The sequence below is a fragment of the Numenius arquata genome, chromosome 1 (assembly GCF_964106895.1).
Source record: "Numenius arquata chromosome 1, bNumArq3.hap1.1, whole genome shotgun sequence".
NCBI classification, from domain to species: Eukaryota; Metazoa; Chordata; class Aves; order Charadriiformes; family Scolopacidae; genus Numenius; species Numenius arquata.
The window spans coordinates 38,808,011-38,951,257 of record NC_133576.1 but is presented as its reverse complement, the minus strand read 5'-3'; the positions used below and the strand labels follow the sequence as shown (position 1 = coordinate 38,951,257).

General features: G+C 45.1%; 1 protein-coding gene across 1 annotated transcript; it reads left to right on the top strand.

Moving 5' to 3' along the window:
- The first annotated feature begins 37,321 nt into the window (after nucleotides 1-37,321).
- Nucleotides 37,322-123,356, top strand: TIAM1 (TIAM Rac1 associated GEF 1). Its single transcript, XM_074145631.1, has 26 exons — nucleotides 37,322-37,408; nucleotides 42,829-43,808; nucleotides 58,953-59,400; nucleotides 61,760-61,932; nucleotides 66,034-66,258; nucleotides 67,720-67,905; nucleotides 70,347-70,493; nucleotides 72,559-72,633; nucleotides 73,656-73,826; nucleotides 79,709-79,813; nucleotides 82,193-82,274; nucleotides 87,441-87,527; nucleotides 90,890-91,114; nucleotides 101,184-101,287; nucleotides 109,447-109,626; nucleotides 110,064-110,132; nucleotides 110,420-110,545; nucleotides 112,152-112,260; nucleotides 114,415-114,594; nucleotides 114,722-114,840; nucleotides 116,578-116,686; nucleotides 118,222-118,280; nucleotides 119,259-119,361; nucleotides 119,742-119,829; nucleotides 120,706-120,878; nucleotides 122,872-123,356. Exons 2-26 carry the CDS (start codon nucleotides 42,840-42,842, stop codon nucleotides 123,354-123,356), a joined length of 4,797 nt encoding a protein of 1,598 aa, XP_074001732.1. The 5' UTR covers nucleotides 37,322-37,408; nucleotides 42,829-42,839.
- The last annotated feature ends 19,891 nt before the right edge of the window (nucleotides 123,357-143,247 follow it).

The window sequence follows — 143,247 nt, the reverse complement described above, 5'->3', positions numbered from 1 at the left end:
GCTCAGCATGGGAGGGAGGGAGCAAGGGCACTTGTAGTAGCCCACTTGCTCTGGTAAAAGCTGAGAGCTGGATGCACAGGGAAGCGCTGCCCGGACAGAGGAATTACTGGAAGGGTGCTTTCTGTTTTGCCAGTGGAGTTAACAGACGCTTATAGTCCTTGCTTGCAACTGTGCGCTCAGTTTGCGAAGTCTGGAAGGGGGTGGTTGCTTAGAGTTGTTTCCTTTGGATCTGCTGGGGGTGGAGGGGCTCTTCCCCCCCTGGTTCCTGCCTCCAACACGAGGAGCCCACGGGAACTCACCCACATGTGCTTCTGGTCAGCCTTTCTCCACCCAACAGGCAGGTGAGTGCTGGAGGGAGCGGGCACCACTGTCCCTGCCAGTAGGGCTCCTCTGGCTCTAGGGGAAGGATGGCAGAGCCATGGGCTGCAGTCTCCGTGGGCAGGGTGGGAGGGATGGATGGTGGTAGTGGGGGTCCATTTGTGGCCAGTGCAGCCTCTGCTGCCTGGCCTCCCCCAGCTCTGTGTCTGTGAAGAGCTCTGTAAGCTGTGAGAAGGTGTCTCTTCAGGGAAGAGCCAGGGGAGACTGAGCCATTGAAGAGCGTGTCATCTCTCCCACTCCTTCTGAGAGCAAGGGAAGAGACTGAATCTTGGCCTCATGATGGTCTAAGCTGGAATTTATCCCCAGAGTGAAAGGAGTCGTGCCCATGCCAAGTAACCTGTGGTCAGCTGCTCAGTCAGCCCTGAATTCATCCCCTGAGTTCATGGCTGCGAGTGAGTTTCATCCTGTGGCAAGGAATTAGAAAATGCAGTCTGGGCCAGTGCATGGAGATGTGTGGGGCTGGGATGACAACTGAGCCCCTGCTTGGTTGCCTGCGCAGAGCTCTAGGAGAGAGGAGCAGCATGGTTCATGGTCTGGTGGTACGTGAGATGTAACCACCGGGCTCCCAGGTCCCTCTTCCTCTTTGATGTCCCATCCCTGTGCTCGGGCAGCTGCAAGCTTGGCTGGGGCAGGGTGCCCATCTGCCCAAACTCTGCATTTTTCTTATTCTAGCAGGGCTGGTTTTCACCCCAAGCTGTCCCCTGTACCAGCAAGCCACCAGCCTTCCATGAACACCATTATGTGCGCTGGGAGGGGAACACATGGCTGTAGGATGAGGTCTCCCCTTAAGGCAGCAGCATTGACTTTGGTAAGTTTAAGCCAACTGTGCCACCGTGCTTTTTTTGGTACTATTGGGCTTTATACTGGGACTGGTATCTTCTGTCCACTCACCATTTGGCATAAAAATATAGACAGCAGGTCAGGTCCTCTGGCTAGCTTACCACAAGCGTGTTTTGAGTCAGGATTTCACCCTATGTGAGCAGGCTGCACCTGGATCAGGTGTTGGTGACAGGGGACCAGGGCATCAGTTGTAATCCTGCCTCTGCTCAAGGGCTGTGGCCATGAGCAAACTGCTCACTCTCCACTTGGCCATGCAGAAGATGGGGATAATACTTGCCTCACAGGGGTATTGTGAAAGTTAATTTGCTAATTATTTATAAAGCACATTGGAGTGCTGCTTCAGTTCTACACAGTGTTATGATAACATCTAATTAGTAATTCCTTATGATGCTTCATTTTCTTTCTGCTATAAATATTGGCCTAATACAGGGACAACTCTGCCTGTACTAGTCATTTCGGTGAATAAGCAAGCTGGATTTGGTTTGCAAATGGTCTCTCTTTCCCCCCATCTCCTCCTCTGCCATCTTACCCATAAAAACAATGTCCCCTTTGGCAACCTGCTGCCTGGCTAGTGTCTGTCGGCGGGTCACCGCTTGGGGAGAAGTCATTCCTTGAATGGAAATGTCAGCCCTCTGGCAACCTACTTGCTTTTCCTGGGCTTTCCCATCCTTCTCCAGCCTCCTGGCTCTGGGGCCTTTGTTGCTGGGCCGGGGCAGGCGGGGGATGGTGGGAGGGAAAGGAAGAGCTGCTGCAGGAAGATCTGTGTCCTCCCATTCAGTGGGATCTGGACCAAGGGCTGGGGTAACAGGATGCAGTGTTTTCTGTCTTCTGTAAGCTTTATTTTTTTTTCTTTCTTTCTTCCTTTACATGTGTTTGCATCCTATATTGTGCTGCTGTATTTCATGTTGTACATCACACGTTGCTGGTTTTGCCTGACTTTGAGTGGCTTTGGGCTCTCATGAAGGTGTGAATATCCTGTATGTTTAATGCTTCAATGCAGTGAATCCAAAAGCTTGTGATACCTATTTTTAGTGTTGAAAAATTTTGACAACTAATGTAAACCTACGATATCCATCATTTGACAGCATCCTCACCGGCGTACAGCTTGTCACTCTCATTTTGAGCTGATTTTTCCAGTGAAATTAAAACTATTGGCAGGGATGCGGTGGAAGTGTGTCAGAACGCAGCATGAAAATGACAGCAGCTACCGCCTAGTTTCTTTCAAAGAAATGAGAGGAGGTGTTTGTATTAGAGGTCTGGAGTAAAATGTTCCTCCTTGAGCCTTCTCACTGAAAAAGGAAGCAGTCCCTGTTTTGTTAAACTCTACCTTATCATTGTGCCAGGTGGCAGTTGCGGTAAGGACCGAACAGGCTTGTGGGCACTGCTGCAAGGCTTGTGCAACATGGAGTGTCACAGCAGTACCCACTTCCCGAGTCGGGGGGAGCTGGGTTGGGTCCACTGCAAACAGCCAGATGACTCTATAAAACCATCCTGGTGCTGGGGAGGTGCAGAAGCTTGTAGCGACTTTGTTGTGTGTGCGTGCTTGTGTGCCTGTCCAGAAGAGCTTCACCATTGAGGGTGTTTTCTTGAGGTTAGATGACTAGAAGCAGGCCTCCTCTATAGATATGAGAAGTTACAGAAGTATATATAGATATATAGAAGTTGTAGATGCCCCATCCCTGGAAGTGTTCAAGACCAGCTTGGGCTTTGAGCAACCTGGTCTAGTGGAAGGTGTCCCTGCCCATGGTAGGGGGTTGGAACTAGATGATCTTTAAGGTCCCTTCCAACCTAAACCATTCTATGATTCTATGTTAATCCTATATACACAGATGTGTGTATTTTGCCTGCATGCACCGGATGGTCCCAGTAAGGAGAAGGAGCCGTAGCTTTGCCTGGGAAGTTATGTGTGCTGAGTGTCTGCAAGTAACGTGCCCCAAGTACGCGCCTCAGAGTCAGTGCGAGAACTGCCCAGCCACAAGCAGCGCGGTGAAATGCAAGCCTTAAATTTTAACTTGTACTTGCTCCAGAGGTGGTTCGTGCCTCTTGTCGTTCGTCTTGGTTTCGCAGGCAAGGGTGCTGGCTCATCGCCAGCATCCACTCCCTGTAGCTCATTAGGAACCTCTTTCAACTACCCTTGCAGTGTAACAACGGGGATCAGTTTTCCCATGAGTTGATATATCTGCTGACCTCTCCAAAGAGGAAAAAAAAACCCTGTAGTTCATTAGCTTACTTTTGTAGAGGCTGAAAGAGAACTATTTGGCCCTGAACAATACCTGCCTTTCATAGCTCCCTTCCTAATCCCAAATAGAAACATGAGGCTGAGAAAATCTTTCTGATAACAGGGAGTATGGATACATTCAATCTAGTATAATTTTTCATGGTGTTAACATTCTTTAATTGTCAAGAGCTCGTTTGCAGGTTTTTATTGGACAAGGTGAAGGCAGGTTAAACACCAATTTGAGGGGGTAAAAGTGATTCTGATGGCGGTATGATGGTTTTCCACCAGTGCCCTCTTGTGAGTTTCTACATCACAGAGATCCAGTTTAAAAGCCGAGGAAAAAAACATGCAGCCAAAGTAGAATTTCCTCCCTCAGTTCATCGTTGAATATAAGATGGCTGGAGCCAAACTGTGTCCCACCTACACAGAGACAACCCTTTGCTTTAGCAGTATTCTCGGTCACCATCCCTCCTGCTAGATGCATGAGGCTGCACAGGCACAAGTGTGGGTGTTGCTCCCACGGGAGGGGGGGGTCACCAGGCTGAAAGGCAGTGCATGGCTTGGCCACATCACCCATAGTGTTGTGCAAGAGTCAGCTCGAACTTTGAAGCCCATGTTGCGTTTATAGGGCTGTAGTTTAGAGCGTTACGTGAAAAAGGAACGTGGTGTCGCGGTAATGTGTGCCGGGGTGCCTGCCTGCACTGCCAGATTTGTCTGTGGTTATGGGACATTTGGAGTAGCGCCAAAACTGGTGTTGGGCATCAGCACCTTGGCGTTCCCCTGGGGTCGTTCCTGGCAGATGATAATTGCCTGCTAGGCCCTAGGTTTGTGTCCTGAAACATGCTTGACCAAAGCAGGCGATAATCACGGTGGCTGGGACCATTAGGAACTCCACTATGGCTATAAGGACTTGAAGAAAGACCTGAGCGGCTCCAGTTGTCTGGAGGATGGAGACAGGACGCTACTCCAAGGCCATCTGTTTGTGCAGGTGGAAAATTAGACAGATACGATCGTGAATTTTTGAAGCACGTTGGCTTTGTAAAGTAAGCTATAGTTAAAGAGATACAGTCGGTGTAGCCCTGTGCAAGCGCGGCTGATGCTCTTCATATTTTACGTTGCTGCTGTGCTCAGGGTGAGTCACTCTACCAAAGTGACTCCTAACCATTTTTCTGCCCAAAGTGATAATCCATTGTTAAAATTATATTAACTCATGTGTGCTAATTAGCAGGTGTGCCAGGGTGTGAGAAGCCCAGAATGTTAATTAGGGTTGATAAGTATACCTTTACTCAGGATGCAGACTTGGCTTGTGTCTGATGGGAGTCCCTCTCCCCTCCTTTCACCACGGACCGTTGCGGGGGTGTGTGGGGGAGGCTTTTCTTCTCTGGGCTCTGTGGTTGGGGTCTCCACGTCTCAGCTGGATATTTGGGAGAGCCTGTGCACTCCCTGTAGGGTTGCTGGGATTTGTCCTGCTGATGCTGGAATTAAAACGGGATTTTCCCATGGTATCATCTGTACTCAGCTGAGAAGCGGAGGGTAGATGCGTGCCCGCTTCCAGCTGCAGGGGTTAGCCGACGGCCACTGCTTCAAGCTCCTGGAGGCGACTTCCCCTCCAGTCGGCCAGCTCGGTGGCTGGGCTGGTTGTCTCCAGCCCATTTTGGGCAGAACAGGCTAGGTTGTCTGGAAACAGGTTTTGGTGGGCCTTCGCTAATCGCTTAGCGCAGGAGAGCGTTAAGATTTATGTAAGTTGGCCCGGGCGCCTTCAGAGGAAGCCCACATCAAAAGGCGTGTATCCAAATGCGTCAGCTGGGCCCGGGTGACGGGGCCGGGGCCTGGAAATGCCTGTTCTCCCGCAGCGGGCAGGCGTGAGCTGACAAGCCACGGCGCTGCCCGGGAGGCCTCTCGGCGAGGCTGTTGTCAGCCGGCCGCTCCGCACCTTCCCCCAGCGGCCAGGGCCACCTGCTCTCCGCGGCCCAGACCCTGGTGGTTTGCTTGCCCCCAGCTAGGCTTCCCTGAAGGCCCGTCATCCCCTTTCTGAGCAAAGCTTTGGAGGAGGGTGGGTTGGCTGGTACGCGGCTGGGGAGAAGGCTTCCCTTGCCTCTCCCTCCAGCCCTTCCTGGGGATTGCAGCAACAGTCAGATGAACCAAATCAAGTGCTGTATCTACAACCCCCCCCAGATCTTAGCTACATGATGGCACCTGTAATTCTTCTGTGCATTTCTCTCCATACATCAGTCTTGCTTTTCATTACTTGCAGTTTGTTATTGTGGTGCTATAGGTCACAATGGGAAGGGGAAATCACTGCTGTTCTGTCATCCATCTCCACTGACTCAAAATCTGCCGGTGGTCTGACTGATTCAGGACTTGCTGGCTTTTGACTTGGTTGTCTGAAACTTTCTGAAAGCAGCACTTACAGGGAGAGGGAGGGGCGCATGGAATTCAAGTTTTTCTGGGAGTCCCAACCATGCTATAGGTAACAGCAAACCAGCAGGTAAAGATGCCCCAAAACTGCAGTGACAGAATGCAAATCGACATAACGCTGGCAGCAAAAAGGTGTGCCTCCTTTCGTCCTCTTAAGCTGGAAAATGCTTCAGATAATCACTTGCGATCTGTCGTAGTAAGCATATATGTTCCTCCTTTAGGACTGGAGCGTAATTGCTCTGTATCTATGGGAGCTTGTGTGCACGCACGCCTGTGTATACGTACACATCGGTTTCCACGTAATGGCGAAGCCGTTTTGATGGGAGCAATTAAGGGTGGGTGTTGTCAGACCTCTGAACGCAGCTTTGCCTGTCAGGCTGTTCGAATGGGTTGAAGATGGTGAATGCCGGCCGTGCCCGAGTGAACCTGAAGGCAGGTAGCAGCAGCCCCCATCGCCTTCTGAGTCACTCGTGGCTCGCCAGACCTGCTTGCCTGCTCAGGATTTGCTAGTTACCGGTGCCAAAAACTTCTGGAGGAGGCAGTCCGTTCCCCTGGGCTTTCTCCCGTTTGTTCCTCCTGCCTGGCCCACAAATAGGAGATGTTAGCTGTGCTCAATCAGTGTTTAAATTAACTGTAAGGCTAAGGATCGGTCGTTTTGGTGCTTTCTAGTCCAAACGGTGTGTCTGGTCCCATCCCTCCTTCACCCCTTTTCTGCTGCCGAGGTGGAGGACTCTGGTGCTTATCAGGAGTGCCTGCGGTCACGGGGGGGACCTGATGCTTTCTAAGCGTGGGCAGATATATCAGAAACATCTGACACTGCTAGTACTCAGATGTAAAGTTAAAGCAAACCTGCTGTCTGAAGCGGGCTAAAGCTGACTGCTGTACCAGGAAACTCGGCTTGCGTGCCTGTTTCTGATAATGGGGTGTGTAAGAATGATTGCGCCGCATCAAATCACTTCTCCAACTATCTCATCTCTGGCTGGCCCAAAATAGTCATCTCCTCCCGTCCTCCAGCATTTGTGGAGCTCCACAGCCTCACTACAGCTATTTAATCACTGCAGTCACACAACTGAGGGACAACCCTGTGGGAGAACTGGGCTCTTGCACATACCTTCTGCCATTTTATTTCTTTTTTCTTTTCCTAATGATTTTGTCCTTTTCCCAATTTGTGGTCATTGCCAGGCTGCAGATGACAGAACTGCAAGGATATGGTCATTGCTTAATACTCTATATTTTTGAACTACCACACTGAGTTGTAAATGTTAATTTGCTAATTAATTTGATTTCTGTTTGTAAAAAATATTTACTGTGTTGTCTATTTCATTCTGAGAATAGTTTGATACTTGTTTGTCTTCTTCCATAATGCGTGCAGAGTCAAGGTAGGGGAAGTTGGCGGATGAACACAGCTGGTTTAGGTTTCGTATTGGTATTTCTTATTTATAGCAACCATTAAACAACCCTGGTTTTGAGGACGATGCTGCTCAAATCCTAATCCGGAGACAGTTATGTGGAAGTAGTGAATTAAGTAAAACCAGATCCATGAGTAATATTTAAATCCCTGTAGTTCCTGATCCTGCAAACACTTTTGCACCTGTGGACAGCTTAGTGGGAGGCAATTCCCTGTGCGTTTTGAACACGCATCCTCTAACAGAAGCACTGTCCAGGTATGTACCCAGGGAGAAATCCTCTGGGATGAAAGGGAGTTGAGGGCAGTGGCAAAAGGTGCAGAGTATGTCAGAATTTTTTTTTGTTTTATGTTTCACTGGTGAATTTTTCCCTGAAAATACAATGAAATGCCAAGGACAATGCAGTGGAGCAGCATGAGGAAGGAGACCAGGTGGCTGTTTCGTGCGTAACTGATGTGCAAGTCACCTCTGTGGGGTGACGGGGTATTTCAATTCTTAGCTTCTCTCACAACTCGCCAGGCTGGTGAGTTAAAGTCACCCCGAAGGGGTGTCCTTAGGAATTCAGATTTCAGGAGCCAGCGGGGCTGAGTGGCAGCTCGTCTGAAGCCTGTGACGGGAGGAATTAATCAGAGAGGGAGGGAGGGAAGGAAGGAGGGGAGGGAGCGATGGCAAAACCCCAAACCTTCAAACACACCCAATTGACCCATCTCATTTTAGCATGAGACTTAACGAGTTACACCCACTCTGAAGCAGAAGGGGAATGAAACGCTGGCGCTTCCTCCTTTCTGTTACAGGCAGCCGGGGCTTGGGAAATACAACAGGCAAAGATGTTTGTGCTGTTGATGATGAGCGGTAAGCTACTTCACAAACGATACTAACTTTGGCTTGCGTTGTGTGTGCCGGGCTGGGGGAGTGAGAGCAGCTGAAGCTCAGCTAAAGCTGGGAAAATGTGTTTGTGGGGTGGAGTGTCATCATGTTGTCTTAGGCGCCGTTTGTCCAGGACCCTCTGTAAGGGTTTTCTCTCCTAAATTCTGTCTTTCCCCAGCATGGATGGAGATGTTGCTTTCTCTAAGTTGCGTTTAATCAGGTCATCAACTGTTGTTTGCTTTTCCAGAGTTTGTGCTGCTCGCAGGTAGCAGAAGCACACTGGGTTCATTGCAGACGCTGAGAGCTCAAACTGATTGAATGGGAGCTGGGGACTTAATAGCTAAATTCCCTAAGAGAGAAAACGTAGTATCATGTTACTTATTAAAGATGCTTCCCTTCTCCAGCTGTCTGGCTTTATTTTCGGTAATTACAGGTTGCCATGCTCTTTAATTGTTGAAAATGAGCCCCGTGAAAGGTTTCAACTTGAACTGAGCTCTGTTAGAAGTGTTTCTGCGAGGTGGGGAAAGCTGAAACATTGTGAAGGGCAACGCTGCCGTGCGTTTCGGTAAGGGTGGGAGCCTGGGTTTGGTGGGGTTTCACGCTCGCCGAGGATCTGATAACGCTGCAGAAGCGGGGGCTGCGGGAAGCTTTTCCGTATCAAGTTGCTCATTTTTCTCCTAGTTACTTCTGCGATCGCTTACCAAGTTATTTTATATACCGGTTACTATCTTTAAATCTAAATTGCCTAATTCTTGGGTTGGTGACAGGAAATGTGAGTACAGAGCCCTGGCCCTGCAATTACTGTGACTAAGCTTTAGGGCTAATAACCAAGCGGGCACCGTAGTCTCCCGGCCCTGCTCTTCCCCCAGCAAGCTGGCTGCCGTCGAGGGGCCTGATGGCCATCCTCTCCCAGCTCGCCATCCTGACCCACTGTCTTCAGGCCTGCTGTAGGAGTGTCAGATACGGACTCTGCTTCCTGAGGCCCGTGGTCTTGCTTTCCGACCGGCGGGGCTCAGGCCTGATTCAGAGCTGCGCTACAACCCATCAGCCATGAGTAATCCTCCTGTGCAGAGGCAAAGTATAACGTGCACCTTTTTGGGGGAATTAAGTCACAACAGCTGGAGCTGTTGGAAATGTTAGTGCTTTAATCGTTTTGTTTAATATACCAGAAACCCATTGTCAAGAAGGCTCTTAATTCCTTTGACATATTTTCATATTGCAGGAGTGATTTAAATTTGCACATGTGATTAGCACAGTGGAACGAAGGAAGCAGGTTTTGTGGGTTTCGGTGGGTTGCTTGTTTTTCCCCAATCTTTCTGGAGTTAAAAATTATCTGTGCATTGCAAAAAATACGTGGAAAATTGCTGCGTTAATCATGGCAGACGGAGCTAAGGAATCAAGTGCCGAAGTGTGGTGTGCCTGCTTACACTTCCTAGGGGAACTTGCTCTTTAAAAGGGTGCACTTCTGTTTTTAAGTGGGTTCCAACTTGTTTTGAGGCAGAAACACTTTATTTTTCCAGAATGCCTGTCGGAAAAAAACCTGCCAAACAGCAAACTTGCATCATTTAAGTGTTTCCTTAAGCTTTATGCTTTTGCTCTGGGAAATCAGTGGTAGGGCTCCTGCTGGTGTCCAGGGCATAGGAAAAGCATTGATTTTTGCACCATTGCAGCAGTGGGAGCAAGCCTATTAGACATTGGTCTTTGGAGCAGACTCATTTATCTTTAAATGAAGTTACACATTATGGTTTGAGTCGCAGGTAATGGCTACCTGAAAATGAACTCCGAGGCAAATACAGACACTGCGGGATCAGTGAACTGGACTGGCCGAGCACGGGTCCAGTGAATGCCTGGGCATCCTCCTGCCAGAAGCTGGGGCAGGAGGGATAGAGGGGTAGAAATGGGAGGTCCATGCTTGGGGCAACAGATTGGCTTGGGTGTAAAGCATGGCCTCACCATGTGTGTCGAGGCTCCTTGTCCTCCTTGGCTTCGACAGCAAGCCCTTTATTGCTCCCCCAGCACTTTGGCTCTGATTAGTTAGCCAGTGCTGGTCTTTTGCCATGCTGTGAGGATTAATAGTGCAAAAAAATAAAGGGTCTTTGGTGGGGGGAAAAAAGAGGTCACCAGAATTAAAATACCAGCTCCTAAACAATATATTAAAAAAGAAAAACGCAATGCAAAAGCAATGGTGGCGTCAAATCTTTAAAAGAATTTGGCAAGAAACAGGATGACTCTCTACTACTATGTCTTTCTCAGTATTATTTTGTTAAACTTGTGACTCTGTGGTGTGTTCCAGTGAGTTTTATGGCCCACTAATCCATTGCTGGATGAGAGGAATACATTATTTATAGATTAGAGTGTTTTAACATCCTAGCATGGGGTTGTTTAAGGAGGTCAGAATACAGCGCAGTGGAAATGGGATTAGCCCAGCTGTGCTGCAAACAGTGCAGAAGCAGGAGGATAAAAAGGGAAGTTATCATGTAAATATTTATATTCTTATTGTGCCTTGCAAGGCATAGGTCACCTAAGATTTAGGGGTTTCCAGAACCAGAATGTAGTTTTTATCTTTATTGGTTGCGACATCTCAAATTTTAATTGAATTGTAAACAAACAGGAACATCCTTTTTCCCTGGCTCAGCAGGCTTGCTTTCTGCTGCTTGTTTGCTTACTCAGTGGGATGGTGTCGAAGGACTTGAGGAAGAAGGAGCATTTGTGATAACTAACAAGCCCCTCTTCCTTCCAGGGGGAAACTCTTGTGTTGTTCCTGTGGGTGAAGCCTCCCTCCGTGCTCAGCTCCGTGCGCGGGTCCTGGAAATTACAGCCCCGTCACCCAGCGCTGCAGCTGGTGCGAGAGGCTCATGGGCAAACGGGTAGTTAGTGGATTCACTGCAGAGTGCTTTTAATGTAATTGCTTTTTGAGACTTCCAATTACGCTTTCAATAAGAGTTGGAATGTGATGTTCTCAGGTAGCTTAAAAAGCCCTCGTAAAGCACAGCAAATAAATGATCCCAGCAGTGGCCCGCCCAGTAATGGGGTGCCCAATAAGCAGTGTATGCATCTGAGGGCCTGCATGCGGAGGGGTCCTGTGCAGGACCTGCGGTCCCATGAAGGCTCTCTGCGCCGAACCCTTGCCTTGGCTGAAACGCAGCCTGGCTGGAGCTTCTGACACACACAGCAGTTCCTGCTCTCCCTCACTGCCATCGGTGGTCTTCCCAGCAGTGAGGTCTGGGGGGGGGGGGGTAGGTTGGAGGTTAGCTCATAGGAGACAAGCAGTGGTTAACTCTTGCATCTTCTAGTGTTGTTTAGAGCTGGTCTAGATTATGGGGTAATTAAGAGCTCAGACTCACAGAGGTGTTATTGGAGTTTAACAAATTGCCAGGCATTAGCCGGGCTGCAGGAATTGTGTGCATGTTGTTAGGAGCATAGCAGATGTGCTGTGGTGCAACTTCACCAAGAGTGGTATAAGATAAATTGCATTACTGTGCTTTGCCATAGGTGTACCTGAGCGACTGCTAATGAGCAGCACCTCTGCAAGCTGACTTGGGCCTGACCACAAATCACCTTGCATACATACACGCTGCCGTAATCGCGTGAGTGTTTGCAAGGTGACATTTCAGGAGCGGTTTGGGTCTGTCAGAAGATCAAGCATATGGAATACTTGTGGATGGAGGAATGTGTGAAAGTCATGGTAGGTCTGCTCTTCTGCAGAGGCAGAGGGGTAGAAATGGTGCTGGTGGTGGCCATGGTGGTGGGAACAGTTATGCTTGTTTCTGAAGAGGCAGAAACATTTTTTTCTCTTGAAAGTTGCTCTGCGTTTCTATTTCCCCTTCCAAACAATTTGGTGGGCTCGGTTTCATATGATTAGTGGAAGAAAATGCCTCACTTGTTGAGGGGATTTTATATTGGATAATAAGCATGGAAACAGCACTTGAATAGCATTGTCTTTACGAAACAATATTATTTTTTTTTCCCCTCTGTATCAATACTTGCCGTGCTAGTGTCGTTTCCCAGATCCATTTTAGCTTATGGGGATGGCCACAGGGGGCTGCACAGCTGCTGGCGGGGCAAGCAGGGGCTGGGGGACCAGGGAAGCTGCTCAGCAGAGGTGGGTGGTTCTGCAGCGCTGGCTTCTTACTCCATGGAGCCAGAGCTTCCTCTGCGCGTAGGGAAATGTCTCTTTCCCATATGGTTTGAGCTATGGTGGTGGTTGTCTTGGGTGCTGGGGGTGACCTCTCTGAAGATAAGGCTCTCTGAAGCAGGCATTGTAGGACACCAGCAAGTCAGAGCTGCAGATGGATGAGTCAGGGAAGTTGCCAGACCTTGTCTGTAGCACTTTTGTTGGAAGCTGGGAGGTGGTGCTTGGAAGCCTATAAAATAGCGGAGGTAGGAAGGGAAAAAGGAAAGCGTGTAGATTTTGCATTAATCCCTGCCTCCGCCATTTTTAGAGGATGCAGGGAGCCGCTTGTGCCAGTCTCTTCTTCCATACACTATGTTGCCGCATGGCTGCTGAAAATACCCTAGCAGTGGCTGGGCTTTTGGTGAGAGGGGGCTTCACAGCTCCTATCAGAAACTGCTGTAGCGAACTCTGAAAACCTGATGTCGTGACTTTCCCAGGTGAGCAAACAGCCCTCTGTGGTCCCAGTCTCTCTAATCCTCAAGTCGGAGGGAAAACAAATAAGCCTTCTGCTGTCTGCCTCCCGGATGAAAATTGCCTTGTTATTCATTTGCATTAACCTGGGTGGGGAAGGTATATTCAGAGTGTGCTCCAGGCCCTTAGACATTGAAATGGAGACAAAGACTCCCCGTTGGGCAAGGCCAGGGCTGGGTGCAGCCGCCTCCCTGTGCCTGAGCAGTAAAGGGGCCAAAACCCTGGTCGGAACAGGAGGGATTTTGATAAAGGTCTGGGATGTACAGGAGAAGGAGTATTTAATGTTACTATGAAACAAAAACTGGCTTGACCAGCACTGCTTGATAGGCACATTCTCGTACGTTAACCAGTGCACCTAGCCAGAACGAGCTAAACGATTTTAACAGTCTGGGTGGTATTACACTAAATATTGCCAAACCCCCCAAATCCAGTGTGTCGAAGGACGTTAATCATGTGGTATAAACTTCCCAACCTGAAATCAGTGAACACAAGTTACCAAACTGAGTTTAAAAAAATGCAGCCGTGTGACTGCTGCTCGCCAGCTCTGTGCCTGCAGCAAGTGTCTGAGAAGATGATTTTTGGGTTATCCCAGCCATGGGAAAGCTGCGTCTCGACGCCGAAGTCTCATCTCCAAAGAGATCAGACACGTCCTTGCCCGTGCCTGGGTTTTGCATGAACGCTGGCAAAACCTGGAAGGAATTAGAGAATGGTTAGAGTTGGAAGGGACCTTAAAGATCACTTAGTTCCAACCCCCCTGCCATGGGCAGGGACACCTCCCACTAGAGCAGGTTGCTCAAAGCCCCATCCAGCCTGGCCTTGAAGATCCAAAACAGAGGTTGTCCGCCACTGCTCCTCAGCTGCAGAGAGGCTGCTCATCTCCTGTTTCCTGTTGCCAGTTGCTTCCCACCTCACCTGGTGAGGGGAACCCACGTGAGAGGCCCTGCTGCAGCCGGAGGGATGCCATGGCCCACAGGTCGCTGGAGGAAACCCTCCGACCAAGTGCTGCGGGACTGGAAGCATTAACTACTCCCAGCTTTCCTGGGTGGTGGGAGGGATTATTAAGTGATCGCTGCAGGTTTATGCAGTGAATTAAAGTGGTTACTGAAAACCTTTGCCAAACATCTGATGACTTTCACTGTAACTGATGTGTAATTCATGTGCCAAAGGTTGTTTTGGTTGAAAATGACTAATGTGCTTTTTTAAATTGCAACAAAGGAGCCTTTTTTTTTTCCCCCCAACACAACTACAATGAAAATGCTGTTTTTTACTTCCCCCTACCTCGCTTAAGCTGGAGGAAAGTTGCATTTTTGTTCACTTTTATGGCATCCTAGAGTGGAGTTGGCAAGGTGCTGGTGTATGAGATGCAAACATAGGCAGCAGGGACCAGAAATGCACATAGTTTTGGTGTAAGACTCAAGGCAGAATACTGAAGTCAATTCAGTTAGACGTTGCAGGATAAAACTTATGACAAAAAAGCCAGTAAAAGTGAAGTGGGAGTAATTTCTTTGCTGCTTTATTTTTTTTTAAGCAAATTAATCTTAATGCTTTAGTAACATCTGGATGATTTCTTGGTAATCTTCTTCTGGGAAGCACTTTTTTTGTGTGTGTGTGTACTTTGTTGTGGAATGATAAATCACTGTAATTTACCAGCCTGCTTTTTTAAAATTTGGAAAGTCATACTATTTGATATGTCCCTTCAAGCTGTCATTCCTGGAGGCATATGAATGAATGCATGACATTTCAGCTTCTGTTTACTGTTTAAAACAGGTCTTTATGCTTGACATGGTTACCTGAACATATCTTCAAGTTTGGAATTTATGTTGGGTTGGTTTTTGTTTTTTGTTTTTTTCCAAAGGGAAATTAGAAGGAACCAGAGGTTTTTGAGGAAGAAGTAGATGCCGTCAGTTGTTTTGGGCCACCTGGACTTGGTAAACCCATATAAATATCCAGAGCTCCGTGAAGACTTTGGACCCATTGGCAGTGTCCCTGGGAGCCTCTTGTCTTTCCTTACTGGAGTGGGTGGCAGTATGGGCTGTCCCCTGTGTCCGGGGGAGAGCCGGTGCCTCTCTGCTGAAACGTGGCCTCCAGCCTTTTTGCAGCAGGGGGTTGAGGCCAGGGGAGGGCAAAGTTGCACATCCGCCTGGGTACTCAAACAGCTGGAGTCTGTATTTTGAAATAACATTAAGTAATGCGGGGAATAAGCAGAACACGGCTGTCTGGGAGCATGAGAAAACTGCGGTACCTACCACAGTCAGCTTTTGATTTATGTTTCTGGGCAAGCAAAAAAAAAAAAAAAAGAAATTGAGGCTTTTTTTGGGAGCGTGGCTTTGAGAGTAAAAACATCCGCAGGGCTGGGGGTGCTGGAGCTGTGTCTTTGGGAGAAGGGGCCAGGATTATTTGGAAATAGAGGCTTCACGGGGAAGGTCTACCTGCAGCCTCATTCAGGTATGGGATCTCCTTTTCTAGGGAAAGGTGTTTTGTAAGGGAGCAGGGAGAAGCTGGCAGGGAACAGATTGTGGGGAAGGGCAAGGATTTGGGATGGGATGGGTCTGGAGGAGAGAGAGGCAGAAATAGGGGTTGATCTCTCTGAATCGGATGTATTGGCCAATGCTGCAGGAGCTGGAGTCTCATCGGGGGTGTGTTGGTTAGTCCTCCTGGGAAACAGGAGGCTGAGCCTCTTTACGCCTGCTGAAAACCTGGTCTCGCTTGTCAAATGGTGTGGGCTGGTTCCCCTAAAATATTAGGTGCGATGTGAAATGGGAGCTGGGACTTCCTCGTTGCACAAGGCGCATGGTATAACTTCTCCTACCAGCCCCAAGTAAGTGGTATTGAAATATTTGACAAGCCTGAGTCTGCAACGATAGGGAAAACAGCTAGAGCTTTGTGTGAGCTCCTGGACCAAGGATCACATATCCTTGTCTGACTGTAAAGCAGCTGGGGGCTCCAGTTTCAGTCCACACTGAAGCTTTCAGATGCAAGGGCAGTATAAATACAGCAGGGTCCATGATCAGCTCTCAGAAGGTGATTGGGGTGGATGGTGTCTCAGAAGAAAAACGTTCCCTGAGTACATGCCCCTCGTGTATATAAAACACAGATATATAACAACTTGCAAACGTATAGGAAGTATGTCAGTGGAGTATGCTATTCTTGCATAATTCAGCAACGCAGAACATCAGAGAAATGTGTCTTGTGAAAGTAAACAGTGAAGCGCTCTAACAAATGTTTGTTTGGTCCCGAGTACAAATGTGCAAGGTGGGAAAAAAAGGTTGAAGTCTTTGAAGGTTAATTGAAGGAGCCCAGTAAAACCACAGCTCCCAGACAGTGAGTGGTCAGGCAGGCAAAATTGCAAATAAATCTATTAAGAGAAAAAATAACATCCACTCTACTAAAATGTGCAGAGCTATAGAGATGGCACGGTAATAAAAGGCTGAGGACATTGTAGTACGTGGTTGATGTTGAGCGGCAAAGAGCTGTGAAGCTGCTATCCAGGAATAGGATCTTATTCCTTAGAGACCACCTTTCCTTCTGGGGGTGCCAGTGGAGGCTGTTGTTAGCTCAAGGGTTGAGGGGTCGCTTTTCAGCTGTAGTGTTTTTTGGGGAGGTAGAGCCGTGTGCTCGTGAGACAAGCACCCAACACTGACTTAAATGTGCTGAGTGAGGCTACACAAGTAAACCTTCAAGTTCCTGGTCTGCATTCAGGGCTTTGCAGGATTCCTTTCACCCACCAAACGCTTTACTTTTAAGTTGGTTTCAGTGTTTATTTTCTGAAGAGATGAAAGGGGGCCGTCTCTAGCAGGGAGTGGAGTATGGTGGTTGGAGTAAGAGATCTGATTGTTCTGCCACCAGTGACTCACCCACAGCTCAGGAATGGTTGCTTAGTGCCTCTATAAGGGAAGATGGCTCCTCACACACAGATTTTGTGGATTAAGGAACACTTGCAAAGTTTTTCTGATACTTATTGAATATATTTTGCACATTTCCAGTGCATTTTACCCAAAGTTGTTTTAGCCTAGAGCTGTCTTCCACAAGAGGAACGAGAAGTGTGAGGATTTGCCTTTGGGGTCAGTTTTGGGTTCAGCTGACCTCATTTCTAGGATGTAGACCTGCCTGCCAGCCCCTGTAAATATGTGGACCTTTGCACTGGGATGGGGTCTTAGTCTGAGCTCCGGGGTTTCCCATGGCTAGATCCTGCTTGCCACCCAAGCCTGCTCTCACTTTGCCGTGCTTATCACAAGCCTGCGGCTTGACCATCCTATTTTTGAAATGGTTCCCCAGCCCATGTTGCCTGAGATGGCTGGATACCCCTCATCTGACTGGGATTTTCTGCCACACAGCGGGTTTAGGAAAAGCACAGCTGGCCATCCTTAGCTTGCCTGTAATTTAGACAAGATTACAGACAAACTGCAGATAACCAGTTTTTTAAGAGCAATCTTGAACCTGCTCATCAGAGTGTATATCTCACCTTAAACTTACTGAGACTAGCCAGCTGCTGCGAGCTATTTCTGTACAGGAATTCCTTTAAAGTTTAATGCACTTTGTGCTCATTGAACCCCAAAATGAGTCACTTAAGGGAGTAGCATCAGATTTTTCGAAACCTCTGCCCACCTGTTGCTTCCACTGACTTTTCCGTGACATGCTTTGGTCCTAGATTATTCAGAGAGGGAAGTAAAACAAATCCAACAGGCAAGTTTTGGCAGCATGTAATACTGATGAGAAGGAATTAAGGATTAAAACATTTTCAGCAAGTATTTAAAGTTATTCTTTTATCAAATTCTCTTTAAAAAATGTGGTTTTGAATATGGGAAGATAAAAGCTTTTAGAAGGTTTTATTCCTCTTGGAGCGACTGATTCACTCTCTAAATGGCAATAAAATTTCTTGCTTTGCTGCAATCTGTAAAAAGGTGTTAGTCATATCTTAATGTTACTCAGAATTTGGTAGAGAAGGGGGAGACAGCAACTTCATGCCTTCCTGATGGCTCTTGCTTTCTGTTACCGTTTTTGCACCAGAAGATACCAAAACTTGCTGCTGTGAGATCTTTGGCAAAATTCTCTGGAGGTCTCAGAAATAAAGACATTTGTGCAGAGGCATGTCCAGCCTCCCCACCTGCCCGCTTTCTCAGCTCCCTACTAGAAGGGCTTTCAAAAGCTGTGGGGGGTTGGCTGGGTTGAGCTGGCAGGTGCTCAAGGCCCACCCCACCGCTGTCTCCATCCTACGATGCTGTGGGCACTCCTGGAGCTCTTGAGAGGCAGGTTTGAGATGTTGGCAAATGAAAATAACTTTTTATTGCTAAAGCGGGACTGAATTTCACATTTAGAGTCTCAACTAGTAAAACTGATAGAGCAATAAGAGGATTATCTTCTCCTGACTTCTCTTTTTAAAACCTTATAGATGAATGCTGGAGGCCAGGGATTCGTATTCCGCCGTGCCTGACCTACAATTCATTGCCGTATTATTTCAAAGTAATTGAGTGGGTCCTACGGGTCTGTATATCAGACTAATTCTGGTCGTCTCTTAAGGAGCTGCATATGATTCCTTTTGCTTCGTTTTAGAGAAGGCTTTTATGTGAAGCGAAGTGACATTGTGTTTTTTGGTACTTTGATGAAATTATGAGGTGTTGAGCACAGTCCCTTCTGCCTAACTAGGTATTTGTCACCACCACATCACCTGCTTGAGCACCTCGCCTATATAAATGGATTTATTTTCACTTTATTTCAGTGATATAGGAAAGTAATTTCTCCATCTGTAAAAGGAGATTTGAGACGCAGGGAGATTTAAGATACTTGCCTGTGAATCCATGGAATTAAGTTCAAGAGTGGAGCCCTAAAGCAAAGTACCTTTGCTATAAGGTACGGCCTTCACTTAAGCTTCACAACTGAATAAACTAATAAACCTGTCAGAAAGCCTCGATGTTGCACGCCAAAATTCTTGGCTTGCAACTGAACAGAATCCTCTAGAATTTAAAAATTTAGAAAAAAAGAGGGGCCTCAGCCCTAAAGGCACGTGCCCTTCTTTGAAAAGCATCCCCCATGCATCTGATCTGACTGTTCTCCTAAAATCTTGTTGAATACATGAAAATAAGCAACAGTGCTAAGTGTAAAGAAAACAACAGGAACAGGAACATGCCCGATATAAGTACTGCAGGTAATTTCATCAGGCTAATAACAGAAAATAGGTCTACCCGGTGGGACAGCATTGTATGCTGTTGTTGAATTTATTCAGCAGTACAGAATGTGATCTGAAATGCTACCTGTTAGCATTAGCTGTTTCGCGGGCAGTCATGAATCTGAAGACTTGGGCTTTCTGATTGTTTCTGGCTGAATGTGATTATCTCAATAGCTACACTTGAAAGCTGTTATTTTATTTTCATTATGACATTGTAATAGTGCTCAAAGGATTAAACATAAATGTATGTGAAGAGCTTGATCCCTTAGAGTATGAGGCAAAATTGTGTGCCTGGGCTGGGTTATCATGTTTTCATATTGAAATTGAGGGTTTTTTTTTTTTTACTAAATGACCATTTACGTTTCCAGCTTGTTGCAGACCGGTGAAGATAGCCATTTTCTTGGGGCTGTTATCAGGGATGTGTATGCACATTGGACTGTGCCATTGGAGTTGGGCAGCCAACTCCTGAAGGCATGAGGATGCTCAGAGGGCTGCATCCCTCTGGAAATGCCTGGAGGTCCATAGGCCCCCCAGGTGAGAATTTCCCTGCTTACGGTGAAGTTGCCATCACCTCCTTCAGCGCCATGGGTACCAAGAAAACCAGTGGCGTTGATTTTCCTGTGAAAAGGGGATTCAGCTGCAGCAGCAGAGGGCACCTGTAAGTTGATGTCACTGCATCGTTGTCTCCACAAAATGACAGTAGAACTGACTTTTTTTGTTGTTTTGTCACCAAAAAGGTTGTATGGGGACCAGAGTTTAGGTTTCTTCATGCCTCTAAAACTCCCACTAGCTGAGAAGAGTTTGGGGTATGCAATGGAGTAGCTACAGGGCCATAAGACCTGGCCAGGGCAGCAGCTGTGCATGGAGCGCTCGGTCCTGAAAGCACCGAAGAAAAAGTAGCTAAGGGTGTTGTCTTCTGTAATAGCAAATTAAACTGGGCACTGAGTCACTGACTGCCCGCAGCCGTCTGTACCAATCCCCTATTGGAAGTTACCCTCCCTGCAGCAGTGATGGCGAAATATGGCGTTAAGCTGTACGGCTCAGCCTGTATATCCAAGTTAAAATGAGAGCAGTGCGCTTGGGTACACCCATGGGGATGGTTTTAGCCACCCCACCCTAACCAGCCCTTCTGTTGATATTTATGATCCCTTGCTATTAGGTGCATAGATTAAGACAATGCGATGAAATCACAAAATGTAAGAGTGAGGAGAAAAGAGAAAATACTCCATTATCTACATTTTTTACTAGTAAAACTTTATATTCATAGTATTTTGAAGTTCACTTGAATTTGAATAATGTGATGAAGTTCTTTTAGATGTTCTTGATGGAGCTAACTCTACAGTGTTTTTCTTTGCAGCAGAGTAATCCATAAAGCTGTACTAGGTTTTTCTTCCAAGTCCTGTAGGTTATTCTTTTAATTAAAAATGCAGTAAAGTGTTTTTTTTTAGTAAGAAAGCGTTGAAAATATTCTAAATAAAACTCTCTGTTAGTTCAACGCAAGATCATTTTAATTTAAAATCAACAAATATTTCAGGTGGGTTTCCATAACGGTTATTAATTATTTCTGCCATTTTCCCTGATTAAAAATGGAATTATTACTCCTCTAATTCTAAATCTAATTCTGTTTACCAACTTGGCATGTAGAAATGCTTCCTGGCTTCTTTCATGAAAGCACTGTAATCTCCATCGAAAAGCTGGATGACTGTTGCGTCAACGTTTCTTCGTCTAAACGGATTTGAAAATACTGGTAGAATTTTGAGGTTTTACTTAAGGCTGGTCTAAATAGCAACGTATTAATGTATTTAAGCATCAAGTTAGTTTGTGTGACATCAATCACAACTTTGTGATCAATCTAGTCCAGGATATCACGTTTGGTATCATGTCAGCTAAATTAAAATTTATGGTTAGCTGTCATGATACCAAATGTGATTTATCCTGATTTATTCTTCTCTATATGCAAATTCAAACCCATTCCAGTGCACACAGCCTGTACTTTTGTGCAGTGGCTTTCAACATCTTTTGGTTAGTACCTCCTTAAAGTCGTTCCAGCAGAGGTGTGAATCCCTTGGAAGTTGTCAGTGGGCAGCGTCCTGCCTAGCAGCTGTGGACGTGCTCTCCCGGTCCCCTCCTGCGGATTCCCATGGGTTGCTGCAGTGACCACAGCTCAAAACCCACCGGAGAAGCTGCTGAGGTGGTTGAGCGTATGGACTTGGGATATCACCCCTGTGCCATGGGCTAGGTTGGCTTTAGTGTTGCAAATTGTCACTTGCATACCTCCAGCTAGTGCAAGAATGCTCTTTGTGAATGATATCCTTTTAGTAGAAATTTACCAACGTGTTACGCTTGGCACAGCAAATAAATCAATAAGACTAACTACATTTTGATTTTTTTTATTTTATGTTAGTACTAAGAACTATATTCACTGTTGTTTGCTTAATGCTGGCCTTAAACACACGTTAAGTTAGAAAATAGTTAGTGGGAAGTTTCTCTGTTCACACCGTGTGGCACTCTTCTGAATATTTCTCTCAAACTCCATTAATGAACTAATAGGGAAAAATCACACACAGCTGACAAAAAATTCTTTTCTGTTTCATTTTGATGGATAGCATCTTAGAGCGATGCACACTGCAGGAGAACGTCTAAGCAGCGTTCTTATGGGATCAACAATTCATAATTCAATTTAGTCTGAAGTCAGTGGTTGACAGGTTAAACTGAGAGCTGTCCTCATGTCTCCATTAATCTTCATCTGAAAGTTCCCTGGAAAAAATGCTAGCCCGGGGATGGCTTCATTGCCGATAGGCTCGCTAGCAATCTTGCTTCGCATTGATCCGCGCTTCAAGCTGCTCACTTGAATTATAGGCTAATTCTGTCTGGAATTCTGCATAATTTTTAAATTTTGTTTCTTTTAATAAAGTTACTTGTCAGGGTGATATCTGAAATAATGACCTTGGTGTAGCACTGTGGGACAATACTTAACTTCACGTTAAGTCATGTGAGTGTTCGTATAAAAAAATCTCTTGGGTGTAGTGGGAGCCAACTTACATTACAGCAGTGCTGAGCTTTGCTCACATCTCCTATTATAGCATTTAAATACCTTCCTTGCAAGTGGACGTTAGATTTCTGTGGGGAAAAAGAACATGGATTCTGGAAAACTTGCATAAACAAATTACACTTGGCAAGCGGGATGCTGCTGTGTTTTCCCTGCTTGTTAAAACTTCCAGTAAAGAAGTCTCTTGATGATACAGAAATGTCCCAGAATATAGGCTGGGTCAGAAGAAACTGGGAGCCAAAGCAGGGCTGTACCTTGTCCCTTTGAAGCACCATCCTGCCTATGTTTGCATTTTCTACATTTTTCATGAAATGTCAGGGTAAGTTTTCTGAAAACAAAGGAGTGAATGAATGAAGTCTTTTTCTCTATTGTTCCCACAACTGGTTACGGGCCTTTTTTTCCCTTAAGCCTGTTAGGTTGGGCTTTAAAAAACAAAACCCAAACCCCAAACAGTACAGTAAAACCAAAAGTGTCGGAGCAGATGTTGCCCACTTGTTAAGACAAGCATAGGACTCGTTTCCTTTTCAAAATATGGTTGGAAGTCAGGTTTTAAGGAGGAAGATTAAAATGGAACTATTGAGCATAAACTTACAAAGTTGTCCTGTGCCTTAAAATCACGTATTTACATGTGGTGTTGTGTGAAGACCAGGTTATTAACCTTGCTGAGCTCCTGTGAGTGCATATAAATCCCTACACAAAACCTTCCCAGAGTTTTCCCAGCCTCTTTTGCTCGTTAGGAAGATTAATTGCAATCCCTTTCCTTTCCCCTCCCGTTCCCATATTCCAGATCTCGTTAGCTGCCTTTCCTCATGGTCTGGGTTTTTCTCACTGATTTGTGCCTCAGATTAAGCACCAACTTTTTTTTTATGAACGGCCCCGAGAAATGCACTTGTATTACTCGGCAGAGAGTTGGCATCGCTTTCTGCCTGCCCGCAACTAAATTACTCTTGTGAAGATTTTTACCTGCCATCTTACGCACCTTCATGTTGCAGTATTGGTTAGGGCCATCCAGGTAGGGGGTTTTTTGTAGCATTTTTGTAGATGCTAAAAAAATGGTGGCAGCGTATTGGGTGCGTGCTTCCTCTGGGCACCGCAAAAGTTGTTTGACCGGGAGCCCGAACCAGCAGCCTGGGGTGCACTTGGATGCGCGTTTGGCCAAAGCTTCCCGCTTCTCCTGTGTAAACAAACATTATTATTTTTTTTTTTTAATTTCACCTCTGTGTTCAGTTTTCACCAGGGCGTTTTTCCTCATCGGTTCAGGAGCCATCAGCAAAGGCCTCCACCTAATTTGCTGGTGAGGCCGAGGGAAGTTGTTTCCCTTGGAAAGTTTGAGCTGCCCGTTGTGTAAAATGTTTCGCAAGTCACGTTGCGTTGGGAAAAGTACATGGCAGGGCAGACTCTGCAAGCCGGAGCGGAAAGGTACCCTGAAAAAGTGATTATACATTCATTTTCATGGTTTGTTTTGTTGGGTTTTTTTTTTTGGTTGTTTTTTTTTTTTTTTTTTAAGAGGCAGAGAATATGTTCAGGCATGTTAAAACCTGTATGAGAAATGATAATCGAGTGCCTCCCTCCTTTCCCACAGCTGGGCGTAGATAAGACACGCCAAACCTCATGTCTGGCTCCTTTTGTTCGCAGCCCTCTCCCGCGGGGGCTGCTGCATGCCCTCTGATTTAAGATGGAGGGGTGAGGTGGCCGGGGGGGCAGTTTGCCTCCTTTCCTCTGCCTGAGGCACACGAGCAGGGTTGGTACCCATGAAGAGGGCTGATGTCCGTGACCAGCGCTGGTACCCATGAGCAGGTGCCCGTCCCTGTCCCCCATCCTGAGGGTCTGCACCCTCCTCTCACTGCAATACTTGCTGTTGACCTCTAAATTAATTGCCGGGCTGGCGTTTCACAGGACCCTTTCCCTGCCTCATCACCCTATCCCAGGGAATGAGGTCTCTGCCAAAACCCACCTTTTTCCCTCTGCTCCTCCATCCAGTGAAATCAGCCAGACTTTTCAAGGTAAAGCAGAGCTCACGGTGAATGGGGGTGTAGGAACTGGCCGCCAAACCACATTTCCAGCCGTCGCTGCTGTAGTTTATTTGTTTCATTTCAAAACCGTTGCAGACACGGCTGGTTTAAATTACTTCTCCCTTGTGACCTGCTGTTCTGATAAGTGGTCAGATGAAATGATATCCCGCGTATTAATTGGTGCAGTGGGATTTCGGGTGATGCTTGGAGGAGCGTCACTCTTGTTTTTAACATTAAGTTACTCTTCAAATGTTTTTATTATCTTTAAAAGAGATTTACTGCCTGTGTATATAATTATTAATCTAATAATTAAACCTGAAATGAACCCTGGAAGTTGGTGAATCTGTCTGAAACACTGTGAACAAAGGAAGCCCGTCTGGTTTCTCTATCTTTGATAAATATAAGCCGCCGGAACAAATGAACCAACAGAAATCCCACAAAAAATGTCACAGTTAATGGACTTAATGTTTGCTACACTGTATAAGATTACAGAAATATTGGTAGCTAATTGCAACCTTACAGATGTCAGCAGGAGGACAATACAGGGGATGCTACAGCCTGTGAGATGGGCTGAAAGGAGAGATGCTTTTTCTCCAGCCTGTGCTGTCTTTGTTTGACTCTCGAAAGTTTAAAGCAGTGAGCACTTCTTGCAGAGGAGCAAGAGCATTTGGTTGCTTTCTGGGTACCCTGCCTGAATGTAGCTGCTGTGGGAATTTCAGGTATTTAAAAAAAATAATAAATATATAAGATGTTAAGAAGGGTGTTGTCAAAATGCTTACTCTGAGTTTCCTTTGAAGCACGCTTTTTTATTTTGCAAATGGGAAAGTGAGATGTGCTGCCCTGGGAGTGCTACCTGGGGCGATGCTGGCAGCTGAGGAGAGCGGCAGCGCTGCCTGCCACTGCCTTTGCTTCCTCCTCCTCCTCCTCCTCACTGGGGCCATGGGGTCTCCTGGGCCGGAGCAGGGAGAAGGGGAGGAGAAAAAGCCTTGCCCGTGGCCAAACCCTGGTGGGACAGCCCCTGAGAGACGGATGAGTGGAGCTGGCTTTAGAGGCCGAGGCACAGCCTGGCTGGTGGGGGGACTGCGGGCCGAAGAAAAGGGTGCTTAAAATGACCGCTGAGGAATTGGTCTTTAGAGGGGCCAGAGAAATAACATCTTGTTTTTCTGGGATAGTGGTTTTTTTCCCCATTCTTTGCTCCCTTTTGGCTTTTCCTCTTTGGTGTGAAAGTACACACAGGAGGTAAAGAAGAATCTCCCGTTGCAATTCAGAAACGGGCTAAGCTTTTTGGTTTTGTGTGTGACTTTTCAAACCTCATTACTTCTTCAGGGGCCTGATCCGAAGCCCATTGAATTAATTTTCCATTGATTTCACGACGGCTTTCTTGGGCCGGGCCCAACGCGAGGTGTTTAAGCTTTCTGCAGGCGGGTCGCTCGTGTGGCGACTTGTTCGGAGTGAGACCGATATGCATAAGCTTGATGGCTTCCTCTTTGAAGAAAAGGATGGTGTCAGCACTGTGGAGGAAGGTGCTTTTTTCCTTCCCCTGACAGACCTGAGGTTTCTGCCCACCCTCGGCGCAGCCAGAAGCTGGCAGCCTGGCAGCCGGGAAGCGGTATCGGCCGCAGCATCGCAAAAAGGAGAGTGTGAGTGTGTGTGTGTGGGGCTGCCTGGAGCAGCCCGGGCTTTGGGGCAACAGGGACCAAGGCAGAAAGGAGAGACTTTCCCCTCTGAGCAAGCTGAGAGCAGCGGAGGAATGAAGAAAGGCACGGCGTCGCGCGGGGAAAGGGGCAGAAGCACCAACGCGGCCTCGTTGCAGCAAGTACAAAGCCTTCCCCAGCAACACAGCGCTTTTGCTGGAAGAGCTTATTCTAAGCTTGTTTTATTTTGAGGAGGGAAAAAAAAAAAAAAGGTGTTACTATAAGCCATGTCACAGTTTTGCTCCCGTAACTGTATTGCAGTGGCCTCTGCAGGCATAATCAGAGGTCACGCTCCGTCACATTTGTGACTGACATAGCTGTGCTGGCAAATATTTGTAGCGTGGGTCTGGCCGGAATCTTGAGAGCGTGCTTAGATTCCTGCACTGCACAGAGCTGTCTTTCCTCATTTAATGTACAGGGGATAACTTTTTGGCGAAGATTTTGTAGGATCTGAGCTGGTTGAAAACTGTAGATGATAAAGTGCAGAATACTGGCTTTTATTCCCCCTCTTCCTCTTTTCATTTAGGTATGTCAGTGCTGAAAAGTGGTGGGAAAAAAGAAGTAAACAAGATGAGGAAGGAATTGCATTTAAGATATTTAATTTCCGTCTTGGGTGACTTGAAGGGATGTGCAGCCCGTCAGTGCTGAGTGGCAAGGTGATCTTTTGAGATGGGAAGACTGACTCTGATGGCAAAATGTTCAGAAGTCACCAGAGCATCTGTAGGGCAGATTCTGTACTAGCGATCTGAAAACTTCAACAGTAAAGACTTCTGAACCAACACAAAGAATATTGTCTTTCAAAAAGAGGTGCAAAGGCTGGTGCAAGCACTGCAAAACCAAGGAGTCTGTTTAGCTCAGTTGTAAAAGTGTCCTTCGCTTCTCTCTTTTGGCCCCTCTTTAAAGGGATTTCCCTTCAAAATTCCCTTTTAAAATGGCAGTGGTCTCTTGTCTTTGTGGTATATCCACTTCTGCAAGTAAGTTACTCCTTCTGCCCTAGGTCTGTAGGATCAGTGTGGAGATGCGGTGAGGCTGTGGCTGCTGGTAGAGTAGAAGGCACGGGGGACTACCTCTCCTGGTGGCTTCAGCATAAGAGGGAGGAACCGTGGCTGTCAAGAGGACTGAAATTCAGGGTCCCTGGTATTATTTTTAACACCCGTTTGACTAAAGGTCACTTTATCCAGTAACACAGTGGGGGCTGTGTGCAATACAGGCAAAAACAGTACTGGGAAATTATTGGGAAAGTGTGGTCTTTCCTGCAGTTTGGAGATTGCTCCTTTTGTCAGACAGATGCCATTCACGTGAATTCAGGAACTGTTGTGAGCTCAGGTGGGCTGAATAATTAACTTTTAACACAGGCATAGGTGAATATGGTCAGTGTGCCTGCAAATATGCCATGTGTACATTTACTGCAATTTTTATTTTCATTTGGGCTGGGAATGATGCCACAGAAAATATCAGTAGCTTTCTCAGCTACTAAAATCATCTACCACTCTTTAAATTTAAAGAGGAAACTGGTTATTTTCTTCTAGGACTATTTTGGGCTACATACCAACATGAAGCATTGAAATGATGGAATGACACTTACTACTGCTGAAAATATCAAGTGCTGTGTAGATTTACTGTGTCTTCGTTTGATGGTGTGGCTGATATTTCACCAACCTGGCATTTTTGAAGAGGTACAGCTATTGTTTCATGAGATGTTTGCGTTTCTAATGCATACTTTAGAATTCCTTAAAAAATCTCACTTAAGCATGTTATAATATTTTAGCACTGTATAACGTTTCATTTATGTGACTATACCCCGCAGTAACTGTTACAGGTAAGAAAAATATTCTTCTTATAAATATTGAGGCAGAACATTTTATTAGTGACCTTCTTTTATAAAAAAGGCATTGAACCAGAGCTGACAGTAAGCAGTTTTCCACTAACGCTCTGGTCGTGCTTCAGCCAGGCAGCATCTGTAGCACTCTCTCTCTTAATAAATAGCTCTACTGGGTGACTTTCCAGTAATGTTTCACTTCGGGCTAGGCAATCAATTTTTCTTTTTTTTCTGGTGAATGGCTTATTCACTGAAATGTGGTTTGTGAGTTTGGGACAGGTAGGAAACTCTGGAGCCAGTTATAAGCTGTGGAGGGCCACAGTCAAGCGATACCATGTCGTTGGAGCTCCCAGGCAGGATTAGGCAGACGCGTGGTGGGATCCGAGGCTCTGAGCGATCGCTACAACCCCAGATTTGACTTAAACTCACTCAGCGTTTTAAACTGAAAACTCAATTTTCCAGCTATATTAATAAAATAGAGAAAGAGTGGCTTCGCTGCCCTCACCCCTGCACATATGCACACACTTTCATGCTCCTTTCCATCCTGTACCCAAGAGGATATCAATCCTTCAAATCCTTGGTGAGCCTAGCATCTTCATTTGCCACTTCTCCTCTGGGAGGCACCTTCACCAGGAGGCTTTCTTCAGTAACTGCATTATTGGATGCTCCTGGAACAGTTGTCCTCAGTTTGTCTTGTAATTAGTTGCTTATGCTTTTCATAATATTTAAATATTGAGACACTAAGAGAAAGTGAGAGCTTGGTGCTGGAAAATTCCCACCTAGGATTTGGAACACCTCTTCTTGCTCCTTCTCTGGTGATACTTTTTGAATCGTGTTCAAAAGAAGAGAAAAACTGAAGCTGGTTTTGGCAGTCCTCTCTGTAGAATGTCAGGAGCATAAAGGTACAAGACCTACAGCTGGTCATCTGGCAGTGCTGTCTTTGCTCTAATTACAGGTAGCTTATGTGTGCCAGCAGCAACATTTTACATTTATTGACCATAATTTGCAAAGCCAGCGGAGAACTTGAACCAACTCCTGTGCCTGCCAAACTATGGAGAATTAGTCCAGCTTCATCAACGTATTGTTTTTTTTCATGTTGCTCAGAAAGGTCTTGAGTTTGGCACCTTTTGAAAGGATGAGCCCTCTCCCTTGATGCAACTGCAGTCCAAAGATCCCACCAAGGTTGGTCAGTTCATGAAACCCAGGTTGGTAATCATCTCCTGAGCAAGGCAGCTGGATCCACTGGGGTTGCTAGTGCACAAAGCTGCCTCTGTGCTATACTCGTGTCCCATTTGACTACAGATGTGTTATTCTAGAGGCAAAGCTTAATCTGTCCAGAAGAAATTATTGTGCAAAACTTGCATAGTCTTTAATCCTTGTCCATTGAAGCGTGTCTGAGAGAGAGATCACTCTGGCCTGCAGCTGCCTAGGCGAGCACCGGTCACACTGGGATGACGGGGACCTGCCTGCTGTGCATCTCTCTTGTCCTGGGAGATCCCGTGCACACGCTGGGGGCTGCCTGCTTTTAGGCAGGTCCCCCTTCTCGAGCCGAGCACCAAGGACTGCTGTCTGTCTCAAGGCCATTTGCGAAGGGGAGAGGGAGTGGGAGGAAGGCACAGTCTATTTTAACCTTGCCTTGCTTGTTTTGTCAGGATGAAATTACTAGGAATACAACTATTTGAATTTATGATTTTTTTAACCTACCCTTTTCTGCCTGTGAACATAAATCATGTCCTTTTGCAGCGTCTCGTTTTGCCACATGAGACAGTTATGTTGTTTTCACCTCTCAGAGAGAAGCTCTATGCTTCATTGTGTCTGCCCTGCTTTTCTTGAAGGTAGTCTGGCCTGTATTAACCTTTGCCATGGATGACGAGGATTGCGTGTGTTATTCCACATGAGGTCAATGTCTTCTGTGGCAGCGTTCACTCCTGTTTCTGCTGGGCAAGTCTTGTTTGGTGCGTCTTTTGATTACATTTGCTTTTTTGTCCCTTTTATCATATCAGGGGCTTACAGTCCTCCAGGATCAATACAAAAGGTCTTTTCTGTATTGTGACTTTTTCTAGCTTTGTGTCATCAGCACAAGTCACTGGTACATTTTTTTCTTTGTGCGTCATCGCTGAAAGCATTAAAATACCTTGTCCCCTGAGCCAGATAATTCTCCTTTCAGCACAACCTCTTTGCAAAGTTTCTTATGCATATCATAATTCCTGTGCCAGTTTTCGTCATCTTCAGCTTAACTAGTAGTTTCCTGGAAAGATATCTTCTGCCCTTTCCTCCCCTGGGAAATGGGTCATCTTGTTGGAGAAAGAGATCAGAGTAGCATGCTATAATCCATAGTGCATTTTATTCACTTTCTCATTTCTTCCCCTGTTGTTCCCTGTTCCATCTCCCAGATGTGCTCTCTAGCCTTGCATGCCGTTGAGGCCAGACAGATGGGTATGTCCTTGCTAGGATCACTTGTTCTCCAGTCCCAGACAGGATCCTGATCTGCAGGTTTTAATATAAATATTCTTGTCTATATCCCTGTGGTTGCTTGCACCGCTTCTCTCATAGTTTTGGGATGCAGATTCAAAACTCCTGCTGACTGGCACATTTTAAACTCTTTGAATTTTTCTCCTCAAGATACCTCAGACACCTCAGATGTGGTGATTCACATGCCTTGCTGCCCCATGTCCTGACTGAAAATGAAGGCATAGCATCCATTTTATTTTGAGGCCACACTCAGAGCTGATGGGTTTCAGCTTTCCATCGTGAAGCTACCTTATCCTGACTTTTGATAGTTTTGGCTTTTCCTCTCAAAAACATTTGCTGATTGGTCCATTTCCCCACTCCATGGCAGGGCTCTCTGCTCCCTGCCTGTGTCTTCCTTGGGGTGGGGGTTCACCCCCTGAGCCCCGAGGGTGTCTTCCCCCAGGATTTACCATCCCTCACGGGGTTTGCACCCTCTTAATTAAAGAAACAACACCCAGTGTGTGGCCTTTGGTGTTGTGTGTTCCTCCCGCGGGGAAGAGCTTTCAGCAGGGGCTGTGTCAGGAGATGTGATGTACGAGTTGTGACTAAAACCGGTAAACCCAGATAAACTTAACTGAGGTGCGGATACATCTCTGCGGCGGCGTTTGAGTGATCAGGTTCTGTCAGGACGTGCAAGATAAAAATCTGAGTGCTTAATTTAACTTTGACAGTGGCAAGCTGGTACAGACCAGCCAAGTTTTGCATGAATGTTTTCTTTTTTTCCTGCGTGCTGGAGAAATGGCAAGGGTTTATACTATGGTAATGCCAGGCTGAGAAACCTGCTCTGTTGCGGTTGGTATCAACACAGGAGGTGAAAACAGCAGCCATTTGGTCATATGCTCGCTTGCCTCTCCTCCCAGGCTCAGAATAAAACAGTAGTTATAATTCTCAGTGTTGGGTTTTGTGAAGCAGGGCTGCCTCTTTGCCTGGGGCTCCTTTCTGTTTCTCCCGTCCTCTCCCAGCAGCCCCGACGGGAGGGCTCAATGCAGGCTGAGGCTGGTAGTCCTATTTTTTGGCCTGGGTGAACTCCTGCCTCAAGCATCTCTGCCTTGCCCTGTCCCACTAACCTCTCCACCTGGCCCTGTCCTGCCAGAGTAACCTAGCCATGGTGTCGTGGACATGACAAGCTCTCTTATTTTCGGGAAGTGTGGGAAGTTTCATGTGTGCATTCTGCCAGATAAATGTGGCATTCCTCCTTGGAGTCACCCAGTGCCCTCTTTAAATTGGGGTTATGGCCATCTTGGGTCTTTCTGCACTGGATGATCTATATTCACGCTTTGCAGAGAGGAGAGGAGCTATGGGGAGTCTCCCCGGCTTGCCCAAGGTGGCACAAGAGGCAAGCTGCCAGGCAGGAGTTGAGCCCTGCTCTGCAGTGCTGCAGCCACTAGCCTCTCCATCCTAGCCCAGTCCAGTGGCCCTGGCAAACAATTTCAGTGAAGACTGAGCCTTGCAAGGTACTGATTTAAAAGTAGAAGCTCACAGAGACACCGGCATCAAAACTTCCGCAAGGGATGCTATAAGCTTAAAAGGACATCCTCTGCTTCACTTTTCCTTGTTATGCTTCCCTTGTGGCCTCATAGCGGAAGTTTTTCTTACTTTTACAACTTTTTTACTAATTATGTAGCGTACCTTATAATGCTTTTATACCTCGGTGAGGTACGTCATTCTCTGTCAGAGAGAGGGTGGCCAAAATGTGAAAGCTACTCTGATCGTGCATTTGCCTGAGTTTAATTTGCCGCCTGTTTTTCCATAGACCTCTGGAATCCCTCCCCGGTACTTAAGTTGGGGTATCTAAAATTAGATACTTGTCTTCATATCTCAGGCACCATCTTAATGATCTGTGTGAGGTCTTTGGCATTGCTTGAAAATCAGATTACTTACCTCTGTGCTTAAATGAGGATATACACTAAATGCTTCCTGTCCAATTCCCCCTCTCTCAATTATCTGCCTTAATTTTTTTCCACAACATTTTAATCCTTCACATCCTGCCTGCAGTGGCTCCCTGGTCACTCAAGCCAAGGATTTAAATTTTTATTGCTGGAGACCGTGGCGCTGGACCGGTCTGCCGTGTCCCGCTCTGCTTCTCCCTCCTCCAGCTGCCCCTCCTGGGCTGCGCAGTGAGTGCTCTGATGGATCCATTTAGGATCTGTCTCCTGGTGTGAACGTTTTCTCGTTACTTCTAAATAAAGGGGGTTTTTAATGCATTTGACTTGTCCCATCCTCATTGTGTATCAGCAGTTCTCTGCTCATTTGGCACAAGCAGAAAGCCCTTTTCAAGCAAAGTGTAATAACAATAATGTATAACCTTAAGGTAAATAAACAAACCGCACCTTATTTTTATTTCAGCTGCATTTTGGGCATTCTTTTTTTAACTAACACCTAACTGCACACGCGGTCCTTGTAGCTACCTTTCTCATTCTTGTCCTCCACGGAGGCCAGGTGGGCTCCTTCTTCCCTGCAACTCCCTCATGGCTTAGCTGTAGCTGCAGCTCCCCAGAGAGCATTACAAAAACCCCTCCACTTCCCAGGACGCAGCGCGCAAGCTGCTGTTTGTCTGCCCCACAGGCTCCAGGGAGTTGCCCTTGTGGCTTCCCATACATTTGCTTATGTCTGATGATCTGAAATTAGAATCCTTTCCCTGCTTTGCCCTTTTCTGTAAACGTGTAAAACCTTGCAGATGTCCCCTAGGGAAGAAAGGGGGATTTTCCCACCATTAAAAATAAAAGAGAAGGGAAGGAGGAAGACTTAAAACACGTTCAGATACTTGTAAAAATGATTAAAAAACAAACCAACCCTCAACTGTGTCAATTATTCACATCCCCTCCTATAAATATAGAAACCCTGAAGAGGGGGCTTTCCCTTGGGCTACCTGCTCTTCTCTTCCATTAATTTATTACCAAGGCCCCGCGGTGCTTTGTCAGTGCCATGTTTCTGGTTTTGTTTTCTTTAGCTGCGATTTGGGGATGGTTGACTGTCGGCTACACAAAGGTTTTAGGTCTCCTGATGGACCTTCCTCCCTCCCTCTCCTTTTGACCTTTCTTCTCTGCTTTAGAAATTCTCATAGGTGTGGTGCTACAGCTGGAGGAACAAGGCTTCCCACATCTTTCCTTTATGAGTTCTCCACAAAGAGAATGTGGGTTTATTTTTCTTTCCCCTCCTCTTCATCTGGAGTGATCACCCAGCATTGTTCTCCTAACCGTGACAGACACGAAGGTTGCATGTTCGTGAGACGGTTGCAAAGAGGTTTTGCAATTCCAGCTCTGCTGGCCGGTTCTCGCGGACCTGTGGATGGTCCCCCCAGTCTTGTCTGGGTGGTTATTGTTGTCAGACTCCCGTTTCAGGAGCAACTGTTCTCTTTGACAGGTAGTATAAGCTGTGGTTGCTTAAAATTCATTTTTTCTCATAAATGGAAGGTTTCTATGACATTTTATATGTCATAGAAAGAACACACAAAAGTTTGTCATATTTTTTTTTCACTGGTTTAAAAGTCAAGTAGCTTCTGCAATCCACGAGAGTTGGTCTTGGAGCTCAGTGTTGTACGTAGTTTCAGTGACTCCATTGAGAATGGGGAAGCTTGGAGCATTTCTGAATTACATTTCTGAACCCATGTGTGCACACAGCTGCATCACGGAAAGCCCTCTTAGACAAAGATCTGGGCACAGAGCAGCCTCCCTCCTTCCTTTCTTCCACCCATCCATCCACCCACCCACCCACCCATCTCCTGTGGGTTCCAGTGTTTCATTTTGTGGAGGACAGCCCCAGACTAAGGGATGGGGAGAGCCAGAGTTGTCAGGGCACCAGAACCCTGGAGCATACTCGGGCATTTACCTTCTTCTCAGGGTAGGTGATTTGATAGATTGATTTTGGCAGCAATTCATATTAACTAGAGGTAATAAAGGCTAACAAAATGTGGCCTCCAGTTACAAATAAAGGGCCTGATTTTCCATTTCAGGAGACAGGATCGAACACCGGAGTTACAATGGCGTGGAACTGGGATCGTGGGTGGGGAATACAGCCCAGAGCCACTGATTAATATTAAATAGTTTCTGTATGAAACGACTACTGCTTTCTGTCGATGTATATACATCCTGCTGGTTTATGGTAGAATTACTGAGGGCTTCTCAAAGCTGGATGAAGATTTACTTAATGACCAACTGATGTCACATCTGCAGCTGCATTTGGAATCTGACAAAAACGATGCATCAAAAAATCAAAAATTAAAAATAGAATTCAAAGAGAGCTGATGTCCTTCTAGTCAACTTTTCATGTTCACTGGTCAAGGAGATATACTTGCATACTAATTTTTCCTTTCTGGAAAGGAAGCTTTGAAAAGGAAGCTTTTAGAAAACTACAGCTTCCATATTTTTCATCCATTAATGTTCATGTCAAGTGTCCGCAAGCAAAAAGAAAACAGGTGTGCTATTTTTTTTTCCTAAAAAAACTCCTTCCAGCATATGAAAGTCAAACCTCTCTTTGCTCTATCTGGAATCACAGGTAGCAGCTGTGATGAATAACAAGGTGCTCCTTTAATATATTCTGCTTCCCTACTATGCATTCATTTAATCCATTCATGGTGGTTTGCTGCGACCTTCCTCCGTTTGGATTGACTTAAGTTGCTGTGTGATGAGCCCTGTGGGAACTCCTTGGCCTGATTTTTCAACGTGCTGTTTTGTGGCTATGGAATAAATACAGCTGTGCTACTTCCAAACCTTCAAAGAACAAGTGGAGTTGCATTGACGTATGTAGACATTGGCATATATGCATGCATAGATGTTTCATAGATGTGCATATACATATGTGTGTGTGTGCGCTTGCGTGTTTGCAGGAGTCAGCTCTAAGACTGAATATTTTGTCTTGGGCATAGAAGTTTAAAAAATCTCTATTTGATGTTTCTTTTTAAATGAGATGAACTGTTCCATGTGTGAACATTTACAACTGTCCACCTACCCTGAGAACAGTTACTGGCGAGTTACCGGCGGTCTGAACGTGTGGTCAGCTTCCCCCTTGCTCAGGCTCCACTGACAGAGCAAATGTCCACAGGAACAAAGGTGTCCTGTGTGGCGAAGGGCGCTGTGCTAGGGAGCAAGCCATGGGGCTGTGCTTGTGGTTGCTTCGGCCTTTCCTCCTGATGGAGGAGCTCAGGCAACCCCTTTTGCCAAGACCCTGTTGGAGAGAAGTTCTTGTCCGAGGCTGCTTCAGCGCTGCAGACCCCCAGAATTGCTGCTGCGGCAGAGCCTGGGCTGTTGGGGTGAACTGGCAAGCATGGGAGTGCGTGTTAATGGCAGACAAAGAGAAGCATGAAAAACTGATGTTCTTCTTGAAAAGTATGACTTGGTTTCATTTGGGAAAGACTCTCCAAGTTGTAAAAGTTAATCGGAACAAACCTTTTCAGGAAAGAATCTGTGGGTAATGATAAATCCTTCTCTTCTCCATGGTACTCATCTGTTCATGGCAAAGGATATTGCCAGCCCTTCTGGAGTGTAGTGAGGATTTGGATAATACAGTTTCCAGTTGTAAACATCCATTTTGGATCTTCCCACCGTTTTAACAAATGAGTGCAAGAAGAAGAATGATTTTTGTCAGAGGAGCACAGGGGGCATGGGGAATGGGTGACGTTTTAGTTGGTTTCTCACAGAAGTGACCAGAGTTTGCTTCAGCCTGGAGCAGATTTTTCTGAGTTACAAACTCAGAAGAAGCTGCTTCAAGATGGAAAATCTGATAAGACGCTTGCCACATCTGTTTTTTAATTCTTTTGGGCAAGTTTTCTGGGGCAGCAGCAGGCAGATCTGAAATAAGATGGTCGCAATGCCTTTTTCTTCGGAGGTGAGGAACGCACATCACAGGGTTGCTCGTCGTGCGGTGGATGCAGGTGGAAAGCCTCTTGCCTGTAGGACGTTGTTTGTCAGCAAGATTCCTGTCTTGGAAATTATTGGCAACTGGCATGGTAATGTGTCCATTTCAATATAAATGAGCTTCATTTTATTAATTTCTGCCAGTTCCTGAGCAATTCATGAACTGCTTTTCAGATCTCAACCAACAGCTTGGGGGAAGAGGGGGAGGTGGGGAGAAGAGGGGGGAACATGAAGGAGGAGAAAGAAAATGAGAATGTTTTTAATTTGGAAAGGAGCCGGTGACTCTCATTTCCTTTGAGAATCCAGCCAAGAGTGAGGATCACAATTTCCCCACCAAGCAGCTCTAATAACATGAAGGGCATCAGTAATCTCTTCCAAGGTTTTTGTTCCTTGAGAATTTTGGGAAAGTTTATAACCCTCAAAACTCTGCGTGCAGTGTTGAGTTGACGTTTCACTGCCGGTGTTTGGTGGGGAGGAGGGGGAGTTGGGTGACTTGAGAGCTGGCTTGGGCAGCGAGCGCACCCAGCCCTCCAGTGAGTTTGTGGTTCTTGGTATCTCACAGGACTGGACCTTGAGCTGGCGTACTTGCAAGGGAGCTTGCCAGTGGTATCAGGCCAAGAAAGGGATTTGATGCCCACAGGAGTGCACGCATGTGTGTAACGTGAGGACTGTTCTTAAGACTTGTCTTAGGTCTAAATAGACGCAGATCGGTCTCTTGTATCCGTGCCTTAGTCAACGCAATTAACCCAACAATCTTTTCACTGTGCACAAAAATGCATGTAAATGCTCTGCCCTACATGTCTGATTTGCCCTTGAAAAATGTTAATGAAATCCCTGCTTGGATAACTGCCCTTTTTGAAAATTAGACAGTCTGAGCAGAGAAGTCTCCTCTGAGGTCTTCCAGTTTTGGGCCTGTTCCCTGCACAGTTGGGTCCCCCCTTTCTGCCAGAAGTTAAACCCTGGTTTACTGGAAGGTGCCGTTCTTGGTGGTCGTCTTCAGACTCAGGCATGGTTTTGGACCCGAGGTTTTCTAGCGCTGCCTGAGACTGACTGCCCTCAGCAGGGGCATGTTAATGTCTACTGGGATTTTTATTGTACAAAGTGGTGGGAAGAGGAACTCTCCGCATTCTGTAGTTTGGGCTGATGGTGCTTAACTGGGTTTTTCATTTATTCTGCCATCATCAGATTTCATAATTTAAATTTAAGCACAGCATTCACATGCTGTATTGCACAGTGTTTCTTAGGTAAGTGATGATAACAGGGCCTGGCAGAAGACATCCTCCTGTATTGTATGTAAAGGGTTCCTGCTAACCCTTTGTCTGATTTTTTTTTTTTTTTCTCCCTTCTTTCTCCCCAGGTTTTTGGCATATAGTCATAGTCTCTGACGTGAGAGTAATGGAGTCGCTGAGTGGCAGGTGCTGACAGCTTCTGCAGTCCCAGTAACTGTTCATTTTGGTATCATTTGCAATTCTATACCTCTAAATGCCACAGCTCCCTTGGGGAAGGTTGCGCTGGATACCAGTACTGCCTCGGAAGGTACATGTGTGTCCATATATTTTTCTTCAGGAGTTTGCTGTGTTGTATAATGGTTCTTGGGAGGGGAAAAAAATTGGATAAGCTGCATGCGGTTTATGGTTACAGCCGTTTAGCAATACAAAGGCATTTGAATGGCTATCAAGCAGCTACTGATGACATGCCTTCCTCCCTCTCTCCTCTTCTTTGAATTGCCTGCAGGGCCTTTTTGGAGTCCATCCCGTGCTTAAACATATGCGAGAGCAGCTTACAAAAAAAGAAATGGCTGGTTAAAAGGTTCTGATTTGAAAACAATTAAATATGCTGCTGGAGTTTCCGAGAAACTGAAAGGCTTACTGTGGAATTTCAGCCTCTCTCTTGCCCTTTTGAAAAAGCACATTTTAATTACAATAAAATGTGTATGTTCACAGTTGGTTATTAGTCTTGTACGTTTTTCTATGTGGTTCTTGTGAGTTCAGTAAAAATCTTTGTTGTTGGCTGGCAGATTTTAGCAAAAGTTTATTTCTGTAGATTCATTGCTCGCTGTGGATTAATCATTGTTCTGGTTCTCACAGCCTTAGAGCTCCGCTCCAGGAGAAAAATACAGATTTGTCACCAGGGCCTCCCACTAGAATCTAATTTTAAATTTGCAATCTGTTGTCTTGCGAGGTGCTTCGAATTCGGTTGGAAAGTTAATATATTTTAGATTTTCTTCTGGAATCTAAAGGCCCGAATTTTTGCAAGTTTGAGAGTTAGTAATTTAGGCTTAGTTGAAATGAGTATTTTGGTTTGGTAATTATTTTGAGAAATAGTTAATATCGGGAGTAAGGGAAGAGAAAGAGAAATGACTGTTTTCCAAGACAGTGATATTCTTTGAGGGGGCCGTCATCCGTGGTCATCTAGAATGTGATTGTTTTTATGTGTAACCATTTCACATAAAACTCATCCAGCAAAAACTCAGCAGTTCAGCTAGAGTTCAGTCTGTCTGTTTAGGGTAGCTGATGTAGGCAGCATTGTTTTTTCCAAAGCTTTCCTCAGAATTAGCGTTCTCCCTGCTGATATCAATCTTAAGTTTTGGTTTTAAAAAAACCCAACAATTCAAACCCCTGTACTGTCTCTTGACACGCAAGTTGGCTAAAAGGGGACTTTCCTGGCCCCTTGAAGACTTCCACAATTTTGACATTTTCCCTGCTCTGAACTGGGAAGGAGCAGACCTTCTGGGAGAGAGGGCCCTTTCCCAAAGCAGCCTATAGCTTGATGGGCAGGCCACCTCTTGAGGATGTGGAGGAACAAGTTGCCACCCCACGTTTGCCTGACTTGGGCTGCAGATACGAATCTCAGTCTTCTGCATCTTCGGCAGGCAACTGAGTCACCGAGCTGGTGCCTCATCCAGGAGACGTGCCTGTCTCCTCGCTTCGGTTTTCAGATCTCTCCCTCTTGGAGCGGGGGAGCCTTTCATCCAAAGTGGTCTATTGCCATGAAAAGTTTGGGTTTTGATGAATCAACATTTTCTGCTGAAAAATTTCCAACTAGTTCTGATTGCAGTGCATGGTCTGTGTGTGCGCTAATCTCTGCTGGCTTTAGAGAGTAATTCAGAACAGATTTTTGACACGTCGCAATCCTTGGCTGAGCGTGACAGACCTGTTCAAAGCATCAAGACGTGTCACACTTGATTTATGTTGTATCCTGGTGGTACCTTGATAGGTCTTTAATGGTCACCTTTGGATTCGGCGGGTGAGCTAACAAGGGGAGCCTTTGTCCTACCAGCATTTGCGTGCAACTCCCATTAACATTACTCATTTTCTTAATTTGATACAGATTTTTTTCATTGAGTGTGCTAAATTCAGTTAAGCTGTAGACAGGCAGCATCTGGCAGTCGTAGCTGGAGCAATTTAAGACGTTTCTGCCCCAGGGTGTCTGCCGCTGCCCCTGGGAAGGGGAGGTTGGGGCTCCCCTCCCCTGCCCAGCGCCTTGCTCTTGCTCACTGAGGACGCCAGCATCTGCTTCACTGCGAATTCACATGTTTCAGGGCTGCCTTTCCACATCTGTCTGAGCTGACCTAACAGCTCGCTGCTGCCAAAAAATGGGGGTTGTGCCACTCGCTGTTCCCTCTTCCCCGACTCCTGCGTTGCCCTCCAGCCGTGCTGCCGCATCCTCCCCCGGCTGTGTCTCCAGACGGGCACCTTTGTGCTGCCTCTGGCATGTGCCAGTTGAATTCACTATCCCAGCAAAAAACCCCTAATAAATAAAGTATTTCCCCTCCCGCCCCAAGTTTATTTTCTGCTGTTTTAGTGCACTCAGCTGCGTGAGCATCTGAACTGTTTGTGGGTAGCTGGTGGAAATGCTCAGCCAAAAATGCAGAGAGGAGGCGAAAATGGGGGTGAGAAGGTAGGAGGAGGGTCCCTTGCAGGGGGGGCCATTTGTCTCAGGCACCCCACGAGAGACCACCCGCAACTTGACCCGCTAGGGTTGGCTGTCCCTACTCGAGGTGTGCTCAGCCTGTTGTGCCCCCACATCTCCTGGCATCTGGTGGGGGGGGAGGGAAGGTGACGAACTGTGGGGATGGCGCCGTCCTGCATCACTGCAGCTGGGTCAGCTGCACCCTGCCTGCCTGCGGCCCCATTGCACCCACCGTGCAGAACAAGCAAGCCTGCAGTGTAATGCCGGGGAAAAGAGTGGCTATAGAATCATAGAATGGTTCGGGTTGGAAGGGAATTTAAAAGATCATCGAGTTCCAACCCCCTAGGGAAAGACCTCTTCAGTTGTCCGTCCTTCCTGGGTAGAGGAGCAAGGTATGGGATAATCTCTGGGGTAGATAGATAGCCATCTGCAGGATGTGCGAACCCCGTCCTCACCTAAAGCGCCAATCCACCGAATTAAAAAGGGACAGCTCTTTACTTTGAAGTCTGACACTTCTTGCCAGTCTCTAGCAGATAGTTCTCATTGTGTGAAATCGCTCAGTAAACATTCCTGCCGTCTGCGGGAGAAAAGACTTTCTTCCTTCCATGAGAGTGTTTCTAGCGGCGTTATTTCCACGGGACGCAGCCTCAGCTGCTGCTCTTTTCCTTGCCAAGTCGTTTGTGGTTCTGTTACCTTTTGGCTGGGTAAAATTTTGCCCAGTGTGGATGGAGACTAGGTTGAGGTGGTGGCACGGGGCTGCTTTCCATAGCCACGCTGCCCGGTGTTATCATCAGCAAGGGTGCATCGCCGGGTGGTGTGCAGGGGACACTCCTGCCCTTTGGCAGCTCCGTTTCTGAAGGTAAAGAGCCACTATTCAGGGTTTCAAGAGGACTTTTAAAACTGCTCTTTCTCCTTAGATAGGTACCGAGGTGATGGCTGGAGACTGGGGAGAAATGGTGCATGCTGTGATGGGCTTTGCAGCTGGTGGAAATCCTGTCGAACGAAAGTGTGGTTAGCAAGAATCTCAGAATCAAAGCAGCTAAAAGCACTAACCCGAGAGTTTTTCTTTTGCAAGATGGAAAGCGTTGAGGTCTGGTTTTAGACATGTGTGCAAGACAAAATGCAATTTTTGTGCTATAAAATGTCTTAGAACCAAACCTAGCTGACATTTGTTTTTCAGACCGGTCCATATCAGAGGGCTGTAGCTTTTAAGGAATAATAAACCCTGTCTAGGGATTTATAATGCTGTCACTTTTTTTTAGATTAAAATCTGCCCTCTGTTCAGCGCATTTGTTTTTCTAAACTATGCATGATAACCAAGTCTCATGACAGTCAATGAGAGTTCAGTCATTAATTTCAGTAGACATAGGGTATTTCCTAGTATAGTTTACTTGACATGCAATTATATTTATTTTAGATACAGAAATGTCCAGATATTTATGGAAGTGCCTGTTGCTCCAGCACTGAACAGATTTTTAGCCTCAGACAAGACCTACTTAGCTGGGTAGAAGAGTAGAGAAGAGCTGTCCTCTGACTGTGGTCAGATGTATCACTGCAGAAGTTCAGTTTTACCATATGAGCCCAGGGCAGCCTACAGCAGAACTGCTGTGCCTGCGTTTAGCACAATCGATTCCTCACTTTATATGTAATTTATGGAGGGCTAATTCAGTTCTGTGCAGCAGTGATAATGTGTATTTAGATAGCGAGGGAAAATACACGATCACATTCATTCTGCCAGCATCTGGCTCAATACCCATCAGCACATCCTGTTAAAGGAGAGGAAATTGCCCCAAGAAATTTAAAACTCCAGATTATTTTACTGTCAGGGCAACTTTTTTTTTTTTTTTCTTTTTTTTCTCCAACCAAGACTAATAGAAATACCTCAAAATGAGAAAGTTTTGTCTTGGAATTTCTGTTCAAGATTTATGGACTATTTATCTAGATATAATTGTCTTGTGTGTAATTCAGGATCCCCTATTTAATTTTAAATGCCCATGTACTTTAACATTTACTTTTCTTCTCCTTCTTCTTGATCTTTGGCCAGAAGGAGCCAATACTACTGATAAAATATTTCTGACATTTGTCGAGTGAGATTACAGAACTCAAAGTGTTTTCCGAGGTTGAATCCAGATCATCGCTCCCATCTGCTGGATGCGAAACCTGTTTCATGGCAGGATGTGCGCAACTGAATAATGCAGGAGGCTAGGTACGGAGATGGGGACAGAAACCCAGTCCCTGGGTTCCAGCTCAGTTTTCTCTTTGCTAGATCAAAGCGCTTAGATCTAGCTATCTGCTTCAGAGTGAGTAGGAAGGAAAGGTTATTTTTATATAGTCTGAGTCACTCATGCTAATTTATTTTTCATAATATGGCTTTCTTGTGTGGGGCTCTCTGTACCTGCTTCATGTTGCACTGTTTTTTTGTTCCAGAAATCAAACCTATCATTAGCTCGCCGCCGAACAGTTGAATTTGTACTTTGCTATTTGGTGCTTCAATTTGCAGTTCCTAGCAAAGAAGTGAAATCTCAGATAAAGGCGTATATCCATCTACATTTTGGCATCTTATTACATGCAGATAAACAGTAGCTGTTGATTTTTTTTGAGTTTGTAGCGTTGGCTGGAATTGCAAAGCTAGTGCTAAGAGTCAAGTGAATGCGTGCAGAGCTGAGAGTGCCAGTGCACTTTGGTGGTTAACTGGCTCCAGTTCACACCAAGCTTCAAGGTCTAGTCCTTCCCTCTTCTACATTCTTCATTTACACCAGCATAGCTGTCGTCTGGCTTTTTCTTACATACCGATTTAACTGAGTTGTATTTATAAGTTTGGTGGTATGGTTGCTGGCCGCCTTAACTAATTCTATGGGATTAGTTGCCACTGTTAAATCATGTCCTGCGAGACCCAGTGGAAGCTCTGGTACAGGTTTTGGGACAGGTTCATTAAAAAAAAAAAAAAAAAGAAAGCTCTTTTGGGTAAAATGGGGCGTCCATGTGTCTTCTTGCCAGTGTGTTTTGTTGCCACCTTTAATGGTTCCTGCTCTGTCCTCTTGCAGACTGTGACACCATGGGAAACGCGGAGAGCCAGAGTGTGGAGCACGCCTTCTACGGAGACAAGCACACCAGCCTGGGCCGCAAGCACACTTCCCGCTCACTTCGCCTCTCCAATAAAGCCTCCCGCCGGACACGGCACGCTTCTTCTGGAAAAATTATCCACCGTAACTCGGAAGTGAGCACCCGCTCCAGCAGCACCCCCAGCATCCCCCAGTCCCTGGCGGAGAACGGCCTGGAGCCCTTCGCCCAGGAGGCCAACCTAGAGGACTTTGGAAGCCCCATCTGGGTGGACCGTGTGGACATGGGCCTGCGGCCCGTTTCCTACCACACCGACTCCTCCGTCACCCCCAGCGTGGACAGCAGCACCGTCCTCACCGCCGCCTCCGTCCAGAGCATGCCCGACTCGGAGGAGAGCAGGCTCTACGGGGACGAGCCGCCCTTCCTGGCGGAGGGCGAGGGCAGGTCACATCGATATGCGGCCAACGGGACAAACTTCATGGAGACGGCCAGCTTCAAGAAGAAGCGCTCCAAATCGGCCGACATCTGGCGCGAGGACAGCCTGGAGTTTTCACTTTCTGACCTCAGCCAGGAGCATTTAACGAGCAACGAGGAAATCCTGGGCTTGGCCGAGGAGAAGGATGCCGAGGCCACCCAGGGGACAGAGGCTAGCGGCAGCCCCCAGCCGCTGGTCACCTGCCAGCGTGCCAACTCTATGAGTGACCTGTATTCCCCCAAAACCCCGAGTGCTACCGTCAACGGAGGCCCACGAAATGCCTTTGGAGGTTACTGCCGGAATTTAGTGTCCGACATCCCGGATATTGGGAGTCATAAGATGGCATCGGTTACCGCTGAGGATGCGCCTTCCTACAGTAATTACAATACGCTGCCCTGTAGGAAATCCCACTGCCTTTCCGAAGGGGCCACCAACCCACAAATTAGCCATAGTAACAGCATGCAGGGCAGAAGGGCAAAAACTACTCAGGTAAGGCAGTTTTATACTATGTAAAACATAAGTTTGTGGCATTTACTAAGCTGTGTCTGTAGATAAAGATATTCCAGGTTCTACCAGGGTCTGTTTTTCTTCAACACCCCATTTCTAAAGAGAGCTGAACTAACTGGTCTCCAGAGCTGGCTTGATCCCATCACTGCTCCCTTCCTTATCTGCAACTTTGGACCTTTTCCACTCTTCACTGCCTCTGGAAAAGATAAATCTGCATTTGCCAGCTAAAAATTTTCCTGTGTGTTTTGCAGTGCTGATGGTGCCTTTTTTCCCAGGGTAGCTGCCAAAACTGATCACTCCGCTCAGGGGAGCTCGCGTGTGTTGGTTGTGTCTCCCCTCTGTCCTGTTGCCCTCCCCTGCCTGCACACATGCAAGCACTCATCGGCTCTTGTGGCTGGAAGCAGAGAAGAAACCTGCGAGTGTTTTCCCCCTCACCATGGCAAACACTGGCTGGGCTGAAATTTCACTCTTCTAATTACCCGGCATTCACATCTGTGCAAAACATCACCCAGAAGCAGTGCTGTCCCCTTGCAGGAGGCTGCCAGTCCTGCAAGCTGCAGTGCTCCCCCGCTGCAAACTGAAAAACGATGGGGGATGTATGGAGGAGATGCTGCTTCTCCTAGGCAGGGAGGACGTCATACCCTTCGTCCTTTAACAGACAGCACAGAGCCAAGATGAACTTTTTCTATCTGGTGCCCCTCCCACCTTCCCAACACCGGTCCTGTGTCTTCTGCTTTGATGGCTGCTGTTGGGTCTTTATTATGTTTTGCCCAGATGTTCTTGGCCCTGTTCTGCCTGATCAGGTTACACAGCACCGCCTTGCGCCGCGCACAGCAATTCCGCTTACAGTCAGTGGCAGACTGCTCTTAGGGATGGGATAAAGGAGCTACAAATCCTGCCCACTTGTACAAGCCACGTGTGGCATACACTTTGCGGGCATGTTGCACTCAGTTTATTCAGCTGGCTTGCTGGACCTTCTCAAGAGCAGTGCTCCAGCTGCCTAATGGAAGATGCTGTCTGTAGGGTTTTTTACATGCGCTATTTTCTGAGCTTTTGGCTTGGAAACGTGGCCGGGGGACACAGACAGAACAGCCCGAACGGCGCAGGTCAGAGCTGTGCAGCAGATTGCATGCTTCAGCAACTCCCCTGATTTTATTGCATGGTTTCTCCTACATATGCCGTGCAGCGTACACACACCACGCCGCGTGACCCAGAAAAAGCAAAAAAGCAGCACGTCGCATCAAGGTCGGAGGTTGGCAGGCTCCCGTCCTGCTGCCGGGCTGAGAGGTTGGCAGGACACCAGACGGAGACACCAGTCTGAGTCAGGCAGGTTGCAGCGTGCTGCAGAGGAGGTGCGGGGCTGTGGAGGTGCGGGGGGCTGTCGGAGGGCGAGAGGAGCTTGTCCCCCCCCTGCTCCACCACCGTCAGCTGGCACTGACTTGTGAGAGCTGATGGGAAGGGGCTGCTGAGTGACTTGCTGGCTGTGCTTGATCTGTGGAGATACGCTGCTTCTAAATATAAAAATGACATGCTAAAACAGATGCTGCAGCGTCCCACAACAGCAGGGACTTCAAAGCAGGGACTTTTGTACTTCAAAATCAGCTCTTTATTTTTGGAGGTATTTTTATGGTGCGAGCGCAGCAACCCTTTGGTGCTCCATCAAGGCAGTGCAGGATAAAAAGGAGGAAAACAACAACAACAACCAAAAAAAAAAGGATGTTATTTGGCAGCCTTGAACGTAACAGCTTTCATGAAGATTGTTAGGTGCAACTGCTGCCTCTAGCCCTCTTTCAAGTGTATTTAAGAAAAAGAGAGCAGTGTCGCTGGTGAACAGCGAAGCATTTGTTTTTCTTCTTGGTGCCTATCTCAGCATTAGTAAGATTCCTCTGAGGCACTTAGTGAAAGTCACGAATTTGCGTAGCATTTTGCGAGGCCTCAGCTACACCCAGGGAAATCACTTTGTGGGGCTGGTTTCACTAGATCTATCTCCTGAGCTTGGAGATGGTGGCTATAAGGAATCTTGGCACTGATTGTTATCACATATAAATTCAACAAAATTAAAGCTTTTGAAAGGTCAAAATTCCTTCCAAGTCTTTAATCCTTAGCAGCATAGAGTAAGTATAAGATACTTGTCAGCAATGAAGTCATGTTAGCCCAAGCCTACCTTTAACAAGCTTAGGGAAATGACTGTCATTATGTGTTTGATAGAGCAAAAAAGAAGGCCAAATTTGCACACCAAGTTAAAGGACTAGTTCTTTGGTGAACCTGATTAGGTGGCTTTGCATGGGGTGAGAGGAGGGAAACTACCAGCCTGTCTCCATACCAGGTCCTCAGTCTGACAGTATCTCAGCACTTTGCTTGACACCTCTGGTGTGAAGTAGAGCGTGATGGTTACCCTACCTGAGATGGTGGAAGCTTGAGACATGGAGCTGATGCCCTTACTTCTTTGCTGTTAATGTGCTCCTTGGCACTGTGTTTGCCTGTGCCAGCCGGTATTTCATCACAGTTTGGGGAATTCTGTTTCCCTCTTCCCTTCCCAGTCTTTCAACACTTTCTCGATGGGCTTCACACTCTTTGATGACCACCTTGAGCATTGCCTCAGAGCCTGCCATATGTGTCCTCACGCTGTAAAACATTTGATGCTATAAAAAAAATTTAGCGGACTGAGGCATAACTTTCATGTTTTTTTCCAGCCTTTTGAACTGCTTCCCCCCATCTTAATCCCACAAAACAATAGCTATGTCTTAGGGCCACCGGGGCATCACACAAAGGTGACCTAGGGCCAAGTGTAATATAGTGTTGGACACAGTTTCCCCTCATGACCTCCAGGCCCGTGACCTATCACTGTTCCTTGTTATTTAACAGCGCAGAGGTAGCTCCCTTGTTCAGTCACCTAATTGAGCCTCATAGCCAGGAGGGAGGTTTCTGCCCAGATCATTGTTGCCCATCTTCACAAGAATTTGGATTTGTATTTGCCAGTGGGTTGGGTTTTTTTCAGTTTTTGGAAAGTCGTAGCTGGGATATTTGCCTGACATTTTAGTCTCACCTGCCCTGGTGCTAGAAATACTGAAAGGTCCTGATGGCCACTTCTAGGCAGCTTTTGACTAGTCTCGATCCCAAAGAGGTCCCTGAAAGCAAGAGGGCCTGAGGGCAGTGTCTGTCTGAGACCACGGCAATGGGTTTGTGCCGTTGTGTTTGATTCCTGAATGTAGATGCTGTTACATGCATGTTCAACTATATGTACATTATTGTATTTTCTCTACAGGCTAAATTTATTAGAAGTTGTCAGCAGCTGTAGTTTTTGTGCTGTGCTGACCACTGCTACTGGGAAAATGCATCCTTGAGTATATCACAGAAAGGAGATGCTGGAATCACAGCCATATGTGTTTTGCTATAATGCCCTATCCATGGGTTCTTTATAAGTACGTGTTTTATATTAAAGAAACGAAAAAAAAAGGAAAGAAAATCTCTCCCTTCCAAATTTAAACCTTAAATTGAACTGTGGGAGTCACTTTCCACTAATTGAGAAGGAGAGCTTTTTAATACCGGAGAGACAATTATATTCAATATGCACAGGCAATTAATATTCACAGGGTGGCTTTGGGGCACCCACGCAGCAGTTCTGTTTTTCGTAACATTTTAACATTAAGGGTTCAGATCTGCTGAAGCGAGACTTCCCGGAGAGCTCTGCTGGGATCCTGTTTGGCTTTCAGAGCTGATGTGGTGTAGGTGGAAAAAGCTTAATTAGCTGACATTTTCACCCATTTTTGCTTGAAGGGAGACAAGCTCTGGTTGGATACAGCTTGTTCTGACTGTGGGTTGTGAGATCCCCAGGACCCTACAACCTGCTTGTTGGGATCCAGATTTTGTGAAATGTGGCCCTGTTGTGTCCTGCTTGTAGCTAAACATCTGCCTGCTGGAGACCCTCCTCCTCCTCCTCCTCCTGGTGGATGTTCAGAGACAAATGTAACCACATGCTGCCCTGCTGTTATGAGCCCTAGTTGAAGTTTCAGGAGGGGAATTAGGGAATGGAAACCTTGAGATATGGTTTTGTGCCACTTTCAAGCCCACCTTGCCACCTCCTTTTTCCATGTTCCCCCTCTGTGGACAATTTTTGACTGCTCTTTTCTCTAGACCATCAAATTGGGGGAGGATACAGCCTCGTGTAAGGCATGAACCTCTTTTAAAAGACATTTCAAAGTCCGCTACAGTTGGGTGAAGACATCCTGCGTGTACAGAAGATGTTGTGGTCAAGCGGCGATATCTGGTTGCCAGGCCGTGGTTCCAGCAGCGTGTCTGTTCACGGATGTTTGCTGCACATCAGCATAAGCCTACCTGATGCGGGCTCCAGCCCCTCAGGTCCCACTCCTCCCCATCTGGTTTTCATGATGATCAAGGTGGTGGTGGTAGTGGCCATTGAAGCCAGAGACCTCCATGGGCTTGAATGCTGGTATTTGCTATGTGGGGGAAGACATTAGGAGTAGTCCCTCGGAGGTGTGAAGCCATGAGTGGTCTGTATTTTCTAGGGAGGCAATGGTGTTTTACAAGCAGTATTTAGAGCATGGTCTGATTCATGTGTGCATTAAAATCCAAGGAGACATGGTGGCCAAGCATTTCTGCATGGTCAGCCACTCACATATCAGAAGGATGGCTCATTCCTCTCTGAGCTTTATAGCCCAGTTTGTGATTTCCTCTGGAAAGATGAATTCCAGCGTTAGCGTCACAATGGTGCAGTCCAGGTTTTTTACATAATTTTTGAGAAGCAGCAGCAAGAAGATGTCCCTCAACTCTGCAGGGAAAGCAAAGGTTTCTTTTACAGTGTCTTCTCTCCAGTGTTTGTTGTGAAGCTGAGCTCGGGGACAGTGAACAAACTTCCTGCCAGCCTGACTTGGAAGCTGCGTGTCCTTCAGCGCCAGCCCCAGACTATGTCCTTGGCACGTTAAATCCCCTTCTGTCCGATTTTCAAGTTTATTACTATTTTTAGGCCTCTGTAGGTAGCCTGAAGGAATTTGGGATCTCAAGCCTTAAAAAAAAAAAAAATCCTATATGAAAAAATTTTATAGAATATGCAGGAGATGAAACCAGAGTTTTTTTGGGAATTAGATCAGGATGTACAGAGAAACAAGTCTAAAATTAGAGTATCTTTCCAGTCAATATTATTTTTTTACTATCTCAGGGAATTTTATAACAGGTTATAGTGTTTCATTACGTTATGTAGGATGGCTAAACTCCAGAGAGCTGATACTTGTTTTTAAGTTGTGTAAAACTTTTTCACAAATAGTTTTGTGGCATGGAGGACATGACATAACCTCAAAATGTAAAAGGACCACACTGGGTCAGTCACATGAAAGCACCATCCAGCCCAGTGCCTTGTTCCCCAAATAACAAGCGCTCAGGAAAAAAAAGAAATGAGGAGAGTATGGGGTGAACTTTCCTTTAGGGCATTCTTCCCGAAAATTAGTGATTTGAGTCTTCCTGAGTGAGGAATGCATCCAAGACTTTTGGGTTGACCTGTCCCCCATGAATTCTCTTTTCTGAAATAATTTTCTCCTTCTGGCTTCCACTGCATCCTGTTCACTCTCTACATAACACTTGTGACCTTACAGCCTGCTCTTATAACCTTCCTCGGTCATCGTTTTTCCAGGCAGAGTGTCTTCAGCAGCTGAAGCTCTACTCCTATTAAAGTAATTCTGTACATCTCAGTCTGTAGTCTGGAAAACACAGCTATTTTCAACCTAAATATGATTCTTAATCAGATTGACCCAGACCTTTAATCTTAGTCGCTTGACTCCAGATGGAATTGATGAAAGAAATCATGACAAAGTCATGTATCATTAAATTATAATTAATGACACATAATTTAGTAAGTGCCTGAAAGATGTTAACTGGTTTTCTGCTATAATGTGTATCTCACTGATTCAAGCCCCTTTTCATGAAGTCTCGTAGTGCCTTTCAGACGGAGGTTGTTCCCAAGGTCTCGACTATAGCCTGAGCCATGCTCCAAATCTCCAAAAGCTGGAGAACCTTGGGTTGGACAGTTTGGGTCGGGTGTTCACTTCAAGAGGCTGAATCCCACTGAAGAGCACTGCTCAGCTGGTCGCTTTGTTGAGACTCCAGCAAACAACCCTCTTAAAACCAAACATCTCTGTTTTCAGCTACTAGCCACAGGGCACCAAGTTAAAGAAAGAGGGGGGAGGGAAGGGGAAACCACTCAGGTGGCAGCCCAAGCTTGCACCAGTGTAAACTGCTTGTGAATCCACATCTTGGGTCCTGCTGGCTGCCAGTGAGGCAGCTCTCGGTGGGTCTGAATGACAAGACCTATTTAACAGCTAGACCAAATGAGCTGTTTATAGCCTGGCTAACTGGAAGTGGATTCAGCGTGAGCCTGGGGGAATGGAGGGCTTTAGACCTGAACTCAGAGGTCTTCCCTGCTCCATCACCAGACTGCCCTTCCCAGATGGATGAGATGCGGTCAGGTATTGCCTATTCAAGATATTTTAAAGCAAATAGCAGTCACTCCCTCCAGAGCACACAACTCTGCCCCAATATTGTCAAGGAAAGGAGCATGTGAAAATGAGTGTTTTGGTCTCTTTTGGCTAATATTTTGATACTCTTTCTAAGATCTTGATTTGTTTTTCTTCCTTCACTCTTGGTCTGAAGCCAATGGAAAGCAAATCAGCAGTCCTGATACCTGATCTAGCTCCATTCAGGCATGGTTTTTTTTTTAAACAGTGGGACTTTGTCATTTATACATCTGAAGTGCTTATACCATTGGCAATAGTTGTATTCTCTGTAAAGCTATGTAAACTGCATGTTTCTAGTTTCAAGTATTTTCCACTTAGAAATCACAGACAGGTTGCCCCAGCTGCTTGTTTGCTGGGCTGTGCTTACTTACATGGATGCAATTTGCCACAGTGATCCTTTCCAGTGAAGCGCTCCATCGAAACGTTTCTTTTCAAGGAGTTACAATGTGTGATCCTGTGACTAGTCATCATCCCAGATGGCAGACGATTTCCTTGCTCCCTTAAGTTAGGTGATTGCTCAGCTGAACATCTCCCAGGTGATAAGTTCTGATTTCAAGCTGCTGTTCTAGCAGCGTTCCTCCTTCCTCACTTCTTACCCCCTCTGTTACCTTTCTCAGGAAGAATTGCCTTTTCTCGGCATTGATTGAACAAAAAGTAACCTAACTCTGTATTTTACTTTGAGGATTTTGGTTAGGCATGTTGCCATTTGTTTAAATAAGTCGAGCACGGTTAGGCTGCTTGTGTTAGTTTATGGTTAGCTCAATCCCTCTAGAATCTTTCTACATCTGGGTGGTCCATTGGGATGAAAGCAAGGTAATTTTGGGGGGGTCCTCAGCATATCATTTGGAAACAGAGGGATTAAACATTGCAGTGCTCAAGAACTGAGACTTCCTCCCACTGCTGGAGATGGAAAGCGGGCGTCCACCGCAGATCTGTGCAGGTGTCGGAAGCTGTGTGCAGGGACCACACTGCAAGAGGCTTTACTGGATTATGGATTGATTCTCGTTCATGGTATTATATCCTTTAGCACCCCTTAAAAGTCAGTGCTAAAGCTAGGGAAGAGTCAGTGTGCTCAGGTCCCATGGTAGCGCTTTGTGCTGTTTCCTGCTAAGGGCCCTGTTGTCCTTTGTGCGTTCTCTCGCAGGCTTGAATTTCTCTCGTTATTAAAAAGCAAAATCAAAGCATCCTCCTGCTTCCCTTTACCCAATACTTTTGCTTTTAGGGATGCAAAACTAACTTTCTGAACATGAACAGGTCACAAACTGATGCCACAACTGTCTCAAGTCAGTGAAGAGCTCTGCACAGTACCTTGGAAAGAAGGGTAAAGCCGCCCAATGTATTTCCCCGCAGCTTTGTGGGGGACAGTTTCATTCTCAAGATTTTCTGTCTCACAGCTGACAAGTTCTCCAGGGCTGTACTTTTGTGACTGCTGCAGGAGTCCCTGTGGGTCCATAATTTGCCTTTAAGGCATCTAAGTCAGCTGAGAAAACCAGGCTCCTTGGGGAAGCATGTTGGTCTACAGAGATGATCTTTCTGGAAGGGCCCACATATTAGCTGGAAAATGTCTGGGCTGTCAGTGAACCAAAAATGTTCCCAACCCCTGTGTTAGAAGCGCCAAGCTAATGTGATAGCTTAACATGGAGTGAGGGAGCCAAGTGTAATCCTGAGGTAACAGCCGTATATATCAGAGTTTCCTGCAAAGGAAATGGGGTTGATGGATGATTGATACATTGGTGTTTGCTATCTGCCTGTCCCACAGGAGCAAAGTGGATGCCCATTTCCTTCCCATATTCAAGTATCTTCTGGGTGCGTGGCACCCAGTACCTTGTCTGTCTTTCCAAGGTGCCAAATTAAACTGTACAGCATTCACCAAGAGAAGTTCACAAAGGAATCCTGGAACCAAAATCCATTGAAATCCGTGCCTTAAGACTTTCCCAGGGATTATTGCCCAGAAACCTGTGACTGTGACTCATCCTTTCATAATTAGAGTAAAGCTTACTGCTAGGAGAAATATCTAGAGGTCTGGGCTAGTACCTTTTTTGTCAGGAGTAAATTTGATTTCAGGGAACCATGGCCAAAACATGCTTGCCTATTAAACCACTCCAAGCAGCTTTAATAACATATATAAGGGTTTGTTCTTTAAAAAAAAAATTGATTCTTTCAGACATCTGAAGAACTATTGCACCAGGGCGGGGAGTGCACAAAAGTAGGAACCAAAGCTGCTTGTACATATCAGTGTCCGATCTCTTTGAATTACCAAAGGTAACAAACCCAGCATCTCAGTCTGGTATCCACATACAAATTGCAGTTGGCTTGTAACTGTACCTCACTGGACTCAGGAGCACTCTGAGGAGGTGTAAACAAGACCCAACCAATACGACAGAAACCGCAGTTGGGCCGTGTTGGTTTGTGGCTCTCAGTTTAGTTCTCCAAAGCCTGCTGTCAGCCTGGTGCATCCTGACTAGTTCTCACGTAATACTGTCCTGTTGTACGCAGGCCTGTAGATATCTTCAAAACTTTCTTTAGTATTGAATCCTAGCATCTGGTTGAGAGGCTTTGTTCATTGCTGCCGTAGCAGATCTCCTTCATGGCATTATTATAATCCCTCTGACTTTACAGTGAGTTATGTCTATATGATTCAGTACTTTTGTAACAGTCTTCAAAACTGTATGGAGTTGCTTTTGTGTTTCTCCATTGCAGCTTTAAAACCATTTCTCCCACTCAGGTTTCAATTACAATTTATGATTTATCTTTGCTTCTTGGAATGTTTTGACTCTTTTCAAGACAGATAAATCTTCTAATGCGTTCATTACCATGTGTTCAAGTTACTCTGAAGGAAGGGATTTCATTTTGATTTGGAGCAAGTCGTACCTTAACAGACCACCTTGACCATCAAATGATGGTAGAGTCAGTACTGAAAAGAAAGAAAAACACTTATCAGGCCAATCTTTTTTTACATAAGAGCTTCAAAGAGACTCCAGGCACATAAAAGCATGCAAACCATCAGACTGCTTACCCATCTATTTTAAATGTATTCTGTGGTGCTTGCCTAACTAGCAACCAGACAGGTTATGTGCAATTTCAGGCTGTTGCTGAATGTGAACTCCTTATTGCTCTGTTGCTAAACAGGATGGGGAACAGAGGATTTGCATTCTCTTGGAGGGAGCCCCTTCCAAGAAAAAAGCCCACTCAGTCGTTTTTTACTAACAAGTACTTTTAATCTAATGGTTCATTTAGAAAGAAGTATTAACCACATAAGGAACTGCTTATATTAGGGAAGTAAGAGTTTTCCTACTAACTCAGTCCCATGTGCCTAAAGTGCCCATGAGTCACTGCTGTCAATCAAGCAGGAGAAAGTGATTCACCAGGCTGTTTTAATAGTCTCTGTAACAAGGCTGTTGGTGGGAAGTTTGGTAAGTGCATCGTTACTGCAAGCCATCTGAATGTGTCCAGTCATGGGCTGGACAGCTGGGCAAGGCTTATCCCATCCAGTGGTCTCTTGCGAGCAGGGGCCAGAACCAAATATGTTCAACAAGGGGACAAAGATACTTGGAACCTGCCCCAAAACATTTAGCCTGATTTTTGCTAGCTGAAGGTAGACATTTTTCCTAAAGCAAAAGGTTTTTTTCTGTGTATCTTCTAAATCTAGCAAGAATTTTTTAAGCAATGTGGCTGTAGTGAACATACAGAGGTACGACTATCATGTAAGTATGCAAAAGTTATAGCACCGAGTACATTAGCTTGATGTAGCTTGCTTTACAATTTTATTCCCCACTGGCTTGCTTTGCTTGAAACCCAGTGTTCATGCGAGGCAAAAACATATGTTTAAGTGGGTTGCTAATACTCTCACTAATATTTTACCCAATTGGTTCATCAGTTAAATTGTTCTCTGCATTTGATGGGGCTGTGATAATTCCACTTCATTACGCTCAAATGCTATTAGGGCTGTTGTAGCTGTCCTGGCACGTGGCCTGCTTGCTGGGCCTCACTGCGTTCTTGTTGGTAACAACAGCACCTTTCAGTCCATCTCTGGTTTCTCATTCTGTGGCGTACTTCTCTGGCATTGGGCATTCCACTTTTCCATCCTCTTTCCCTCCATTACTCTCTGCTGAAATTCTTTTGTAAACCCTGGGGATTTGCAACCCATTTGGTAGCAGGGGAAGCTATGCCAGGGGAAGAAATGATGCTGCTCCTCCGTCATCTTTAGCAGCAGCAGGGGTCCCAGATCCTGGTGGAAGTCATCAAGGCATGCGGTGCAGCACAGTCGCTAAAGCCTGTTTAGTTTCCGTCTTCAGCCAATGGTCTTTATGTGACTTTCTCCCTGCTTTCTACAGAGCAATCTTAAATCTAAAGGACAAACCCCAGTTTATTGAGTTTGTTGTCTCTGTGGACTAAGACCTATTGTGTTTCAAAATGCCAAGAACTACTATTCCCACGACTTCCCTCATCTCTCTGTCTTGGAGGAAATACGCTTTCTTTTCTTTGCTACATGCTTTCTATTTGGTGTGACCGATTTAATGATTTCCACCTCCCTCTTGCTTTGCCCTCTTGTCCTCCCAGGCCCCAAGCTAGGTAAACACCAGCGGGAACCTAAGCGGGGTAGCACAGATTTTAGTTCCAGTCTTGAACTTGGTTCCTGGGATAGTCTTTCTGGACAAAAATATTTCTCTGTGTGGAGACAGCTGTTTGCCAGCCTGCAAATACAAAATGCAAGATCTCTGGTGAGGTGCAAAGTATCAGGTGCAGTGTCCTGAATCTTACACAGAGCTAAATGAAAGTTTTGGGGTTTTTAACCAGTGAGATAAACCAGAGCCCCTTGTTGATAGCAATTACAAGTCCAGAGTAATGTGCTAGTGATTTGTTATAATGTGTGTACAATGTCCAAAACTGTGGGCTTCAGAAACATGCATTCTGCAGTCTTGAGCTGTCTCCCAGCTCCTGCGATGTGCCTGGCACGTGCTATCAGCATCCTGCTGGAGAGCTGCAGGGGCACTAGGCAAGAGTCAGAGTGGTGATGACTGAGCCATGTCTGTAGTTCACTCTTGGCCTGAAGAGGCTTTGCCTGGGAACTCCTTCTTCCAAGGAGTGAAATGCCTATTTTGTTAGCAAGCCTCTGTGGTGCATCCTGTCATAGACCTGGTATGGTAATAAGTCTTCCTCGAAGGAGAGAGATGTTGCTGTTGCCCGTGGGGCTCTTTGAGAACCTGAGGAGGAAACGTGAGTAATTTTAAAGAGTTCTCATCAAGGTTGCACAATGTTCGCTGTGCTTCTGGGCAGTAGCCTCTGGTGGCCATGTCAGTAGGTACTTTGAAGCTGGACACCAAAGCTAGAGGCCCCATGTATCCACATTGATCTCATCAGCAGAGAGCCATGGTGCTCATGGTGTGAGTTGGGATGCTTAATTTTCAGCATCCTCATTTGAAAATTTGCAGGGGTATTTCTGTGCCCCTAGTGATGTGTTCATCAAACCCTACTATGGTTTGTTGCTTGGCTTGGGAGTGTTACCCCTTCGGCCTCGGCACATTTCTGCAGAAGCACAATACTAAACCTCTGTACTTTATGCTGAATTCTTAATTGAATGCCCTTCAGTGTGTGGATTATAGCACTGTGAGACGGCCAGAGCAGATGCTGGCTGCTTCTTGAGAGCTTTTCATAGCCTCCAATGAGAATGAGCTGACATTGCAGCAGGAACTCAGAAGTCAGAGGCCTGTGCAATGAATTCTCTTAACCCTACTAACCCCGAGACCAATCTTCTCATACAGTGAACTTCCGAAAGTGCTAAGCTCACTCAATGCTATGTTTCATAATTCATGAGCGTGAACAATATTAGCAGGCTTTAGGTTTTGAACTGTTCTGACCTTTGTACATTGAGACCCTCCTCCTACTAAAGGGCTTACATCGGTTGGTAAGAAGTCTTTGATACGGGATATTTAAGAGAGGAAAAGGGAGAACAGGGAGCAGAGGAAGACCAGGGGCAGGGCTGCAGCATTATGCTGAAAAGGTCTTTTGACCCCTCCAGCCTATCACTTGCATTGTGGCAAAGATTATAAAGATGTTTGCAAAATGTGCTACAATTTTAACTCATGACCGTACATAACATTCACTCTGAGTTTTCCATCCTTTCATTTTTTTATAAGTAGTAAGCCGTTATGCCCATGTATAAGTTACTGAATGTAATACCCATTTATGGATGAGGAAACTGAGGCAATTAATACTGTGTCTCATCAAGGTTACACAAGAAGAAGGCTGTGTCACACTGGGCACAAGGAACGTTGAGTGCCTGCATTGCAGCACTGTGCTTGAACATCTATGGGTGCACTTCTGTTTTTGAAAAAATACTCTATCTGCTAAAAAACACCAAGAAAGTTTTGTACATACGCTGGCTGGCAAAATTACAAATCTTGTCTGCCTCAGGTTGGTGGTCTGTTTTAATAGCTCTTTATTTTTTCAAACTGACTAATTCTAGTTAAAGCATGAGAGGCTTCCTAAAAGTTACACCAGCTAAAATTTTGGAATTGACTCTATACATTTTGTATTGCATGGATAAAATGATTACGAGGCAGATTGTATATTTATTAAATCATTAAGCTAAAATAAAAATCTCAAAACCTCAAATAACTTCTGTAGCCAGCGTTACATAATGCTCACTGCAGAATGCAGATTTGTTTATGCTATACGGGTGACACACTTTCTCCCTTTGAAAAAATGATGGAGGAAGAAGGCCCCAGCAAACAAGTGCAAACCCCGGTCACCCCATGGGAATAACTGTCCAAGTGAACACGGGGGATCCGGTTCAGTTCTTTGGCGCTCCGGTTTTATGCCGATGTAGCTTGTGTTGGCAGAGGGGCAGTGCCTCCGGCGCGTGAGCGTCGAGCGGCTGTGCCAGTCCTTGGCTCCCTGACGCACGGGGTCTCAGATGGAGGGCTGTCATCAGAAGTTGCACCATCCAGCTTTTCGTAATGGAGTGCAAAAACTTGCTCGCGGCAGTGTTTTGTAAACATCGGTTTCTGAGCAGCACCGGTTCCTCTCTCCAGATACCCCTCCTTTGCAGTGCTGCAAAAAATGGGAAGACAATTGGCTTCCAAAAAACAAGTGTATTGGAACAGCAGGAAAAAAAACGTGTGGTTGAGAAAACTGCTCTGTACGGGCAGATGACTGCGCTTACAGGAAGCCCTGCTCAGCTCATTCGCATGCGGTGGGAGTAGAGGAATATTGGCCTGTCCAGAACAGTTTGTCTATCACTACATGTTGCATTAAATAACCAGACTGACTAGGATAACTGTGCTCATTGAGCGGGGAAGGAAGCGCTTATTCTTCCAGCTGGACTCCAAGTCTCCCTGGAGGGGTAGCGTTTATAAAGAACGAGCCCATCCGTTACAAATGAATGCCTTGAAAGTTAGTCAGATTCAGCAACACCCCTCCCCTCCCCGCTAAGGTTTCCTCATCCAGCTCTTGCTCCACAGGAGGAAGGTTTCAAACAGAGCTCAGTGGAGGGTTTCTCGGTTTCCACAGAGCTGCTCTTGGATGCGTAGAAGACTGGTTGGTGCTTGAACCAACACCTAGCAGCTTGTTTTCTCTCAAAATAAATACTGCATTCTGCCACCTCTTCTCAGAGTCTCATTTTTTTAAAAACTTGTAAATCAAGCGCCAGCTGCTCCTGCAGGAGAGGTAAAGGCTGAAATTCCTGTTGTTTTGGCCATATTTCTCACCTCTTTGCATCTTCTTCCCTGGCTGCTTCTTGTCTCGTCTTACAGGGCTTGGCCTTTATTTGTCCTCCTTCAAAAACTGCCACAGATCCCTTCGGGTGCTGAGATGGTAGAGGTTAGCCCCCTTTGGACACTAGCCTTCTTGCAGGGGGCAAACTGAGCCACTCAGCCTTCGAAACCTGGATTTGGCCATGTTTTTTCCTGTCTTGATCAACCCATTCATATTCTTGTCTCTTCTGATCCTTTAACTGCAAGTTCTTGGGACCAGGAAGGGTCTTCTGTTGTTGCGGTATTTTGGCAGGGTCTGTCACCATGGGATTCTAGCCCATCGTTAGTGTTTGTGATGTAGAAGTGACACAAAAGAGAAATAATCTTAAATACATTAACATTTTAGGAGGAAAAAAAAAGGTACCTTTTTAGTTATATAATTTGCAAATGGCAATCTTGAGATGTCTAAAATGTATCTTCAGCTGTAGGTGTGAATGTACAATATCAATGTTTTCTTTTCAAAATGCGTAGGTTGATTGCTGCTTTTCTTGACACTGCCAGTTTTTGCTACCATATGTTCTCCTTTTGCAAAACCTTTAGCACTGTTAACTTAGCTTAATGTAAACAGACGATGCTGCATCTTGTATTCCAAAACGCTAAGGCTGTAGAGGCACCACCTGAAATTGCGCGTGTGTGACTGGTCTTTCTTCCAACTGTGCTGGAAGTTCTGCCTACCCCACCAGTTGTTTGTCTTCAGAAGAAAAAGAGATGAGGCATTTCCAATGCCAGACAAAATGGGGGTGTGAAGAAATGTGGCGTCACCTGGGCATTTTAGGTTCTGTCGGTGTCTCCAGAAGGCCAGGCTCAGCCAGGCTCTTCATCTCATGCTCTGTTTCTCTTGCAACTAGGACGTCAACGCAGGCGAGGGGAGCGAGTTCACCGACAGTGGGATCGAGGGAGCAGCCACCGACACCGACCTCCTCTCTAGACGCTCCAATGCTACCAACTCGAGTTACTCCCCGACGGCCAGTCGGGCTTTCATTGGCAGCGACAGTGGGAGCAGCTCGACGGGCGATGGGCTTCGCCAGGGGGTGTATGAGAACTTCCGCCGGGAGCTGGAGATGAGCACCACCAACAGCGAGAACCTGGAGGAGGCCGGCTCTGCCCTCAGCGACGAGCAGAGCAGTGGCACCCTCAGCTCCCCAGGGCAGTCCGACATCCTCCTGACGGCTGCCCAGGGCACGGTACGGAAAGCTGGCGCTCTGGCAGTGAAAAACTTCCTGGTGCACAAAAAGAACAAGAAAGTGGAGTCGGCCACGCGCAGGAAATGGAAACACTACTGGGTTTCCCTGAAAGGTACAGAGCAAGGGTTTATCCAGATGGGCGTCTGCGATGTCCCGTGGGTTGTGTATTGCTGCCGATGAATTGCTGCCTAGACTCTTAACAAAAGCTGCTGTGAACTTCAGTATAATTAACATCAAGTATGAGGAAGTGGTCCTGATGTTTTTCAGAGGGGGGGTTTATTTGATGGTTGTTGATGTGCTTACAGCATGGCACGTGTGTAGTCCAAGACACGTGACTGCGCTGCACCGAAGCAGGGTTTGTACCCTGCTTTGAGTCCTGCTGGCACCACCTAAGGTGGCTTCTCCTAACACTGTGTTGCCTTTAAGAAGCATATCTATGGCTTGCTGACAAGCTGCCTGTGTGCAGTCGCTGGCACATGACAGTGGGATTTTGCTTGTGATGGACACCAGCATGCGTTCAAAGAGGGTCTCTGTCTCTGTCTGCATTCCTCTTGCAACTCTTGCGCTTAGTGCCGTGGGCCTCTCCTTCTCCTAGATGTGCTTGACGAGTATAAACACCCAGCGAGTTGCAGCACAGCCGTGGTGTGGACAGGAAGCCATGGTTTGGTCATCAAGGCTGGCTTGTGACTTGGGAGAAGTTGGCTCTGGCTGCGTCACCCACTGTGCGGTGGGCAGCCCTCGGGACCCGGCTGCCCCGTCCGGCCTCCTCAGCTGCCCCCACGGACCACAGACCCTTTTCTCTCTGAATTTTTGCAGTTCCTGCTAGGAGCACGCTCCAGCCCTGTTCGGGGTCTGAGTGCTTATAAATGCACATAAACGTTAACGGAGCAGCGAAACTCAGGAGCTGGCCTCATAAAGTGACCTCTAATTAATCTTCATGCAGTTGCATTAGCAGTAAAGCACTTGCAGGGGTATGGGACTGGCCTCGCTCTCCTCTGCTGTGACCGTCCTCCCCAGGGGAGGCAGAGCCATGTCTCCTCCTGTCCGTGGGATTCCCAAAATGCTCCGTATGGTTATAGCCCTGTCCTCCCCACACTGTGCATTTTTAGAGTGCTTTTTTAATTATTATTATTTTTAATTTACGGCACTGTTTTAAAACCAACGGCAAAGTTAGGTGCCAGCTCTTCCTTGGGGGTGGTTAGGGAGATTGGGGAAATGGAAGAGGAGACAGGGGGATGCTCAGGGGCAGGGGGGAGCCCTGATCCCCCGGGAGGGGGGTGAAGTGGCAGGAAGGTCTTGCTGTGAGGAGCGGGCAAACAAAGGGCCATCTGGGGAGGAAAAAGGGGAAGGATGAGCACGGAGGCAATGTTATTTTAAAGTGCTTTGACTCAAGTGGAGTGTTTGCTCCTTAGATTGCTCTGCCTTAATAATGTTAGTGTTTAAGCGAGGCTTTGAAGTTAACAGCTGCTATTGTTTGGCTGCAAATAGTTCTCTGGGAGGCTGGGTAACAGGGCAACCCTTTGCACGGAGATGGCTGGTTCCAGTGGCAGAGGAACAATGTGCCAGTTTTAAACAACCGTAGATAATGTGGGAAGGTGGGAGAGAGAGGGGGAGACCCTTTTCTTGCAGTCTCCCAAAATTGCAGACTTGCTATACCTTTTTTACCACTCCCCCAGGAGTATTGTAAAGATTATTTTGTAAAACCAAGCAGGTTGGTTGCTGTCCCCAGCTAAAACGTGCTTTTTTTTTTTTTTTTCCTGGCCGTATCGCTGTGAGCTGAAACGCTATAATGAAATAAGGATCGGTTTATGCTTTTTGTTTGCTTGTTGGGGTTTTTTGTATGTCAGTCTTTCAGCGAGCATGGCTCATTCCAGTCCATTTTTCTTGCAGTTCCTCATCTGCATCCAGTAATTAAATCGCTTGATCTTTGCCTTGCAGGGACTGTTGAAGCTAGCAGCTGCAGGAGGCTGGGGCAGGGCCATGGAGGTTTGCCTGGGGGCCTGTCTGCTCCGGCACTGCCCGGAGAGACCCACTCTCAGGCCTGCATCTTCCTTTTGGTCCCCTCGGCAGGATGGGGTGGCCATGGAGGACCCCCACTTTGGGATTTATAGTGATGTTTCTCATCCGGGGCTGTATTTTACTGCCCGTGACTTTCTTGGCTCATGTCTGCAGCTCTGTTTTAGCAATCCTCGGGCAAACAAAATGTCCCGCTGGGGCATGGTTGACGTAGTATGCAGCTCATGGTGTGCCCCCATCGCATGGAAGCCACCACCTTTTGAAGCTGAAAACTGGGCTGTTGCTGGTGCTCTCCACCGTGGGGCTGGAAACCTGAACAGGCCCTGGCAAATCCTCTCTCGTCCCTGTGACGGTTTTATGCATGATTTATAGTCCCAAGTATTAGCGTTGTGTAGATACAGGGCGGCCATCGTGTTTAAATGTATTGCCTGCTAATATACAATGTTCTCTTTTAGGATGCACGTTGTTTTTTTATGAGACTGATGGCAGATCTGGCATTGACCACAACAGCATCCCAAAGCACGCTGTCTGGGTGGAAAACAGCATAGTGCAAGCGGTGCCTGAACACCCCAAGAAGGACTTTGTCTTCTGTCTCAGCAACTCCCTTGGGGACGCTTTCCTCTTTCAGGTTGGTCCAGTTTGAGGGTTTTACAAAGTTGTTCTCTTTTTCTGTCTTTGATCAAGGAGGAGATCTTAGCTCTGGTTGAAATCAATGGAAAAATCCTGCTGACTCCAGTACGTTTGGGATTTTCCTCTGGCAGTGCTAGAGGAAGGACACGATATATTTGGTAAATGCCACTCAGGAGACCTACCACTACATGTGAATCACTGTCAGATCTGCTGCTTTTATTTACTGACTGGACCCTCTCTGTATAGATGGTTGGAACAAAGTAAGAATTAAGAAATATTCTTACATCTCTGTAAAAACTGGGAATTTTGCATGGTTTGACACTGTGCTTATAACACAAAGACCTGGCCAGTTACCATATAGGACATACAGTAGTGCATTAAATGTGCTGTAACACTATCTGCGTCTTGTAAGAGACAGGTATCAAAGATAGGACCTTGCAGAGAGGCTCAAGGGGTTTACAAGACCAAGAGGAGTTTGAAGTGCAAGGGGGTACTTGGACCTCCAGGTGCTCTCCCAATGGCGCTGCAGAATCCAGTTGCCCCTAGTTCATACAGACCTTAGTCAACATCTTGCTGTTGTCCAAGAGGAGACTGAAAGTGCATGTTTGATTTTTTTAACCAGCAAACAGAAATGTCTGAATTTCACGGGGTACGTTTAAAATAAATCCAGTACTTCTATCAAAGACCATACATCAGTTGATGTGTTTCACTGAAAAAGATTCCTGTATTTTTGTAACTTCCGCTTCCCTGAGTGATTTTTAGGTTGGCATTCCACTTTCCTAGTGCAAGTTGTCATTAATCAAGGTGAGACACTCATTTATTTGTAATGCCAGCCATTGCTGAGGTGGTGCCATTTCCTCCTCTTTTTTTTCTTCACCGGAGGAATCCTGTATTTATTTCCCTTTCCAGTGACAATGTATTCAGAGTTTCTTGCCTTCTTAAACCAGAAGCGACTCTGTGATAGAATGTGTCCCCACATCATCACTCCTCTGTATTCCAGAGGAAATCTTTAACATTACACTGTCTCCTAGGTCCTTGCAGCTGTCCTAAACAAGGGAGTAGATTCTAAAACTAGTTCAAAATAAAAAAAAAAAAGCCTTACTGATTCAAAGGACGTGGTGCTGGCTTACATTTTGAAGAGACTATCTGATTGCATACTGAAAAAAAATATTATTTTTTGCTGACTAGCTTCTCTGCCACCTGAGTCTGATTTTTCCTCAGCTCATAATGTAATACTCCACTGCCCCTTTCTGCTTCATGCGTTATCTGAGCAGGGTACATGTATTATGCCACCTGGAGAGCTTCGTCCAGGACGTAAGTATGGTGCTTATGGTCTCAGCATGTGCTTGAAAGGTTGTGGAGCTTCACCTCCTCTTGATCTACTGATAAGAGCTGTAGAATCTTTTCCATGCAGTTTTCTAAGGAAAAACCTTCATTCTCATGAAATTAATGCCAATGGATGCTAAATACTGAAAAGGTTACATTCAGTACATTTCTTTTTTGGTAACACAGGGCCTTATTCATTAAAAGCCCTGTGTCTTTATGCCATGGGTAGGTTTTCATGTAACTTCGTGGGAAAAAGCAAAAATGAGCCTTTTCAAATAACAACCAATCATTTATATTGCCTTGCAGAAATTTTTCCTTCATGCATCCCTTCTGCCATAGAACCCATGGATGGCTAGTGAGGCAGAAGAGAAAGAAGGGATGGGTGTGGGGTGAAGGGAAGGAGACCAGTCGCAGTGGTGGAAGTAATGTGCGAGCGACTGTGCTGTAGGGCTTGCTCTGCTGCGCTCAGAGCAGCCGACGCACGTGTATGGCTGGCTGCTCAGCAGTGTTATTTAACTGCTCATGTCATACACATCCATCCACACATAACACAGTGCTGTAGTAGTGGTTTTGATGAGAAGAAACCACAGACCTGCAGAAGACTATTTCTGTCCTGTGGAGACTATGTACTTAGGGAGAAAAACAGGGTTGCTTTGTAACGCGTACAGATATTGGACATCTTGTAACAAGCCTTCCCACTGCATTGCACCTAGAGACATCACATTCCTCCTACACGATGATTCCTTGCTCAGTCAGTTCTTATCGTGCCTACACAAATCCATTACTTGCAGATGTCACATGCATTTTCCAGGAGCTCAAAGCAACTTGTGACACCACATACTTCTGTATCAGATGTTTGCAGCTTGTTTATGTCATCCTTTCCGTTGAGAAGTGGAGTGATTCCCCTTGCCTACTCATCTACCAGAAGAGTCTTCAGCTCCTAAAACCCATTCCAGATTCTTTTTTTCCCTCCTTCTCCCCAGGAAACCGAGAAGAAAACCAAATGTAATGGTGTACAGATAATATTTTAAAATTTAATAAGATAAAAATATGACCTGTTGCTGTTACGATTTTGCTAGGAATTAACAAAACATACCATCTCATTATAAGTCCAGTGCTACTCTCTTCCCTGCTGGGGGCTAGGTTTCACCACCTGACTGTAGGCAAAGTGTCTCTCATTCTGCAAATAATTTCTCTATTTTCAGCAGAAATTCCTCAGCAAGGGGGGCTCAACATGTCTTCAGCAGTGGTGATACAGCATTGTAAGCCCCTATCTACGAATGAGAGCTTGTTAATATTATTATCTGGGCAGGGAAGCCTGACCAGTTTAAGCACTATACTTTGTACAGTGCCAACCGAAGACAAGAATATTGGGTGTAAGAGATCAGTCTTTCCAGTGTAGACCCTTTCTTCTGCTTAGGAATTCTAACTTGAGCTAAGGAAAGCAATGTCATTCTGGGACATGTGTGTTTCACCTGCTGCAGTACCACAGAAGTTTTGGGATCATCACTCTGAAGTCCAGCCTGTGCATATGAAATTTCCAGAGTTGGGCTTCTGTAGGAATCTCTCCTTGGCATCAGTAAACCATGTCCTTTGCTGTTAGTTGTGACCGCCAGTGAGGATGACCTTCATCATCTATGCTAGCAACTGGAGAAGTCATACTGTGCTGCCTATTAATAGATCAGGTATCATCGGAAAGTTTAATTAGAACAAGGTGGTTTGGCACCTTGCTACTTTTTCAGCCAGGAGCCAAATACCAGTGTGATTACTGCTAAAGGCTGACACTCAGAGAAAGTCCATGGAACGCTGAGTTGGCTGTAAATTTTGTTTTGCAACCTTCTGTAAAAAGGAATGAAGTTTAGTAAGACAGCTAAGAAGATATACTTTTTATTTTGGAAGTCTGGAAAAGGAATGCTTTGAAATATTCTTTCTGTGTCAAAAGCCTCTAATCAGAGTAGTGCTCTTCCAGAAAAATGTACTGGTGTCCCATGCCCTGGCCTAGTATCTCATGGAATCATGGAATGGTTTGGGTTGGAAGGGATCATCTAGATCATAAAGATCTTAAAGATCATCTAGCTCCAACCTCTCTGCCATAAGCAGGGATACTTGTTGCTCAAAGCCTCATCCAACCTGGCCTTGAACACTTCAAGGGAGGGGAAGTGTTCCCTTTCCTGAACTGTCACACACATGCTTGGGAAGGGACAGTACTAGGGCTGTAAAAATTACAATAATCCTGCCTTTAATGATCACAGGGTTTTCCTCAGAGTGTTTTGAGACCTTCAAAAGTGGAAAGCTTGTTTGTCAATGCATCATAGTAAAACTACTCATAGATATCATGGTCACGTTTTATGCCATTAATTTATTACTAACCGTTGCATGCCAAAAAAGCTTTCCATACTGTGAAAAGCAAAGAGGCCGGTACATTCCCTGCCTTAAAAAACTAGGAGTTTAGAAAACATCATTAAATCTTGAGCTACAAATTATCGCAGCATTGCATTGAACAAGGAAAGTAATTCCTGAGACCTTGCTGGGAAACACTGTACAGCTGCAAAGCACAGATATAGGTGTAATTCTAAGTGCTGAATGCCTAATGCTGAGTTAAAAATGGCCTGCTTAAGAATGATGGGGTTTTTATTACTTCTCTCGTAAGTGGATTTAAGGCTTTGAATCTTAAGATCAAAGGCAAAGGAAACTCCTTGGAATTGCACTGTTAGTCTCCAATCAATTTTAAAGAGGATCCTGACTTCTTTTCCCTCTCTTTCCCTCTCTTTAGACCTCTAGCCAGACCGAACTGGAGAACTGGATCACAGCAATCCATTCAGCTTGTGCAACCGCGGTGGCGAGGCAGCATCACAAAGAGGACACCGTCAAGCTCCTGAAAACAGAGATAAAAAAGCTGGAGCAGAAGATTGATATGGATGAAAAGATGAAGAAAATGGGTGAAATGCAGCTGTCTTCAGTAACGGACTCCAAGAAGAAGAAGACCATACTGGATCAAGTAATCTCACTTGCTTATGTGAAATAAGCCCTTAGCAAATATTTAAGGCCTTCTTCAGATTAGCGGTACCTCTGTCTGCTCCCACCGCGCCATGTGTGTGCGTGGGCAGAGCTCCCCAGGGCAGGTGAGATATGTGTTAGCAGGAGAGCTGTGCTGGCTACCCTAGTTGCACCGTTTCTCCAAACAACATGCACTAAGGTACAGCATGGGCTGTCTTCTCCTGACCTCCACACAAGGGATTTGGCTAGCTGCTTGGAGATTGAATGAGGGCTTTAGGGGAGCGAAGAGGCTACCAGGGCATGGCAGCAGGATGCCTTAGGGAAGATCTGGTCATTGACCAACAAATGCTGCTGTTGCACTTGTCTTAAGAGTGCAAGAGGCTGGTTCTTCTGCTGGCAGGTGGAGTGAAGAAGCCATCCCTGGTTTCTGCTCGTTGTGATGGTCTGCCTTGACCTCATGGCTGCAGCCCTGGCTGCCCTTAGGGACCGCTCCTTTTGACTTCAAGTGGACAACGTAGTTGCATTTAAGAAGCAGAGAGCCTAGCGCAGATGTCTCTCCCTCTGCTGCAGCGGCATCTTATTTTAGGAAACTAACATATGGCTCCTGCTTCATTAGTTTGTAGCTCTTACCACGGCTGCCAAACATGCCTGTAATACAAACCATAGGAAGCGGCCAGGCCCTATGCACTAAGCTAAAGAGATTTCGTACCCCCTGGAAACCTGTGAGAAGTGGGGAGAGAGGGGAGAGATGCTCGTGTCTGTTGAAAGGGCTCCACTCAAAGGCTGTCAATCACAGTGAGAGGGCAGAGCAGTCTCTCTCTTTATGTAACTGAGTTTTTCCAAACACTTTGAAACTGTTTCCTATCAGCAATTTGAATTATTTAAATAAGTCCTTACATAGGCTGATTATAGTGCACTTCCGCTGATAAGATTAATTATCCCCAGTGTACTACACTTTTTCAAGTATGGCGAGCTGTGTTGATGCTTACAGCAATTCTGCTGCTGTGGCTGCTGATTTGGGGCGCTCTGTATGTGGAATTTGGTGGGCTTTGGTCTTCTTGTTTCTCAGATGCTCTTGATGCATGAAAGAAGCCTCTTAAGGGACTGCTCAGAAGAGAATCCTGGAACACAAAGAAAATTAAAAATGGAATTTTAATCCTATTAATTAGCATTGTATCAAAGGAGCGGTTATCTCAGGAGAAGACTTCTGCTATGAACATTAAAAAAAGTTGTTTTCCATCTAATGAAAACTTTTTTATTATCTGTATCCTTTTCTGGGTTTGGGAGAGTAGGGGAGAGTGGGAAAGAAGGGGGATCAAAGTTTCTTGAATGAGATCAGCATTGGTGAAAGAGGTGCATTACTGGGAACAGTAGAATTTTCTCAAGGTACTTACCACTCTGTTCTTCCTCCTCTCCCCTTTTCCTCTCGTGCGTCTCACTCTTGAATCTTTGCTGTACACAGATCTTCGTTTGGGAACAAAATCTTGAACAGTTCCAGATGGACCTATTTCGGTACCGCTGTTACTTGGCTAGTCTCCAAGGAGGGGAGCTCCCAAACCCTAAAAGACTGCTTGCTTTTGCCAGCCGTCCAACAAAAGTTGCAATGGGCCGTCTTGGAATCTTTTCAGTCTCGTCATTTCATGCACTGGTAAGTTTGAACAGAGGCCAGGGGTCATCTTTGCCAACCTGCAAATCGGTTCACGTGTTCAATGCAGAGATCATGTTGACAAACAGCAGCCTGTGCCTGGAGGTGAGCCCTTACCTTAGCATGCAGAATATTCTGCTTCCTGAAAGGGGTGTGTGTCCTGGATATAGAGTAAAAAGCAGACGCTTGCAAGCCATGCCCTTATGGAAGTGGAAGAACCACGTTTCTCCTAAACACGTGATTTTGAATTTCCAGATCTGCACTATAAACATGCTTTCTACAAATAGATCTTCCTGTTACAAGAGCAGGCTCATCTCTAATGTCCGTGCACATGGACTTGATCCAAAAGTCCAGTGAAGTCAATGGGGGTCTTTCCGAGGCCCTCAGCACGTGTTGGCTTAGACCTTCTCGGGCATGGTTTGCTCTCTACCATATGGATGAATCTACTGGCCAATTAGTCTAATATCCGGTCTCCAGCGATCAACACCTGATGCTTCACAAGGGAGGGGAAATGTTCATCTCTTCTACTTATGGTGTAGCAAATAATGTTTAAAATGGTTGTTTAAATGTAAATAATGCAACAACCCAGCTCTTAAAAATACAGGGAAATGTATTGCAAAGTGGTGGGGTTTTGATGAATTTAAATCAAGTTCCTGTAGTTTCGGCTTGGACTCTTGGAGCTTCACAGAAATAGCTGAGCTCCACTGTTGTCTTGTAGATGTCAGCTGTACCCTTCAATTGAATCCAGAGCTGTAATTCAGTCAGGGGCGTTTTTATTCTTTTATATATGAAAAGATTAGCGTCATCATTCTGATAATTACTGGTGGATTTATATTTTTTTTTAAGTGGCGGGCTGTAATTTGCATTTATGCTTATTTTTTTGCATCTAGCAAAGCACTGAGCATTAGCCTGAAAAACAGTCTGCCTCTTCATGCTGGTGTCTCTTGAGAGCCAAGTGAAAAAAAATATGTTTTGAATATGTTGTGCTGGAAAAGACACGTGCTTTCTTCTCCTTCAAACAAACTCTTGTGTCCTCCTTTGCCCTCAATAGCGTGGAGACGGTGCAGTGAGTCTCAGACTCGAGCTGGGTGCTGCATGGTGGTAGTGTGGCATCCCTAGCTCTCCTGAAGTTGTTCCTCAGTACGTTAGTCAGAGGATGTGCTGAGTCTCCCAGGTGTCTCTGCACAAATGTCCCAGGTACAGCTAAGAAATGTCTCACAAGTCCAGGCTGTGGAAATGGAGACATTTAAGTTCTTCTTTTCCTTGATTTCTCCACATTTCCCAAGGAGAATCACCATTACTCATACAGCGGCACTTCCCCGGGTACACAAGCCAGCCTTCTGTTCGTCCTGTCTTTATATGGGTTTTTGTATCTGCTACACCCAAACAACCAGTTTCACAGCTCTGTAGCTTGGGGCGTAACTCAGAGATTTGGGTGTTCCCACTGGGGTTGCCAAACGACAGTCACATTTTGCTAGTTTCAGCTGTGGGAATCCAGTACAAAGGTGTTTCAGGAAGTGTATGGCCAAGTTGGCAGGGTGGGTCTGTCTGTCTGTCTGTCTGGCTTCACCTTGCACTCCCATTCATACCTGCAGTCTCTCCTACCACTCCCTTTTTTGCAGGAGAGGAGCTCGCTCTCTTGAGGCCACCTCCACATGGGAAATCTGCTTAAACTTTGGCCTAAACACTTCACCTCTGACTAATGTCGCACTAATTTCTACCAGAGCTTCCTCATTTGGGAAGCTCTCTCCAGATATTTGGTCTCACTAAAGGCAATTACCTTTTCCCTCCAAAGGGGTTGCCACAGGACATTTTTCAAGTACCCAAGCAGTTAACGCTGCTCTAATCAAAAGAGTCATTTCAGCTCACTTTTTTCTTCTTGTGTTTTGCTCACTCCTTCAAATGTTGCTATCTTTAAGGAAGTGCAGGTTTTAAATTCCTTGACCTATTTGCAGGCCTTTTATCTGGCCTTGTAACAGCTATGAGTCAGTTCCAGGATGCACAGAATGCTTCCACAGGAAAGAGGAAAAAGTATTGGGCTTTTCGGAAGCAGCAGATAAGTTTGGAAATCTCAGGTTTTGTGTGTCCCGCTTTGAAACCTTGTTAGGAAAAAAAAACCCCACCAAGCCCTTCATTGATGCTGAGGTTTTCCTCTGTGATTATTTGGCTGCTTCAAAATATCTCTGATTAAATGCCAAAAAATGGGGAGGGTGCTACTGTCCATTTTAATTTTTGATGTTTGACATTGGAAGAAGTGAGTTACATTGCAGTGAGAAGGAAGCAACCTGGCAGTATCACCATTGTCGCTGTTGTGAGTACGCTTTGTTGCCATAGTATTTGCCTTTTTTTTTTTTGAACCAGATTCCACTGTTTGTTAGATTATGTAAGCCATGGTGTGGTGGGATGCTGCGACTTTTGATTTTAAAACCATGTGGCATTGACAGGTGGCAGCTCGCACAGGGGAGTCTGGAGTGAGGAGAAGGACACAGGCCATGTCCAGATCTGCCAGTAAACGGAGAAGCAGGTTTTCTTCTCTTTGGGGGCTGGATACTACCTCGAAGAAAAAGCAAGGCAGGCCAAGCATTAATCAGGTAAGTGTGTGGAAGTTTGTGATATTATTTTCAAGGCTTATTTGTTGGCGTGCAGAATGCAGCTCATGCAAAGAGTCACTTGCACCAAGCACTTACACATCCAACCTCAACCTTGCCTGTTTAATCTTTCACGGCTTATAGTCATCTCATTCCACATCCTCTTCAAAAATTAGTGACTGTAATTATAGATAAGTATACAGCCGCTCCTATCAAACAAGGTTTGATATTAGTTGCATTTCTACTGTTGTTGCATTTCTGCTGCTTCTGCTTTTGCTGGAGGTACTTTCCCTAAACTGAGGAGTAACAAAGCAGCAGTGTAGAACAGATACAGATTTGGAAGGAATTAAAAAAGGCAGACTTGTTTGTTTCTTTAAAGTAAAATGAGTTTGTAGAAAATGAGTATGTAGAATACTTGAAATGTAGCTGAGTTTGAGGAAAGCTTTGTAAAGTAAGAAAAAGATTTGCATTTAGAAGGGACAGTCCCTGTTTTGCTTCAGTTTTTTAAAAAAGCAAAAGTTGAAATGTTTGCACCCAGTCACTGCCCAGATCTTTCTTTAGAAAACGTGTTTCAGTGTGGTAGAAAGGTGCTTCCTTGTTATTCTTTCCAAACATCCCTAATTATAGCTTTCAATTTTTGAAAGCCATACCTCATCTAATTGCAGGAAATGTAGGCTTTGCTTTTCTTTCTCTTCTTTCACTTTTTGAGGGGAGAAAGGCTTGGGACACGTGTTGTTTTGTGCCCTGTGATTTCTTCTTCCTTCTGTTAAAGCAGCAGTGGGTGTTTGTTTTGTTTAGCAGAGGATGAGTGCTGCAAAATTGTTTAGCTTGTTTTTAGTGAGACATTAAAAGTTCACCTAATATTTAATAGTAGCTGAGCAAAAGCTCAGGGTTTTGCTGGGAAACAGCAGATGTCTCCATGAGTGTGTTCCCAATTCATTGCGCTGGTGCTGCAGCGTCCCTGTTGCTTTGTACTTATTTTCCCCAAATAAAGGGCAATTGCTTGTCCTGAGCTAGGATCCTGCCCATGCTGTGTCTTCAAACTCACCTTTTTTTTCCTTTCAGTGGGGATAAATGCATTCTTCACACTTCCTCTCCCTGCCCCCACCCCTACCCCCCTCACTCACAGGCATGAAAAAGGATTTTGTTCCAGGGTAAAGAAAAGTCATACTGGAAAGAGTGAAAGAAAAAGTAAACTTTTCAGCAAGTAGCAAAATAACTAAATATAATGCCTGAACACATTTCCCCTGCTTGAGTTTAGTATCATGCAAAGTATTGCCAACTTGAAGCGTTATACTATAAATCCCTAAAGGGCGGTGACCTTCTCCCATCCTGCCCGGTCCCTGCTTCTTTTTAGTTACGGAATAGTTAACAGCCAAACCCAGCAACTTGATCATAAAGCTGTGCTGATGTGGAGCTATAAAAGTTAACTTTTCAGTTTTAATTATAAGCTTCTGCTGCAGTAACAACCCTGTTTGCCTATCTGATGCAGTCTTGTGCTGATTTGGGGTGGATCCTGTAAATATTCCCATTCTGTTGTTCCTCCTGCACGGAGTCCTGTTGATTTTGGCTCTGGCTCGTGCTGGGTTACCAGCTCTTATTTCATTAGAGAAGGGTTATGCTGACTTGCGGTACTTGAATGTTTGCTAAGTACTTTTTGAAAGCTGTTTTATTACAAAACCAGCCAGAAGCGGAGCCCTTCTTCTGATTTCTCAGCCTTAGCAGAGGGGGAGAAGCATTCATTTCCTCCACTTTACAGGTTGGGAAGCTGAGCACAAAAGGAAATAAAATTTGTCCAACTCCTCCAAGAAAGTCAGTGACAGACCAATAAGCAGAACTGGTCTCTAATATTTCAGCATGGTGCCCCATCATCAGCTTGTCATTTGCCCTCCCTTCCCTTTTAACAAGCTGATAGTTTTCCTTTTCTGTGTTCTGAGATTAATGTTTTTATTTTTCAGTTTGATTTCCATGCTAGATGTTAAATACACTGTTCTCCCCTTAGTGTGTGCTGCAGACGGCGCGGAGGCATGTTCATGTTTTAAAGCAGAGTCACTCTGTTATTCCTTAGGTGTTTGGTGAAGGAGTTGATTCAGTAAAGAAATCTCTCGAAGGAATCTTTGATGATACAGTCCCAGATGGCAAGGTAAAACACCAGCTCTCCAGCTGCTCCCTTCCCCCACATTTGCAGGCAGCCTAAATACAGCGTTGACTCTGGGACATGAGAGGGGACGTGGAGCCACCAGAAGAGGAGAGGACCCTCTGTGCATTGTAGGGCTTGGGTTTGAGCTGCTTGCCCACGGTCAAAAGGGCTCGCTGTGTGTGGCATCCTAAGAGCAGCTGGAGGTGTCAGACCCGGAGGGGTGTTAGCACTGCACACCACTGCCCACAGGAGGACCTGGACACCGCTGGTTCTGGAAGATGTGATGGCCGTACGGGGTTTTCATACTTTAGAGTTGGCACAATTATGAAGTGCAGGGCTTTCTGTGTTTTGTTCCCATGTGCTTCTGTGAGCTTCTGCGTTTGCAGCAACAGTTAAAACTGCTTTCTCTTTTCCCAGAGAAAGTCAGCTATAAAACAGCATTAAGACAGTGCTAAGAGGCACATTCTTCATGTAGTGCATATGGGTTTAGCTGCATGAGCCCACTTGCAGCAAATAGGCATTCTGCAGCTCCATCACTTCCTGGGGATTTATAGCTTGGAGTGCAACTCGGATGTATAAAAGACAGTAAATTCAAAATAAATGCTAAGGTTTGCTACATTGCCATTTCTAGGTATAGGAACTATGGCACCTACAACAGTTTTGTTGGCCTTGGGTTGGTTTACTCAGAAACACAGTGCATTTGAGTTTTAATTTTGAATCTCTTTTTATCACTATTATTTTTTGTTGCGTTCCTAGCATTCCCAATAGCCATAGGTTGAAATCCCAGGAAAAGTGCATTGCACCAGAGTAACTGTGTGGGTGGCATGGGAAAGCACACTTTATACTGCTCAGGTAAAACTGCAGAGTTTCCTGTCCAGACAAGCCTTCAATCTAGGCTTACGAATAAAAGATCTTCTCTATAAGAGGGCTTTCTGATACAGCATATAATGTTCCTCACACTTGTTATTGTTGAAGAGGGAGATTGCATTTGGCTGGTAGAGTCATAATGGATTTTGTCTATTTAGAGGGAAAAAGAAGTGGCACTGAGCAGCGTTCATCAGCACAATCCCGACTGTGATATTTGGGTTCACGAGTATTTTACGCCGTCTTGGTTCTGCCTGCCGAACAACCAGCCTGCTCTGACAGTCATCCGTCCCGGGGACACCACACGAGACGTGCTGGAAATGATTTGCAAGGTAAAGGCTGTGAGTGTGCCCTGGAGCGAGGTGAAGTGTCTGCAATCCTGAGTCCTTTCAGTTGAACCTCATAGTGAGTTTCTCATATGCCAGTGCTCAGACTGCACTGGGTTGGGCGATCAGTTGTATGTTAGAAGAGAAACGTGAATTATACTGAAATTTTCATGCAAGCACTACACAAGAAAAATTCCTACAGCTGGAGCTAGACTTTGCATGGGTGTAGGGAGGGGAAGGCAGACTAGTTTTTGCCTTTTTCACTCTCGTGCCTATGCATGAACTTCTGAAGTGCCTTCACACCCTGCCTCTGCTGCCACCTCTCATGTACCCACCCACACACTCCCCCTCCAGTGAAGACCAAGCTGAAGACCAGCCCTTCTTCCCTCCCCATCTGCTCCCCAACATCCTGGGCCCCAGCCCGCTTCCTTTCACTGTCCTGTCCTCGCCCGACCACCCTGCTTCCCCCACCTCTTCCAAGCCCTCCCACGGCCCCTTCCCTCCTCCGCCAGGCAGGCGGGGTGATCTCACCCTTTCCCAGGTGCCAGGTCGTCCTGTTTCCAGGTGCCATTCCTCCTTCCTTCCCCCTGCCGCTTCCTCCTCTCCGGCTGGCGCGGGGGAGGAAGGCACGGAGAAAACAGCAGCACCAGGAGTAGGAGAAGGTGCCTGTGTTTGCTGTCTACATTGCAGAGTCAGACTCGCCTTGTGTAGGTGGCAGGAGGGAAGAGAGAGGAAAGCTTTTATCTGCATTGGGGGGGGAGTGGGAGAAAAGCCACCTGGATTTCTTTTCAAGACAAAGTATAGGAGACATTTGGCCATTAAAAAGAGTTACATCTCAGCAGAGAAGTTGAAAGCTTTGACAAATTAAATACAAGCTTTCAGTTCTGGCAGCAACATAATGTGTGTTTTCTGCTAACCAGCTGACTGCAAGCTAGACCCAACTCGTGTCACGTGCCGTTCTGAAAAGTGAGTCCTCTTTTGTACAACACCACCACCAAAAGAAAGAAAACATTTATTTCTATTAAGAGCTTAAGTTTGGGGACTTTTAGAACATGTTGCATGTGCTCCCAAAGAGAGGGAAGGTGAGAAAAAGGCATTTGTTTGCAATAATTATACAGTGTGCTCATCTCTCTGCCAGGTGCACTATTAAAGAGTGCTGCAGCTTGTGAAAGCTCTTCATTGTGTTCAGGAAAAGATGACATTTTTGGAGAGAGACATAATAGGGAAGCTGGATGACACATTATTAGTAATGATTTATTTTTAGGATTTATATTTTTCTTTGGGTAAAGGTGATTAACTCAGTGGGCCAAATCCTTAGCTGGGGTAAATTGGTGTAGCTCCACCGGTTCCGGTAGGTATCTGCTGAGAATCTGGTCTCTTACTGCGTGTTTGATTGTTGTGGGTGGTGGTGTATAAGGAGAAGGGGAGGTGGGTGTTTGTTTTTTGAAGAGCTATTATCTGTTTCTTTCCTTTCTGTAAGAGTTTTCAGTCTGGAAAACACTGATGGATGCCTTCTTTTTCTGTAGCATTTAATAATCAATCTCTTTCTTCTGTCTCTTGCATTCAGCTCATTTTTTCCCCTTTAATATCTGATCCACATCATTTCACATCAGTTTGCCATCTGCCATCTGAGAACCAGTCAAGTTCTGGTATAGTAAACATTTCGAGATCTACATTTCATATAAACCTCTTCATGTTTGTAGACGTGGTTAAATCTATCTGTGCTATTAAACTGAGTCTGATTATTCTGTTGGAGAACATTAAGTGCACTCAAGGCATTGTAGAAAATGTGTTCTTATACTAACATTGCTGCTTGTTATTATATAGCGAGTTAGGTTTTGGAGACTGCTTTGTGACACTTTTATGATTCAAGATTGGTGGGAGGAGAGTTTAAAGCATATTTTAAAATGGTTTCTCGAAGATTTCTCCTAAGATTTAACTAATAACATCACTTGGAAGTCAGGAAAAGTCAGTGTATATGCATTAAATTGTTTCCTATGGATAATACTGATCAGTGTGAACGTGTGTGTATGTATTACTAACGTTTGCATAATGGTATGTTTTAAAATTGAGCAGAAACACACACACTGTATATGGACTTAGGCAGTATGGAGAGAATAACACCAAAAATCAAGCACAGAAGACTACCTGGCATTTAGTCTTTTGACTGAACTGGATAAAAAGCAAGAAGCAAAAAAGGTTCTGTTTTCTCACAAGTTGCATTTTTCAAATAGACCTGCGTGAGGGGCAAGAAGCAGATTTCCCCTAGATCTCTGGGTGTGTGCTCAAAGTCTCTGAGAAGTTACTTAAGCCTCATGCTCTGTGGGCTTGCTTTGGTTTTGTGCTGGTGTTTTCCTACTGAAAAAGCTTGGGCCACACAAGTGCGAGGCCCAAGTAATACGGTGGGATGGCTAGCATGTTTCCATGGTGCGGTCATTTCAGTGCTAATGAAGGTCTCCCCTACCAAGCTGAAAGAATATGCCTCTCCTTCTCTTTAACTAGAAGGGAGCCAAAATGGGTGAATAGTTTGGGTTGTGTGCCGACCCGCTATGCCACGTGGAGCCCGCTGAATCGGATCACACTCCAGGCTGTAAATTCTTCTTCAAGAGCACGTCAGTTAAGCTGTCGGGTTGTGCTTTAAATTGGGTTAGCTGCTTAATTTAGTCCAGACATAGCCAGAGTTATTAGGAGAGAAATAAATAAACCGAGAAGCTTATTTGGACTGCTAAAAGGTATTTTGGGTGGTCTCAAAAGGATATTAATACCATTAAAGCTGTGCTGTTTCTGCTCCCACCTTCCCGCATATGGATGCAGCTAGACCAGCAACAAAAAAAAAAAAAAAGAAAAAAAGAAAAAATGTTAATGGTATGGCTTTTAGGGCAGAGTGGCTATGTCCACTTTAAGAGAGCCTTCTCCTTTCACTTCAGTAGAAAATCACGCCCCTATTTGAAGCAGTTTCATGTAAAATTTCGAGGTAGACAAAGCCTTGCTGCATCTATACAAATGTTAATTAACTAAATGGTGTGCTGCTCCATTGCAGCTTTAATGGTGATGACACTCATTGCCTGACTTGGAGGGGATTACAATGTAGTGGATGAATGGCATCCACCCTGCTGATGGCGTTTCTTGGAAGAAATGAATGGCTCAAAATATACGTGAATTTTATACAGCGACCTCTTTAGATGATGCTGTGCTCTGGCATAGTTCGGGGCTTCAGTGCAGCATTGATCATCTTGTGTTTGGCTCCCTCCTACTCTCTAAAATGGCCAGCACAGACAATTTTCTCCTAAGCAAATCTCCCTGCAAAGACTGGTGTGAAAACAGATGTCTCAGTGGTCATCTCCATGCCTGATGGGGTGCCCCATATCAAAGCAGGCAGAAGCCCTGTCATTGACCGCTGGGATGGCAGATCAAGCCGTCACCTGTGGGGAAGGATGCTCTTTTAAGATGCTATCGGGGCACAGGCTGCTGAGCAGGTAGCGATCACACCTGAGTGCACCCTACCCCTGCCCAAGGTGGCTCTGAACTGGCGGCTGTGTTGCTGAGGGGTGTCGGGGTGTCCCCGACCCCACAGGGAGCTGGGGCAGCTGAGCATGGGCTACCTGCCCTACCAGTGCAGCTCAGGCAGCTCCTGGCCTGCGCCCAACAGCTGGAGGCTCTGGACTGGGTCAACTCATGTCCCTCTGCCACAGGTTGTGATTTCTGCTGGCCTGGGGCAGGCTGGAAAGCGTCCCTTTAAGTCTCCTCTGCAAGGGGAGAATGTATTCACGTACCTGGCTGCAAACAGAGGCTCTCTCCCAACCCTGGGCTTTAGTCGATGACAGGTAGCTTGTCAGCACAGGTCTGGGTAACTGGCGTTTGCACAGCATCCGTGCCTGATGCTTCATGAAATGCAGGACACATATGAGAGCTTCGGCACAGGAGACCACGGGAGGATAGACCATGGTGGCAAGAGGAGGCTGCCAGGTTGCTTGGCTCTCTTTTCTGCTAGTATGTTTTTTTCCACATGGACTTTTGGCTTTGCTGTAAATGGCTCAAGCGTTTTCCGGACTTTCATGGATTAGGTGAACCCAGCCCGCTCTAGGCAAACCTGCTTTGGCAGGGGGGTTGGACTAGTTGATATCCGAAGGTCCCTTCTAACCCTGACCATTCTGTGATTCTGTGATTCTCCCTCTGGCTGTGGGTTGTGAAGTCTGTGGTTTTATGTCTCCTTTGTATGTTTGTGTTTAATTAGTGCGCAAGGTGCTCTTTAGTTTGTGTCTAGGCATAGTAAACTAATCTGACCAGAAACTAATCTAGGACTACTATGCATCATTTCTGAACAATTAAAACCAATTCTGCTTCCCTGTAATTTCTGGGGTGTTTGTATGTGTGTGCATGTAAGAGAAAAAACTGGTGAAAACAATCAGTAAACAATGAGCGAAGCATGCAAAATGCTTTTCAAAAAAGAAAAAGGGGGGAGAGGGTGAGCATCTCCTACATTCAGCTCTTTTTATGTTGGCCTTTGATAGATATCACATTCCTTATTTAATTAACTAAGTATTTGTCCGGATTATGGAGGTTATCCCATTTCAGATACTCAATTTCATATACGAATAATTTGGTCTTTGAATTGGACATATTTGAACGTAGCGTTACGTAGACTGCAGCAATAGATCTGCCTTTTTTTTCTTCTTATTGATAGCTCTTTTTTATTCATGGGCTAATCTAGACTTTCAAAAACGTTCCCTGTTCTCTGAGTACTTGCTGAAGGGTTTGCTAGGTCAGTGTGTGATCTTTTCCACAGGTCACTCGGTGTACATTACTCATCATCTGTGCTGTGTGATCAGTCAGCTGAGTCCCGATGTATCATCATCTTGGCTTGTACTGGATAAGCGAGGCTTTAAAAAACATAATAAACAGGCAATAATGATGTTCTTGCATGAATTTTCAGATGAGCCATTGTTTTTAGTACAATCTAGGAAACTTTGGTAATTTGCTCATATAAAATGAAAAGGCCAATGTATAAAAGCATATAATAGTGGGATTTCAAAAGTGACAATGAGGAGAATTTACGCCCTGTATTTGTGAATCACTTTGGGGTTTTTCATTAGCTTTAGTCAATAGTTTATGAACTTTGAAAGTAACTTCTGAATGACATCCTTTGTGTTTATCATTATTCTAATGTGTTTTGATTACACACTGCATTAACCTCTGCTTAAATCAAGCTTATTAATCATGCTGAGAAAAGGTCATTAACATCTCCCAGACCAAATGCCATATCCTCAGCTAATTATAACTAATTCATTAAAATGGTGTGACCTGTTTCCACTGGGATGTAATCCAGTATGCAACTCTTGGCTTCTTTTAGCCTTATAAAGCCAGTGTATCCTGAGCTGTTTTAAATTTAGAGGACATACAGATATTTTTTTTTTTAAATATTAACCTTGCTTGAAATTTACCACATGAAGCTAACTCACTAATGATGAAGATGCTAAAAAACCCAAAACAAACAGAAAAATACTTTCCTGTTACACTTCTCTCTGTTAGCAGAACATTTATTTTCCTTCTTGCGATTTTTAATGCCCTTTGTATACAAGTGCTGTAATAGTGTTTGCTTATTTCTGCAATAGCATGGGATGGAGCAGAACTGCCAGATAAGCACAACCAAAGAGACTGCTTAGAGCACTAGCACTGCCTTTGACATCCCGGGCAGTGGTTAAATGAACACTTATTCTTGTGGAAGAGGAGGAGGTTCAGGTTTTTTGTTCAAGTTAGGAGATCATGGGCCTCCTGTGGAAGATGGTGCTGAGTCATTTTTATTCCTATGAGTGTCAGGCCGTTCTCTAAGTATAGATGATGTGAACCATTGCTTTTCCCTTCTAAAGCCTCTTCTCCATTTCTTGCAGACACACCAGCTGGATTACTCTGCTCACTACCTGCGACTTAAATTCCTGATTGAAAACCAGATTCAATTTTATGTACCAAAGCCAGAAGAGGATATCTATGAACTGGTAATGCTACCTAGTGAGCAAAATTAAATGGCACTTGGTAGGACACTATTAATTAGTGTTTATCTGACATATGTAATATGCAGAGTTATGCTTTTTAACTTGCAATTATAGTGCTTTGCAGACCATATCAAATTGGCCTACAGTAAAGTAATCTCTCCAAACATTTCATCTTGAGGAGAGAGTTGGTGTTTAGCTTATGGTGTTTGTACATGCATGTGTCTGTGTGGAAGAGAGGGAAGAGGAACAGCCACAGGTAACGTGTGAAAGTCACTGTGACATACATTTAAGCTTAACTTCGCTCAAGGTTGTCTTTTGCTGTTGTTCATATTGTCCTTGATAGTTTTAAAGACATAGTGTTGAGGCCTGAGTATTTCTTGTTCAGATCATTTTGCCTGATTTTTAAAGAGGAGGAAATGCACAAGTAGTTGGGTTTTTTTGGTTCGTTTGTTTGGTTTTTTTTTTCCTAAATGGGAAAGTAAACATTGATGTTAAAAAGCTCTGGAGTTATATGTGAGAATGTACTTTCCTAATTGCTTCAGTTGGTTGTGTTGATATTATTCATCTCAAAAGCATACTTCAAAGGAATTTTGAAATGAGAGATTAAAAAAAAAGACCAAACAGAATTAGTGTCATGCTTTAACTCTATGATTTTACACATGCACACTGCAAAGCTTTTTAAAGTCCTTTTCATTGGTGGCTGTTTTATTTATAAAAAGTAAAACTTCGCAGTAAAACTTTGCCAGTTATGGATGCTTTTGTTCATTTAGTAAAGAAGTTCTGTGATTTGCCATTAACACTGTCAAAAAAAAGAGTGAGAAAGTAGTAGTTGAATACTAAGACTGGGAAGTGAATTATAGTTCGGAAAAACTGAAACTCAGAGGAGACAGATTTTAGCTTTCATGGCCTGGGAGGACTTTGGTGACTTTTCACTTCTTTTTTAATTTCTCCTCCTCTTTTTAAAACCCTTGCTGAAACCCAGCTGATATTTTTGTAAATGTCATTTGACTCTTTTTCAGGCTCTGAATAATATGTTCCTATATTTGAAAACTGCATTTTTAAAAATATTGCTAGCATGGCATCCTTATTTAGTTTTATATTTTATTTTACTATATACAGTCATTTAAATGGGTATAAAACTGTTTTGTAATATCTGTTATTTGCAATTAAACAGATGTGTAAGTGCTGATATAAGCAGGAGATAAAATTGTGTTTTATGAAAGAAAACCTTTACTAATGAGTTACTCTTCTTTTTTTAAAGAAATGGTTTAAATACTTCAGTCCAAACACTGATGCCACGTAGTTACAAAATGTTAATTATTGTGAATTGCTTTTTTACACACTCTTACCAGCATGTAAACAATGATTACCTGTGGGCTCTCATTCACATGTGGGTATGATTTTTTTCCAAAGACAAAAGGATAGTTTGCTACTTAAGTGCTAGCCTGTTCTGTGGAAAAAACAGCTGCAAACCTTGGCTGAGCCAGCAGGTTCCACAGTGTCAAGGCTTAAAAGGAGTGTCAGGGCTGACTCCCAAAGATGTCAGCTAAAAACTTCTAAATATTTGATCCAGGTGACTTTGTCTGGAAAAGCAGGATTTCCCTGCCTCTGGTGGGGTCACAGGCCCTTTGTTCGCAGCTCCGGGCAGGACCCCAGTACAATAGCGAGCCACACAAGACAGGAGAACATAAGTGATTTAAAAGCACAAAATGTGTGAGCAGTGGTGAGGTGTGGCCTTGCTGAGGTGTTGCTTGGCTCCTGAAAGGCAGAGTGAATTGCACCTGCCTGTGTAGGCTTCTGGGTTATTACCTAGGTGTGAATTTGTGCTGGTCTCCCAGGAAGGATGTTAATGACCATTTCAAAGACTTGGGGGGCTTTTCTCAGTACAAATAAACAAATGTGTTAAAGGTGAAATTTCATGGTAAGAAAGAGCTGCATATCAAATCTGATAGTCTTCTAACAATTAAGAAATGCACCCTCTTTGTCCTTTTAGTACTATCGAATCTTTGAATTCCTGCAATGTCTTAATCAAAATAATATAAAAACATTAAATGGTGACTATTCAGAAAATACAAAAACAGGAAGAGAAACTCTGTTTCTTGCGCACTCAAAATGGTATTGACTGAGTGAAATAGATGTACCCTTGCTCTTATGTTGGCAGCAGTAAAACACTGCTTCCTCCTCTTTAACTGTGTTCTAACAGTAAAGCATAGTGACACTACTAATACATCTCACCCATGTGGAGAAAAACTGTTCAATAAATAATGACCACAGTCCATTTCTTCTGCCTGTAATTAAAAAAAAAAAAAAATGTGTTCATAAAGATTACAATTGATGTGTCCTCCCACAGTAACATATTTTTGTGTTTTTTTTTCTATTCAGCTGTACAAAGAAATAGAAATCTGTCAGAAAGTTACACAGCACATTCAAATAGAGAAGTCTGATGCATCCTCTGATATTTATGGTGAGTTTCTCTCCTTGATTTGTTTTTACTTTTCTACCAAGGTCAGTTCTAGTGTGTGTGGGTTCTTGCTGGCTATTCATTGATGTACCTGAAAGGCCTGTTGAACACACTAGGAAAAGCACATCTGATTCTTGTGCCATCCACAGAAAACTTGCTCCCCTGCCCTGAAGCAGTACGGTTTTATTTGTAGTGCACTGAACACTGTGTTTCCCAGTGCTTGAGCTGCAGGATGTGCAGCTCTTTGATAAGAGCTACAGTGGCAGAAAGGACAAATGTTTTCTTGTTCTTGTAGTTTCTCATAACACCACCTACAGAGGTTGTGCAGCTGAGCACCAGCGGAAAACAGCATCCTTTGCCAGTTGTCACATCTTACATGAATGCCAGCATCCTGGTGTTCACGGGGACCCTGCAGTGGGGCTTGGGAGTGGGCTGCCACTGTGGCTTGCCACTGCTAGCAGCTTCTCCCTTTCCTCACCCCTTCCACCAAGTGTGATGGCAGGGATGCAGCCAGGAGCATCGCTGTGAGTGGGAGGCATCTCGAGGTCTGCGGCCGGGCAGCTGTCCAAGAGAGGCTGTTTGGTCCCTCTCCCCGCCTGCCGTGGACACATAAGGGGGGGTCCCTGTCTTGCCCCGATGTTTCTGAGGCTGCAAAAGCCTGGCCCCAGTGCACGTCCAGCCCTCGAGGATGCCCCATGGGCAGAGCCAGAATCTGACACAGATCTGTGTATAAAACATAAAACAGAGGAAGTCCTCCCTATGTAATTTCAGCAAAACCCCTAATCTTTACCTAGGGGTGGTCGTATTTCTTAGCTTTCAAGTATTTCAAGTTACAGACCTCCAGCCTGGTGAGTTTGCTCTTTGGTCTGGCAATTACAGTTCTGTAGTGTATTTTAAAGTTATTTGTGCAACCTACCCTGCAGGAAACCAATCTGCATCTTTTTACTGTTTATCTAAATATTCTGTTTTAATGACTAGAATAATTCTGAATCCCAAAACTGCTTAATATACAGCTGCAGTCCATTTGAATATTGAGCTCTGCTACAAAGCAGTGGTACTGACTGCAGTTTGAATATTGAAGGCCTAAGAGAGAAATACTAACCAGCACAGCGATGGCCCTAGGTTCGATAATTATGCTGTGCCTGAAAGCACTGCAAGAGTTAGGGGTATTATGGTATTTCCTGTTTATTTCTTTTTCTTCTCTTGTTTAAAATGATAGATGGGAAAGACCGTAAAATGTGCTGTCGTGTCCTGTGAAATGAGATCAGCTCTCCGGGACATGAGATGTGTCTGTTGAGGGGCTCCAACCCTGCAGAGAGTGAATGCTAAATGCACCCCAAAAAAGCTGACTTTGCTCTCACTGAAAGAAAATGGCAAAACTTGCTTTGACTCTAAATGGCAGCAGAATTTCTGCATGAAACAGTATTATGTGTACAGTGTGTACACAGTGTGTACAGTGTACAGTGACAAACGTGTGGGGGGTGGGGAGCAGAGGTGAAGTGTGCTGCCTTGGTGCTGGGGAAGGCTAGGGTTCCTCCTGAGATCCTTTCCCATCCTGTATGTTAGGTACATTTGAGTTTTTAGTTCTTTTAGTCTCTTCACAAAGTTAGCATTGCCAATACATACTTTTACAATCCAGAGAGAAACCTACAGTGCATTCATGCGCTACGGCAACACAAAGATCAGAGCTTTAAAATTTTGGCGTAGTATCTTTTCAACAGGGTTGCTTCAGGGTTCTTGCTACTGGTTTTGTTTGGAAAAAAACCCTAAATCAATAACATGACTGCACAGTCTCCAAGCATCTAAGCACCTGCGTAAGCCTTTGTGTGAGCAGGGCTGCCTCTGAGATTGGTTCTCAGTCAGCTGGGCAGCACCGGAGGCTCAGCCCCGCACAGGCACTTCAACAAGTGCTGGGAAACAGGGTCAGGAGCCAGTACTGAAACTGAATGCCTAGAACCCTAAGAGGCTTTTTATCGTGATGATTACATGGTGTTTGGTTTTTTTTTTTTTTTTTATCTGTGCAGCTCTGTTCAAGCCTCATATTTCTTGCCCATTTTAAAAACATATGTCCAAATTCCCTGTGCCTTGATTCCTCCAGAAGAACTGGAAAAGTCTTCATTTTGAAAATGGACGAGATTATGAAAATCATTAGTGACATTACCTGTTGCTGTTGATGGTATTTCAGCTATAGCAATAATAATACCTGTAAATCACCTTGAATTTTCAAGATACTCCACAAGCAGCTATTAATTAATCCCAACGATGTAGACTTAGTGCTGTTATCTCCATTTAACAGATGTGGTATCAAAGATAGGGAGGTGAAACGCTTTCATTGAGGGTGCAATTAGGCCAGTTCGGCTCACTAGCCTGGCAGAAAGGTATGATGTAATAAAAGAAATGAATAGCTGTCTTCCGCCTTTGCAAGCTGTTTTGGGCCTGCAAAGAGATCCTGGTGCTAGGGAGGGGGCAGGGCTGCCCCTTCAGGCATTAGCAGGCCTTTGGAGCAGCCTTGCCATCTTGCCTGAGCACACCATGAATTCAAGCGACGTAAAGAGGTCGGAGCAGAGCATTTCAGGGAAAGCTCTCCTGGGAACATTTCCTAGTGTTTCTACTCCCACCAGCGTACCTGTGGCAAGAGGCGCTCCTGGAGTGTCTGGCCAGTGTGTCGGACCTTGCCACTGTTAGATCTGTCAACGTGATGCTGTTGCTGATGCCTGGGCGCATACGTTCTTGCCTCTTTCCCTGGTACCAGACTCGCAAAGGTTGCGTGGGCAGGAGTCAGGGCACACCAGCAGTAAGGACCCATTGCTTCCAGCTCCTGCATGTACCAGGAACATACTGACATTTTTGTTAGCAACTGTCTATCTCAGGGGGGCGAGGTAATTTTCTGGAGGCGGATTTGTTCAGGTATTGTGGTGGTTCGCTGAGGCCATGTGCGTTCACAGATGCAGACTTTTGTTCTCCTGTCATCAAAACTTTGCAGTGAAGAAAAGGCTCTGTCTGGGTCACCACCCATCTCTTCACACCTGTATTTCAGAGTCCATGCACAGCTTGATAATAATCTTTTTGGCAGTGATGCCAGCTTATGCAATCGCTGTCGCTTCCACCCACTCCTGCCCTTCCTCTCATGCAATGCTAGTACACGTGCTTGTGTGGAGCACCTGCAGAATTCAGCCAGGTGGAAACTGGATGTACATTCAAATATATACATGTGTATATACAAACTACACATACATGTTTATGCATATATGCAAGTACGTGTATACATGTATGTCTACACACACACGACTGAATTATTTCCCATCTGGATGAGTTCCCTGCTCTGCTTTACTGCATGGCAGTGAAAGCACTGACACCGGAACTGCAGTGGGACAGGAATGCTGCTTCAAATTGTTTACTGGATTCAGCCACATCACAGCTGTGGAAATAAAGCAGTTTATCCATACTTGGGATATGGTCACAAACCCTGTCTGCAGAGGGGTTACATATATTTGTGAGATGACCATTTCAACTGTTGCCAATTGCCCATCTCTCATATCTTAAAGGTGATGACAACACACGTAATTGTGCCTTACACCTGCTCCCCTCTGGATTTTTTTTTTTTTTTTTTAATGAAAGCTGAATTAAAAAGCAACTACACCTCACCTTAGCCCTGGCAGGATGGAGGAGGCAGAGGTCTTCACATGGAGGAGAATGGGAGTTTGGGACTGCTTAGGCATGCTAATGTCTTCACAGCTAGCCACAGGGAGAACTTGAGATGCAACTCAGCCTTGTTTTAACTCTATGGTAGTTGGCTGCAAAACAGCATTTCAGTTGAAAAAGGGTGATGGTATTAGTAACTGATAATTTGTGCCAACTTAAACTGCAGTCTTGGGCATGTTCCACTGTGCTTCTGATTAAGGGTTTTCCAGGTTGGGTTTGCAGTGATGACAGCCAATAGCTACTACTTTTTTACAGCTGCTCTTTTGTTTAGACAAGAGTTTTTCTCTTTGCCAAAGTTGGTGTGTTGAGTGAGCTTCACAAATTTCATCTTATTTAGGCTGAGAAGCTTGCATACAGATTCCAAGTAGCTCAGTAAGTCATGAAGGGCCATATGCTCCTCACTTCTAGGCTGCCACATTCTTCCCCCTCCTTTCTTTTTTTTAAATGATGGATGAAAAAATAACTTTTCATCCATAAGCACTAAGTTGAAGGGAGTCCTAAAGTCAGAACAGGCTCCCAGCACATCTGCTTCCTCTTGGCTGGTGGCTGATTCCATGTCAAACAAGCGTCTCCCCCCAGAGGCTTGCAAATGTTTTTCTAGATTGAAAAAGAGAGAGCAAATGGTTGCCTACACCCATTTAGGGAGTAATGAAGTTTCAGAAAGGCAAATGTTCTGCTTTAGATAACTCTCAACAGTAAATAAACAAACCGTATTTAACTAACCACATTGTATTTCCTTTACACATTGTTATCTTACACAGTGTCAAACACAAATGGCAAGAAAATCACCAAAACCAAACATAGTGGTACCATTTGCACTGTTTAGATTAAGGCTGTGTCAGTACTTCCACTATAAGGCTGTTCTTCAGGTCTGTAATGTAGCTATGAAACGTGTGCTGAGCTGGGGCTTGGCAAGTAACAGGTCATGCTAGAAGCAGCTGAAAAACGAAAGGGGAAAAGGGAAAGTGGTATTTTTACAAACTTGTCCAGTCTAGGAATTTCAAAAAGTAAAAGCTGGCATTCTGCTTTAGCAGGAGCTGTTATGCCTTGTCTGAATTCAGGATGGCATGTCAGCCATAGCTCTCCATTTCCTGGCTTTTGTCAGTTTGGGTCACGAGCCACAGCTCTGTGCAACTTTTGTCTGCAAACAGCAAAACTTCTTGAAGTGCCTTTTTGTGGCAAGAGAATTGGAAGTCTCTTCCAAAGTTTTGCAGCTGTGCTATCCTCAAATAAAGCTGCAGATCATTTATAAATAAACTCAGAAATTCAGTTCAGGTTTTTGTTAAAGTTACTTTCATTTTTTTAAATTTCCCTTTATGTTTGTACAGGTTTATGGGAAAGGAGAAGGGAGGAATTCCTGACTGCTCGCTGCAGGGACAGCACAATCTTACCTGCAGTGTGTGTAGTTGTTAGGACATGCTGAAACTGGTTGGCTTTTTCTAACTGTCTCACTGGGTATCTCTCTAGGTTTCTCTCTGTCCTCTGTGGAAGAAGAAGGGATTCGTCGGCTGTACGTGAATGGCGTCAAAGAGACAGGCCTAGCTTTCAAGAAAGGTAAAAAGGCTTTTTAAAGTGCTTTTGTTATTGTTTGTTTACTCCTGGTATAGACCATGAGCTTGCTGGGATGGGAGCTTTATGAACACACCAAAGCAGGGTCCCAGTCCAAAAGAGATTATGTTCTTTTGGGAAGAACCTGAGGTACTGAATACATTCAGGCTGTTCTGCTGTTGGGATCAGCTATGCTATATAGTAAACCTCTTTTAATTTTGAGTTGCTATATATGTAGCAGGGTCAGCATGTCCCTTGCAGCTAGAAAGAGGAGCAGACGCCCTCTCAAGTCAGTCCCTGCAAGATAAACAGGTACAATAGAAGCCTTTATAGTGCTCCCTGTGGCAGGGATTACTGCCTCTAGTTTTGCTTCCAGCCTTTGCAGGAAGCATGATAGCGCTTGGACCAGAAACCAGCAGAGAGAACTAGGCTGCTGGGCTCGTCCCAGGGCAGAGCAGGGTACAGTTTAACTGCAGTTTACCAAAGCTGAGGTCAACCCTGACACTGCCATGCCCTTACTGTTTTTCCCATTCATTGCCCTTTCCAATCACAGAGGCTGGGCAGCTGAAACAGATTTTAAAGTAGAATATGGGGAGCATGAAGAGTGAGAAGACTCTCATCTCTTCATAACCCATTTGAGAGCAGAGTTCTCAAAAACACCTTCAGAGTTTTCTTGGCGAGTGGTGATATGGCCTCACGGAGCTTATTCAACAGTTACCTGTTGCCAAAAGCAGTGGAGGCAGGTCTCCCCCCGACTGCTCCAGCCCTTTGCCTTGTGCTGACTCTGGCACTCTGCTGAGCCCATTCAGCTCACTGTCTTGATAGAAAACTGCCATGGCAGAAATGTGTGGCTGTTTTTCCGACCCGTTAGCAGATGGAGTTGGCTTGTGTTGCAGTGAAGCAAGTGGCAGAAGTGGCACAGTGGAGGGACAGGGCCACGCAGACAGAAGCAAGGGGCAAGGGAGAGGCAGCAGTTTTGGCTGCAGGGAGCGTGGAGTTTCACTCAGCTGTAGCCTCTAACCCTAACCCTAACTTGAGAAAACCACATAGGTGGTTCTGGAGGCTGCTGCGTATGTCTATTAAGCTTGGAAAGACAGTCTTTCACTTTCCTGTCCCTCCTCACTTCACCTCAGCCCCGTATGATTCCCTGGCTGACAGGATGGTTATTCTGCTAAAAGCCCTGAACTTTTGGGGGGCGGCTCTCTGCCAGCCTGCTACAGGGAAATAAAACCCTGTGGGTTTCCTGTGGGGAGCAAAGACAATAAGATGGTGAGGGTGGTAGGGTTTCAGCAGGGCTTCCTTATTTTGCTTTTAGTTAATGTTTGGACTACAATCTAAAAGAATGCATGAACACAGACTGCCTCCTGTGGGGCTGAAATGCTAAAACATGCTTTCAGTGATATGTTGCTCTTCATGATTGAGATAAAAAGCCACTTCTGTATGAACAGTATTTGGCAGGATATTGTGACAAGAGACCCAGAGTTTGCAGAAAGCAGGGAGGAAAACTCTCTCTTCCTCTCTCTTCCTCTCTCTTCCTCTCTCTTCCTCTCTCTTCCTCCCTCTTCCTCCCTCTTCCTCCCTCTTCCTCTATTTACATGCATGTTTGCATTTGACTGCACTTCCTATACTAAATCTAACCAGATGAGATATGGTATTTAATTTTCAATCTTTCCTCCAATTAGAAAACTTAAATTTTATTTTATCCTAATAAGTTTTATGATTTATCTTTTTATTTTTTCTGTTGGTCTGCGTTAGCTAGACCACTGTTGGAATTTGAGGTGCTTGATTATACCGAAATAGACATGATACTTTATCCCAAATGATTCAAAACAAGTATTACAAAGAGTAAATGAAGCCCTAGATATGATGTTTATGGTTGCAGGCATATTAATGTGCTGCTATTAGGACATGGCATCACTGAGTAGAATAAATGAAATAATGCGAAATGCTTGATTTGCCTTGTTTTGTCCTTGTTTCAAATATGATTTTATGGTCCATTTACTTTGTAGCTGTTATATCTAGTTCGTTTTATTCTCTCTGAAACTGCACGCCACACTACAGTTTCTGGGCACAATTACATGCATTTAGAAAGATCTCAATTTTCCTAAAGAAGACTAAAGCCCTTCAGCCTCCTCCCTTCCACATTTCTTTCTTGAATGCGGGTAGGTAATCTGTTTCCTGGAGGATGCAGCTGAGCTCTGCTTGCAGCTCAGGCTCATCGAGTCAGGCCTTTCATCCGGGCTTTAAGAATGGCAAGACTCGTTCTTTGCATGGTTGCCCAGCCAGAGCACTGCACAGCATGAGGGCAGGTCACCCCCACAGAGCAGCTCTTTTGACCCTATAAATTCCCGCTTTCATCCCTGTAAATGCCAGGGCGGTGACTGGGATGCCACGGCAGTCCCATTGGTGGGTTAGTGGCCATTGCAGACTATGCTTTCCCACTGGCTGTGCCCAGTGGGCTGGCTCCTGGGGGGATGCCTGAGGGGGGGACCATCAGCATCACCCTCAAGGGAGACAAAAGCTGCAGCGGCAGGAGCACCCCTGACAATTGGGGCTGTCAGCACCGGTGTGCCCTGGCGCTCTGCTGCCTGCCTGACCCTAAAGATTATTTGGGATTAAGCCCTAGTCCAGTTTGCTGTTGTCAGTCGGAGAGCAGTCCCTGCCGGCAGAGGGGAAGGTCAGGTTTCCTGCGGCACCTCAGAGGGCTGCACGTTGTCTGTCGGCATTGCTGTATCGCCCCCGAAGCAAGTGGGAGTCAGCTGTTTCTTCTGCAGATCCCCTTTTCCCTTGGGTGCTGGTGCTATAAATAACTCCTGAAATCAGATTGGAAAAAAAACATGACTAATTTACCAAGCCAGAGAAGAGGCTATCTGAAGTCCTACATCTCATGCCCTGGCTGAGTGGGAAACGTTTTCTCTCCTTCTAGGTGACCACTTCCAAAAAAACCTTTCATTTGTATGGAAAGTTAAAAGCCATATTCCCCTGTCCTGGGTGTAGCACCTCAGAAGACTGATTCTGTCCTTCAGTATACATTTATTTATGAGCAATATGTTGTGTAGGGTGGCTTGCTGTACGATGGCTGTTCCCTTGCAGAGCGACATGAAGAAAAGGGGGATATCTTGTTACTGGTATATTGTGAGGGACTTCTGGGCACTGTGCCCTTAGGGATGGTACTAGAGTACTAGCCTGACAACAGATCTCACAAAAGTCCCATCAAATTTCAATATCATTTGCAGTCATAAATGTTTATTTTATGTCTAGACATAACACTGTCTGGCGCTTCGTAAACACCTGGCTGAGCTCCTTGATGTCTGTGGGTAACAGAAACGTTACTGTGCAAGTCTTACCTGTTCCTTTCTGCGTTGCAGGCCTGAAAGCTGGTGATGAAATTGTGGAGATTAACAAGAAAGCTGCTGAGGACCTGGACTCAGCTTTGCTGAAAGATGCCCTTGTTCAGCCTTCGCTGTGTCTTACCGTGCGCACCTATCCTGAGATAGAGGAAGGGCAGAAACTAATGCAGCCACCACCGCGTCGCTTGGAAAACCCATCTGACTTGAGTGACGGTGCACTGGCATTTGCTGGGAGCAGCCAAGGTATTGGGTTCAATGTAGAAATTACCAGGAGGAGGAATCACCCTTTCAATGTGCTGGTATAATCCCATTGATCCCTGCATGTAACTTCCACGGTGGAAGTGAGAGGAATTGCTGTCCGCATGCGCTGGGCAGGTAATACGTGGGAGCTCTGGAAGCTGTAAGGTATAATCTGCAGTAGCAATGAAGGATGACTGTGTACACAGTTGGGCTGTGAAACATGTGTCATCACCAAATGCATGTCACATCATCTAGCTGTGCCTACAGCAAGTCGCAGAAGTAATTGCTCCCTTCTGGGCTGCTCGGTAGGTGCCTTTACCTCTGGATTTGCTCATGAGATGTACCTATGGCAGGAAAGGCAGAGGGGATAAGCATTCACCCTCTCTGGGATTAGCCAGGAGCACAGGAACCCTGTGTGTTTGATGAGACGCATAGCTAACTCACAAGGACGGTTCAAAACACCTAAAGGTAGGGATTGATATTAAAGCCAAACATATCTAACTGATCCCACAGCACACTGTGATGGGAAGGGACATTGCTGCCCACCACACTGCCCCATTCAGAGAACTGAACTGGCGGAAAATTAATCCCTAGCAAAAGTGAATTTTCTGCCACTAGTTTAGCTTCCTGAACCAGCTGAGAACAAGCACCCGTGCTGGGATTAAGGGAAACGGCTGCAGAAGAGCAGGACCGCCTACTTGGTGGTAAAACAGCGGTGTTGGGAATTGCACTGGGATAGCAGGAAAGCTCCTGTACCATGTCTCCTCTTACTTGCTTAGTCAAGTCTTACCTGCTGGCTTCTAAATGCCCCCCGTACTCAAAAACAGAAGAGGATACTGAACATATCTGCTTGCTTTAGGTTTTTTGGAATAATTTAAAATACAGGAAAAATGAATGGAATGACCAAAAAGCAGTTTCTAGATAATCAAAAGTATTCTGAGCTGAGGTAAATTTTGATTTCCAGTCAAAAGTAAATGGTGTCTGAATATGTCAAAATACTTTGTTTTCTCCTCAGAGTAAAAGTTTCAGAAATGTCAAAGTAATTGTTTTGATAACTATGAAACGGTTTCGTTTTGGGCATTTGGAATAAAAAGCCGGAGCAGGAGGCGGGCTGTTCGTGCACTTTGCCTGGGTTAAAGTCAGCCTTCTCCCAGGACACATCTGTCTGATTGCTGCAATCACTCGGTGTAAGGGGTTCTGGGATGAGTCTGGGTCCAAACTGGAGATAACCCAGGAGCGGTGTGAGCGCATTAGCATGATGCTGAGCTGGAACAAATGAGCCACAGTGAAAGCTTGAAAGCTTGCTTGGGCTCAGGACTAAGCTGACTCATCTGCTGCCTGCAAAGGGTCACGGAGGTACAGCCAGCCTCTCTAGATGCTGCTCTGGTTTGGCTTAAAATATTTACTGAAAGTGATCTAGCAAAAATGTGATTGTTCAGGTGATGGGAACACGTAGTGGGGAAAGAGAAAGCTGGTCCCCTAGTCTGGCCTTGAGGAGCGTGGTTTTCACAGCAAGGGGAATAGCGCAAACAAGAAAACTTAAAAACAGCTTATTTCAAATACCTCTGAGGGCACTGATAAAAGCAACCTCATGGAAGATGTGGGATAAACCCCCAAAGGCAGTTAAAATTAAACACTTTCAGAAGGACTTTTTTTCCCTTTCAATTTTCATTGAACTTTTCCAGATTAGTCTTTTGTGCTGGAAAATCAAACTCACATTGTACATTTTTATAGCTGGCCACAAGATGCCCCCATTTCCTGCTTGAACACCAGCTCTTTGCGGGGCCCCATCCTTTTGTCCTTGCCTGTGCTTTTTCACTGAAACCCCAAGTGCTGAGTCCTCGTACCCTGACTTTCCACTGAAGTGAGTGTCTGCCCTGGGTGCAAAGAATTGGGAACTGGGTATTTATGCAATATAGTGATTTCTAAGGCAGAGCAGTCACATTTCTTAATGCAGGGTCTCAATAGCAGTTTCTCTGCCAACAAGCAGTTTCTCTGCCACTGTCAGTTCTCTGCATCGTCATTTTGAGGGTCTTTGAGGGGTCCTTTTCCTTCCTGAGGGTGAGATAGTTCACGGTTTGCCAAACGTGTCTGAAGAGCCTAGCATTTGCCTTTTAACATTGTCCAGATTAACACTGTATGCACCATGTGAAATGAAAACATAGGACGTGGCTGATGGACATGTCACGGTAAAATCAGACCTCCCGCCTCTGCTGCTTCATAGACATGATTTCCTTTGTGCTGCTCCCAACTCGAGTCATCTCTGTCCTCTTTTGTAAGCTTCTCCCGAGCTGGGTTTTTGTGGTTATCGCAGTGGTGTGGAACGGCTGCTTGTTTTAACATGTCCTGCAGTGAGCATGTGAACTGTCTGGTGGGCCAAAGCGCCTGCTTCTTAAATAGCTCCCCAGGACCAGGGGTAAGCTTTAGGGCTTCCTTTTCCCTTCAGATTTCTCTCGGTACAGCTGCCCTTCACTTTTGGTGTCTTGTAGTCAGCTCCTTCCGTCTCTCTTTCAGGTGACAGGCGGCACAGAAGCCACAGCTGTCTTGACATTTGCTTGCCTTCAAAACGCAGCAACTTTGAGGTGGAAATCGCCTTCATTCCTCCTCCTGGAAGGGGGAGGAATACTTCTTTAACCAACAGAAACAACACAATAGCTCATCAGCAGGTGCAGGTGTCTCTGGCAGCTTCTGAAAGCACCTGTAGTTACCATATGAAATATGCCTCTGAAGAATGACGTTAAGACAGTGTTTAAAGCTGAGCAACGCTGATGCTCTAATTTGGGATGACTTAGCCTGAGGTGGGAGTGAAATCAAGGATCTGCACCGAAGTGTGCAATTGGGAGGCAGGTGTTTTGATCTTCCCCATCAATTTCTCTATAAAAAACAATTTCTCTAAAAAATTTTCTCTAAAAACCAGAATGTTTTACTGAAGCCTTTCCTCTTCTGGCCCTGTGCTTTTTCAGGGATTCATTGCCTAAAATGGGATCCACGTGAAATTTTAAAAAAGAGGCACATGCTTTTATTTGGGAGATTGTAACTGCATCTTACATATTTGGTCTCGGCTCCACAGCTTCTTGTAGAGAGCAGTCAAGTATGAAATACCCACTGACCCATTTATTTGTGTCCTTGTTGATTACTGGCAGTTTGGCTGGCTAGGCAAATCAGCTCAGTGATTTCTGTTATATGCTTTATTTATAGCATGCAGATTTTTTTCTATGGTCCTGAAGTAGTGTAGCTCCCACCTCCCCCCCTTTCAGCAGGGGGGTGAAACATTGCAGGGCCAGAATGCCAGCAGGTATAAATCACCTGTAGGCACATCCATTTTCCAGAAATTCAGGGTCTGGTTGACTGATCATGCTGATGTCCTATCATTATCTTCTTCCCTGGCAATTCTTCATCGGCTATGAAGGCAGCAAAGGGTAGACTTTTTGTGTGAGGCAAATCATATTGTGTTTCAACAGAAAGATGCTGTTAGATTTTTTTTAAGGAAGCGTTCTTAATGCCTTATTACTCAGTGGGAGGTCTTGCAGGAGCAAAGCAGGGCTGTGTTTCCGGGAGTCGACCTCCCTGAAGTGACTGCCAGTGCTCCTGTTAAATACGACGTCTTTTACAGCTGTTTCATTATCTGGAACTACCTTGTATATCCTGAGGTTGGGCCTAGAGCTGCAAATCAGCTCTGTGGCAGCGGTTACTTCATTCTGTTTACTTAACAGGTTATTCTTAAAATGACCTTGGATTTTATATCTCTAATTGATGTGAAAAATATCATCGTGGGTATGATATATACTTTCCCCTAGGAATTTGTGCTGCATCAGGCTTACAGAGCCACAAGTTTTGTTCCTTTCATCTATTACTGTTTTTCCTGGCTTTGTCTTCTCTCCTGCTCATGCAGTCTGCATAAATCAGGTTGCGAAGGACTAGCTCTCATTCTGTCTGGAGCCCTGCAGCATGTTTCCCTTATTGCCTAGAAGGATCGGTGAGAGCTGTCTCCCCTCCCCAGGAAGAATGTTTTGTCTCCCCAGCCTGCTCCACTCAATTCAGGGAACGAGAGCCTGAAAGCTGGAAACACAGCCTCGTGTCTCCCCAGCATCATAGAGATATTTGGGAGATATAAAGGAGGTTATTTTTATTAGAAGGGGATTTGGGAATGGGAGCAGTATCCATATTTGTTTGTGGTCTCCCCACAATTCCCTACCTTTTTTCACTCTGGGATAGAGTTTCTGAGGTTTAGGCTTTGCATGCTCATGTATTTGGGAGACCTGTAGCATGAGGGATAACTCTGCAGGGACAACTGAGAGCCCTATAAATCACCGTGCAGAATATATAAATGATGAAAAAGAAACTACACCCCTGTTTTGAATGGGTATATTAATCTTCTAGATATGAAATGGGTAGGTATTTTTAAGGAGTCTGTTATTTTGTCATTCAGAAAGCAGGAGAACCAGAGGCTGAAGTTAACACAAACTCTAAAGACTATGATATAAAACCGAAACAAACTTGCACTATAAGAACGGCCATTATTTTTCATTCCATCCTCGTCTTGTCACAGGTCCCCTTAGGCTAAGTAATTTGCATTTCAGAACAAGCTGAGACTAACAGTAACCTTAATTTCTTCAGGGTTATTTTCCTGAGGCAGATGACTAACGTCATACCTTTTGTAGCATATTAAAAAATATTGTTACCATTCAGTGCTTGATTTAATAATTCCAGGGGCATTTACTGCAGCAGCAATCCGAGGGTCTTGCACACACAATTAATGGGAGACATGCAGAACTGTTGTTCGCGAGATCTATTTTCTAAAAGCTTTAAAGCCAAAGCTCAAGGATGTCGCCTCAGTCAGAATTACGTTCGGAGGTCTCATTCCTGGCTTTTCTAAAGTCTGTCTGAACTGCTGTGGAAATAAGCAGTGGGGCTATTAGCACCTTAGTTTTTACGCTGTGGCGTTGTGTTTCTGACCCTTCCCGTTTCAGCTGCAGTAAGCATCCCTGCTCCTATCCTTTCTAATCTTAATATTCTTGCTGTGTTGTCGCTCCCCCTGCTGGCTCCGCCAGCCTGAGCTGGCACTTCTAGAAGAAAAGGCTGTTTTTTCTTATCCCAGTGTCCCTGGTTCACATGCTTCACTTTTATGTCGATGAAAATTCCTGTTCATTCCAAGCAGGCTACTCAAGCGTATTGCAAGTGTTTGATGAGGCTCCTGACCTGGGGAGGGTGAAAAGTCACCGTGGTACACCTGATACAGGGAAGGTTTCATTGAATCTGCATTTTTTCCTAGGAAGAGTGAATGAATTGAATGAAATTCAGCATAGATTTGTCTGTGTTTGTGCTATTTATTACCTGGTTGAAATGGAAAGAGAAGAAATAGGCTTCTGTCGAAAGAGAAAGAGATTTATGGGGCTTGTTCTGTAGCTCTCCAGGAAAGGCAATTTTCCCAGTTCGTTCCTATACTGTTCTTGGTAGCTTGGTTGACCAAACTGTGATAGTTGTAGCTCAGTTTTACAGGTCTTTGGAGAAGTTAATTAATTTGGTGGGATTTCCCAATAGGACAGAATACTCCACTGTAAAAATGGTGTTTCCTTCTTTCATGTTTCAGTGATTCAAAGCTAACCAGAATTCTTCTGAAAAAGAAAAAAATGTATACTTACCTTTTTTATTGTGGAATTACAGGTGAAATTTTGTCTCAAATAAAATTTAATCTGAGAGACAGTTCCCTAACACCTTGTATTAGAATTGCTCTGTTTAATGACAGTCTCTTCTGAAAGGTTCTCTGTTTTCGTAATGGGGATGTTCCCTAGCAGTATTTAGAAATGACACTTTCTGGTTAAGGAAATTGCTGTTGAACTGCCCAAGTAAGTGACACTCTCTTCTTTTAAGACTACAGTCAATCATGAGCTGCTGAAAGCACTTGGCCGCTAAAAGTAACCTTCGCAGCACTTGTCACAGGAGCACAGGCACCCGAGTGTCTTGGCTGGGATTCAGCCGGGGTAACCATATTCCCATGCCTGGTCCATATTTCTCCTGCGGTTTCAGCTCAGATGGGAGTCACTCCTTATTCCCCACTGAAAGCAATTAAGCAGTCGCTGTATTTGACTTCCAGTGTCGCTGAGTTCTGTGGGTGAAAGAAGTCTGGAGGAGCACAAGGCACCTTTTGCAGGCAGTGAATGGAGGCAGGTGGGCAGAGAAGGACACCGGGCTGAGCTCCTCGGCCCCTGACACTTGCCACCCAGCTGCAGCGGTCACAGATCTCTGCCTCAGTGGCATGGCAAGCTGTTGTGTGGGGCGCTGAGATGTGTAAAATAACTTGCTTAAGAGACTGAGGCACCTTAAAATTACAAACTGTAGCTTTCAGCCATCCGAGACTGTTGTTGCTTCTGGCTTCCAGTATGTAACATGTTGGCAGATGGCTGCCCTTCCCAGCACTTCACTGTTGCTGCCATTGAGGGGACTAAATTCAGTATTGCCAGTTCCACATACTCAGGAATAAGGCATCATGATGCTACAATTATGAACACGGAGAGTTTTCTGATTTGTATGCTGATTTTTGTGTTACTAGGGTGCGCGCTTCTGAATTTTGCACCACAGCTGAAAGAGCTTGGCTAGGAATATTTATTTCCACTGCATTAAAAAACCAAATAATATGGCACCGAGAAGCGGGCTTTAAGAGCAGTACCAAATATCATGGCAGTCTCGTTAAAATCTCAAGCGACAGCAACCCTGCAAATTGGAAGCAGCACCCGTGGAAAATTTTAGCCAAGTGTTGGCACGGTGCTTAAGCTTTACGTGATTCTCCAGGACTTTAAGCCCCAGCACCGTTACTCCAATGATATAAGACTTCCTTTTATTTTGTTAGTTCTAACCATAAGTAGGAGTTATTTAATGGGCATTAGTCATAATGTCACGGATATTACACTGCCGAAGCAACTTGGGAGCTCGTGTGACCTCCATCTGTAGTGGTGGCCACATGGATTTGACCCCCTTTTCCTGCTGCTTTTTGGACTTCCCTTTCTAATTCCTTAACGTCAAGTGAATCCCACGCGTTATCGTCCCTAGCAAATGGTAGGGGTTGGGCAGCGTTCAGGTGCTTCAGAAGGAAACGAGCACATTGTCCTCAGAGCTACTTGCACGGCTAAATAAAGATATACAGGACAAAAATAAAATGCTGTAATGAACCTGACAGAAATGGGACGGTAACTGGAAGGTATTAAAAGGCAGGAACGTGCGGCATTATTGAACTGATTGCCTGCGTTTAACAACCAGCAGATAAACCTGCTAAAGTCGACATTGGTTTTGGCAGCTTCAGACATTAGAAATACCCTGAGCACATGTACTATGTGACTGCTCATTAAGGCGTAAGTGAAAGATTGCTGTCTACTGGGTAAAAGTGTTTATACTGCAGGAAACAGATTAAGTGGTGTTTTAATATACAGGAAAAGAAAAAGTGGTAGCTTAAAAGCAAAAGCCAAAACCTCCCAACAAACATTATTTGCCTTGGCTTGGGGTGAGAAACAGCTGTAGGATGTATTTCACACAGCTTATAATGGGAAATTAATTGCAGTGAAAAAACACAGACTGCCCAAAACAAATTATGACACATAGCACATTTTTGTGCTGATTTTTTAATGGATAGGTTAAGGGTTTCAAGAATTTTTTCATAGATTCATAGAGAGACCAGAAAGCTGATAGTCGAAGTTGATAAAAACTGGGGAAGGCTCAGAAAGCCTAACTTCTTACAGAAAAAACACTTCAAATAGGTTTTGTGTTGCCAAACAACCCCTGCAGCAGGCACAGAAAAGATAGAGTGAAGCCTATCTTTTCAGAAGAGAGACATGTCTTCCAGAAGCTCAGCTGTAAACTACCTTTTATGTCCTTTTAATGTCATTTGGTGTCCAATTTAGCTGTATCCTAGTAGTCAGGATATGTTCTGAATTTATTTCTGGATTTCTGAATTCCAGTTTTTCCAAATTACTTCCAAACTCAACAAAACGGAAATCTTGCAAATTGCTTTTGGTAATTGTGGCTGAAAGCTTGCAAGAGCGGCAGCTCAAAGTTGGGTACTGAGGAACCCAGACCTGGACCACTGCCCTCAGTCTTGATGTAGAGAACCTTACCTAGGCTGTGCTTGCCAACCAACATTATGCGTTAACATAAAACGCCTCGGAAGAGGAGCAGTGCCTTTTCAATTGCAGCAAAGGGGCAGCAGAATTTAATTTTCTTATTCATTTAGAAAACATATTTCTTGGAGATTACAATTTCTGTATCATGAAACATATCTCAGTCCAGTATAAATATAAACAAATATACTAGATGTGTGTAATCACCTTTTTTCCCCCCAAATCTTTTGATTTTGAAAGCAGCCTACCATTCTATCTGAATTAAAACGACCATCCATGGTATCACAGCCTTTTTGGCCATACTGAAATATATCAGTATGACAGATGTGTGTTATCATTACTGTGGCCTTTTTACTCACAGCATTGCTATCTAGCCAAATGCTTCTTATGGACAAATATATGTGACTTACCTAAATTGAAATGTCTAATTGAAAAATAGCAAGTAACACAAGAGTCAGCATGGGACTGACATAGAAATGGTGCTGCATCTGATGTGCTAAATCACTGTTAATCTTTGTAAAATGTCCGTGTTTCAATTACGTAGTGAATAGGAGGATATAGCTGCTGGGCCACTGGGTGCTGACAACATGATAGTATGCTGTTGGGCTGCTTCTATTTGTAGGGCTAGCGAATGAAAAAAACCCATTGGTTTGAAAAATTTTCTATTCAATTTTCCACCAAAACATTTAAATGCTACATGCTAACAACACAACCAAAACCAATGCTAATACAGGCTGTTGAGTCTTGGGTTTTAAAAAGCAGAGATTTTCTGTGTTGCTGCATCCGTTGAACTTTGATTAATGTTTTTCTGCATTACCTGAAAAATAAACGTAATGGAATAAAGGGTATAATCCCATTCATCGTCCTGTTCGTGTGGCAAGATGTGGGAAGGGAGGCGTACTCGGAAACTACCCTTCCCCATCCAGCCCCAGGAGTGGCACTGCAGAAAAATCTCTTCCTTATGGGGTTGAAAGAAAGGGGAAAGGTAAAAGGAATTAGCATCTGGACTCAGCTGCTGTAAAGCATCTCTATATGACGGCTTGAAGCTCAATTGAGGCACGCAGGAGTTTGCTGGCAGAGTTCATTCCATCACTGGTCTTTGTAATTTACCATAGCTACAAGTTGAACGTATATGAAATCTGTTTTTCTGTGACGACTGGCTAAGGTGGAGTAATACTGCTCCTAACAGCTATTTAAGTCAAGGAATGAGATCCCCAAAAAAGTTATTTGTGCAGTCTCTCAGGCTGGGATGAGTTTTGCTCTTTCTTTTGTCACTTGCAGGTAATCCATCATTTATTTACAAGAAGTTGTAAAGGAGTTATTAGCTGCATCAACACCATAGCCTCCAGAAGAGTGCTCAGGCATAGGCGTGCATAGTTGTTGCCATGTACTGATGGAAATTAAATTTAATTTTCAGTTAATGTCATAGGCTCCTAAAAACTGCTAAAACCAGGTTTGTTTCCTTAAAGATCAACATCGAAACTCAGTAGTGGGTGTGTTAGGCCAAAACTGCAAGCAATTTAAAATCACCACGTTTGACTTAACTCGGAGGAAGAGCTGATCAAGGCTTGCTTCTTGGCACAGCCTGCCCACTCTCATAATGCAGTTTCCATTTGAAACCACTGAAGTGTAAAGGTAGGCAGTTGCTTGCCAGCCAAGAAATTAATAATAAACATAAGAATTTAAATGTGGCATTTTAGCCTTATCTCTGAATTGGCTTTCGTAGTTTCCAACTTATTAATGTGTCTGGCCATAACCTGTTTATTTTTATACCTGTAGTTAAACCTGGCCTCTGCTGTAAACCGAGGTAGTCCTTTGAGGTCATGGCAGAACACCTTGTTGGCATGAACTTGTGTGCAGGATGGGGCCTGGGCTACCATGGAACCTCCATGGCTTGTTGCACCCAGCTTTTTGAACTTTCAGAAATTATGGTTGGGTTTTCACACACCTCTCAATTTCAGCAGGGCACTCGCTTTGCGGCGACCCGGACAGCTCTGTTGAGACAGCTCCAGAGGAGGCAGAAGCGCAAGACCTGGAGTCATCTGATGAGGCTGATAAGACGAGCAAGGTGAGAAAGTCTCATTTTCACATGACAGGGAGCGCAAGTGTGGTATGCTCACAGCTGACGTGCTGACTTCACAGCTGCACACGATTAGAGCATCTTTCTTGGGGAAAATGTTAATCTTACTTTTAAGGTGTTTATGGATGATATTGAATGTAACAAATTAGAGCTTTGATTATGGCACATCGCTACCTCTTAAGCAAGACTAGTGGCCTGTTTCCAGGGTTGGTTCACATCCTCAGTATCTTGTGATAATATTCCCACATAGTTTTTAAACGTGCTGGTTTGTCACTTCCTTCACCAGCAGGTCAGCTAAAACAAAAGATCAGGTGGATGATTATGATTTCTTATTCTTTCTTGATTTCTAGGCATAGGAGGAGTGTAAGTTAAACAGTATTTCTTTAAATCAATAGCATAGCATACATGCTAGTTTTTAAATGCAGACTAATTACATCCAATCTACCTTAAATTGAAGCAAAACTCTCCAATTATAGCTAAGAGGTTGTGCAAATGAATTGCTAATTGCCATCTATTAAGGGATGGGTTTCACAGCGGTGGGTAGTTTGCACTTGCTCTGGTGCTGGGGAGCTTTGTGCAGCATAAGGTGTCATGATTAGTGGCTTTTGCAGCAGAATCAACTGAGGTTATTTTGAAGGCACTGATTTGATTTTAGGTATTTGTTGCATAGCTGATGGTAAGAGCTTACAGCTATTTTTCTACAGAATTCATGATCTCGTCAGTATCAGATATCACTCAGTATGTGCTTATGTATGTATAGGTGTGGGTTTTTTTCAGCTCTTGTTTTAACTAAAATGTGTTACAGTGAGCTCTGAACTCATCCCTGTGCTATTCTACTCGTCATTGTAGCAAAAGGAAGGAAAAGACCCTGGCCTCTTGTTTCCTGATCTCTTATGTCATGCTAGCCTGTAGTTTTGTCTTTGATAGCCAGTCAGTGGAAGTCAGATACGAGGAAACATTCCTATGCATTAAATATATGCAGAACTTGCATGCAGAGAAGGTGATTACTTTTACAGTTTGTTTCCAGGTTTTATTACGGGACTCTTTCTTGTAAGTACAAAAGAATTTCTTCTTGAGTAAGTGGAAGTGTTTGTTGATACTTTGGGATTTTTAACTGTAAATACGTGGGATTTTCATATGCTCTCAAAGGAGTCTCTTCTGTTAAACACTGAAGCTGTGGAAGAGCACCAAGTGTAACACGTAGCTGCTTGGGGAATAAATGTTCTTGCTGTGTTTTCCATAGCTTTCTATTTCTGAACCGTACGACAGGCTGTGGGGTTCCATTTTGCATCTTGCCTCCTGGATCTTTAGAGTTGTAATTGCCTGAAGCAAGGCATAAGGATTACATGATTAGCCTTGTGGCTCAGCAGATTTAGTTAAACTGAGAAATGTGCGTTAGCAGCTCTAATACTTAATATTCTTATATTGGAAGAGTAACTTGTAACTCTAACAAGCCTTGGTTTCCAACGAGAGGAAAATCTGTTTTTCTGCAAATGAAATTTTGTCAGTGGTACATGTTTTCTTTTAAAATCCAGAAATACATTCTGTTTGTGTGATATAGAGGGGAGTGAGGCATTTTGACTTCACATTCTGTTTGTTATGAGACACACTGCTTGAAATGGTATTCCATAAAAACAGAAGCACGCTTGTACATATAGTATAGATACAGTGTGTTCAATTTGACAAACTCACGAATACCACCGTCCCTGTTCAAGTAGAAGAGCTCTGTGCTGAGTGGGCTTTCTTTGTGGTTCCTCTCTAACAAAAGGTGCAGAAACCCCCCAAATGATTTTTTTAATGCCTATAGAGAATTCCAGTATATAGTAGTGGGGAGGATGTCATTGCTTGCTAATCACATGCTAATTTTTAAATACAGCAAAAATGAAAAAAAACCCCTAACCTAAACCAGCTCAATCAACGGGAGGGTTTTCTTAATCCCTTTGCTTTTCTGTGTGCTTGGAAAAGCCAATGTGAGTGGGGAGTAAGGAGTCTGCAACATTTGTTTTTCCATGGAAAATTGCCACCCAGCTGGCAGGGTGAGGTAAAAAAGGAACGGTGTTTTCCTGTCCGTGCACTGCCACACCTTTCCATGCTTCTAGGATTATGGTGCAGAAGATTAAGCTGATGTCCTCAGCGCTGTTACACGCAGGTTATTTTTGTGCGTGGGAAGTGAAACACTCTGCCCTCGTACCACCAGGAGGGGCATGTTCCCCCTTATCACCACTACTGCCACAGCTTCCAGGCTCCCTCGGATGGTGGAGTTCAGGGGAGGCTTCCTTTATTTTCGACCCTTCTTGGCAAAAACAGGGCAGGAGCAGTCTTACCCGTTCATCGCTGGGCAGCAGAGGGAATCCAGTTTAACGGCGCCGGAGCCTCCCAGCTAAATGCGGAGTTCCCCTTCTTTCAGCACAGATGTAGCATTAGCAGCCAAAGATCCAAAAATAGTGTTTGTGTTGCCTTTTGCCTTGTGATAGCATGATCCTGAGGCAGGGCTTAATCCTGCAACCACCACCACCACTCCGCGCCGTGGTGCTGGTGGTCTGCTGATGGCCATAGGGCACTGCAGAGGAGAAGAGCTCCGAGCTTCTCCAAGGAAACGTCCTGGCTCTCCAGCCAGCAAAGCAATCCTAGGGGAGAGTTAATAATTCATGGGAAAAGGAGAGGAATGCAGCGCCACAGCTCTCCTTCATCCGCTCTCGTAGCACAAGCTGGGTAGGCTTTTTATGAAGGTAAGCTGTGTGAAATCCTACCAAAATCTTGGCTTGGGTCTGTTGGGACTTACCTGTAATTTTATCACGTTGGTGAGAGGCGGATGCATAACACGGGAGGTACTCAAATGTGTCTTCCCTTCTCCTCTTCCTCCCTCCCAGCTGTCTCTTTCCCTTCCCCCAGCCCAGCATGTGTGCACGTGGGTGTGTGTTTCCTTAGTAGTGGTGCATTTGTTTCTTAATCTGCAAAAGCCTCCAAGCTGTTGATGGTGGTGAAGGATTTGAAGGGTTCACTAGTAGCTCTGAGGATTCCTTCCTTTCTTGAAAATCTTATGTATATCCTAAAGACCAGATAACATGGAGTTTACTTCTCCATCACTATTATCAAAAGAATCACAATTATAAGCAAAAATGGGATGTCTGTCGAGCTATTCTGGTAAAAAGCCACATTTCCAAGGTGGCTTGAGGCATCTGCAGTGTAGTGGTGTGGGATAGCTGTTGCTCTTTGGAATCGCCCCCTATCTAATTTCATGATGTCTTCCCAGCATCAACCAGCCCTCTTGGGTATAGTATCTCTTCGGGTGAAGTCTATGTAAACAGCATCAAGCAGGTATGCTTTTTGGGTGCAACTCTATTCCTTTAAGCCACGCAGCTGGCAGTGGCCTGAGTTGAGCTCCCAGTTGCTTCTGCTCTGGGGTGGACTCCTGTCTTTGCCTTCTCTCCCCATTTTGTGTGGGAGCCACGAGGAGGAGAGTGGGGGAAAGTCTGCTCTCTGCCACCTCTTCAGGCTTGTTTTCATCTAGCATATGAATTCAAGTTTCAAGCTGTTCATGAAATCTAGATGATGACCCTCTGTCAGTCTTCAGTTCCACAGAATATTGGGAACAATTTACACCAGAGTAATTTCTTAAATGGTTACTTGCCTCTGTGGTGACCTGACTGTTTTGGCCTTTTAAATATCGTAGGACAAATTGAAGTTTAAAGGAGGTACCTTGAAAAGTGATTACATGTATGAGTGCTTAGTATCACAGGTTACCAAAGGCTAAGACAGGTGTTGTGTTGCATCTCAAGATCAGTCTTTGTGCATGTGTTTTCCTGTAATGGTCCTTTGAATTTGATTGGGGATATGTTTTAAAAATCATCATCAATTAAATACTGCAGGACACTCATTTTTCCCTGTTTCTAATTAAAGACATCTGCCTCTTGAAATGAAAACTAATTACCTTGCAGCACTTGTGCTTAGGGGAATGTGCTGTAATGGGCTGTGTGTGTACATGCTTATACCATTTAGAGGTATTTTTTCAGAGAAAATAGGTCGTCTTTTCTCTGCAGCATTATTCAAGACCAGAATTAAGTCTCAGAACCTTCAACATGTTGCAATGAATGTGAAAGGATTAAAACAGGCATTTGAAGGGTAGGTTTTCCAGTAGCATAGCTGGCTTTTTTAAGTTCTTTTAATTCTGTGCCTCTGTCCCTTCAGATGTTTAATATTCTCCGGCAGTGCCGTTCGTAGCCAATCGGCTCATGCTCAGCTACAGGCAACAGACATTTATATTCCCGGGCTGCCTTCACCTCCGCTTTGCTGCATTTCAGCCTCTCTGCTGAAGTTTTCCTCTTAAGGAGCCTATGAAAAGCAGCGCTGGGTTCTCAGCTTTACCTGGTAGCCAGCCCTTAATTCCAGCTGATGTGGTGAGCGAACGAGGCCAGCGGCAAATGACACATGGGGGAAGGCTTTGCTTAGAGAAATATGGTCACTGCCCTTTCTTACTAAAATGTAGCTGTCTTCTGTGTCGTGTGCCAAGTAAGCAGCACGGAGTGTCTGTCTGGAGTGGGAAAGCCTTTCGGATCAGCTGAATATGCGGAGAGCTGGGATTTTCATCCTAGCTGAGTGACAGCTCTGGCAATACTGTCTTTCCAGCGATGTCGGCTCTTTGGAGAGTTAACCGTAAACTCAAGAATGAAAGCGCTGGGAGAGCCGGCGACTCTCTGTACCGTATGCTGTATTTGGTGAGCAGACCTACTGTGCAACGCGACTAGTCTAAGTAATTAGCAGTTAAACGAATTTTCATGCTGTTTTAATTTTCAGGTTATAAATTCCAGGCTGAGCTGTAACGTATATATCCTGTAGAGGCTCTTTGTTATTGTGCAATGTCATTAGCAGTCCTGGCAATGCATGAAAGGATGCAATTTGCCTGAGTTTTGTTTGGGAGATGAATACTGCTTAGAGTTTGTCATCTGTGGCAAAACAGAGGTGCTGCATGCCACTCGAGGGGGCAATCTGCCGGATGCCCGGATACCCATGTGTCTTTATATGGTGAGTGGAAGGGGAAATGGCACTCTGCTCGCACAACTATAGAGCAGGCAGCCAAAACTCCCCACTGTGGGCAGCATCAATGTGCTTGATGAGTTTAAGGACTCGCTCCTCCTGTATGGGAAGGATGTGAGCTTAGCTCCTCTGCCGAGCCCCCTGCAGAGGAGGGCTTAATGTACTTGCAAAGTAACCTTCACTTAACAGCCCAGTTGTGCCAGCCCTCCGTCTCATTTTAAGGTAGCCAGATGGGATTGCTCGCAGAATTGTGCCTGAAGTGTGGTGCCGTAATTCTCCCAGAGAAATCCTGGTTCTGCACTATCATTGTTGCAGCTGGCAAACAAGGCTGGTAACGGGAGATGTGTTTCTGTTCCAGACCTTGTCTATTCTGCCCGCTTTCTCTAGGAAAATGGGGACAGAGAGGCTTTTGTTAATACTGTTCAAGATCAAAATAGCTGTGTTCTGAACCTCCCTGGTTGCAATATGCATCTGCTTTCTGCCTAGAAATTTATTTTTTTAAAGTGATACAAGGTAGAAGGAATTACGTTCAGGAATGAAACAAGACAGTTTGTTCAATGAACAAGCAAGAAAACGGGTTTGTGAACATTATTGAGCTTGAGGCTTTTTGTCTGTCCAAAGAGTATCGGGTGAATAATACTTGGGAAATACGTAAAAGATGGGAGGCAGGGCAGTGGCAAGGCAGAGCTCGGTTGCTGCTGGCTGGAGCTGGGCATGGCTGAAGTCAGCGAGCAGTTTGTTAAGTGGAGATAAGGCTTTTAAAAAAGTCTTCTATGCTTCCTTTTTGGCATATGGGTGAAACCATTCTGGGGCAGGCTGTGTGCCTGGATGACAGTTATCCAATTTTCAACTACTTGTTAGTGTTTAGCTGGTGTTTCATGGTGTAAGTGGATTTTTCACTCTCTCTCTGGGTGACCCATCTTTCCCTGCAAATTATTGCAAGTTAATGCACCGGATGGTGAGCTGTCTGAGGGGTATCAAGCACAAACTGCTTAAAACACTTGGTTTATTTTGGGAGTTTGATCCATATTGTGTTTTATACACTATGACTATTTTTAATTGTCTAGGTGGTTCTTAGAACAAAATGTCTTTGGGTATGCCTTCCTCAAATATTCTTTCAAGATACAGACTTAACAAATCTAAATGTTTCTGAGGGAAACACTGCCTATTCTGGGTCTCTGCAGGCTCAGATTAGCATTTAGTAGTTGCCAGGTTTTGTCCCTTTCCAGCAGAGCAGGTATCTCAGGCGGGTTTTTTTGCCTGTGCTGGAGCCAGACTTTGAGATACTGTGCTTTGTGAATTCGGGACTGTTGAGATCAAGATTGCATTAGACTGCAACAGGTGCAAACTTAATGTAAAAGTTTTGAGTATGCTTTGGGTATACTTAAGAGTACAGCAAGTATAGGTGGAACCTTGCTAATAAACCTTGCTAATAAGTAAATCCAACTCTGTGATGTGCCATTACCAGAAGCTGAGTTGGTTGGAAATGGACTGGTTCAACTCACTGCTTCCCCCTGCCCTCAACTTAACAATGTTTTCATTTTCTTCCTCACTCGAGTTAAACATCAGATATTGAAGATTAATATTTTTTCCTGTAATGAACTGTGTCCAAGAGGCATTTTGTATAGACATCAGTTACAGTTAGTTCATTGCTTACATTTGTGTCCTGAAGACAGTTGTCCTTTGCATAACAAGCATCTTTACTAATATGCCTTGCAGTGGTGCACTCAGGTGAGCATTTACAGCCTTAAGATACCTTTAGGGAAAGTAACTGTATTACGGAAGGAAATCCCTTACTTATCCCTAGCATGGTTAATGTTTCTCTTGGGCTTAGTGGCTGGGTAGGAGCACTGAGAGAGGCAAATAGCTGTGTGTGAGCAGACTGCACAGCTTAAAAAATGCAGACATTTCTTTTGGCTTGGGTCATCACAAAGGTGTGGAGTAGTGCAGGCTCCGAATGATGTTGTTGCTAGCAGCTGGTGGGAGTGAAGTGGCCTCCCAGGAAGCAGTGCACTGTCTCCAAACTGCAAGATGGTGGTGTGCTTTTTTTCTCTCCTCCCCGCCCTTTTTTTCTTCTTTCTTTTTTTTTTTCTTTTTCCCTTCTCTCCCTGCATATTCTCTGTTGGAACAGGATAATTTTGGGTAAGTTGCTTTAGTATGGGCTGGAGGAATATAGAGGCAGTGCTGGGAAGCCTCTAAATCTGGATTAAGACACCGTGGCAGGATTAGACTCAGAAGGTTAAAGAGGTGTGATCAAGTTCAGCAGCTCTTTTCCCTCCCGTGCCCCCTCCAGGGGGGGATGGAGACAAGGCACGCTGCTGCTTTGGCAACCCTAGAAGCCTGGGGCTGTCGTCACTGACACCAGAGACTATACCCGCTCCAAGCTTTTCAGCGTAACAAAAGATGCAAGAAGATGGTCTAACATGAGGAGGTGAAGAGAGGGTAACTGTCTTTATATATAGACAGCTGATTAAACATTAAAGAAACCAGCTAGATGGAGCAGCTCTGAAAAACCTGACTTACGGGGAAGAAATTCACCCTGCAAGGCATGTTTCCAGACAGAACAGATAGGCAGTTACTTTCCCAAAGAGCTTGCGTTTGAAGCCTGAGAGGCTCTGGTTCCCCAGATGGCTCTGCTTCCCCGAAAAACGGTTTAAACAGGTTCCGTTTCCATGTTGTCTCCCTGGCTGTGTTGACACAGCTCTTCACAGGACTCTTGCAAGGGAACTGGCAGAGGGGCTGGGGTGCGCGTTTTGTTTATACAGTCACTTTTGGTTCCCGATTCTTGGGCTTTTTTGTTTGTTTATTTTTCAATCTTAAGTGCTGGCTGAGCCTATTTTAATTAAAGTTCATGCTTATCTGACACCAGGAATGTTACTGGACAGAACTTCAATTAACTTGAATTGTGCAACTCTTTCCCCTTCTCCTTATTCCCAGTCACTGAGAGATAGGACAGATAGATATATGAAATGGTGTGCGCATTTCTGCACTTTGGTACCTGTTAAAAAGCTCCCAAGCAACCGCTTAGCTGCAAAGGCCTCTCAACTCCCATAGTTCCTATAGCTCTTACTTCAAATATTACCGCTGGTCTTTCCTCTTCCTTCTTTTTAAAGAGTACAGAGCAGGTCGCTGCTTTCTGTCGCAGTCTGCATGAAATGAACCCTTCTGATTCAAGTGCTCATCCTCAGGAATTTACAGGACCCCAGCTGGCCACCATGAGACAACTCACAGATGCAGATAAACTGCGAAAGGTTATCTGTGAACTTCTCGAGACAGAACGCACCTACGTCAAAGTAAGAGGGTCTCAATGTGTTGTTTCAGTCTACTAATCAGTCTACTAATATTTCTTCTCTTTCTGGAAAATTTTGTTAGTTTCTTCTCTAATACTTCAAATTATGTTTCATGCAGGTATCTCTTTGTTAACTTATATTCAATTCTATGATCTGTCCCTAGAATAGTAATTTAAACTTCTGAAATAAGTAGGCTTTCCAAATTTTTATGCTGTCATTTTGAAATTACTTGGCTGGTGCGCAGAGGAGCACTGTGTAATGAGAGCCGGTGTTGATTTTGTAAGTAAAACTGTGTAAATGTTTCCTTTTACTATCTTAAATTCTGTCTTATGCGTGAAAGGGAAAAATTCATAGACTAGGTAAACCGATCTTTGCTACTTCAATTAATATTCAGAGGCAGTTCGAGGAACCAACATGGGAATCTTTTTCTGAATTTTTAGGACTTAAATTGTCTAATGGAGAGATACCTGAAGCCTCTACAAAAAGAGACGTTTCTCACACCAGATGAGGTATGTTATCTGTTGCTTATCTTTTTGCTAGATAGCTCTGCTCTCCTCGCTCCCCATCTTGACTTGCTTGTCTGAGCAAAGGCTATGGAGAAATTTTGAATTCAGTTTCTTTTAAAAGAATGGATTGAGTAGAGTATAAAGGTACTGCTCAATAATATATAGTCTTTAGGGTTTTTTCCTGACATCACACTAATTATACAATTGGACTGAGAATTACTGAAGTTCTAGAAAATGTGATTCAGTTGCAAAGTGGTATTTCCAGCATCTTGCTTTTTTTCTCTTATTAGCTGGATGTTCTCTTTGGGAATCTGACTGAAATGGTAGCGTTCCAGGTAGAGTTCTTGAAAACACTTGAAGATGGAGTAAGGCTGGTTCCAGACCTGGAAAAGCTTGAAAAAGTGGAGCAATTTAAGGTAATCTCATTGTTCATATTCTGAGTAGTCCTTTTACACTCTTTATCGTATTTGTCTGACTACCATCACTGTTCATGTAAAAATCTACGTCTACTTACTACATCTTATTAATTGTTAGCTAATACTGGAGCCCTTTGAAAAATATCCTGCTACAATTGTACTTTATGCTACATTTAGCCATATAGAGCGCTAGAAATCTGTAACGCCATGTGCTGTTAGATGCTATTCTTGCCCTTCTGCCAGATTTTTTGTCTTGGGCTGTCAGGAAAAGCTAGAAATGGAAAGTTACGTAAAGTCTTGGTAAACTGAATTCTGTATTTGGGCTTTAGATGCATAGTAGAACTATATGGCAAATACTCCCAACTGTCAGCAGATGTGCATCAAAAGTAGAAATAAAAACTAAAGATATATAAACTTAATTAAAAAAATAAATAAGAAAATGTGGAAACAGAAACTTTTATTTCTAATGCAGTCATGTACTGGATATATGGCAAGTAGCTAATACAGTATTTAGTCTTTGGGGAATTTTACTCTTGCTTTGAGCACTCATCTTGGTAGAGGACAGGACATCTTGATGAATAATAATAATTCCAGTGGGATTGCTCTTCAGCTAACATATAGCTCTGAAAGAACTACTGAAGGAAGTTGTCTTTTTGTGCATGTGTGGCTTTGCCATCAGGTGCTTGTTTAAAACAAGCAGTAATCATAAACGCTGCCCTTGCATCACGAGGACACAGCTTTTGTTTTGTAGGAATAGGAAATGCACCCTTAACAGAGAGCACAGAGATACTTTTTTTTTTTTTAGTGGAGGAAGCCTCTGTGACCACTGTGTGCTCTAAGCTTTAAGAGGAGCGCAGAAGAAGCCTCCTTATGGAGAGAGCTCTGTCGTCTGGGTGCTGCTGCTTCCATCTCTTTCCATTAAATGTGCATCAACTTCACTTTCAGTTCTGTCCTACGGGCATAGTCTGAAAGGAGTGTGCAAAATGGGACTTCATGGTTTCAGTTCTGCAATTTGCTTCCCTCTGCTGACTGCAGGCAAGCTGCGTATGTGTTGTCTCATCCCCCACCCCATGTTCTCTTTTTCCAAAGTGGGTAGCAGAGAAAACGCTTGTCCATGGCGTAGTCCTTAGGGAAAGATTGTGTTTGGCCCTTAACAAAAAGACATTTTCAAAAGAGTGAAGACCTTTGTGTGTTGTGCAGAGGGATAATAGTCTTGCTTGCAGTTCCTTAGTGTCTTGATCCATTACAAAGTCAGATACATCCAGTCCTTCCTGTGGCCTCTGGTCATTACTTAGATCAATAAGGTTATAAGCTCAGGCATTTAAATACAGTTCTGGAGCTGTGAACCTAGTTCTCTGTATAGTCAGTGGTGTCTCCAGATCATCCTAACTGAAACTTGGCTAATGATGTTAATCACATAGCGTGAACCCAGGCACCAAGGCTGGGCCTGTTTCTTGCTAGATGGTGTGAAAACACTCTAAAAATGCAGTGTCCTGTCATCCAAAAGCTAAATGAAAACTTGAGGTGACCTGGCAGAAGGGAAAATAACTAACTGGCTTTCATGTGCTTTTTTTTTCTAATACTTTTTTTTTTTTTTAAATCCTAGAAAGTGTTGTTTTCCTTGGGTGGATCCTTTCTTTACTACGCTGACCGATTCAAGCTGTACAGTGCCTTCTGTGCCAGCCACACAAAAGTCCCCAAAGTACTGGTGAAAGGTAAGAGCTGTGTGTTGGACAAACAGACCTGGGCATGCAGAGAGATGTCACAGCGACACGTTGATTTCGGCTGGCACAGGTTGTCCTTGTGGATGATGAGAGGTGGCCACTACACCCTAAACCGTGCAGGGCAAGTAGTGGTGGAGGAATGGGGGCACACGCATGCCTGGTTGCCCTCCAGGAACCTTAGCAGTAGGGAAGTAAGTCCACCTGGCCTAAGAGGCTTGCAGAAAGCTCCATGCCACGGGTGTTCTTGGACCACCATTGATGTACTGATACCTGAGTAGCTCATTACAAGAGGTCCTTAACCTCACATGTAGTTTTTCCCACACACGCTTAATTTATTCTCCCCTGACATGTTCAGTTTCTTTTCAGTAACATGGAGAGTGGAAAGTTTTCATAAGTGGGTGATGTGGCGTGTGCTAATGGAGCACTGTGTACTTTGGAACCAGGAGTAGTGACGCTTGTAATGACCTCTGGATCCTCCTAGAGTTTGTGCTGTGAATTCTTGCTAGTGGCAATCCCAATGAGGCTCCGGCCAATGTGGTTGAATGCTGACAGCCACTAGGAAAGGATCAGCCTGGGAGAATGTTTTATGGAAGCTGTCTAAATATTTTAACTTCACCGTGCTTGCTCTCTTCCCTCTCTTCTTCCTCTCACCTTAGTTCCAATTTGCTGGAGAAGTTTCCATGTACAAATTCCTAGCAGAGCTTGGCTTGCTGAGATGGAGATAAATGAACTGTGGTCTGGCTTATAAATGCCCATGGGCCTCCTTGGCTTGGAATGATGTCTTTTTTCCCCTGTGAAAGTGTTAATCTCTTAGAGTTAGCAGCGTTTCATGCAATTTGTTTTTGGCTAAGACCTTAAATAAACAAATGGTTCCAGTTGTAAGAGTAATGCCATTAAGGGAGGAGCTCTTATTTCTCAAAGAACATCTGGATGTCTGACAGTCAAAAGTTTAGGGGTTTTCTGTTTCTTGGGTTTTTTCTTTTTTTTGTTTGTTTTTTCTGCTGTGCATATTTGTGTTTTTTTTTTTTCATTTCTACTTGTAAACTCTTATTTACCATGCTGCAAAGAATACTTGGCAGCTCTGTGGAATACATGAATAAATGATTTTTTGCTAGTCCCATCCATGCTTTCTTTCGGCATCATTTTGTTAGACCATAATGTTGAGGCCATAGACTAGGTAGATATGGTTGTATTGGTTTTCTTTTTCATTGCTGACTGTGTTTATACATGAGAAGTGGTTGTGCTTGAATTATTGCACAAACAGAACCTAAAATTTTATTCCAGAGATACACTCCCAGGCTTTTTAAGAGATTTATTTCAAGTGTGATTTGGTGTCCTCAGCTGAGGTGCAGGTGGCTTTTGGATTTGAAACTGATTGAAGTCAGGTGACTGTATGCAAAAAACCCCACCCAACCTCGTCAGGGGAACATGGCTCTAACAAAAGCAATTGTGTGGAATTGTTTCTGCACTGAATAACTTGTATCTCTGAAAATGCCACGCTCTTCATACTTCCCTCCCCATATAAATTTATGTTCTAGTAGAGGGAGGAAAAAGAAAAATGGTATTTTTATAAATTCAGTAGCAATCGGGTAGAAAAGATGACACCAATCAGGTGTCCAGTCTGCCTGTGTTCCCAAAATATCATGTACTATCATAAGTTTACTGCTTCCTGCCTCCTTACTAGCTCTTGACTTTTGTTGTTACTCAGTACTGCATTTTAAGGTTTAATAAGATAACACTGGTGAGTGTGGTTATTGTTACAGGTGTCAGACTACACTCTTGAGTAGTGACTTCTTACAAATATCCGATCTGAGCCTTTTCTTAAAGGAAACGGATGACTAAAACAATTTATATTACTCTAGAATAGTTGCAAGGCCAGAAAACCTGATACTGATAGTGAAATTAAGAACTGCATGTATTGGTATGGTAGGTGGGTGCCTGATGTTAAATCATAAATAGCGTATCTGTGGCAAAGTGTCAGTAACTCAAAACCTGAAGTGCATAAAATCTAATAATGGACCTGATAAATCTGCACTTCCTTGCAAAATGTCTCTGGATAAATTAATTTAAAGCTCGAAAAGTCACTTTATCAGGGCAGCTGTTATGATTCTTGATTTATCCAATCACTTAATTTTAATCTTCCAGCCAAGACAGACACTGCTTTCAAGGCATTTCTGGATGCACAGAATCCCCGACGGCAGCACTCCTCCACGCTGGAGTCTTACCTCATCAAACCTATCCAGCGGATACTGAAATACCCTCTCCTGCTGAAGGAGCTCTTTGCTCTGACTGATGTAGACAGTGAAGAACATTATCACCTTGATGGTAAGGAGCTAACCTACGTTGCTTTTCCCTGTTTATCTTCGGATCTGGAACCCTCCTCCTCCCCCTTCCTCTCAGAGGTTTAAAAGTACCTTTTGTCTCTTCTCCTATCTCTCTTTCTCTCTTCTAGTGGCCATAAAAACAATGAACAAAGTCGCCAGCCACATTAACGAAATGCAGAAAATCCATGAAGAATATGGGGCAGTGTTTGACCAACTCATAGCAGAACAAACAGGGGAGAAAAAAGAGGTAACGGATGATCAAATTTAAGAGAAAAAGGCTGTTATTTTGGCACCTGTAGCATGAATGTTAAATTGTATCAAATATTTACCTTTTGTGCTGTGTTATTTAAGTGGATCCTGGTGCGAACAGATAAATCCCAGTCCAATTCAAAATCCTGCTTTTCCATGTATGGTTCAGTGAGTGAGACCAATGTAAAGAAGTAGTGGGTAAATTCACCTTCAACGTTGTGCTTGGGTCAAAATCACATCCCAGCCTGCAGCTTGCTATTTTGAAGTCCGTGTCTTGTCTCTCCTTATTCCACATAAATAATCATGCTCCACCAGTCTGAGCGGACTGGCATGCTGAGGCAAGTCTGTACTTAGCTCTTTAATCACTTTAAAGGGATCAAAATGTGGTGTGTGAGAAACTGCTGTTTTCTTTTGTAGAAAGTGCATTAGGGGGCTTGATATAGGAGAGAGCCTTGGGCGTTGGTCTAGATGTCTCGTATGGTGCATATGCAAACACGTGAAGATCCAATGTGGCTCAGTCCTGACTGACCATCTCAGAAAGCCGTGGAAGGTGTCTTGCAGTGTCAGGCTGAGACCTGGACTCTACATTTGCTGATACAATGTGGGTCTGCACTCCAGCAGTGCAGTGAAGGAAAGTGGTGGGCAGTAAGGGGGGAATGGAGTAAGGTCAAGTGGACTCAAGGAAGAGGTAGAGGCACACTAAAGGGACAATGGGAGTGTTGGTGTGGGTGAAGGCTGGAGAGGGACATGACTGTATGAAGTAAAGGTAATGAGGTTTTTGCCAACAGCTAGCATAAAGAACAAACATAAGAGGCATTGGGCTACAAGGCAAAGGACGTCTGGGTTAGAGTACTGTTGAGGAAGCTGGATTGCAGAAGTGAGGAGACAAGATCCAGATGGTGGATAGAGGGCAGAGACTATGGTTGGCACTGGCAAGCAGCGGTAGAGAGAGCATGTCAGGACATTTGTTGGGAGTGCAATCATGGTTTGGTGTTAATCTGGGAGAGGAGACAGTAAGCATGTATCTTCACGTTACTCTTGTTATCAGGGAGACCTCAGGTTGTTGTGCTGATGGTATCCGTGGCATCCTTTGGCAAAAGTCAGACATCACTGAGAAGAGGGTGGAGGAATGGGATAACATGGAGGAATGGCCCCTAGGCTGGGGATAGCCCTCAATTTGTCACTCTGGGAGACCATAAGTCAAAGTTCTGGTTGCTGCAATATTAGTTATTAACTCCTTTATTAGTCTGTTTCCAGCAATGTGGTTTCCACAGGTGAGCCTTTGGGTGAAATCAAGAGCCATAGCAACTGTGGGCAGGAAGTGCTTTGACCGCTTTGCATGATGCGGTCTCTAAACCTGACCCCAGACTGTGTATGTGATCGGGGCTATGCTTAAATGTTCAAACAAAATAGAAATAAACTGGTAGGGAGAAAGGTGGACAAAGGAACAAAAAATGAAAGGAAATTTGCCTTGACTTCCCCCCAGATTATGAGAGCTGGACTCTGAGTTTGACTTCTCCTAATTTATGCTCACCAATTAAGGATTTTCATGCATCTATTGCCAGCTGTCACAGTCTGTTTGCACACGCTTGCAGTCATCTGATTAAATATTCCAAAAGTTTGCTTGTGGGGCGTTTGTTTAAAGTTCAAGCAAGTTTTCTTGAACTGAAAATTCAAGTAAGCTTTCTTGAACTGATTATGTGTTATGTCTTTGTGCATGTGTTTGTGTTGGCAGGTTGCAGACCTTTCGATGGGGGACTTGCTCTTGCATAATACAGTGATATGGCTGAATCCTCCTGCTTCACTGGGGAAATGGAAGAAGGAACCTGAGCTGGCAGCATTTGGTTTGTATCCTAGTAATTTTATTTTGGATGCTTAGAAGACTGTCGACTGTGCCTTAGCAGATATTTGTTGAAGGTAGTTTATCATTACCTTCTCCAAGATTGGCTGGAACCTAAAGCCATATTTGTCTCTGCTGCAATCCAAATCTTGTGAAGAATTTGGTGATGACTGCTGTAATAGTGCAAGAGTTTCTGAAACCGGTATCTAAGGTTATGAATTGAGAGCTACATAGAAAGGTATTTGTCTCTGAAAAGATACAGTTTGGTAGTCTGATCGATGCCAAGTAACTCTGCTTCACATCCTATATGATTGGGTTAGGGGCTTGAAAGGCTTTGCCTTTTTTCTCCGTGCTTTTTGCCAGGACTTGTATATCTAAGCTTTAAAAACTGCTTATAATCTAAGCCAGGACTCCCAGTGAGTTGCTTTGGAGTGGTCTGTCTGCCTCCGAGTAGTCTATCTCGGGTGGCCAAACTAGAAGTTGAAACTGCTATTGGCATAAATCTCAAGGTCTTTCCACTGCATTGGAGTGTGGTCCCTTGGAAAGGTACATGATCGCTTATATTGGCTAAATCATTCTCTTTTCCTTTCAGAATTATATCAAGTAATGCAGAGTATGCTAGGTTTTCTCTTTATTTGTTCTTAAATTTCTTTACACACAAGTGATTTTTTCCTTGTTTCCAGAAAGCGATGCTAGTTAGGAAGCCAATGATTTTTATTTTTGTTTTTGTTTTATATGAAACAGATAACAAATGAAGACTCTTTAAGCTTTGCTCTGGAAGAGCATATAGAAATTGACTGCTTTCCTGTAAGTTGGGAAGGCACCTGGTCATACCCTGAAGCTGAGGGGCCTCATGAAAGTACAATTCTTAATTACTCCAAAAAGCTTTAAATTGATTTCAAAAAATGTCCAAAATTAAGTGTCCCTGCAATTCAATCGTAAAACAAAGGGTGCGTTTGAGGCCTGAAGAATGAGATCACAAGGAAAACTGGAGTCTTGAAAGACAAATTCCAGCTCCATGCGGATGGAAAAAAGGAATCGGGTTACACCTCTGCCTGCCAGTGGTGCTCACTTTTTAATTCCACGTAGACCACTGTCCCACCTGGGATGGGTTCAAGTTCTGGCCAAGCCCAGTCTCATCTGCTTGACCGGCTGCATGTAGCTGGATGCTGCTCCTTTGTCTGAGGTGAACTTAGCCAGGGGGATTAAAGTTTTCTAAATCTTTGTGTAGAACTCTTTCTGCTTGAATAGTTGTTCCAATAACTGTAACTTAAACTCTTAAGTTTCAAGTAACTTTGAAGTAACCTGGTTTTGTGTTGTAAAAGTGGCTGAGCTTGATTATTTTTTTTTTTGGGGGGGGTGGGGTGGGGTGGGGTGTTGGAAATATGCAAGAGGGCTGGTAAGTTTACTCCTGCCTTCCCTCCCTGACTAGGATGAGGGCTGTCTGAGGAGCTGAAACGTCTGTGTGCTTGGGCATAGAGGAGACCCATTCCCCACCTTATTGACTACATGACTTTTGTTTCTAACTCTCTCCTCTAGTGTTCAAAACTGCTGTGGTCCTTGTATACAAGGATGGTTCCAAACAGAAGAAGAAACTTGTAAGTTGCTTGGACTGTTGCGGTGATGCTGTGTGCATTTGTGGTGCTGCTATCAAGATTTCCTTTCCACAAAGCTGTGGTGCTAGGGTGTGCTTTTGCATACGTGATTCTTGTGCTCTGCCACACAACGGAGGTTTTGAGTAATGGCGAGTGGCTGGCGGTTCAGCCTGGGCACAGCACTCTGCGAGCCTTCATTTAGTTTATCCTTTGCTCTCTGCTGGGCTAGTCATTCCTGTGGCTTGCCGCAGCCACTCCGTGCTGTGGAGTGGACTTACATGAAACAAGGTGTCACCTCGAACGTCTCTCTTGTGTTTGGCTCTTCGATCCATGTATATGAATCAAATATGAGAGCCGGTGGCTGTCAACTTTCGTAGTGAAACACAATGCCCTCCCTTCAGTTCTGGCTGTTGCACGCCACTGAGCAAGTGCTGACTACTCTTAGCTAGATTAGGTGTGCCTACTGGATGTATCAGGGGATCCTACTGGAGTTTGGGATTAAAAGAAAAGCTAAACTTGACAGTAAACACATGCCTTGCAGCTGTAAGCTGTGTTCCCTATTGTATTACAGAAAACTCTTTGATTCCCACGTATGGCAGAAATTAAAGTGTGATTTGAAATGTTTGTATAGTTGTTTTCCAAAGTCAACTGGCCACAAAATAGCTTTGGAGTGAGTAAAGCGAAAGTTATGCATGTCTGTCAGTTTATGTGCACTTGGAGGAGAGAATGCAACGTTGGTCTTGGATGACTTTTGAAGGCATTGATGACTTGATTGGTCTAATGGTTGCTTTTGTCTAGAATTTAGCAAGACCTTCATAAATAGGCACATCAGTGATGCCGGTTACTAAAGTGTTGTAGTGAGAGAACAGGCGTTGCAATAAGTCTCTAGCTGGGCATTCTCAGTGCAAAGCAAAAGGAGACTTTCGTGTTTGACTATCCCAAGGTGTCTCATTTCCTAACGGAATTTTGAAATTCTTCCAGGGAGGATCACATAGAGCTTCAATTTATGAAGACTGGGATCCGTTCCGCTTTCGCCACATGATACCTTTAGAAGCACTGCAGGTTCGAGCGCTGGCAAGTGCAGGTAATGTTCCCACTGCATGAATTTGGCAGGGTTCTTAACATTATTATTAACCTTATTATATTAAATTTCAAAATTTTAAACAATTTGCATATGTTATTTTCACTTTCACTTAGGAAGTAGTTGTAAAATGTGGAATACCTGAAAAACTGGGGGGGAAGGTTTCATATTTTTATGAGACTGAGTGAGTGCATATAAAATACTACTAGAATTTGGCGATTTTTAAGTGTCTGTTGTTTCATTAGTCACTTGCCCACTGCTGCCTTTCAGTTGTAAGACCTGGGTGGTCTTAAACCATTTTTTCAGGATTATGGAATAAATACTGTAATTGGGGTTAAATATGAGAAGCTGTTTTGTCAAGTACTGCTTGCTTTTCACTTCAGATGCAGAGACCAATTCTGTGTGTGAGATTGTCCATGTTAAATCTGAGTCTGAAGGCAGGCCAGAAAGAACGTTTCACCTTTGCTGTAGGTAAGCGCATTTCCATATTTTCAATGGCAGCTACATCTCTGGATCCCAGTTTGCCTATGCCTTTCCTTTAAGGCACTCTGGGAACAGCCAGTAGGGGAAGTGGGGAGAGGGTGTTAAAACCTTACTTCTGGTAGGCAGAATTTTGTAAAATGTATTAAAATAAAGGCATATATTTATTTGATCAGCTTTGCGCCTTCATGGGAATATCCTTATTGCAATTTTCCTTTCACAAATTTACATCCAACTAAACTCCAGCAGTGGGTCTTTATGTCAAGTAGCTGCTCATGTGTCTTGTTCAGCTGGTACCTTTCATGCCACCAAGTTCCAACCTCTGCTCTTAGGGCATTGCCCTTTCCTTAAGTAAACCTTGTCCATCTTTGTTGTGATGGTTGCTCTGATGTGTTTTAGAGTTCAAATAAGAACTTGGTACACAAGTTCACCAGGGTCTAACGGAGCTGATACCAAGCCAGTTCCTATTACTAGGTAGTAGAGAGTTGCAGGACTTTTGCTTGGTGTGTGTTTACAGGAGACAAACTGAGATTTAATTAGCCACCATAGGTCAACTTGATGTTTATCGGACAAAGAGAAGTGCATGGTCGGTATTGGAGGAGAAGGAAGCCTCAAGAGGGGTGAATAGCGTAACGTTCTGTTAATGAACAGTGTATTTGTTTCCTTGGATGTCCATTGCAGTGATTATAGATTCAGCTTTGCTTTGAAAATACTGTATTAAATTGAGTCTTCTCTGGGGAAGGTGTTTGCCAGTCAGTTTGCACTGTCTTAAATTACGGAACTGGTCATTATTTATCTCATTTACAGTGAGCTTTTAGCCGTTCCCAAGAGATAACTCTGCCCTTTGTATTCTCGCCTGTTTTTCAGTTCACCAGAACACAGGAAGGACTTTCTGAAGGCAGTGCACTCGATTCTGCGGGATAAACACAGAAGACAGCTTCTTAAAACCGAAAGTTTGCCCTCATCCCAGCAATATGTTCCTTTTGGTGGAAAAAGATTGTGTGCTCTAAAGGGTGCAAGGCCAGCCATGAACAGGGCAGGTACTGTAGGGCTACAGACTTTCAAGATCCCAGTTACCCCAGCACCATTGTAGGACATGTGGTGGTGTCTGTTACTTGTATATTAGGATTAGTGTTCTCTCTTGTGTATGTAAAAACTGCTGTTTTTCCATGCTTCACTTCCTTGAGAGCCTTAAATTGCCTCTATTTACCTTGCTTTGCACTCAAGGCTCAGCTTCAGAGTGGTCCTTCTGGTGTGGAAGGAAGAAACGGGATTCCTGTCAATACTGATTGGCTGTGCACTTTAATCTGGAAATGGGTTTCAGCTGAACAAGGCAGAAGCCCGCTGCATATTTCTTAGAAGCATGTACAGAATTTTGAGCTAACCCTAGCACTTTTAAACTAAAATGCACATGAAATATCAGCTCCCCCGAGTGAGTGGCTTGGTTTGAAGAGGTAGCTTTGTGTGTCCTCTATTTTAGCCCTTTTAGCTTTATTGCTAGAGGGCACATGCTTCTACTTCTCACATTTTGAGAAGCATGCACTTGATACTACTATTTTTGTAATGGCCTGTCCTAAACCATGGATTTTCCTTTTCAGTTGACCTCAGGCAAAAGCAATGAGAAAATCCCAGGGAAAAACAGGTTTTCATTTTCAGAACACTAGATGATGGAGGGAAGAAACATTTGCTTCCAACTGAAAAGTACACGGCACCGCTGCGTGTTTTGTTCTGGTCTGTTGTTTTGTGGTTTGGTTTTTTTTCTTTTCTGCTCGTTAGATCCAGCAATGTAGACAACCAGGCTTTCTGTTCCTCTTCTGTAATGGGCAGGCCAGACCAATAACATTCGCAGCATGGCTTCTCACCCGGGGTGTTACTAGCCATCTGCCTCAGAGACACTTAAAATCGTAAGGAAAAGGAGTCAAAGGAGGGCCAAAATGCAACTGTTTTGCCACAGTGCTGCTTCAGCCAGCCTGTGGGGCTGTTCTGCTGTAGATGCCAAACCCTTTTTCAGTTTGGCTCATCGGTGCATTTGCATGATGAATTCTGCAGAGAATAAAATCTCCTCTTAGAGTCTAGACCTCTCACTACAGTTAAAATTTGCAACTGCTGAGCTGTTGTACTTAATGCATGTTTTGAGGCTCAGGAATATTAAAATGTAACCCCGCCCCAAGCTAGAGTTTAATAAACACATACTGAAAGCGTTAAGGTGCTGTTTAGTGGAGGGGGACAGACCATAACCTCGGAGTTCACCTGCTTGCCGTGGAGTTACGTGTGTGTGTGCACGTAAAGCGCTGGAATGCCCGCAGGTCCTTCAGCTGCAGGATTCATCCCCTGCATTGCCTCACAAGCCTCTTACGAAGATGTTCCAACAGAGAAGATGTGAATTTGCTAATTGGGCCAGTTGCAAAAGCTAGTAGACCAGCTGATGCTGAGTAAGGAACTTCTGAAACCTTTTCTGGTTTGGGGTTTTTCTTCCCTGCCCCCCCCCCCCCCCCCCCCCAGTAGAGAGGGAGCGGGGAAGGGAGTAGCGGATCCCGGACAGGGAACTTATTTCCCCATAAATAATGCAACAGTTGCAGCATCTTCAGCACCAAGCTAGCTGCTTGGAAACCTATAGCGTTGCTCTTACCCAAGACAAAGCAATTTCCCATACCCAGGGGTAAGGCTAGTTGGTTTCCGCGGTGTGCTGACAGCAGGGCACTGCGTGTGAGAAGCTGAGCTGAACAGATGCACTTTGTGCTGGCTGGCTGCCTGCCTACCGCTTAGGAGGAACAGTAATTGTGGGCCATTATCCCAACTGTGGATCTGAGTAGCAGAAACTCCTTTTTCAGCTGGAGAGAGACCTGTGCTGAGGAGCTGAGTGAAGTGTGGCTTGCCCGCAGGGAGGATGCCGAATGACTAGGTCATTCGTGGGAGTCTTCCTGCTTTGTGCCTAGCGGTGTTAAAATAAAGGGCCCCTGGAAGACTAACTTTTTAAAGAGAGTTGTACCGTGTGTAAAAAGCCTGTGGGGTTTTATCTTTGTGTGTGCGCAGTGTCAGCCCCAAGCAAGTCTCTTGGGAGGAGGAGGCGGCGGCTGGCCCGAAACAGGTTTACCATTGACTCAGATGCCGTCTACACGAGCAGCCCCGAAAAAGAGCCCCAGCAGCCCACGCACAGTGGGGACACTGACCGCTGGGTAGAGGAACAGTTTGACCTTGCTCAGTATGAGGAGCAGGAGGACATCAAGGAAACGGACATCCTCAGCGATGACGATGAGTACTGCGAGGCCATGAGAGGTGCCGTGGCCGACCAAGACCTTCGGGAGCGGCTGCAGGCAGCCTCCATCACGAGCAGCCAGCCGTGCCGGGAACACCGCCCGCGCCCGGCCATGGACACGCACGCCTCCAGGATGACCCAGCTGAAGAAGCAGGCGGCCTTGTCCGGCATCAACGGTGATGTGGAGGGCCATGGCGAGGAGGTCATCTGGGTTAGGCGTGAAGACTTTGTCCCCAGCAGGAAACTGAACACAGAGCTCTAAACCGGTCCCCTTCCCTGCCTGGATGCGTAGGTCTCCCCGTCCCACCCTCCATCCGTCCCTCCCTCCCGCCCCCGCACACTGCGGAGAGCTGATCCCGATAGATTGCACACTTGCACACACCATTTCGGCAGCTGAATTGGTCCGAAGCCATGCGGCCACACTTTAGGCAACTGTAAAACGCTCAAAACCTGGAACAGAATAAGCTTAAGGTCCTGTCTTATGTTACCAAGGGCTTTCACACTATTTTATTTATTCTAAAATAATCAGGGGCTGAAATTTAGTATGGGGAGAATATCATCACTGGAAAACAAATTACTCTGGATGTCTTAACCTACGTGCAGCGAACTAGCTTAAACAATAGCACAACGAACAGAGGGTTTTATAGCCGTAAAACATCAGTTGTAGGCTCATCTCCTTAATGAGGAAACTGCCTTTTTAACGTGTACAGTTGCAGTATTCTTATTCTTTTCCCTCTTTAAATGTAAGAGAATATACATGTATTTTAGGAATGTGTGAGGAAAGGTTTGGGATTTATGTTGTGTTAAGTCCTCTTGGTCTGTGGCTGGTCTAATTTAATGTCAATGTTGGAAGCTCTAGTTTTACATAATATTATAAAGATGCCAAACTCTCTTAAAAGAGATCCAAATTTAACACTTGAAGAAATATTTTTTTGTATTTTACCTGAGATGCAGGGGCACAAAGGGATAAGAATTTTACAGCATTAGCGTAGCTCCATGTCTAGGATACGAGGCTAGCTTTTTGCAGAGGGTTAGGAATGGTGGTTTTATATTAAAAATATGAACTGGAAACTCTTATTTAGGTATAACTTTCTTCAGGAAAAGGATTATTGTATATGTTTGAGACTGGAGTTTAGTTAGATAATAAAAAGAATAAAATAAAATGACAGTACTGAACTGTAGTGGACCAAACTGATCCATGGTGTAACCTCGCTGAAGCCAGCGTAGCAACATCACAGATCCGTTTGGTCCACTCTCTGGCAGAGTTTGGGCTTAGGGGACAGGGAACTCATGGCCAAAAAACTGACCTCATCCACTCTCCTACTGTGGGTGAAACTAGTGTATTTTAATTCCTTTATAAAAACTTTTCCACTGCAATAGAGTATGAACAAGTTCTACACAAGCAAACCTCTTTTAACATTTTAAATCTTTTATTTAAACATCTAAAACAGGGTAAAACATGACAAAAAATCGTGTTGTTTTTAAGTAGACTCCAAATACGAAACACAAAATAGCACTTTTTTTTAAGATTTATATAGCTTTTCCCATTTCAGTTTCACCTATAGGAAAAAAGGAAGATTATATGAAATTTTCGTTTTTGTTGTTGGTATCTATTGATGTTTGACACATTAGTAGGTACTTTGAAAACCTGAAATTTTATAATAGCTTTAGGATTATATTTTATAAAATCCACTCTGACTATATTTTAAAACATAACAAAAATTATCCCCCCAAAAAACCCATCACTGTCTTTGTGTCCCAGCTAGCATTCTTCCCTTGCCCCCACCCCCCTTTCTGGTTTCTGGTGCACTATACTTGATCTTATGAAAGCTTTCTCTATTAACTTTTTGCTATCTTCTGGTTTCTTTTCGTAAAAGCTTTAGAAAGGTTTCTATACCCTTTGTATTATCACACCATTGTTTTATATCATCTACCTGTCAGTTGTGTCCCAGCGTATTAGAGAAGCGGAGGTTGTAGCTGTCCTATGCTGTACCCAGCGGAATACAGTCAGCGCTGAAATACTGGAAGGCTGGTACTGGGAAGGTACCGTTGTTCTTGTACATAACGTCATGACATGTCTATGTCAAAGGTTCTTATATATTTCTTTTATAAGCTGAAAGAAGGTCTATTTTTATGTTTTTAGTTCTATGAATGGAACGTTGTAAATGCCTGTCAGAAATAAAATACTGGAAAAAAAAGTAATACAAGAGAGTGGTATGTGTACATGTGTGCTCCAAGACAGGTGCTTCTCTCAGTAGAGGCAAGCAAGGAAGCAAGTCCTACAGTAGCTGAAGCTGTTGGGACCACTCCCCTGGCTTTAATAACCTGTAGGGAGTCTCCTTAATAACAAGGTTTCCACCCTTAGCAGTGTGTGCTCTGTATCGTGTGCGGATATTCCTTTAGAACAGGTTCAGCCTGTCCTGGCTTTGCTTTTTGGTGGGGTCTGAGCTCTGGGACAAGTAACGGCTCCTTTGGCCAGCATGTGCTGAGCTTCAGCCTGTCCTGTGTGAAAGGCTGGGGCAGGCTTGTTGGCCTCCCTTCTCTCCTATTGAAACCTCATTTTTATTTATTTATTTCCCCAGGGCAAGTCCAAGCCTGGAGCCTTGCGTCTTAGAGGATAGAGAATGAGACAGGCAGGAGATGATCAGATGCTAGGTGCAAATATTTGGCCACAGTGTGCCTATTGGACGTGCACCTTGGCACACAATGAAGCTTTCTTTTAGTGGGACTGCTAACTTTGAAATGGCATGTTCAAGTCCGTAACCAGCAAAACTGTTCCTCACGTCAGTGAAGCTGCATCAACCTCTACTGAAACGTGGGTGCAAAGCATGCTAATGCTTGCTTGTGTGCTCAGCAGAGAACAAATGTGAACACGTATGAACTATTTTAAATGCCACAACCTTTCTTTAGATGAGCTCACGTGTTTGTCTCCTCCACAGTTTAGTTTTACTAGCTACTGCACTGTTTCGAGCAACTGACTCCGTTATCACATATCAAGCCTTACACAGAAGGCATGATAGGTGAAAAGGGTAATGTTATGGAGTAGTTCTCCTCACCTATCAGTCTGTAGTTTAGGAAAGAGCCCTCAGGTAAGGGCAGAAGTGAGAGTTGACATTTTCCATGGAAGAGCTATCCAGTCTCGCTGTGGCAGGTTGTTTGGCCAAACCCCCTCCCTTTGGGGTGCTGACTTTCAGTCCAAATGTGAGGAGCACACCGTGGGTTGGTGTTTTGTGCAGCCTGGGCATGACCTTCCTTGCGTCATGCGTGAGACCCTGACTCCCACCACTTTTCTTTAGGGGAAGTAGGACTAGCAACGTACAGGCAGTTGGGTTATGTGTGGATTCTGGCAGATTGTCCTTAAAAGGTGGGCTGGTGGACAGTAGGGAACTGATTTGTTAGGAAACAAGGAGTCATTGCCAGACTGTGTAAGGAGAGCCTTGCGCAGCTCCTTGGTCTTGCCTGCAGTAGAAGAACAGCAGCGGTCTTCTGTGGGGAGAGGACAGGCATCCTGTAGCACTAAGGTTTGGGAAGTGCTTTTCTTAACTCTAGTTTTACTCGCCAGTTGTTTTTTATTGTCTTCTCCAGCAGACCTGCTTTGCTTGCACCAGCTTCAGGATAACACAGGAAATACTTTGTTTTGGAGGCTATTGTCTCCGCAAATAACATGTCAAGAATGTGACCCCGTTCCCTGTGTGGGGCTATTTTAAATGTGGCCAGATAATGGTGGAGACAGCAACCAGTTGTTCCCACTCCTGGTGGCTTTGGCAACTTGCTTTCCTTTCCGTTTAATTTCATTCTCAACAGTTGCTGGGGTACTTCTGCTGAACACTAGACTTCTTTTTTAAGCCTTTCCGTTACAAGGAAAGGCACGTTGATTGAAGGCTGTCAGCGTGTCAGGTTTACTGAATGAATCCAATCCGACATTGCTGAATGAATCCCAAGTGTTTTGGAGGCTTGCTACGGCTCTGCCTTATTCTGCAGGGAAATGAAGGGAAAGAAAGCCTTCGAAAAATTGCTTCCTCTGTTTTCTCTTTTCCTTCAGCCACATCCTGTTAATAATACATAGGAGCTCTGCGTTGTACGTGGGCATGAGCTTGAGTAGGTTTTTACAGTAATGAAGTCATAGCAGCCTTAGGGCCTGGGTAAATTGTTCCCGTTTTAAGCCTGACAAATGAAGGCAGGTGGAGGAGTACACACGAGGTCATGCAGCAAGCCTGTGTGCCGGTGAAAGGCTCGCAGGAGGCTGTTTAGCCATTAGTCTGGACAATGTTTCCTTCTCGTTAATGTAAACAAGTAATTAGCTGAAGTAAGGATTCCTTTCTTGTGGCAGGGTAATAAAGTGATCAGAAAAGTCACACCGGCTGACTGGGCAGCAGGGATGTTGTCACGGCTTAACCCCAGCTAGCATTCAGGACCACGCAGCCGCTCGCTCGCTCTCCACGGTTTGGATGGGGGAGAGAATTGGAAAAATAAAAGTGAGAAAAAACTCGTGGGTTGAGACAAAGACAGTTTAATAGGTAGAGCAAAAGCTGTGCACACAGGCAAAGCAAAACAAGGAATTCATTCCCTGCTTCCCATGGGCAGGCAGGTGTTCAGCCATCCCCAGGAAAGCCGGTCTCCATCACACATAACGGTTACTTGGGAAGACAAATGCCATCACTCCAAACATCCCCCACCCCTTCCTCCTTCTTCCCCAGCTTTATATACTGAGCATGATGTCATATGGTATGGAATATCCCTTTGGTCCGTTGGGGGTAGATGTCCTGGCTGTGTCTTCTCCCAACCTTTTGTGCACTCTCAGCCTTCTCGCTGGTGGGGTGGTTACAGGAGCAGGAAAGGCCTTGACCGCTTAGCAACTTCCGAAAACATTAGTGCAGTATCAACACCGCTCTCATCCTGAGTCAAAAACAGCCCCACACCAGCTGCTAGCAAGAAAGTTAACTCCATCCCAGCTGAAACCATGACCAATTTGCTTGTCCATTACGTACAGCTGTGGTATTGAGTTTGCTTTCTCCTTTCAATTCTGTGTTTCAAGTAAATAAGAGGTGGAGAGATGATGATGAGTCAGGGAATAAATAATTGTAACCGATGAAGTATTTTCCACGTGACCTTCAAAATGAAGCCATGGTTTCTGTGGCTGTTCCCCTCCGTGCACTGATGTTACAGGTGATGCTGACTGTTCACAGCCTCAGGAATACACCTCGGTGCACCTGGAAGAACAGCTTGTGGAGGCTCCATCCCTGTGGGTTTCAGGAGCCATGTGGAGAAAGCCCTGAGCACCCTGGTCTGATCCCAGAGGTGTCCCTGTTTGGGGCAGAAGGGGCCTTCCCACCTGCATTATCCTCTGATGCTGTGACTTCTCCTCCACACCCCTCCATACCTGCTCACACAGGATAAGTTTCAGTTTTTTGTTTTTTTCTTTTTCCAGTCAGGAACAAACTGCAAAATGTATCTTGAATTTTCTGTCAAAAGATGAAAATATTGTGGTGAAACCAAATAGACAAACTCCCAGGAGATAAAGATTTGTGACAATCTTCCATAGGAAATGACAGGACCACGGATTTATTGTGGGGGTGGGACAACTGCAGAGGCCATTAGTCACCTTCTCCTGAGCCTCTCACCCCCAGCGAGGAGTGCTTGGTGAAGATGTAGATATATTTCCTGGTGTACTTCAGATCTACTAAACACAGTAAAGGGCAGAAGTGCCTGTTTGCCACTAATCCTTAGGTCCTTTCTGCAAAAACATCACTAGACTTTTATCCAAACTCTGTTTGGATATATGAAATCATGTTTTCTACTCCCCTATCTTCTCCCAGTTGAAGCAAAATATTTGAAATGAGAAAATCTCTCCTTAACCTCCTGTTTTGGCACATCAGAGTTAAAGGTACTAATCCTCCTCCTCCCAGAGTCCAGTAGATGTTTAAGATCAGCATCATCCTCAGAATGCAGCTATACTGGAGGATGGATCTCCTGGGAAAGGTTGACTGCAAGGGACAATGGAGAATAGGGCTTCCCTACAGATGCGCCCAGTGTCCTGCCTCAAACAAGCACCCACAGACATATGTCCAAGTAAGAATAGAGCAAACATTTGTGATACTTTGACCTCTACACTCCCAGCTCCTAAACACTGGCACATAGTGCTGTTTCATGGTGTAGTATCTGAAGGCGCCTCAGAAGGTCACAAGGTCAATTCCGCTGCTCACATGTAGTCAGTAGTAACACTTCAGGCATCTAAAAGGTCTAAGACGTCTATCTGCATGGGGATGCAGGAGGACACAGGTGCTTCGGGTGACCTATGCTTTTCTGGAGGGGCAGCTGGAGTATGGTGGGTAATCCTGGGGCAGCGCAGATGGCATTAAAGGCAATTGAATCCAATGCTTCATTGGTAGCTCTCCAATGACTTCTGCTCCAGGAGGCTGCGCAATGTGCCCTTGAATCCAGATAAGCTTTTTGCATGCAGATATCCTTTGCCAAGGACTTTTAGAGGTCTGGTACCCAGACAAGGATGTGTCACCTTCTTTTGCTCGTTCTAAATTTTAATCCCACTGATTTCATTTGACACCCACCAACGTTTTACATTGGAGGAAACTGCTAAGGGTCAATCTGCTAACTATCTCCACATCATCCAGAATTTTAGAAACCTCTGTCATATTCCTCATTAGTCAGCTTTTTTCCAGACTCAGCCTTTTCTGGTACTCAAAGAGCCATTACTCCAGCTCAATGATGCCGTGTGGTTTTCTCCCTCTCCCAACAAAGATAATAAAAAGTATGAAGTAGTGAAAGGAAGTAGAAAATTAACATTCTGAAAATGTTACCAGCAAGTCCGACATGGATTGTTAGAGTGGTTAAATTTTGCGTTGGTTAAAGATTGTCTCTCTAGGCGGTGGCAATAAAAGGCACAGAAAGGAAGCAGCATCAAAATGGGGTATGGTATACGCAGCAGTTCCTACAGCAGCGGCAAGTTAATGTTTGCTACTTAAGGTAGGATTATATTCGGGCTGTAATACTACCAGACTAATCCAAGACCTTCAGGAAGTCAGTGAAGTAGTGAAATCAAGAAAAAGAGTCAGGCCATCAAGCAGAAAGCGGCACACAACTCGGAGAGCACGCACACAGGCGGTGACAAGTGGCTCGTGTACGCTCGCTGTGCACCTCACGGCACCAGATCTGAAATCCTTCCCGCTGCTTTGGCTTAAAAACTGTGCTACCACGAGCCAACCATCTCTGCATGAAACAGAGGAAGACAGAGGGAAACTTCCTCCTGTAGTTCCTCCTGCAAGTCTGGGTACAGTTTGGAGAGGCGAAAACCAATGGCATTTTTGAGTGTAATAGACTGCGTGCCAGAGAGGTGTGCCAGATCCCTGTGTCACATCTGTGCAATTAGCTGATGACCCGTACGCGATCCCACATTGTTACAACAGCCAAGTAATCTCCTCCTGGGGAAAAATTGTTTGAAATGAAATAGGTAACCTGAGGAAATGGGAAATAATTAGAAATAGCATATTGAAAAAAAGAGGGAGCAAGAGGGCCTGAAATTAATTAATGTTGCAGGAACCGGATCAAAGCCAGAAACTGAGATTCATAAAGCTGCAGAGAGGCGTGAATAGAATATTAAGTATGTGTTACACTGTCTACGGATGGAGAGCAGGCTCCCAATCCACACCTGGGGTGTCTGGAGCGTGGCAAAGAAAAAGGCAAGCGCTCCTCCAGGGCCAAGGGCCAACACACACCTCTGTGTTTTTAAAAAATGCACTGGACGAAGCTTTGCACTCACTGTACCTACAAGAATTGCTCTAGGTACCATCTTGCACCAGAAGCCATCCTGCTGCTCAGGCCCCCAATGCTCCTCCATGTTAATTCACAGGGCAGCACACGGCCACAGGAACGTTTTGCTTGTAGCCACAGTGTTGGGGAGCTCCACAGCACGGACACAGGCTATCCTGGATCAGCTGTTGCCAGTGCCAGAGAGTAGTCTCCAGCGCTACATTTTAAATCTAATCGCACAGCCATAGTTCCAGCAGCTTTCCTTTCAATTCCTAGAGAAAACACCCATCCCTTTGTAGAGTCACTGGGTTGGTCCAGTGCGAGTCATTGCTCTTTGGGTTTCCTCCATGGAATCTCAGTGAGTCTTGAGGCTCTCCTTCTGCTGAACGCGGCCCACCCCTACGTGGTTTCCCCAGACATGCTGAAGGCTTTGCCCCACTCAGCCGAGGCAACAGGCAGTACAGCACACCTGCCTGCTCCTCCAGGGTGGCATTTCAGCTCAGATATCTCTGCCATGCCTAATGTGCTCCAAGTGTTTTCTGACAGACAGCTTGTGAGCAGCTGAACGGACAGTCGGTCACTGTGCAGGAGCCCATGGCCTGCTTGCTGGAGTGAGTGGTACAGTTTGGTCCTGATGACCACAATGTGAGCCTTGTCTGTTGCTGGTGGTCAGGGCTAATTGTCTGGGAGGCAGTTAGCTCCAACATCAGCTTCAGCATGGAGACAAGAGCCCCAGCTGACTTCATAGAATCATAGTATGGTTAGAGTTTGAAGGGACCTTAAAGACCATCAAGTTCCAAACCTCCTGCCCTGAAAGCCCCATCCAACCTGGCCTTGAACATCTCCAGGGATGGGGCATCCACAACTTCCCTGGGCAACCTGTTCCAGTGTCTCACCACCCTCACAGTAATGAATTTCTTTCTGGTATCTAATCTAAATCTCCCCTCTTTCAGTTTAAAACTGTTACCCCTCATCCTATCACTACACTCTCTCATAACAAGTAGGCCCCAATCTCTTCTGTAGGCCCCCTTTAATTACTGGAAGGTGTAGCTATAAAGTCTCTCCGGAGCCTTCTCTTCTCCAGACTGAACAACCCCAACTCTCTCAGCCTGTCTTCACAGGGGAGGTGCTCCAGCCCTCTGAGCATCTTCAGGGCCCTCCTCTGGATTAAATCCAACAGGGCCATGTCCTTCTTACGTTGAGGACCCCAGGGCTGAACGAAGTACTCGTGTGCCTCTGGCCCTCCAGGCAACGCAGCATCACTGCTGGCAAGCAGCTGGGCTCTTCAGGCTCCCCAGGAAAGAGCAGAGGCTGAAGAAGCATTTCTGCAGACGGTGCCAATGGCACCAGCCCACCCAGTGTGTAAAACTCCTGGGCACGCTCTGCTGCCAAAAATCCCTGGGGCTGCCCCAGGAATGGCTGCTCTGCCTTGAAGGAGCAATGTGGTGACCACGCAGAGGCACAGACCGGCGACGAGCCCGGTGGCTTTTCTGTTTTCTTTTAGCGGGGAGGTGGGAGAGGGCAGAGGAGGACACTGATCTGCAACGCGGGCCTCTTCCTCCTCCTCCTCCTCCTCCTCCTCCTCCTCCTCCTCCTCCTCCTCCTCCTCTCCGGTGGGATGCGCGGCCGAGGGCTCCTTTCCACGCCGTGGCCAGCGGGGGTCACTCTTTCCCTGCAAATAGCGCGGCGCCCGGCTGCCCAGCAGTCCTGGCGATTGGGCTCACTGGAAAGCCGGGGGATTTCCACTTTAATAAAAGAAATCAAGAGAAAAAGAATTAAAGGCACTCGTGCTCCGGCGGCAGTCAATCACCGTCCTCTTTGCTTGCCTTACGCAAGGCATCCCGCGCAGTTGCAGGGCTGCCATCAACCTGGCGCAGGGTTTTACGTCATTCCATTAGAGAAAGTAATTTCCAGGGATAGATTCAGATTCACTTCTTCTCATCAGAGATTAAACCCCTTTAATTAACTCCTCAAGGGGCATTAGAGAGTTTAGTATCTTTGTAGTTGTTCAAGCACTAATGGCGTGGTGAATGATGCTCCTGATCGGTGGGCATCTCCCCCGACAAAGGAGGGCAGATCCTCTCTGAATCGTGTCTGGTATTTTGTACTAACTAACTGTCCAAAGGGACCAAAGGATCCCATCAAGGATTTAAGAAGGAGAGGAGAGGTGGGGATAACACCTTCTAACAGGCAAAAGTGTCAAAGTTGGCCAACTGCTCAGCACCGTCATTGAGGCCTGTGTCAGTGTTTTAGATAATGGGCAAATATTTCATAAAGGAGAAACAGATTTTGTACCTGCAAATCTTGAAAGTGGAATATACCTCCCTCCTCCCCAGTTGCTTTTGTAGGATCTGCAAGGCAGTGTGGGAGCCAGCAGCCATTTGCCAAGACCATTTACAGATTTGCACTGAGAGTCTTCCTCGCATTCCCTGGCTGGGCAGTGGCTGGGTAGGTCAAGGCAAGAGCCCAGCACCACTGAAGTTTGCTTTGAGAACTGCAGGAGCGTGCTTACAAATGGCAAGTGGAAAAGTATTCAAGAGTTCTCCATGATGGCTCAAGGCCAGGCTGGATGGGGCTTTGAGCAACCTGGTCTAGTGACAGGTGTCCCTGCCCATGGCAGGGGGGTTGGAACTCCACGATCTTTAAGGTCCCTTCCAACCCAAACCATTCTGTGATTCTGTGATTCTATGATACTAGGGAGTTTGGGGAAAAACCCTACTGCTGGAGAGCGCAGAGGGATGTGGAAGTAAACGTTGGTAGAAATGCAGTGCAGAAGAAGCTACTTCATCCTTTCCCACGCATTCCTAATACTTCATTAAAAAAAGCCCTTTAGATCTCCAGTAAGAAACTAAAAGACTGAACTAGAGCAAGAGTATCAGCTTTCTTTGAGGTCACTGCAATAGCAGGTTATTAGTAGAATTATACACTGGAATACTCCAGAAAAAGAAGATAAAGACTGCAAAAAAAAAAAAGTAACTTAAAAAGATAAGAAAATCCAATCCTCTGCCCCCTTAAAACCTCACGAAGCATGAGAAAATGAGCAGTTGGTAATGAAATGATTTTTAAATGACCCTTCTTCTCTGCCTCCTGTTAAAAAAAAAGTAAAGGAAGAGCTGTTGTTAAAAGCGAAATAAAACTGAGAGTGCTGGGATAAAAATTGCCCATTTGCACAGCAAATGCATTTTGAAAACAGTAGATGGGCCTGGGAAGATTCACCCTGGTGTGGTACAGACAAGTTGGAGCTGTGGGACTCGGCTCTCTGCATTTCCCCTGGGAACTGCAAAAGATGATTTCAAGGCGATGCAGGGAAAGGCCCCTAGCAGTGAGCTGCAACTGGCATTGTTTCTGCAGACGGCCCAAGAACATGTTTCGGTATGCTGGGGCAAGAGCAGGGGTTGTAAGGTCATAAACATCAGTGTGGAGGCTTAAGGTCCGAGGTAGGAGTTGGGGAAGTGAGACAATGTCATCGGGAACTGAAGTGAGAACTGGAAAAAAAATTTCAGGAAAAGGGAAACAATGTGGTGCAATCTACAGTCCCAGTTGTGGGATAGTTAATACCGGGGAGGACTTTTTTATTTAGGACATTTAGGCTGAATAGCTTGAACCCGCAGAGTGCTGCCCTGATGCTCAGTGAGGGCTGTGGGGCAGCACGGACAAACCCCCTGCCCCCCATACAGAGCTGCTCTGTGCTGGCTCAACTGCTCCAGAGGGGCTTCCCATTTTTCTTCTTGCTATGCCAGATTCTCACAGTCACAAGTTTTAACCCTGCATTAGGCTGAAGTTTACAGCACAGGGTGAGACTTCTGCTTGTCCTGATGTTGAAAATCCACAGGGTCGCTGCTGCTTTCACCTGGTTGGTTTTATGATCGGGCTCTAAACAGATAACATACTGTGGTACCAGCTGGGTGATGGTTCCCTTCCTCTGCTCCTATATCTGCTTTTTAAAACTGTGCACACTTTAAAATACTGCCTTATGGCTCTACACTAAAAAATAAATATAAAATATACAGCTGCAGTAGGGAAAGGGTGTGCTTAGCATGAATCAAAGGAATTAAGACTTTGCAAAACTATTATCCCAAGTACTTCGTCAGTCCACAAAGATGTCCCATCCCTGGAGATACTAATACTGGGGAATGAGGAAGAAACTTGCAGGGTAATAAAACTTTGATCCCAAACATGCAGAAGTTTAGAGTAGTATCATGACATAGACAAGTAATCCCCACAGCTGTGTTTAAGGAACTGCAGCATCGGTGTGCAATACTGATCTCTGACTGGTCCTACCACTTGCCAAACATTCTCCCTGTTATCATTAATTGAAGTTGCACCTGGAGTGGCAAAACAGATCTGTTTGTGGGAAGCATAGTATATTGATCGAGCTTTTTCTTGGATTCTTGCTTTCTGGTCCTGAAAGCAGTATCAGGAAGAAATGAGGAAGGGTTGTCCCAAAATTTAACTATCTATCTGTGTTGCTTTTACAGCTAGGAAAGGGCTTCTCTCCAGTTTCATAATGAACTGGAGTTTTTTGGAGTTAAAGGCAATGGTTTCACAAACTTGAGGGCGTGATGTCTGGTTTTGACGGAGCATTTTCTTCCTACATCTCCATCACTGTCTGAGCAACTACAGCCAGTCTTACTTGAAGAACCATAGAATAGTGTGACTTTGAAGGGACCTTTAAAGGTCATCTAGTCCAATGATCAGGAACATTTTCAACTAGATCAGGTTGCTCAAAGGCCCGTCCAACCTGACCTTGAATGTTTCCAGGGATGGGGCATCTACCACCTCTCTGGGCAACCTGTTCCAGTGTTTCACCACCCTTACTATAAAAAATATATTCCTTATACCTAGTCTAAATCTCCCCTCTTTTAGTTTAAAGCCGTTACCCCTTGTCCTATTGCAACAGATCTTGCTAAAAAGTCCCTCCCCATCTTTCCTTAGGCCCCCTTAAAGTACCAAAAGGCCGCAATAAAGTATCTCTGGAGCCTTCTCTTCCCCAGGCTGAACAACCCCAACTCTCTCAGCCTGTCTTCATAGGAGAGATGTTCCAACCCTCTGATCATCTTCGTGGCCCTCCTCTGGACCCACTCCAGCAGGTCCCTGTTTTTCCTGTGCTGAGGGCTCCAGAGCTGGACACGATACTCCAGGTGGGGTCTCAACAAAGCACAGTAGAGGGACAGAATCACCTCCCTTGACCTGCTCGCCATACTTATTTTGATGCAGCCCAGGTTACCATAGGCTCTCTGGGCTGCAAGCACACATTGCCAGCTCATGTCCAACTTTTCGTCCACCAGCACCCTCCAAGTCCTTCTTGACAGGGCGGCTCTCAATCCCTTCATCCCCCATCCCGTATTGATACTGGGAGTTGCCCTGACCCATGTACAGGACCCTGCACTCGGTCCTGTTGAACATCATGAGGTTCACATGGGCCGACTTCTTGAGCTTGTTTAGGTCCCTCTGGATGGCATCCCATCCCTCAGGCATGTTGACCGCTCCACTCAGCTTGGTGTCATCAGCAAACCTGCTGAGGGTACATTCAATCCCACTGTCCGTGACATTGATGAAGATATTAAACAGTACTGGTCCCAGTACACACCCCTGAGGGACACCACTCTTCACCAAGCTCCATCTGGACATAGAGCCATTCATCACCACCTTCGGGACCATGAAACCAATTCTGCATCCACTGAACAATCCACCCATCAAATCTATATCTCTCCAATTTAGAGAGAAGAATATTGTGGGGAACTGTGTCAAAGGCCTTACAGAAGTCCAGATAGACAACATCCGTAGTTCTTCCCTTGTCCACTGATGTAGTCACTCCACCATAGAAGGCCACTAGGTTGGTCAGGCAGGACTTGCCCCTGGTGAAGCCATACTGGCTGTCTGGAATCACCTCCCTGTCCTCCATGTGCTTGTAGGAGGATCTGGATCTGTTCCATGATCTTCCCAGGCACAGAGGTGACGCTGACAGGTCGGTAGTTCCCAGGGTCCTCCTTTCTACCCTTTTAAAAAAATGGGTGCAATGTTTCCCTTTTTCCAGTCACCAGGGACTTCACCTGACTGCTGTGACTTTTCAAATATCATGGAGAGTGGCTTGGCAACTACATCAGCCAATTCTCTGAGGACTCTGGGATGCACCTCATCAGGTCCCATAGACTTCTGTATGCTCAGGTTCCTCAAGTGGTCACAAACCTGATCTTCTCTTACAGTGGGAGGGACTTTATTCCCCCAGTCCCCATCTTGCAGTTCATCCACTCGAGAAGTGTGGGAAGAGACATTGCCATGAAAAGTGAGACAAAAAATTTGCTGAGTACTGCAGCCTTCTCCTCGTCCACTGTTACCACTTCACCAGTTTTGTTCATCAGGGGGAGTACACTGTCTTTGACCCTCTTTTTCTGGCTGAGACACCTGTAGAAGCCCTTCTTATTCTTTACATCCCTTGCCAAGTTCAGCTCCAACTGCGCCTTGCCCTTCCAGGCCCCACAACCATGTAATGTCCCTATACTCTTCCCAGGATACCTGTCCCTCCTTCCACTGCCTGTACATTTCCTTCTTGCCCTTTAGTTTGACCAGCAGGTCCAAGCACAATCATGCCGGTCTCCTGCCTTCCTTTCCTGATTTCTTACACCTGGAGACCAAGAGCTCTTGCACTGTATGGAAAGCATCCTTAAAGATCTGTCGGCTCTGTTTTGCTCCCTTGTCCCTGAGGGCAATTTCCCAGGGGGTCCTATTGACAAACTCCTTGAACATCTGGAAGTTTGCTTTCCTAAAATTCAGGGTCCTGACTTTACTCTTTGCCTGACCCATATCCTACAAGGCTGCAAACTCCACCAGTGCATGATCACTGCAGCCCAGGCTTCCTCCAATCTTGATGTCACTGATAAGCGGGCTCGCATTGGTGACCATCAGGTCCAGTACCACATCTCTGGTGGGGCTGTCTATTACCTGGCTTAAGCACTTACCCTCAATGCACTCCAGGAGTCTTCTGGATTGTCTGCAGATCACTGTGCTACTTTTCCAGCAGATGTTGGGCAGTTCAAGTCCCTCTAGCAGGATAAGAGCTTATGAGTGCAATGCCTCCCATAGCTGGAGTAAGAAGACTTCATCAGTAGGCTCCCCTTTATCCGGTGGCCTGTAGTAGACAACAACCACAAGGTTCCCTTTGTTGCAATGGTCTCCATTTCTTACCCATAGACTTTCGACCTGCTTATGGCTGTTCTTCAGAGACAGGTCTTCAACCTCTATCCATTTCTTGATGTAGAGGGCAATGCCTCCACCCCTCCTTCCTCGTCTGTCCCTTCTGAATGAGCCTGTAGCCATCGACAGACGCACTCCAGTCATGGGATTCGTCCCACCAGGTTTCAGTAATGTCAACTAGGTCATAGCTTTCTAGCAGTATGGTGGCTTCTAGCTTCTGCTGTTTGTTCCCCATGCTGTGTGCGTTGGTGTAGAGGCACTCCAGCTGGGCTGTTGGGTGTGTCGCTTTCTTAGAGAAACTTCCCTTAATTCCTTTGGGATATTTCACTGGTATACCCATGAGATATTGTATGCAATATGTGTTTCTGAAAACTACTGATTTCAGTCGAGTGAAGGGACAATGTCACTTTGCTAATATAATTAAATTCGACTGAATTTGAGCCTGAAGGGACTATTAATACAGCAGAGTGTAAGGGCAAGACAGAAATGCTGACAAAGCTATCTATCTCATGCACATGTAAACACCTCTTGTGCTCAGGCGCTGGCTGGCAAAAACCCATTACAACCATTTCCATTGGTAGGTCTCTGTTATTTCGGTGACAGCAACAAATTCTTCCAGGAGCAGTGATGGGCTTTAAGGCAATGAGGGGGTTTTGCATTAGTTCCTTTCGGCTGGGGCTCCCAGAGCTACATTTAGGCTGCTCCCCTGGGCATGCTTGCACTCTCTCGGTTGCTGCTATTCCCACCTGGTGCAACAGTGACGCTGTTGATGGGGACACTGTAGCCTATTGCACTGTGAAAACTGCTGTCACATCGTCATGGCAGGAGCTGGAAAAAGCCATCAAAAGTCAGCAGGCTCAGCATATCCCTGGCAGCCTCATTTTAAAAAGAAGTAAATAAAAATCAAACGACACTCTAGCTCAATTTGCTCAGGCCTACTCGTGGCTGGGGAAAGTTCTTCCCACTGTAACTTCTTCACAGAGAGCATAAATAAACTTATCCCATTAAGGCAAGAAGGTGTTCACCTGTGTGGGATTGTTTTGAAGTCTGGGATGTGCAAGTCTCTTCAATGCAGAGAGAAAACAGGCTTACTTTTCTCCTTTAAATGTAAAACACAAAAAGACGTGTTAAAGTCTGCATGAGACTGCATTTCCAACAAACCCGCCTTTCCTTCAGTGTGATAGGGATTTCAGTCTTTCATTTGATTTGTTACTTACGGAAATTACTAATTGTCTTTCTTCATCTTAGGTCTAGCTTTCCCTTCTTGCAGAGAAACATCAGTGGACACATAGGAATGAGCTACAGCTGAGTTGCATTGTTGAGCGAATGTGGCTCACTCCATGGTGATATGATATACTCTGAAGTTCTGAGGGAAGCTTGCTGTGCTTTCAGATAAAATGGGACCTGGATATTGTAATTGTTTCCTATAGCTGCTTATTAAAGAGGTGTGGATGTACCTACTTGACAGTAAGCTCTGCACCCTCTGAATATCTCTCTCTTCTGCTAATGGAGGTGGTTCTATATTGGTTGTCCTGGTGGCACCACGGCTCTGTGGGTTGCTAATGCAACAGGAACAAAGGAGAAAAGGTCTTGTTATCACAACGGTGCTGATGTACGAGCTTTTGAATGCTGAGCACAAAGCCCTGCAGCTTACAGCACATCATACCACACTTCCGTGTGGCTCGTCGCATTACATTAGCAGGTTTTAGCATTTTCATCTGCCTGTTTTCGCTGTGCTGTGGCATTGCACTGAGTATTAAGTTGGGATGATGAGTCTTGCAGTTTTCATTTATGAAAGTTTCAAGAGAACGATTGGTGACTGCTGGCTGTGGTGTGTGACAGTAGATTTTAGAGTCAAATGTCAGGCATTCGTCTCTGAAAAGCCTGCCTTCCAATGATAAATATGAATAAGTTGTAAGAAAAAAATACATTTCTCTTTTCTTTTCTTTTCTTTTCTTTTCTTTTCTTTTCTTTTCTTTTCTTTTCTTTTCTTTTCTTTTCTTTTCTTTTCTTTTCTTTTCTTTTCTTTTCTTTTCTTTTCTTTTCTTTTCTTTTCTTTTTTCTTTTTTCTTTTCTCCTTTCCTTTCCTTTCCTTTCCTTTCCTTTCCTTTCCTTTCCTTTCCTTTCCTTTCCTTTCCTTTCCTTTCCTTTCCTTTCCTTTCCTTTCCTTTCCTTTCCTTTCCTTTCCTTTCCTTTCCTTTCCTTTCCTTTCCTTTCCTTTCCTTTCCTTCCCTTCCCTTCCCTTCCCTTCCCTTCCCTTCCCTTCCCTTCCCTTCCCTTCCCTTCCCTTCCCTTCCCTTCCCTTCCCTTCCCTTCCCTTCCCTTCCCTTCCCTTCCCTTCCCCTCCCCTCCCCTCCCCTCCCCTCCCCTCCCCTCCCCTCCCCTCCCCTCCCCTCCCCTCCCCTCCCCTCCCCTTCCCTTCCCTCCCCTCCCCTCCCCTCCCCTCCCCTTCCCTTCCCTTCCCTTCCCTTCCCTTCCCTTCCCTTCCCTTCCCTTCCCTTCCCTTCCCTTCCCTTCCCTTCCCTTCCCTTCCCTTCCCTTCCCTTCCCTTCCCTTCCCTTCCCTTCCCTTTCCTATTTTTCCTCTGGACTTTGATTCAGCTCTGAGTTTCAAAACATGTAAGAATAGACCCTACACTGCCTTAATGGACTCCACAACAAAATCTCTTCTGAGGACAAGTTAATTAGTGCTTTTAGTCTGTATAAAAGTCCTGTTTTGCTTAAAAGCTGGTATACTGGATCAGTCAGAAACAGTTGCAGAGCAGAGCCCTCAGTACATGTTTGCATTAGGGTTTTAGCTGGTTCTGGGACGTGCTTTCCAAGACAATGTCCCAATAACCCCACTGACCCTGCTTCGGTTCACATCGCAGGGAGATTCTGATGACAGTGACCTGGAGCCCTTTTGGATTAAGTGAAACTGGAGAATGTGCTCCAGGAGCACACCTCATGCACTCTGGCCTCTAACAGGGACATGAGGGTCTGAACCAATGACTTAGCCACACAGCTTTTGAGACCTCCGGGACTTGCTGTGGATGTGATGCATGTGTTAACAGAGGCTCTGGAAACACCAAGAGGTCACGCAGTGCTCTGAAGTGCTTCTTGGGCAATGGAGAGGCCAAATATTCCTTCAAGTTTGCTGTAAGCCTCCTGCATCATGGAAGGTGCCCTCTTTTGGTTCTGCTGCATTCCTGGTCCTCAGTGATGGACCTTAGGTGCCCACATCCCACACCAGGAGGAGTGGCTGGAGCCTCCTTTTGATGATGGGGCATTTTGCCTGCTGCTTCAGTTAGGTGATGTGGTGGGGGTTTATTACTACTAGCGCCCTCTGGGATGTGCTGAACCACTGGGAGATGCTGGTGCTGTTGCCCTGGTTTGCTGTCTCCCCTCCCTGCCTGCTTTCCAGACCAGTCTTTCAATATCACAAAAGGTCTTGGGCCTCCCCACCAGCCCAGCTCTTCTCCCTGATGCTTAGGGGCCACTTTACCCCACCTGGGGAATATGGTTTTGATGTGCTTTGAACATGTTTGCCTCCCCATAGCTGTGGCTCTCTCACTCCTCCTGAGCTGCTCATCCATCTTCCCTCACCCACAGCCCCCAAAGTCCCCATCTTCACCCTGGAAAATGGGGAGAAAACTAGCCCCCAAACCTCCCTCCAGCCATCCTCTGTGCAAATTCTTTGAGATGTGTTTTTCCCTACCCAGCCACCTCCTCCCCTGCCCTCCAAGGCCTTTGAGGTCTCCTGGGAGCATTGGAGGCCATGCTCACGGGCATGCCACAGTGTTCGGGAGAGGGCAGAGAGGGCCCAGGGACATCTAAGCAAAGGAAATGTGCTTGCCCAGAAGATATCATGATCAGATGTTGCTGGAGAGTGAGAGAAGAGGGTGAAAAGATAAACCTGGCAAGCCATCTGGTTCTTTTCATTCATCTTCTGACGCTTGCCAGCCTGCAGAGGAATCTGTGTCCTCATGTGGCCCGTCCATCCCTGCACACCCAGTGTGGCCGTGCTCCTCCCTGGGGGGCAGGCAGGGTGTGTGTGGTCTGACTGTGTGCTGTGGGTAGGAGGGCAGTGCATAGGGCTGCCAAAAATCCTGGTCCTTGCTGCTCTGGTCATGACAGAAAGGCTCCTAGAGGCTGTGCAGGGCAGTGTTCACAGTCCTGCTTCCAGCCTTTCACCTGCCATCCTCAGTAAGAGAGCTGAAGGCACGCTCCACCTAACACCTGCTGTAGGACTGGTGGGACAAGTGCTGTGTATGTGGCCTGTGTAATCACAGCTAATTTGGGTTTGGGAAACCTCAAACCAGGACACCTGGGAAGCAGAGGCTCAGGTGATTTTGTTCTACTTGCTAGTCACTTAGTCTAAGGTAAAAAGTTTGGAGGAAGGTTGGGGAGACCCATGTCAGGTGCATGATGGATGTGCCATCCCAAAATGGTTAGCCACTGACTGGTGGATGTAGGAAAGTCATCAGTCTTCAGAGGGCAAAATCTGCTTTCCTGAATGCAAGTAAGGATTCCTGAAATACCATCTGGCAATAAAAAAGTTGCAGCAGCATCTCATGCCTTTATTGTCCCCCTTTACGCTTGACATGCCACCATCCACATCCCAAGAATGATGGGGTCCTCCATGCCCAGGACCTCTGGCTGACCAGGGGCAGTGTAACGATCCAGAGAAAGTCATTGCTCTACCTTCCTTCTTAGCCGTCAAAACACCCATGAAGACCAGTGATGGACTATCTGGTGGGCTGTGCTGATGTGTCTGCCTCAGCCATGTGAGTAAGCCTGCCGTGTCCTCCAAGGGGACATGCATGGGGCTGGTGACCAAAACCAGAGTTGCAAAGGGGTTCAGGGACCTGGCACTTTGGCACCACTCACCAGTCAGCAGTTTCCCTTCCCCCTTCTCCCATATCATGCATTTATATTGAACAACTGAGCACCTCTTGTCAACCCCAAACTTTGTCTTACTTTACTTGCGCCCTTCCACAATTGCACTGTCCCTTCTTATCCTACATGTGGCCTACAGAGGCTGCACTATGTGGTCTTTCATCTGTGATGCCATTGTAAATATGGGAGCTGACAGACAAGCCCTAAATGGCTCTAAGATGTTACTGCTGTCATCCCTTTGGTCTGCCTGGCCGTGCACAGCCGCAGTTGCCACAGCAGAGTCAGCAGCAGAGAAAATTCATCTGCAGCCCCTTCCTC

Bases quoted from the DNA above. Each gene is read 5' to 3' on its own strand.
- TIAM1 (XM_074145631.1), top strand. From the start codon at position 42,840: ATGGGAAACGCGGAGAGCCAGAGTGTGGAGCACGCCTTCTACGGAGAC. The intron at 114,595-114,721 runs GTAAGGAGCTAA...TCTCTCTTCTAG, and splicing joins AGAACATTATCACCTTGATG to TGGCCATAAAAACAATGAAC. The intron at 119,362-119,741 runs GTAATGTTCCCA...TTTTCACTTCAG, and splicing joins TCGAGCGCTGGCAAGTGCAG to ATGCAGAGACCAATTCTGTG.